This window comes from Lynx rufus, unplaced genomic scaffold (genome assembly GCF_022079265.1).
Source record: "Lynx rufus isolate CCGP_SWC_20201006 ecotype Redwood Valley unplaced genomic scaffold, mLynRuf1.p SCAF_3, whole genome shotgun sequence".
NCBI classification, from domain to species: domain Eukaryota; kingdom Metazoa; phylum Chordata; class Mammalia; order Carnivora; family Felidae; genus Lynx; species Lynx rufus.
The window spans coordinates 30,445,822-30,565,399 of record NW_025814845.1 but is presented as its reverse complement, the minus strand read 5'-3'; the positions used below and the strand labels follow the sequence as shown (position 1 = coordinate 30,565,399).

At 36.4% G+C, this 119,578-nt stretch overlaps 1 protein-coding gene and 1 non-coding gene across 2 annotated transcripts; one reads left to right on the top strand and one right to left on the bottom strand.

The window, feature by feature from the left end:
- Positions 1 to 30,894: 30,894 nt before the first annotated feature.
- Positions 30,895 to 119,122, bottom strand: N4BP2 (NEDD4 binding protein 2). The gene is made up of 20 exons (XM_047090729.1): positions 119,035 to 119,122; positions 110,512 to 110,608; positions 95,121 to 95,203; positions 93,071 to 93,413; positions 88,079 to 89,219; positions 87,371 to 87,495; positions 73,984 to 74,072; positions 68,565 to 68,641; positions 63,832 to 63,987; positions 59,882 to 62,274; positions 59,196 to 59,281; positions 58,628 to 58,673; positions 56,942 to 57,138; positions 54,054 to 54,172; positions 49,926 to 50,064; positions 44,283 to 44,471; positions 42,924 to 43,092; positions 35,480 to 35,603; positions 34,162 to 34,237; positions 30,895 to 34,054 (listed from the first exon to the last, which is right to left on the bottom strand). The coding sequence occupies exons 4-19, from the start codon at positions 93,297 to 93,299 to the stop codon at positions 34,192 to 34,194; spliced, it is 5,325 nt and encodes a 1,774-aa protein (XP_046946685.1). The 5' UTR covers positions 93,300 to 93,413; positions 95,121 to 95,203; positions 110,512 to 110,608; positions 119,035 to 119,122; the 3' UTR covers positions 30,895 to 34,054; positions 34,162 to 34,191.
- Positions 52,273 to 52,379, top strand: LOC124521409 (U6 spliceosomal RNA). Its single transcript, XR_006964504.1, has one exon. It is a non-coding gene; the product is annotated as a U6 spliceosomal RNA (small nuclear RNA).
- Positions 119,123 to 119,578: the final 456 nt, after the last annotated feature.

Here is a 119,578-nt window from a genome sequence, read left to right as displayed (position 1 = left end):
TTAACGTTTATTTATTTTTGAGACAGAGAGAGACAGAGCATGAACGGGGGAGGGTGAGAGAGAGGGAGACACAGAATCGGAAGCAGGCTCCAGGCTCTGAGCCATCAGCCCAGAGCCCGTCACGGGGCTTGAACTCACAGAGTGCGAGATCATGACCTGAGCTGAAGTGGGACGCTTAACTGACTGAGCCACACAGGCGCCTCAACATGGTGGCTATTATTAGCCACTCTTGTTTTGGACTTTTGCCTTCTGGAATTTTTTCCTCCATCTCTATCCCCTCTTTGAATGACAAGTGTTAATTTTCATAATTTGAGAAGCTTTGCCAGTGCCCAAATTATGGTTGAATAAAGTCATACAAGCTTACACATCATGGATAGGATTCCAATATCATGTGTTTATTGTCTCAACAGCTTAAAAGGATCTAGAATTTTTTTAAAGTAATCTCTGCTCCCAACGTGGGGCTCCCAAGATCGAGTCACATGCTCTACCAGCTGAGCCAATCAGGTGCCCCAAGGATGTAGAAATTTTAAAATCAAGTTGTTAATGGTACTTTATTTTTTATGTGTAATCAAAACAATCACAGAATCTTCAGACATGCCTTCTGAGGTCATCTGTTCATCCACTACACTGTTCACTCACCTAAGATAAGTGAAATTTTTCCTTTCTTGTATCATTCAACAAATATTTATTGAACACTAGCTATAATATTCATTAAGCACTGTGCTAGGCCCTCAGAAGACAGCAGGGAACAATAACAACCACAAAAATAGCCTGGTCTCATGAGTTTGCATCTACTGGAGAGACATGCAATGAACATAATTTAGTAATATAGTATGTTACAGTGTGCTAATTACTAAGAAGAAAAAGCAGAAAAGAGGGATAGAAAGCTTGGGCGAGATGCATATTCAAATAGGAAGGTTAAGAAAGACCTCAGCCAGAAGAAGAGGGAGGTAAAGTCTGTTTTTTAAAACATCCAATAGTGATTTTAATGTTTAATGGTCCTTAACATCAGCATACGTCCTCAGGTTTAATGAGACTTTGCCTTCTGCTCACTGTTGGAAGACTTGCTTCCTCGTGTGCCCACTTTGGCAAGGGGGATCTGACTGCCCAGCTCTGGGAGACAGCCCTCCCAGACTGGAAGGGGGGACTTGTGGGTACTCTCCTCTCAGCTCCAACCCTCCACTTTGCTTACTTCTCCTCCTTTCTGCCCTGAGTCTCTCCTCTGAATCCTTGTAAGTCAATTTGTGATGGACTGATGACATCTAGAGAGAAATATGACCAAAGCCAAACACTAGTAGAAAAATCCGAGGTGGTAGGAGCTTTTTAAGACAGTGTCACAAAGCTGCCTTGTCCTTCAGCTTGCTATTCTCTGCTCCCATGATCTTTTTAACCAACTCATAATAATAATAATGATGGTCACACTGACCTCCCATTTATTGAGCATTTAACATGTGCCAGTTAAGCACTTTATACACATTTTTTTTTTTACTTAATCATCCCAACAAGTATGAGGTAGGTACCATCGTTATCCCCATTTGCAGAGGAGGAAACCAAGGCACAGAAAGCTTACGTATCTGGTTCAAGATTGCTCAGGCAATAAATGGCATGGCCTGATTCTATAAACCATTTTTGCAATGGTAGCCAGTTGAATTTTGCCAATATCTTTAGTACCCTTATCTACAGTATACAGCTATATCATTTAAATGTTGGTTATTAGGAAGGTCTCCCATTCCAGGCGGATATCCCAATCTCCCAGCCTATTTGCCTAAATTTCACATGGCTTACTGAAGAAGACGGATTTTCTTTTTTTTTTTAAATTTTTTTTTAATGTTTATTTATTTTTGACAGAGAGAGAGAGAGACAGAGCGTGAGTGGGGGAGGGGCAGAGAGACAGGGAGACACAGCATCCGAAGCAGCCTCCAGGGTCTGAGCCTGACGCGGGGCTAGAACTTACAGACCACGAGATCATGACCTGAGCTGAAGTCGGACACTCAACCGACTGAGCCACCCAGGCGCCCCAAGAAGACTGATTTTCAAAAGTCATCATTATTCTCATCCCCCCCACAAAAATATCTGAAATATTTTCCTTCACCCTCTCCCTGTGCCTTGTGCTCTTAAAGAATGGTTGTTTCCTTTGTCTTTTTTTTCTAAGATGCCTCTCATTTCCTCTTAGTGTATAGGCATGAATGTTAGACATAGTCATTTTTAGATGCTATTTTTATTAGCTATTACCACTATACAAGTAGGCCAGAGGAATTTCAGCCACTATTGAATAATGGTACTGACAATGTGAAGGACAAGTGTAAAAATGGCTCCATATGCGCTACTGAATACAGTTCTGGAAGCTGTTAACAGATATATACTCATTTATAGAAGAAGCACATTACTATCTTCTGAAAATCACACAAAACTAGAATTGATAGGGCTTATCAGTTCATAATTTGATCAGGTGGCTCTCTTAAATGAATAAAATGCATCGTACAGGAACAAATAACAAACACAAGGAATTCAGGGCATGTTATGGGTTGAAAATAAAATGACCAGTGGTATTTTAATTACATAGAGCAGTTTAAAATTTTGTTTGCACAAATGCCCAGTTTGTGTGTAGATTTGGCTTTAGATGGATGTAATTTCATGTTTTCTGTTTTCCTTTTTGTTTTAAGATTCTATGCACACATTAGGGCGCGTAGGTGGTTCAGTCGGTGAGCCTCCAACTCTTGACTTCGGCTTGGGTCATGATCCCAAGACCATGGGATCAAGCCCCACTTCCAGCTCTGCACTGAGCATGGAGCCTGCTTAGGATTCTCTCTCTCCCCCTCTCCCCTGCTTATGCTCTCTCTCTAAAATAAAAATTAAAAAAAAAAAAAAGATTCCATTCACACAACCATTAAAAATGGTTGAAAAAAATCAGCTGGGGACCTCCTTAACCTCACCAGAAAGTAGCATATTCCTTAAACTGGTGTATATTTCAACAAAAAAATGTTACATTTGATCTGTTAGCAAATCTGGAATAATTTGGCCAGAGCTTTGGGAAGCCAGATTCAGACTAACATATTCCATCTTCCTTACCAATTAACTTCTTGTCTTAGAAATATCCACTGCTCAAATGATAAATGTTGAGTCAACTAAGCAAAATTGTGAATTCCATTCACTTTACTACTGATGCAACATTCATGGACAGAACAAGCTCGAAACATCTGTGTGAATGTTTGTACTTATTTATAAAGTGCAATTTGGTCCGTAGATTAAAAAAAAAAACAAAAAACATCATGTCATCCAGCTGAGACTTGACACCAGTTGGCCTTGCTTATCAGGAAAAATAGTTATGGGCACAACGAAAGAGACAGGTGTGGGCACTAGAAGCGTCAAGTTTCTTCTGGGAGGTCCTGAGGTCATTTCTTGGCTACTAGCGGCTCCATCTGAAGAAGCAGGCCATTTCAGGTCACTGTAAATCAAAAAATATTTAATGATACGGGAAAGTGCTCACAATATACTATTAAGTGAAGAAAGTACAATACAAAACTTGAATTTGAATTCAACTATTATAGACGCACCTACAAGTGTTAATAGAGGTAACCTCCGGGTGACAGGACACAAGTGATTTTTACGTTTTCCTCTTTCCTTTTCTGTATATCCCAAATTTTCTATATTTATGAATAGTATTTATATAAACCAGATAGAAAACTACTGCTGTTGTTTTTATCTGCATTGAGCAAGTCTACCTAAGTTTTCTTCATAAAACCTTGTCACTGCTTCAGCTGCAATGTGTTTTGCATAATAACCAGTGATTTTATAGCAGTTGATTCTCAGAGGACAATTACGGAACCACAGTTGAACCTTGCAAAGTCATCTTCCTCATCACTCTGACTCTATAGTCTTAGATGATTCCAACCAGATGCAAATTCCACTTCCTTGTAGTCTTCCAAAAACAAGGGATTCCAGAGGTTTTTGCACTTACGCTCTTAGATGTTCTGTCTTAAATTTCCTTTAAAATGGAAACCGTGGCTGGGAAAGATATCCTAAGCTATCAAGTAGCTTTATCTTCTCACGGGAAAGATAAAGGCATACTCAGAAATAAAAGAGCGAGGTTTCCGGGAAACTTATGCAGTGTCTGAGCTCAAAAAGAAAGAGGTAGTGGGAAATGCTTGATGCTTTATTAGAGGAAAACATGTTTGTGACAAGTGCAGTCAACGATTGCAAAAGTTGGTTTCAAGTTAAACCTGCTGCTTTCTTCCTATTATTAGTATTATTACCTAAATTATTATTGCTGTGCAGTGTTTTAATCATTTAGGAGAAAAGGGAGTAATTTTGTAAATTCTCCTTAATGAGCACTTTCTGTTTAAATGATACTGAAAATTATACATAAAATTTCAAGATTAATCATAAACACCTATTCTTTTTACTTTTTTAACCACAAAAACCTTTTAAAAAGCAAAATTTCTATTAAAACATTTTCATAGTAAAAATTTTGAGTTTTCATGTGTTTATCAAAAACAAAATGGTTTACACTAAAATGTTAACATAATTTCTTTCCTCTGGATGATTGGATTATAAAGGATTTTCTTTTCTCCTTTTTTACTTTCCTGTCTACATATTTTTTAAATTTTATCATAGGAGTACTTATTGATTTTATTGTAAGAAGAATCAAATATTATTATAAAAGTAAAAAATGGTTTTTATAATTTTGAGCAAACCTATCTCGATGGTATTTATTTTTTTCCCCATGGTGTTTATTATTCAAAATATAAAATAAGATTGTTTTTGTTCTCTGTAATTCCTTTCTTTTAAATTAATCTTCTAAATATAAAATAATGAGGCTGTTTTTAATGCTTTGGAAGGAAAACATTAAGTTACAAACTTTTCTTTTAACTTTGAATTTTTATCTTTCAGATTAATTTACAATTTACAAAATACTTGTGTGTATATTATCATTTTTGATCCTCAAAAGATCACTGTAAAATAGCAAAAACCAGTATTATTATTATTCTCACAACCTCATTTTATATGTAACTGAAGCTCAGAAAGGTTAAGCAACTTACATAAAGCCACACAGCCAGTGAGTGAGAGAACTCTCTAGATCAATTAACTTCTACAGCATTTTCCCCTTCAGATAACAAATTACATTTCAAACTGATTCATTAACACAGTAAAAGGTATACATAGAAGAGAGACATGTAAAAAATCAAGAAAATCTGTTATTTTAAAGGGATCATAGATTTATTAATATAAAAAGATACAAAACTAAAGTATCTGTACAATTAAATCCTAATTTTATATGAAAAAATATATTCATGTCTAAAAGGATCGAAAATAATTACATCAAATAATAGTGATTGTCTCTGGTCAAATTGAAGATAATTTTTTCACTTATTTAATAATTCTTTCATTTTGGGTACTCTGCAAATTTTTAACAATCAGAGTTAATTCTATAATCAGAAAGATAAACATTACAAGCTGTTGTTAATAAAGTAATATAAACATACACTTTATTCTCATTAGTGATTGTCTAATGGAATTGGTTTCACTTCCATTTTTGCTTTGCAGCAAATTTTTTATTAAAAAGAAAAGGCAGATGTGGTTTCAATGTAAAAAAAAAAAGTGATGGGAAATCACAGCACTGTATTCTGAGGGCTTGGCTCTCTATTCTAACCCATTTAGCAATACAGGGCAAGTTTCGAGAATGTTACCTGAAAAACTATTTCTGTGGTTTTCCTTGTCTCTACAACAAGTCCCAGTGTTAACTGTTAGCTTGGATGCCTACCTGCCCAACAGCTATTTCCTCTTCCTTGCTAAAAGAACCTCTATTTGGGGATGGGCAAAGTGTCCCAAATCAAGGGATGAACCATGACGTCCAGTCAAAGACAGTGAAAGAAAATCTTTTAGTTCCTGGCTTCCCAGCTTCCCTTGCAGCTCTGGGTAGCCATGTGACCCAGTTCTACCCAATAAAATATTTGGGAAAGTCTTCTTGAGTGCTCCTGGGAAAGATGTTCCTTTCCAGTTAGATCATAGAGACGTGGTCAGAAAGCACATGCCTTCCTTTCATGTTTGGGTGTTGTCATAGGAGAATACTCTCTTCCGAGAGCTACAGCAGCCATCTTAGGACAAGTAGGAAAGCCAAGAAAACTACAGAGACACAGAACCAGAACATTGTTGACCCACTCACCACCTCTTAACTTTTATTATGTGAGAAAATTATCTGCCTGCATTACTTGCAACTGAATGTCCTGTAATGATGTAGTAACACGTAACAAAAATTTGAAGTTGAAGCTATCAACATCTTACAAAATGTAAAAGAAATTAGCAAATGCCCAGCCTAAATGGCCAACAGTGTAAAGTGTCATACAGAAATGGCTAGGTAGAAACAATATTATATGTCAAATAGGTGTCAATAAAGCTGGAAAATAAAAAGAAATGATTAGATTATTTTACTAGGATATTATACAGTTACTTTAAAATAATATTTAGGGGGCGCCTGGGTGGCGCAGTCGGTTAAGCGTCCGACTTCAGCCAGGTCACGATCTCGCGGTCCGTGAGTTCGAGCCCCGCGTCGGGCTCTGGGCTGATGGCTCAGAGCCTGGAGCCTGTTTCCGATTCTGTGTCTCCCTCTCTCTCTGCCCCTCCCCCGTTCATGCTCTGTCTCTCTCTGTCCCAAAAATAAATAAACGTTAAAATAATATTTAGGAAGACAGTGTGGCCACATAAGATTCTCATAGTCTAGGATTATGCGAAAATAAAAGAAAAAAGAAAAACAATTTGGGATTACAAACGCACAATGATTACAACAACGTTTTCAAAGACTGTGAGGAAATAAACCCAAACCATTAACAGGAATTGTCTTGGGGAGATAGGATGCCAATAAGTCATTTTTATCCATTCCTCTATTTTCTAAATATTGGACCTCATAGGTTACAATTTTTACATTAAAAAATATTAAATAACTCATATAGGCATGCAATATAAATCCTTGGAAGAATTAATATCAAATATAAGAATATGCTTGGCTCCCTACTGCCAGACTCAAACTTCCCAGCTTGACTTTCAAAGCTTTTCCAAACATGGCTCCTGCTTCCCCTGCTAGCCCTGTCTGCCACCACATGTCCAGTTCCAGCCACACTGAACACTCTCGTGTGCCTCTGTGCATGTTCTTGCCTCAGCCTGAAAAGCCTTTCCTTGTGTGCAAGATAAACATTGGTAGTTGTGCCAAGACTGCTGGTTATTCCCCCAAATCCCTTTCCTGAGTAATAGAAAATAATTTTCAACTGAACACACTGCAGTCCAGGATAAAGACTATATGTCCCAGCCTTCCTTTCAACTGAATATAGTCCTATGGCTTTGTTCTGGCTACTGAGGTGTGGGCAGCCTTTAGGCAACCTCCAGGAATGTCCTTAGTAGGAAAAGGTACTCTCTTCTTCATTCTTTCCTTCTTAGATACTGAAGTTTGAACAGCCAACTTGGACCATGAGATGAAAGCCATGAGTTGAACTTGGAGGAACAAGATAGAAGGAAGCTGGGTCTCTGATGGTCAGTCACTGCCACACCAGCCGTGGGGCACCTACCTCCGGATCTCATCCGCATAAGAAGAGAGATGGACTCCTATCTTGCACACCCACTATTGTTTTAGGGTTTTCTGTCCTACATAATTTAAAACTAATGCTAATTGACATATTAATTTATGAGATAAGCTACTGGCAAAAATGTTTTTAGAAGAGGGATGACAATAATATCACTTAATTGCTATCCAGAAGAAATGAGCAGAAAGTTGGGAGTTTGGGGTTGGCATGCAAAGGAAAACAGAAAGGTTGAAGAGAGAAGGTGCTAGCAATATGGTGAGAAGCCACGGCCACCAATGACTATTTGGGGAGGAGATGGGGGCTAAGATTTGACCAAACAAGTTTTAAGAATAAAGATAATTAATATTAAATATTAATTCACCTATTGTACTCTGCTGCAATGTAATTCCCTGATGTTACTAAATTCCCAGTAAAAATCTAATATACACAATAGCCTGGCATGAGCAGGTTTTTTAAAAAAATCAAGGGGAAAGGGTCAAGGCAGAGTAAAAAAACAGCCTAAATGAAACTCCAAAAGGCTGTACATTCAGTGGAAGCTGAAAACAGAGCTTATAATAAGCAAAAGCTTCCTCAAATCCCCAGAAAAGTAGGTAGAAATGCTGTATTTCTCAATATGGAACAAGTTTTAGAAGCAATATTGTACATATATTAGCATGTTTTATGCTATATATATATATATATATATTGCATATCATTTTTCTTTATACCAGAAATAGAGTCATGCTAGACATATTGTTTTGCAACTTACTTGTGTTTTAACCAATCAATATGTCTGGGACATCTTTACAAGTAAATTAACTTTGTCCTTTAAGAAACAGCATAGTATTCCATCATGGGGCGCCTGGGTGGCGCAGTCGGTTAAGCGTCCGACTTCAGCCAGGTCACGATCTCGCGGTCCGTGAGTTCGAGCCCCGCGTCGGGCTCTGGGCTGATGGCTCGGAGCCTGGAGCCTGTTTCCGGTTCTGTGTCTCCCTCTCTCTCTGCCCCTCCCCCGTTCATGCTCTGTATCTCTCTGTCCCAAAAATAAATAAACGTTGAAAAAAAAAAAAAAAAAAGAAACAGCATAGTATTCCATCATATGGAAGTACCATAATCATTTTAGTCCATATTGATGCAAATTCACTTTTTTGATATTGCAAATACCAATGTGGTACTGCAAATTGGTATTTATACTTGTGTAAACCAATGTAACACTTGAATGCAATTGTGCATTAGCAATTAAATATTCCTGGAATGACAGGAAGAGAGACTTTGCAAAGTTTCAGAGTAGATATATTTTTTATTGTGGTAGCTCTTACCACATTGCATTCCGGAGAAGTCTCCAAGTGATGTATGAGTGCCTATTTGCCTGTACACACTAGATGTTATAAGTCTTTTTCCTTTTTGCCAGCTGAAAAGTGCTATCATGTTATTTAGTGAGATTTAACATCTTTTCACATATTTACTGGTCATCTGTATTGTTTCCCTGAAATGCAGATTTATATCTTGTGCCTGTTTTTTCTATTAAATTATTTATTTATTTATTTATTTATTTCATACTTATTTAGAAAAATGTTTATATGTTAAAGTTATCAATAACTGGTCTTATATATTTAACAAAAGTATCTCTTGGTCTGTCATTTGTCTTTTAATTTCATCTATGTTGTCTTTTGCCACGCACAAGATTTTAATTTTGGAAATTACTTAGATTTTGCCACTCCAACGTGTAAACAATATTTTCCAAGCTATCATTCTATCAAAATTATATGGCAATGATGTAATAATTAAGAGTACAATCTCTAGCACCAAACTGCCTGCGTTTAAATCTTAATTATGCTGTATAGCTTCGGGAAAGCTATTTAACTTCTAAGTGCCTTGGTTTCCTCAAATATTAAATGGGGATAAGAATAATATCTATTCCCCAGAAGGCAGTTGGGAGGATTAAATGAGTTAGTACATACTAGGTGTTCAGAATACTCCTTGCAACACAGAAAGTTTCAATAACCATTAGCTACAGTTATTTTGCTGTGTCTTAATGACAGTAGGTTTCCAAAGTGTTTTAATATCTGAAATAGCCCACAAATAAACACTCAAGAAATGCATCCAATCCCAATAATGGCCTTAACCTTTCTGCCACCTGCCAGAAAAATGAAACTCAGCACCTGAAGACAGAAAACTGAAGGCTGCAAATAAGAAGGGCAGGGTGCCGCAGAGCAAATTAAATAGAAGTACCAGCTGCAAAACTCAACAAGCTATAAGGAAATGGGAGAACATAAGGTAGTAATTATGTTTCATCTGTGAGTCTTCCCCTGACAGGGCTCTCAAACAGCAGCTGCACAAACATGTCTCATCCTTTCTGACACAAATGTGCCGTACACATTCAAAGGAAACTCATTTCCTATACATTGAACCTACTATACATTTAGTAAGTCTCAGGGACTGCCTTGTGTTCAGACCTTTCAAAAGCTTTGTTTAGTCTTGGGCAACTTTATGCTGTTGTTTAGAGAGCCTGATCATTGTCCTGTCAGCATTGTGGCTGGAAGACGAAGATTGTTCGTTGTTTTCACGACGATAAAGTGTGCCCACATTTTGTTAATAATCACTGGAATCTCCAGAAAGGCACATGTTGCCCAAGTACCGCTAGTTATTATTATACTTCTTGAATCTCTTCCATATCTGTGAGTACCTTTTTTGTGCCTAAAGCTGAATGGTGTTTTCTTAATGAGTCTACAAGAGTCTTCTCCATGATACTTACATATAGCTGAAGGAACAGCTTTTGGTTTTACTGACCAACTCTTGTTATATTTGTATTTATTTCTGATTTTTGTCTATTTCATTTGTAATGATACAGGCAACAGAAAGGTAAAGACTACTTTTGAATTTCAGTGCTCATTTCTGAGCAAGCAATTCATCCCCCTGCTACTTTCTTGGATTTACTCTGTTGTTTGTTTTCTGGTTGCTCAAGTGAAATGCTCAGTCTTTTTCTTTTCAGTTGCTCTCATTTTGTAATAAAAGCACTTGGTGATAGCAGGTTTATTTGAATTTCAAAGGACAGAGTGATCCAGGAGACATCTAGGCTACAAATGACTTATAAAAATAGAGTTGCTCTCTCAAAAAAGGCCTGTGTGCCAGATGAGTGCCGAGAAAATGGTAGAACATTAGAACCAGGAGCAGCCTCAACAAGAGCCTAAGTCCTAAGCCCTACAAACGGGGACTCTGATCACAGGCAATGAGATAATTTGTCTGATATTAAAAAGTCACATATCCTCACACTGACCTGTGCTCTTGTTGAGCAAGAAGTCTTAAAAAGCCAAGCCAAGTCACCTCTTTCCTTCCCTTCCTTCCCTCTGCATGATACCAGATCACCTTCTATCACACGAAGAGCCCAGTTGACTCTTTCATCATCAACCCACATTCAAAATACTGTGCAAATTCTGTTTTCAAAGTTGAGCTTCAGCCAGATACTGCCCCGGGCTTCTCTCTCCCCTCCAGATTAGAAACTGGAGGAAACTTGTGGAAGGCAGAAGAATAAAGTTGGCTGCTTCGACTGTGAATTCTACATGCAAACACTGGGAGCTTAGATGATTAAAAGTTAACTCAGTGAAAAAAAGATATGTCACAATTATTTGGGCCTCTGTCATGGTTCTACCCTTCTCACATTTTCTCCCACTCGCCATAGAGTGACCTCATTGCCTTAATCCTGCAGATCTTCTCCCTCTTCTTCTTCTTCTTCTTCTTCTTCTTCTTCATCTTCTTTTTTAATGTTTATTTATTTTTGAGAGGTGGAGGGGAGGCAGAGAGAGAGGGAGATACAGAATCTGAAGCAGGCTTCAGGCTCTGAGCTGTCAGCACTGAGCCTGATGCAGGGCTCTAACCCACAAACGGTGAGATCATGACCTGAGCTGAGGTCGAATGCTTAACCGACTGAGACACCCAGTCACCCCAATCCTGCAGTTCTTAACCAAAGTTGGGGGAGACAGGGGTATGCCTGACAGAATCACCTCGGGAGTTATTTTGTTGAAATTATATACTCTCTGCTCCTTGAATCATAAACAAGGATCTAATCAAAGAAGAGGGGAGATAACAAAAGATGAAAAGGAATCTAGGAATCTAGTTTGGAAATAATTAGAAATGAGGACAGATGTTCATCACAGTATCAGTGATGAAAACTGATCAACGTGAATGTAAGACGACAGGAAAATAAATTACATTATAGTAATCCACATTATGGAGTATGTTTATAACTATTGCAACTAATATTTTCAATAACATGAGAAAAGACACATGGTTTAACTTTCATCGCAAAGTGCAGGATACAAAAATATATATAAAATATGATTCCAACTATTTATATGTTTAATGTATATATGTAGCAAAAAGTTTGGACAGGAAGACACCAAAATGCTAGGAGATTTTTGTTTTGAATGGGATTAATGGAGAATTTTAAAATTCTTTTCTCTTTATAAACATTTTTGTGTTTTCACTATTTTTCTCACAAACATTATTGCATTTATAATCAGAAACAAATCAAGAAAGGTTTATAGGTAAGAACTTCAAATATGTACCTTCTATATCTTATAATCAGTTCTGCAGAAAGAAAAGAAATAAGGAAGATGGGGAGGGGAGGAGAAAGTTCTAACTCAGAGAAAAGGAAGTATTGGTTTACCAGTACTGGTGATATTCAAAATATTTATTGAGAGTCTGGCCGAGGCTCCACGCAATGAGAACACAGGATGCCTGTAGCTAACTGGTTCACTCACACCGTGTATTCTCACTGAACGTCAGCTTTTCAGGCTCACTTTACAAGGGAAGGTGTTAGGAATATCCTGACCACTACTCTGAGGATTTGAATCTGTGCATGGTCTCCTTGCACAGAACAGGTCTCCCTCCATCTCCCTCTGTCAAAACTCTGTTTAGGAGTTTCCTCTTTCCTGGCTGTCCCAGCGAAAATAAGCTTCCTCTGCTTCCTGGTAGCCTTTTCCCCCATATCTCTAATGTAGTACTCATCATAAATGCTGCCTCATACTATAGCAATCATGTGTCCTATCGTCTTTCCTGCTATTCTGCAAGTCCTTGAGGGCAGGGGGTATATCCCCATAGTACCTAACATGGGAGAAGTCACATCTGAGTCCTCATACAACTATATAAAAAGCGCGGCTCCTTGACATCATGGTGTACCTTCCAGAAAGTCCATGGGATTAAGGTAGCCAGTTGCCTTTTGCAACTTTGGGTGAAGGTTTGTTCACATCCAGGATCTGAGCAATTTACTGAGATGGAAACACAGACACGTTTCCTAAACCAGCCCCTCTGAGATGAGGGAAGTTGGCCTGACTGGAAGAGAAGCCTCTACAGATGGTGAAAGTAGAACTAGATATAGGTGGGGTCCCTCCTTTATTCTGGGGTAGGGGGAGACTAGGGGAGCAAATAGGCAACATCAAGGAGGCATCACCTGGACATACTCTCAGATACCTCTACAGGGAATACTGGGTGGTGCTTTTGCAAAATGACTAAAAAGTTCTCAGCTTTGGAACATCATAGATTTGATATAATCATTCACTCAGTCAACAAACATTAATACTACATGGTTAGACCTTGTGCTGGATATTGGGTGGTTATAATATATGATAATACATGCTGTTGGGAAGGGTACATGAAATGACACTCACAGATTTAAACACACATAGCTGAGTGAACTGATTTATACCCACTGTATTGATTTACTAGGACTGCTCTAACAAAGTACCACAGACTGGGTGGTTTAGAAAAAATATTTTTTAACATTTATTTATTTTGACAGAGAGAGAGAGATAATGAGCGGGGTAGGGGCAGAGAGGGAGACACAGAATCCAAAGCAGGCTCCAGATTCTGAGCTGTCAGCACAGAGCCTGACGCGGGACTCGAACCCACGAACCGTGGGTTGGACACTTAGCCGACTGAGCCACCCAGGCGCCCCCAGACTGAGTGGTTTAAACAACAGAAATTTATTGTCTCTGTTCTGGAGGCTAGAAGTCCTGAGATCAAAGAAGGTATCTAGGGTTGTTTCCTTCCGCAGGCTGTGAGAGAGGGATCTGTTCCAGGCCCCTCTCTTCTTAGCTTGTGGATGGTATCTTCATCTTGAGTCTCTTCACATTGTCTTCCCTCTATGCACAGCTCTGTGTCCAAATTTCCCTTTTTGATAAAGACACCAGTGTATTAGGTTAGAGTCCATTCTCTCTGTAAAGATGGTATCTCCAAGTAAGATCACATTCTGAGGTACTAGGAATTAGGTCTTAAACATATGAATTTTGAAAGGATACAGTTCAACCCATAATACCCACCCACATCTAACAGATAATCCAAAGCTAAACCTAAATGTCATCAGACAGCCTTGAACAGCTTCTCTGGCCATGTTGCATGAGGACTATCACTCAGCATCATCCCTGGGAGCAAAGGTGTCAGAGACACCAATCACAGCAACAATAGGTAACGTACAAGATGGCACTCTCCTCCTTCCAAGGAGATTGGCAGCCTTCTCCTTGAGCTTGGCTCCTGTTTTCCTGTCTCGTTCCTGGCAGCAGGGTTAGTCCAACAACAAACAATATGATAGCATGTCCTGGCACTTCACTTTGGAGGGCTTTTGCCAAGGGCAAAAGACAGCCTGAGAAAAGGAGAAGCCCAGTCCTTTAAATACGCAACCCAGCAAGACAGGCTAAACATACCTAAATGCCTCTCTCAACCCCCCACATATCTGGTAAAATCATTAAGTTCGACACCACCAAATAAAATGACAATCTGCTTTTCTGAAATATTAAACCTGAATTCTCAAATACCAAAAAATATTTAAACCTCTCAACTGTAAACATGTGAAAAATATATTTTATATCACTTGTTCCCTAGTTTCAATCACTTTCCAATACACCAAAGAGGAACTAAAGTAGAAAAGACATCACTGAACAAAATGAGGATACTTTAGGGGCGCCTGGGTGGTGCAGTCGGTTAAGCGTCCGACTTCAGCCAGGTCACGATCTCGCGGTCCGTGAGTTCGAGCCCCGCGTCGGGCTCTGGGCTGATGGCTCAGAGCCTGGAGCCTGTTTCCGATTCTGTGTCTCCCTCTCTCTCTGCCCCTCCCCCGTTCATGCTCTGTCTCTCTCTGTCCCAAAAATAAATAAACGTTGAAAAAAAAATTTAATAAAAAAAAATGAGGATACTTTAAATCAGATGTACTGTCTTAAATGGCTCATGACACATTAACTCAATCACTTAAGTTAATGCATAACTTGGTATAGCTATTGAACAGGAAATTATCTCATTTGGTAGCATCTGGTCAAAAAGATACAGCTGAAAAAATATATATAGTCAACAATTTCCAGGGGCACCTGGATGGCTCAGTCAGGTAAGCATCCAACTTTGGCTCAGGTCATGATCTCGCGATTCGTGAGTTTGAGCCCCACATTGGGCTCTGTGCTGACAGCTCAGAGCCTGGAGCCTGCTTCTGATTCTGGGTCTCCCTCTCTCTCTGTCCCTCCCCCACTCACGCTCTGTCTGTCTCTCTCTCTCAAAAATAAACAAACGTTTAAAAAAAAAATTTCCTATAGAGCACAAAAACAGATGAGGTCTGCTTAGCTCATGTTCGTATCCTTACTAGAAGTCCACCTGGTTCATTTTCTGTTTTATTTGTGATCTTTAAATATATTACCACAGTGAACACTTATGTTGGCGTGGTATGTGTGTTCAGTGAGTAAGTAGGCAAAAATAAATAAATAAGTTAATTAATTAATTAATAATTTAAGGTTATGATTGAGGGTGGATTAAAGACTCCAAGAAATCCAGTTATTAAAATTTGGTATGAAAAAGATACAGGAGTTCCCTTTAAACCTCAAATGTATCTGGTTAGTATTCTGAATCTCCTCAGAAGTATGAACCAAATGAAAAATGCTTAAAGCATTAACTACCAGTGTGCTCTTGATAAGTTGTAAAGGATTCATGGGCTAATTTCTGACCTCTAGTGGTAAATAGGATTCTCAAATATACCCCATCCTGAATTACTGCTACCATTATGGAGAGAATCCATCTATAAAGTATTAAAAGGAAGACAGTCACCCACAATTTCAGAGGGCAGTCATTAATTAATTAATGTATACATAACATTTATTATTTCATTAATTATATCTATTTAGTGTGTGTGTGTGTGTGTGTATACACATATATATACACTGAGTTTATTGTTTGTTTAACAACAGTACATCATGGAATGCTCTTGAAGTTAACTGGTATAGATCTGTGGCAAATTGTACTTTCCAAAAATAGCCACAACAATATACCCAGTCCCACATGCTGTTCCAGAACGTGGCCACTCTCCCACAAAAATGTGGAGTCAAAAAAATAAAAAATAAAATAAAATAAAATAAAATAAAATAAAATAAAATAAAATAAAATAAAATAAAAATATGGAGTCTATTTCCCTCCTCTTGAATTTTGGTGAGCCTGTGACTATCTTGACAAATAGAATGTGGCAGAAGTGATGCTATCTGACTTCTAAGACTTGGTTAGTAAAGATGATATAGCTTTAACCTATTTCTATCTCTTTCTTCTTCTCCTCCCTCTCCCCCTCTCCCTTCTTCTTCCCCTTTCTCTTTTCCTCCTCTTCCTTCTTGCTCACTCCTCCTCGTCCTCCCTCCCTCTCTCAGCTACCATGTTATGAGGACGCCCAGGTTACACTGGGAGCCCATGTTCTAGTAGACGGCTCTAGTTAAGGTCTCAGCCAACAAGCCAGACTGCCATACATGTAAGTGAATGAGCCTCCAGATAATTCCAGATCTCTTCCATGAAGCACACTTCTGCTTTCCACATGAGGCCTCAGACACCACGGAGATTGGACAAACCATCCCCATGGTTTCTCTCTACTCTGCCTCATCCAAATCCCTGACCCACAGAATCCATGAGCATAATAAAATTCTTGTTTTACGTCAGTAAGTTTGGGGGAAACTTTGTTACAATAGATTACTGGAACAGAATTGACTTGTCCTTTCTAGTAGCTGTATAGTGTTTTACAGCATGGCTATAATGCTGCTTGTTTTATCATTACATTTGCAAAGGTATTCACTTTGTTTCCAATTTTTCCTACTACAAGCATTACTACAATAACTATCTTTGAATATATATCTTGAGAATTGTAGAGTAGAATTGCCACGTATTTTGATTTTTACTAGTTTTTTACCCTCTGGTTCATAAGGGGTTTATTTGGGGGGGGGGGCTCTTGATTCATTTATTTTTGCTACTATTTTCTACATTTCATTAATATAAGACTTTGTTTTTTATTAATTTTCTCTTCTACTGTCTTTTATGGTTATTTTTCTAATTTATTAAGATGAACACGGGTTCTTATATTTTTCATCTTTGCTTACAGCTTTCATGGGTCTTGTATGTTTGGTTATGCTGGGTTTTCCATTTTTGCTTTAAAGAGCTTACAATTTCAATTTTAGTTTCTAATTTGATCAAGAAATTATTTCAGAGGGTAGTTTTCAGTTTCAAATAATTGGTTAAATTATCTTTTAAAAATTTGTTTCTAATTTCATTAATTTTCTAATTTCATCAGATAATGTCACCTGTAGAAGTCTCTACTTTTAAATTTTTAGTGTGTGTGTGTAAAAGTTTATGATTGGTTTTGTAAGAAGTCAATGGCCATTTGGAAATACATATTAATCTTTGTTTAAAGAATGTAAGATTCTCTATATATTTACTAAAGTTACATGTGTTGATTATATGCCTTTGTATATTTCTTAATTTTTTGTCTACTAGATCTACTTCTGAAAACAGTATAGTACAAATCCACTCTAATTTCATTTTTATGAAATTATCTTTACTAATATTTTGGTTTACATATATTTAGCAATTATGTTGTTTGATGCATATCTTCATATGTTATGTCCTTCATAGGAAATGTTCTTCCTGTTCATTAATAGTTCCACCCGTCTGGTGTTAATATTGCCTCTCCTAGTTTTATTTACTTGCATTTGTGTGGTATTCCTTTTCCAATTTCTATATTTTAGAACATTTCTTTATTATGTTAAGTGTTCCCTATGGACAACATATAGCTAGGTTTGCTTTTAATCTAATATGACAGTCTCTGTCTTTTGATACGAAAACTGAGCTCATTTGCATTTAATATAATCTCTGACATTCTTGATTTTATTCCTTCTCTCTTGCTTTTGCTTACTATTGAACTATAATAACTATACTATTGAACTATAAATTTCCCTATTGCCTTAGTTTATATTTACTAGTATGATCAAGTTATAATTCATTGGGGCACCTGGATGCTTCAGTCAGTTAAGCATCCGACTTCATCTCAGGTCATGATCCCACGGTTTGTGGGATCTCACGGTCCGTGTCGGGCTCTGTGTTGACAGCTCAGAGCCTGGAGCCTGCTTCAGATTGTGTGTTTCCCTCTCCCTCTGCCTCTCCCCCATTTGCACTCTCTCTCTCTCAAAAATAAACAATAAAAAAACTTAAAAATTTTTAAAAAGCTATAATTTATTCTTTTTCCCCTTATTAATTTCAAAATGATATCATACTTTCCTATTCCATTAGTAGTTATCTTCTTTTTTATTCTCTGAAAAGATACAATTTCCCCATCATGTCAGTCTATCTCTGGATACTTTCCCTCCACTTTAGTAAGATAATACTTCTATAATGTTTTTGCTTTCCACTCTCCTTCTCCCAACCTTACCTTTTGTGTTTTGGTGAAAATTTTTACAACTTTTGCTTCCAGGCTTTTATTAGTGGAGTCCCATTTATCTTAAGAGTCTTTATTTAACACATATAATACATAGTCCCAGTCATTCCATTATTATCCATGTATATTGCAAGGCTCAGTGTTCACTCACCACTTTTTCCTCTCTACTTCACCTTCTCTTTCTTTGGGATCTCTATTCTCATTAATTTGTTGTTTAGTTACAGCTCTTTTTTCACAGTTTCCTTGGATGGGGGTTGAGTGATATATTCTTGGAATCATTACATTTCTGCATTCCTTTCCCCTTGGCAGGTGAATGGTGCTAGGCTGGAAAGATACCTACCTCTTGGGTTACATTCCTTTTCTCTTAATAGGGATAGACATTATTCCACGGTCTGATGCTAGTCTGACTCTTTTCCCTTTGTAAATAATTTCTTCTTTCTGTCTAGAAACTTACAAGATTTTTCTCTTCAACTGTGGGAATCAGGAATTCTGTCAGAATATGTTTAAGTGTGGGGCACCTGGGTGGCTCAGTGGGTTAAGCATCCGACTTCGGCTCAGGTCATGATCTCACAGTTTGTGTTGACAGCTCAAGCCTGGAGCCTCCTTTGGATTCTGGGTGTCCCTCTCCCTCTCTGCCCCTTGCCTGCTCATGCTCTCTTTAAAAATATTTTTTAAAAAATTTAAAAAAAAATTTTTTTTCAAAGAATATGTTTAAGTGTGTGCCCTTGGCACTTTCAATGGCAAAAACAAGTCTTCATTCGGCTCAGGAAAATTTGCATCTATTAAATTTTGTTTTTCCCTTGTCATTTACTCTGGAACTCCTATTAGATCTCTAGATTTGTCCTCTTTCTTCCAGCAGCTAAAGAAACCATTTAAGAATTTGAAAGGTATATGAATGCCTTTCCTAATAATACTGGATCATCATCGACATCGGCTAAACTATCTGATTAAAACATCTGGTACTAGAATGCAACCTAAAGTGAAATATAATAATATGCATATCATTTGCACACTAGATAATCCACTCTATCAAGCTTGGCTTTTTGTACTATATTTTAAAATGTGCATCTATTAATTGAATTATGCCTATTTTAAAAAATATTTTATGTCTATTTATTTTTGAGAGAGAGGGAGAAACAGAGCGTGAGCAGGGGAGGGGCAGAGAGAGAGGGAGACACAGAATCCGAAGCAGGCTCCAGGCTCTGAGCTGTCAGCACAGAGCCCGACACTGGGCTCGAACCCACGAACTGCAAGATCATGACCTGAGCCAAAGTCGGACGCTCAGCCGACTGAGCCACCCAGGCGCCCCTGAAAAATATTTAAAAAGCAATATATACACAGGTTTGTTTTTTTTTTTAATCTGTTCAGGTAATGAAAGTAAAATCTCCCTCTCCTATCTCTGACTCCCCAGGCCCACCCCTAAGGTAACCTGCTCTTCACACTTTCTCACAAAACCTTTCAGAAATTCTTCATGTATAACAGGGACAAAAATTATTGCTGTGGAAGTATCCATAACTTCTTTCCATCCTCCTACCTACCAGAAAAAAATTTTTGACATTTGCACCCTGATGCCTTCCCACTTCCCATTGCCTCATTACACAGATGGGATAAATAGGATTGGGGGACTTATAAATGAAGAAGCAAAGAAGTTGGAGATTTACATCCAAAAAGCGCAGGCTTACTCACTACAGGGGGAAAAAAAAGAAAAAAGGAAAGAAAGGTAGAGAGGTGGTAGATGAGGCCTAGCACTGGCAAAGATGAGAGAGGATTTTGGTAAAAGGGGGAAATAGAGGCTTTGGGGTATCTATAGGATATGAGAGAGTGGGAGACAGAAAGACTGTGGAAATGCAGACTTAAAGAGATGTTTGTGAAAGTTATGTTTTATATAATTTATGTTGTATAAAATACAAGTGTTTCATAGAAGTTTTTTTGAAGAATACAAATATTAAAATTACTTTCACTGTCTTATGAGCATGGTACCCTCTGAGGCTGTCATTTGAGGCCCAAAATCTATTCTGTTCATTTTATGTGTGGGTTTGCCTTCAAGTATGTATGTGTGTGTGTGTGTGTGTGTGTGTGTGTGTGTGTGTATGTGTGTTTAGAAAGAGATGTATAGTATATAGGTAGATGTATCTACATGTATCTTTAAAAAAATTTTTTTTTTACTGTTTTTTTAAGTAAGCTCTACATCCAATGTGAGGCTTAAACTCAGGACCCTGAGATCAAGAGTCACATGCTCCACTGACTGAGCCAGCCAGGCACCACTATATATATCCTTTTTGAAAAACACAAAAATGTAAATACACTTTTGTACCTTACTTCTTTTCCCCTTAAATATATAGACTGATTTATTTATATGCTGCCTACTTCCTAAAAAGATGTGATTAGCTTACAATAAAAATTTTTAACATGACTCCAAGGACAAGAACCAAAAAGTAAAAAGGGCACAAGAGAAACTATATTCAGAAATTCTAGCTAATAGTTTCATTTCATGAATGTCAGAAAAAATTAATGTTACTTTAAAAATAGGAATCCTAAGTAGCCAAATTTTTGAAAGAAATTAATTTTACCTAAGAAAAGACTGAACAATGAAAAGAAACACTTAGCCCAGATCCTAAAAAGACAGTGAGAGCTTCCTACTACACAACCCCATCCATTTCAGAATCTTAGCAAAGAGATTCAGGCAAGGGCCATCAATTCTCAATTGTTTATACAAACAGAGATATACAAGCCAAGATCATCAAAAATAGTGGATAACTTTTAAAGTATATTTCATTGGTTTTTATATATCCAGATGGGTAAATGATCAGGAAAGAAGTAGCTTCTAACAAAACAATGAAATCCTACTGCAAATTGTTTCAGAAAGACCTGGGAAAGTATTCATTTCCCATAATCCTCTCAGCTCCTCCTGATGACCCCATCCATCTCATCCCTCCAATATGTGCAAAACAGTAGATTAAAGCAAAATAATCCTTATAAATCTTTCCTCGAAGTGGAGCTGTGTTGAGTCAGATCCTATCAGTGTGAAGGATGGGGACCATGCAAATAAAGAAAACATGTTTTAATCCATCCATACTTTAGGCAGATGGCTTTCAATCTTCCCTTCCACTTCATTGCCTGTCACCTTCCTGTCTTAGTATGTACATAAATAGTATGTACATAAAATAGATGATCCAGAAATTTGATATCACTTCTGTGACCTTCTCCACTCTGATAATCATCATCTCCATGCTCAGCCACAAATCAAACTATGTTGGGAACAAATATCCACACCCTAATATCTTGAACTCTGGTATTCCTTCCCTTCCTACAACCTCCTTCCACCTTCCCTCTCCCCAGCACTTTCTGAATCTTTTACCTCCATGATACCTTCACTATTCACCTCCATTTTCTCAATCTATCAGCCCCTCTAGATTCCACTGTGACTCCTTACCCAGTCTGTACCTCACAATCAACCATTTCAACTTTATACATACAGCACCCTAAATTCCTTCTCCCTTCCTTTCCACACTGACTCCCTGCCATACCTGTTTGACAATCACTAACCTTGCATAACCCAACTGGTGTCTCTGTTTCTCCTCCCTTCTGAAAATTGTTGGAGAAAAATCACTTGATACAATAAACAAGTACCAGGTGTTTAGGATGTGCAGTTCTCGATCTAAAACCTGGCTCTGCTATTTATTAGCTGGGAAAGTTTGGGCAGGCAACGTAATCTCTCTGAACATCTGTTTCCTTATCCATAGAAAGGGGTATATCCATTAGGACACTTGCAGCTGTAACAGAAAATCCAATTAAAAGTAGCTTACTGTCTCCTTTAATAAGATGGTTAAAAATCAGTTCCAGGGTTAATCCAGTGACTCAACGATGTCATCAAGAACAAAGATTCTTTCCTCTTTCTGCTCCACTATCCTTAGCACATTGACTTGGGCCTTACATGTATTTCTTCATGTTACAACATCAGTGACTGCAATTCCAGGCATCACATACAGACACCAAGTCTTGCTGAAGAAGAGTGCACTTCCTCCCATGTGCCTTGCTGTATTAGTGAAGAAAATCTTTCTAGAATCTTTCTAGAATTCTCCTTAGGTTCCTTTGTCTTGGTCATATATCCACCCTTTAGCCAATCATTGGCAAAGGGAAATGGGATTACCATGATTGCCTTTTTGACCAATCATAATTCACTTTCTGGGGCTAGAGAGGAGGCAAGCTTTCCTAAGCACATTGCCACTGGATACCTAAACAAAAAAAAAAAGCATGATAATAAGAATATGTGTTGCATAGGCCAACAACCTCTGTCATTTGGGCAATAATACCTACTCCACAGGGTGTTTATAAAGATTATATTGGATACATTTGCTAAGTACCTAGTGGTGCCTGGCACATAGAGACATGATGATTTTTAAAGACATCCACAAATTCTTTAATATTCTTTCCCTCAAAAAGTAGAACTAATCCCCCTACACTTGAATGTAGACTGCACTTAGCGACTGGGTTCTAACAAATAGAATTTGGCAAAAATAGTGGTGTGAGATTTCCAACACTAGGTCATAAAAGGTATTGCAGTTTGTTTTGCTCTCCTGGGTAGCCCACTCTGGAGAAAGCTGCCATGTTGTAAGGACACTCAAGCAGCCTATGGAGAAACCCACACAGGGAGAAACTGAAGATAACCAACAACCAGAACCAATTTACAAGCCATGTGAATGAGCCATCACCATGGAAGTGAGTTTCTCAGGCCCAGTCAAGCCTTCAACAGACAGATGCCCCGAGGCACATCTCGGCTGCAACCTCATGAGAGACTTCAGCCCAGAATGACACCAGCTAGGCCACTCCAAGAATCCTGGGAAACTGAGAATAATCATTTTTGTTGTTTTAAGCCACAAAATTTTGAAATGATTTTTTTACGTATCAATAGGTGCTTAATACAGATTTTGGTACCAAAGAGGGGTTCTGCTATAACAAAAAAGTTTTAATGCAAGAGTAGCTTTGTAACTTGGCAGTGGACAGAAGCTGGAAGAACTTTGAGGAGATAATTAGTGAAGGCTTAAAGGGCCTTGAATAGACTGCAAGTGAGGGCAGTACGGTTCATTAGTTTACTGTGACAGACCAGGTAAAAGGTATCTTGGTTTTCTCCTTGATAAATTTTAAGTCTGACCATTGCTGAGAGCTAATAAGCATCACTAAATGCACAGGCTTTGGAGCCTGATTGCCTTGATTTGAATCCTGGTTCCATCATGTCATTATAATGCCTCAATGTCCCTTGATGGATTTTGATGAGGATCACCTAAGTTGCTGCATGTAAACTAAAAAATGTGCAGGTTTCTTTCTGTGTCCCTGGCAGAGTTGATTACAGTTGAGGACCTGCAAAACAGGATTGGGATAGAAACCAAGGAACATTAGAGTAGCCAAAAAAGAATAAAATTTTTGTGATGGGTTATCCTGCCAGAGTAGCATTTCTTTTTTTTTTTTTAATTTTATTTTTAACATTTATTTATTTTTGAGACAGAGAGAGACAGAGCATGAACAGGGGAGGGTCAGAGAAAGAGGGAGACACAGAATCTGAAACAGGCTCCAGGCTCTGAGCTGTCAGCACAGAGCCCGATGCGGGGCTTGAACCCACGGACCGCGAGATCATGACCTGAGCCGAAGTCGGACGCTCAACCTACTGAGCCACCCAGGCGCCCCCAGAGTAGCATTTCTTAAGGTGTGGCCCACCTGCATCAGAACCATTGGAGTATTTATTGAAAATATGGGGCCCTACCTTCTGAGATTGATTTAGGAAGTTTAAAGCAAGGCAGAAATCTGTATTTTCACTGAGCCCTTTGTGGATGATTCTTATGTACACTAAAGTTTGAAAGCCATTACCCTGAGGAAAGGAAGTCCAAGTAAAAAGCATAAAGGTTCATCTCCTTGACCCTACTGTTTTATCTTAAAAATGAAGGCAAAATTTCCCATTCTTATCCACAATTTATCCATTTTGTTTTAATAATATACAAATAAGGTACATTAAATAATAATGTGCATAATTTGTCATTGAATACAATCAATGCTCCTGAAAATAGGCTATGTTTATCCTGAACCTGTGGTAACCCCTGGCATACACTTACCCCAGTTGACATACAAGGGTTTCGTGATAACTGTATCAACCCATTTTATTTCTAGTGCCTGATTTGACAAGTACCATCAGCGTTGTAAATATGGACGTTTGATAATTGATCCTCTGGCTCCAGTTTCTTCTAATGAGGCTTTTTGTGCTGTAGAGACTGGGAAGTCTAGAACTACATTTCCTAGACCCCTTTGGCAGGTAAAATCTGGATACAAAATAATTTGCAGCAATTAGATATACTCATGAAATGTGGGAGGCAGAAGTAAGTAAGAAGTAAGGCATCTATCCACTGCTACGTCTCATTCTGATAAAAAGTCAAGTTACGGTGAGGTCAGGGTTTTCAGCAAGTTTTCTGGTGTGTAGCCACCAGCTCTGAGTATGCTGAGAGTGGTGGTACTGGTGCCATGGTGGCCTTTCAATTACAGCAGACGTGGCAGGCAGTTAATTGCACAGTGTTCTGGAAGTCATTCCCTAAGCCAAGTCTAGAATTCATTTCTCTAGCTCTTCTACCAACTTTTTAAAAACTTTCTAGGGGTGCCTGGGTGGTGCAGTCGGTTAAGCGTCCAACTTCAGCCAGGTCACGATCTCGCGGTCCGTGAGTTCGAGCCCCGCGTCGGGCTCTGGGCTGATGGCTCAGAGCCTGGAGCCTGTTTCCGATTCTGTGTCTCCCTCTCTCTCTGCCCCTCCCCCGTTCATGCTCTGTCTCTCTCTGTCCCAAAAATAAATAAACGTTGAAAAAAATTTTAAAATTTTAAAAACTTTCTATTGGGGCACCTGGGTGGCTCAGTTGGTTAAGCGTCGAACTTTAGCTCAGGTCATGAACTCACAGTTCGTGAGTTCAAGCCCTGCATCAGGCTCTCCTGCTTCAGATCCTCTGTCCCCCTCTCTCTCTGCCCCTCCCCCACTCACAGACCCACACAGTCTCTCAAAAATAAACATTAAAAGATAACTAAAATAAATAAAATACTTTTTATTATTGAGTTTTGAATATATGTTAAAAGTAGAACCGCAGACTAATAAACTCCCAACTTCAACATTAACCAACTTAGGCCAATCTCCTAAGTACCTTCCACCCACTTCATCTTATTTTCAAGTAAGTCCTAGATATCATATCATTTTATGTATTTCAACATAAAAAATATAATCACTGAGATAATAGAAAACATATTGGTCTCTGCCCCCAGTTCCTGGCACAGAGCTCCTGAAACCCTTTTAATAATTTAAGTGATAAAAACACTAGGAGCATCTCTTATTCTAATACTTGTCTCTGACTCCATTCCTGACATAGGGCTCCTAAAACCCCTATTTCTGAGTGATAAGAGCACTAGGAACATTTATTCTACTGAGGTGACTCTGGGGTAGGATCCTGGATGGGGGTCGGTCACCAGAAAGACCAAACCATGATCAGAAGTTTGGAATTTTCAGTCCCAGCCCTCATCCTTAGAGACAGGAGAGGGGGTGGAAATGGGAGTTAATAACTGATCATGCTTACATGAGAAAGTCTCCACAAAATTCCAATATTGGAGAGCTTTCAGGTAGATGAATACATTCAAACAAGGAGGGTGATGCACCCCAACTCCATGGGGACAGAAGCTCCTACACTCAGGACCCTTCCAGAACTCGCCTTATGTATTTCTTCATCTGGCTGTTCATCTGTCTCCTTTATCATATCCTTTAATAAACTAGTAAACATAAGGAACTGTTACCCTGAATTCTGTAAGCCACTTTAGCAAATTTATAAAACTGTGAGGAGGTTATGGGGACCCCCGATTAATAGCCAAGTCGGACAGAAGTTGAGGGTAACCTAGGGACCTACTACCTGTGACTAGCACCTGAAGCGGGGGAGACAGTCTTGTGGGACTGAACCCTTAATTTGTAGAATCTGATGTTATCTCTGGGTAGATAGTGTAAGAATTAATTGAACTGTAGACACCCAACTTGTGTCACAGAGAATTGCTTGGTATGGGAAAAAAACTCCAATGTTTGGTGACCAGAAAGGTGTTTTGTGTGAATTATAAAGAGACACGGAAAAGAAACACACAGGAGGAAGCATTGGATTTTTCTCTATACAAGAGAGAAAAAGGTAGGAGGGGGAGAAACTGGGTTTTCCTAACATGACCACAATATCATCATCCAATAAATAAGTAAATAAATAAATCTTTTAATATAATTAGGTTTCCAGTGTTCACATTGCCGATCGTCGTGTTACTGTCATAAAAAAAAAACTTAGTTTTTGGCTGAACAAATAAAGTCCACAAATTGGTTGATATGCCTCTTCCGTCTTAATAGTATAGGTTCCCTTTCCATCTGTGTTTTTGTTTTCCTTGGCAATTTACTTGAAGAAACTGTGTTGTAAGAGCATCCCACAGTCTGTATTTGGTGGTTACATCCCATGGTGTTGGCATATTCCTCTGTTCTCTGTAATTCATATAAGTTGGTTGTTAGGTCTACAGGCTTGATCAGATGTAGGTTCAACTGGTTTTGATTCCACTGATTTTTGAGTACCCAATTCTATATACTAGATCCTTTTCTGGGATATAGAAGCTACCAAAAAAAACCCCAAAGCATTATATCGTGCATTCAGGCAGATAGACAACTACAAGGCATACCTCATTTCATTGCATTTTGTTTTATTGCACTTCACAGATTGTATTTTTTACAAAATGAAGGTTTGTGCCAACTCTGCATCAGGCAAGTCTATTGGTGCCAGTTTTCCAACAGCATTTGTTCATTTCGTATGTCGCATTTTGGCAATTCTTCTAATATTTCAAGTTTTTGCATTATTATTATTATATTTGTTATGGTGGTCTGTGATCAGTGGTCTTTGATGTTACTATTGTAATTGTTTGGTTGGGGGGGGCACAGACTGTGCTTGGTAAATGTTATATGTGTTCTGACTGTCCCCACTGGCTGCTCCCCTCTCTCTTTCCCTCTCCTTGGGCCTCTCTATTCTGAGACATAATAATATCAAAATTAGGCCAATTAATAACCCTACAATGGCCTCTAAGTGTTTAAGTGAAAGGAAGAGTCACATATGTCACCTTAAATCAAAAACTAAAAATGATTAGATTTAGTGAGGAAGACCTGTCGAAAGCCAAGAAAGGCCGAAAGCTAGACCTCTTGTGACAGTTAGCCACATTGTGAATGCAAAGGAAAAGTTGTTGAAGGAAATTAAAAGTGCTACTTCAGTGAACATATGAATAAGATAGTGAAACAGCCTTATTGCTGACACAGAGAAAGTTTCAGTGGTCCAGAGAGATCAAACCAACCACATAATTCCCTTAAGCCAAAGCCCAATCCAGAACAAGATCCCAAATCTCTTCACCACTGTTAAAGCTGAGAGAGGTGAGAAAGCTGCAGAATAAAAGTATGGAGGTGGCAGAGACTGGTTCGTGAGGTTTAGGGAAAGAAGCCACCACCGTAACATCAAAGTGCAAGGTGAAGCAGCACGGGCTGATGTTGGAGAAGTTGTAGCAAATTATCCAGAAGATCCAGTTGAGATCAATAACAAAGGTGGCTACACTAAACAGATTTTTGATATAGATGAAACAGCCTTCTAACTGCTAATGTAGCTGGTGTCTTTAAGAGGAGGCTCATTTACCATTCCAAAAACCCTAGAGCCCTTAACAATTATGCTAAATCTATTCTCCCTATGCTCTATACAAGGAACAAAGCCAGAATGACAGCACAGCTCTTATAACATGGTTTACTGACCTACTGCTCCGAAAATAAAAGATTCCTTTCAAAATATGACTACTCATCAACAATACCTTGTCACCCAAGAGTTCTGATGGAGATATACAAGATTATTGTTGTTTTCATGTCTGCTCACACAACATCCATTCTGCAACCCATGGATCAAGGAGTCATTTTGACTTTCAAGTCTTATTATTTAAAAAATACATTTCAGGGGCGCCTGGGTGGCGCAGTCGGTTAAGCGTCCGACTTCAGCCAGGTCACGATCTCGCGGTCCGTGAGTTCGAGCCCCGCGTCAGGCTCTGGGCTGATGGCTCGGAGCCTGGAGCCTGTTTCCGATTCTGTGTCTCCCTCTCTCTCTGCCCCTCCCCGTTCATGCTCTGTCTCTCTCTGTCCCAAAATAAATAAAAAGTGTTGAAAAAAAAATTAAAAAAAAAATACATTTCATAAGGCTATAGCTGCCATAGATAGTAATTGCTCTGACGGATATGAAAGCCTTCTGGAAAGGAGTCACCATTCTCAATGCCATTAAGAACATTCCTGATTCATGAGCAGAGGTCAAAATATCAATGTTAACAGGAGTTGGGAGGTAATTCCAACCCTCATGGATGACGTGGAGGAACTCAAGACTTCAGTGGAAGAAGTAACCGCAGATGTGGATGAAATACAAGAGAACTAGAATTAGAAGTGGAACCTGAAGATGTGACTGAATTGCTGCAATCTCACAAAACTTTCACAGATGAGAAATTGCTTCTTACAGATGAGCAAAGAAAGTGGTTTCTTTAGATGGAAACTACTCCTGGTGAAGAAGCTGTGAAGACTGGTGAAATGACAACAAAGGATTTACACTATCAAAAAAAAAAATTCATTGATAAAGCAGTGGCAGAGTTTGAGAGGATGGACTCCAATTCTGAAAAATCAGCTGTGGGTAAAATGCTATCCAACAGGATCACATGCTACAAAGAAATCATCACAAAATAAGAGTCAGTCGATGTAGCAAACTTTGTTTTTGTCTCATTTTAAATTTTGCTACAACCACCCCAACCTTCAGCAACCATCACCCTGATCAGCCATGTTGGTTAGTGGTATCATTTGAATACTTAAGTTAAAATGCATACAACTGTGATTTCCTTTTTATTATTCCTAGCACAGAGTAATCATCAACAAAGATATGTTGACAGAATGCATCAAGAACTAATTTTCACATTATTTACATTCAGTGATGAAAAATGTGGCAGAAACTGCTATTAATTCCCCTAATATACATGCTCTTTCCTCCAAGAGAATGTCCATGTTGTAGTTGAACATATAGTACACTGAAATAAAGATAATTTTCCAGCATCTCTTGCAGCTAGATGTGACCACATGACTAAGTTCCAGCCAATAAGATATAAGTGGAAGTGTTGAATGGCAACTTCCAAATATCTATTATAAAAAAAAAAAAAAATTGCTGGCACTTGCCCATTGCTCCTTTCTTCTTTGTCCTGCCTCCCAACAGAATGCAGGTTTGATTATTAAAGCTCTAGCTACCCATCCTGGTTTAGGAAATGAAGGCCACAGCTTGGGTATGATAAGGGTGGTAAGCTAAAAATTAAAGGATCCCAGATCTCCAAAAAATTCATGGAAATGAGCACACCCATCAGACCTTGAGTCTGTATTACATTAAGAGAGAAATAAACTTTTATTTTTGTCACTGGAAAAGCCATGATACCAGCTTCCTTTAGATACAGGAGGAAGGCAGATTTGTAAGTGGCAGTTTTTCATAGACTTATACAGTAGAGCCACATATCTCTCTCTTACTTGGCGGTAATGGAATATTATTTTTTTTTTAATTTTTTTTTCAACTTTTTTTTTTAATTTATTTTTGGGACAGAGAGAGACAGAGCATGAACGGGGGAGGGGCAGAGAGAGAGGGAGACACAGAATCGGAAACAGGCTCCAGGCTCCGAGCCATCAGCCCAGAGCCTGACGCGGGGCTCGAACTCACGGACCATGAGATTGTGACCTGGCTGAAGTCGGACGCTTAACCGACTGCGCCACCCAGGCGCCCCTGGAATATTATTTTTAAGTAATTATTCTTACTTGTATGAAAAAAGTAGTTGTTCTATAGTAGGAGTTAGAGAACCTAGGTTGCAGTCTTACCTCTGCCACTAACTAGCAAATGAGTTGGCTTCTCTAAGCCTCTGTAAGACAACTATGTAGTAAGATTCTCTTGAGTCTTAAAATATAACATACATGGAAGTGCTTCATAGCATAAATAACTATGCACAGAGAGTTGATGAGAATTATAAGACACCTGTAGAGAGAAGCTCTCAGATTGTATCCCCAGTGACAAGTGCTTAACTAATATTTGTTAAATAAAAAATTTTAAGTCGATGCTAACTGAGTGAATTATTCTGCTGTGGGCTGAATAAAGTTCAAAGGTCTTTAATATTAATTAAAGTATTACTTGAGTTCTTTAGAGCCACTATTCTTAATTTTACCATCAAAAAGATAATTTATCTGGTTCAAAAGTGGACCCCTATTTGCTATAGCAAAGAATAAAAGCTGTGGTACAGAAATAAAAATTTTATGACCCTTTTCTTTCCCTTGAAATTACAAAGTTACACATAAAGATATATTTTAATATTTAAACCACTAACCCTACCACATCAAATGAAGGATTTCCTCACAGTAGACTGTGGCTAAAGTATTTTATTAAATTAAGTATGTAATCTGCAAATGGTTTCATAAGAAATTTTAAAAGCAAAGTTATAAAACATTTTCAATAAAAAAGTACAGAGTTAACAGCAAAATTACATTTTCTTTATAGTACAAATAAAAACATCTCATTTCTGATATACTGTCTGAAAATTTTATAATATATTCTCCAACTGATAGCTGCAATATTATATTTTAATGAGAAGTTTCATGGTTAAATCAATCATTTGTTAATAACAGGTTCACCATTTGGACCATAAAAATCAACTGCTCAACTTTAAGGAAAATAATAAAATTTGTCATTCTATAATGTTAAGTTATAAAAGGCTCTTCGGGATGTACATGTCTTCCGGCCTTGTTTCTCTACTAAATTCTATAAAGAGGCTTTAATAATACTGTAAACTTGAATTACATTCTAAAAATAAGCACCATTAACATACATTCTACATAAATTCACTTAACCTTTTAAATGACACTTCTTTTTGGCCACACAAACATTTAAATTTGTTTTCTTTACCATGTAAATAAAAATAAGCAATATTTAACCACTACACAGAAAATTATCAAACTTCACCTCATTGCACAATGGAAAAGCACTTAGGAAAGCACTTGGAAAAAACAGCACACATTATTTTTGTGTCTTTTTTATACATTTTGTCATTTTCTTAAATTGAGAGCAGTTAAAACATTGTCAGAGCAATTTCCTGAGTCTCAAAGTTTCCGATTTCCAGCTCAGAAATAACCAATCTCGCTATTACATATGTCCGCTTTCTAAGCACACAAAACACTTGAATTTAAAAAGAAAAAGACTGAAATAAGGACTGGAAACAACCCAACAGAATTATTTAACCTTTCTTCTCAAAATGTATTGAATAAACAAAACACTTTAAAGTATAAGTCAGAATTTCTACTGCATAATATGCCACATAAAGGCCATAGAATTGCAAATAGTATGGAAACACTAATAAATTGAAAAAAACCTCAACTTGAAAATAATATGAGTTATATGAACAGCCAATAAACCTAAGACAACATGCTTCCATAACTCATGTTGAAGTAAGGAAGTGGATGAATTGAAAATACTGTTGAAGAGTTTCCTAAGTCTAACCCCTCGTTCCCTGTAGTTTCCACATTAGTTCTCTTTTTTCTCCTGGTAGACACAGATGAGAGACTAGTGAAAAGACAGAACAGTTACTAAAACCTTCCAAACTACAGAAGTGTTGTACTTTTAAAATATTAATACATTTGCAAAGAGCCATTCTAATTAGACCTGTATTAGCACTAATATACCAATACCTGAAGATGTCGATAATCCACACACTCTCCTTACTTTTGACACACAGGGCTTGGAAAAGAGCAAGAGAAAAATTTGATAATCCCCAAACTATGTTTACCTTTGGCATATAGGATTTAGAAATGGGCAAAACAAGAAAGGAGAAACTATAAAATTTTTCTTTCATAATTATGTGTTGTTTAAACTATGCTAGACAGTGAGGTGGGAGGCAGTTTAGGATTAAAACAACTTCATAAAAGCACATATCATGCTCAAAATTTGCCTATATACTTATGAATGATATGACGAAGAAAAAATACCTTAGATTTACCAAAATAAAGCCTAACATTAAGGTTGATACAGCAGAAAACATAGCTTCTTTCATTTGGTTTCTGCCCACAACACACTTCATCCCTTGTTCTTTTTGACTGCTCCCACACTAATCGTAATTACAATAATACTGAAATAAATCTAGCTGAAGTGCTCAAAAGCAATGCTTTTTTAAACTGGGTGAGGAAATATAAAATCATGGAAAATGAGTATGCAGCTGCACACCCTCAAGTAACCCCAGGTTTTAGTACTATTATTCACATTTCTTAAATCATATTAATTTATACATAAAAACATTTTACTTCATTAACAGTTGCAGTTTCATAGTAAGTTCTTGAAACGAATTGCTTTATTTTTAATGTATACAACTCCTCTAGACATTACAAAAAACATATGCTAAACTGGTGGCATTTTTTCTTTTTTAAACAAATTATTACAACCATGAGAAAATATTTCAATACCACTCACTAATCATTTCTAAATAATAAACATTTTATTTTCGTGGAAATAAATGTAATGATACAGGTCTTCTTTTAAAAGCATGCTTTCATGATACGCAAAAATGTGTTTTTGAGTTTTATTTTCATTAAAATGTTCTTTTGAGAAACCATTCTGTAGTTCAGGATTCTTTCAGTAATAGCTCAACCCTATAATTCCTGATCCAAATGATGTTTAAGCTTATCAAAATCCAACACAACTGTTTGTTAAATTACATATGTTGGAAATATTCTCCATATCCAAAGACAAATTTATTTAAGCCATTGTTTTATACTGAAAAACTACACTTTACCACATTAAACGTGTATAAATGAAATTTACATTTTATAGTTGACATACTAACAGGACTTTTTAGCTCACACAAAACAAAGTCAATGAAAGTTTCCTTTCAGAAAGTTGGCTCTTTTTTAAAAAACAAAGGTAAAAAACTTTTAAATTGTAAGGATTCCTTTAAAGATTATATCAAAAATGTCTTCTACATTTAAGTTAATAGGCTCTTGACCCACTACTGTTTAGAAATTATATGACTCAAATATAAAATATAGCTCTTTAGTACTGTCTTAAATACCACTTACACAGACAGCTCTAGAAGCAGTTCTATTAAGACACTAATACTTGTAGATATCTAACCATTTCACCTTCTCTAAAAACTTTACTGCCTACAGAAGGTATAAAACTGCAATATAATCTCAGGCTCCAACTTTCCTCCTAGAAAATGCACACATACAGAACAAAAGAACAAAAGGTAAGAGATCAAGATCATATACAAAACAGAAGAAAGTACAAACAGCATGTCTTTCTTCCTGCAGGATATGGCAAAATGAAATGATTTTTTGTATTTAGCTTTGATATCAAAAAGCATTCAAGTGCTTTTGTTACATTTCCTTTCTTTCATTACTACTACCACTACTTCTCCTTCTTTTAATACAAGCCTTTGATGGGCATGAACCAGGTCTCAAAGCACTTTAAATGCCTCTCAAAGATGCCTTTTGGATTTTACTAAATGTTAACAACAATTAACACAAAGGTAACATTTTCTCTCTGAAAAAGAATCAGAGCACTTCAAACTTTAAAACCACAGCTGATAATTTTCTTGGACACTTTATAATCAATAAAAATTCTCTTCAGTATTTTTAACAGACAACGTATTTGGCATTTGATTCAGTAAAAAATTAAACTTCTCTTGAATTCTGAAAAACATCATTATAATGTTTTTGTTATAATTGGACATTTCTAATAAAATACATGTGTACAGTAAAATTGACTAAATTACTGTAAATAAAACTAACCTACAAACCTTCACACTTCTAAGTCAAGGACGTTTATTTTACTTTAGCATGACTTTCAAGCACCCTGGTTTAATTTCAGAGAACCTATAGAAATGAGAAAACAGTTATTTTAGGTAAAAATTTCAAACTGGTTAAGGAATATATCATGTAATCAATTCCAAATATCTACGCTAAATGAAATAGTTACTATCAAAGTACTCCCCTTTATTATTAAGTCAGTATCCAGGACTGATATCTATGCTTATGTACTTTTAATCCGTTGTAAAAATAAACAATCCTAAAGCTAGAGGGATAACTCCTAACTTAGTAGTTATTTAAGATTTTTCAAAAATCTCAAGCCTGAACTCAACTTTCATGAAGAACAGCATGGTATGTGAAGGATAAGATGATGTCTGTGTTACATTATTTCTATGCATTAAGTCAGTACTAAAAAGAAATCTCTAACATAAGTCTGATTCATCAGGCCATGAAATGCTTCCAAGTCCCTCAGTGTGAAATTTAAAAAACACTAGTCTCTACAATAGATCATTAATCCCAACATGATAATGCTCCAGTCCAACTACTCCTTTTGTAACAGTAACTCTAAAACGTCGTCTGTTTTTGTGATCAGAATTAATGCTACTATTTTCTATAATGTAGCCAAACAACATTTTATTACATGGCATAAACAAAATATGCCACACTAACTAAAACTAGAACTAGGGGGAGGTAGGTACCTAATGGTATACATCCTCAGTGAATCTATCCATCAACAGATCTTTCTTCTTAGACTTCTCTTGTCATTTTCTGTTACTGAATAATAATCACTTAATAAAAAGTTCATTTCATGTTTGTCACAGCTAAGATTATTAATGGCATTTAATTTATGAAGATGTATAAATTCATACTGACTGGAATATTTCTGCTAAAGTTTAAACAAATCCATTATAACCACATTTCAGCAGAAATTCCTTCCAAAATCCACAAATATGTATATCCTTTCAAATAAATAATTAGCAACCTTAGACGATGATACACATAATCTAATTATCTTGAATAATACATTATCAAAGAAACACAATCATATTACTTTCTGTTAGATTTTAAATTTATGAAACAGTTTTGTCAGATGATTACTTCAAAAACAAAATGTATTTTTCCTTCATTTCTGGTTTTCTGAATATCATTAAGATCAGCAGGAAAAGTTATAATTTAAGCATGAATTTGTGGCTAATATCAGATGGTTAAATTTAGTTAACTATTCTAATAACTCATTTGAGCATACTATTAGTGTTTATTATCTGTATATGGACATTGACATTATCAATAACAGAAATCTCTACTCACCTGAAGCTATGGCTTGTGAGGTATTTAATGACGGCTGGTTTGATGCGAGCAACTCCTCCTTGGCTGTGGTTTCCTCTCCCCGTAATCACAGAGAGATAGGACTTACCACCATTCTGCTTAAATTCTGTTACAACAGGAATTGGACCAGTTAAAATTCATTTGTCTTACATTCTCAATAGAAAACAAGCTTTAACTACTCAAATACATATAAAATTACTTTCATGGGGATTTACAGACTTATAACTTCAAAAAGCACCAAAATTGATGTTTTTAAATGGATATTTCATCTACATTGTTTAAGTATGGAAGTCTCAAAGCAATTCTTCTGCCTAAACATAAGTGAAATTTCTTCCCCCGTGGGGAGGGAGATTTCTATGTGCTACCAGAATTTCTCTCTAAAATAATGATAATGACAATAGTAATATTAATGACATCTAACAATTATTACATAGTTGGAGTCAGGAATTGCTTTAAGCTACTTATATTTATTAACTAAGAATCTTCACAATGACCCTTTTAATTAAATACTCTGAAGCCAGCCAGCCAGCTTTGGTCTGATTAGGAGCTCTGCCACCAAATGACTGGGGCAGTATGACAATGGACAAGTTACTTGCCTATCTGTGTCTGTTTCCTTATCAGTAAAATGGGATCTAAAGCAACTACTTTATAGGATATCACCCTTCAGGAATCGCTATTAGCAAATCCACTAATTACAGCATGGACTATAGTCTTATTGTTAAAGATAGACAATTGTTAAGAAACTCTTCCAAAGGCACCTGCCTGGCTCAGTCGGAAGAGCATGCAACTCTCAATCTCAGGGTCATGAGTTTGAGCCCCACATTGGGTGTAGAGATTACTAAAAAATAAATAAATAAAACTTTAAAAAAAAAAAAAAAGAAGAAGAAGAAAAGAAGAAACTCTTCCAAAGAGATGATTTTTAAATATCAAATGAATCTAGGCCTCTTACAAGAATGTAGCTCTTGCTTTGGATATGATCTTGTGAAAATTAAATACATAAACCCTGAAAGTCAATAACTGCTGCAATAAAGTAACAAAAACTCTGTTAATAATAAGAGTTGATTTAATGAACTAAATATCTTCTTCCTTTGTGATAAATAGCACAAGTTTTGATCATTAGCATAAAATAGATACATATATATATAATATAAATATTCTATATTCTGCTCACTAAGTTGCCCTAAGACTCCAGCAGATCCACAAACAGTTTTTCAAGTCTCACATCTCCAAGGCAATATTTAGCCTGGAATTTTAAGAGGGTATGTTGCTTATATTTCTAATTCCTTCTTTGCTTAAGATCTCCATTTCTACACTAGTCCATTACCCATTATTTCAAACAATATTTTGTTCAAAATTCAACTCTTCCTGGGTGCTGGCTACACAGGGTATTCACTTTGTAAAAAAGTTTTTATGCTATATAATTATTACCTGTACATTGTTCTTTATAGATGTGACATTACAAAGTTTACTTAAAAGAAACCTTAGATATCTTAACTATCCATAAGTCACTCTCATCATTCCTTCACTGCTGCTCCCCTTATCAGGGCAGTCATGTATAACACCTCATTTTTATTTATATATTTTTAATGTTTATTTATTTTGAGAGTAAGTGTGAGTGAGAGAGGGGCAGAGAGACAGGGAGAGAGAGAATCCCAAGCAGGCCCCATACAGTCAACACAGAGCCAGATGCAGGGCTCACTCCCTTGAACCATGAGATCATTTACCTGAGCCAAAATCAAGAGTCAGACGCTCAACCAACTGAGCCACCCAAGCATCCCATAACACTTCATTTTTAAATTCTCTGCTCTGAAAATGTTCAACAGTTGAATCACATGCTTCAAATAAAGTAGGTGTTCAAAGGATGTTTGTTGCATGAATTCAGGTATATGTTTAGGTCCCCAAATTTCAGGCTATTCCTGTCACTTATCACCTTTAAAAAAAACTACTTAACTCATTTTTAAGCCTATCTCAAATTTCTTACCATTTCTACTGTAAATATTTCATTATATATTTCAAAAAAGACTCTTACAAAATAAAAAGAACCACGATACTACCATCACATCTTAAAAACAGTTCCTTAATATCATGTTTCTAAAAATGGCTGAAAGTCTCCCTCAAAAAAATGGTTTTACAGTGACTTACTTAAATCAGGGTTGAAACAAGACCACACATTGCATTTGGTTGATATATCTCTGAAGTAACTTTTAATCTAAATGTTCCCCCTCCCCCTGGGCTTTTCTCTACAACTGGTTGAAAAACTTGGATCATTTATCCTAGATTTTTACAGTCTAAATATTGTTGATTGTATCCCCATGGTGCCATTTAACCTGTTCCTCTGTTCCCTGTAAATCCCTATAAAGTGGTAAAAACATCATTGGTGGTAGTGATGTATATTCTAATCAGAAGGCACTTAAGGGTCAGATAACTTTTTTGTTGTTGTTCATCCCCAAGTTTGACAATCATCTTTTATAACTAAAAGCAGTGGAGGGCAGAATCACAGATTTTCCCCTGGATACATTTCTGTTCAACAATACTACCATCTAGTGGTGACTAATAGTACCTACAGACTACCACAGGTGTCAACATGCACAACAGTGGGCCTGGCTTCAGAAAGGATTTGTATATTGGGTCTGACCAAGCATCACCTTATACAAGTTATTAAGTTCTTTTTTTCCTTGTAATTTTTTTAATTGAGATATAATTCATAAAACATAAAATTCATGATTTTAAAATGTATAATTCAGTGGATTTTAGTATATCAAAACACTGTTCAACTATCAATACTAATTCCAGAACACTCCATTGTCTCAGAAAGAAATTCTGTACTTGTTAGCAGTTACTCCCCAGTCCCTACTTTCTAGCCACAGTAACCACTAATATACTTTGTTTCTATTGGTTTGTCTATTGTGAACATTTCATATAAATGGGAACCATATAATAAAGTGGCCCTTTTGTACCTGGCTTCTTTCACAAAGCATGTTTACAAGGTTCATCCATGTTGTAGCATGTATCACTACCTGACTCCTTTTTGTGGCTGAATAATATTCCATTGTATCGATATACCAAATTTTGTTTGTCCTTTCATCAGTTGATGGACATCTGGTTGTTTCCATTTTTCGGCTATTATGAACATTCATGTACAAGTCTGCGTGTGGATGAATTGTGTTTTCAATTTTCTTGTATACGTAACTAGAACTGCTAGGTCATATGGTAACTCTGTGTTTAATCTTTTGAGGAATGCCAACCTTTTCCACTGTGGCTGTACCATTTAATACTCCCACTAGCAATATAAAGGGTTCCAATTCTCCACATCCTTACCAACACTTATTATTTTCCATTTTACTAAACTTTTCAAATTATTAATTTCCTCATATATGAAATGAAAGGAATGCTTACCCTTTATTCAATCATTTATTTAAAAGTTGCTGTTGGGTGTTGAATGAAAGGTTCTATAAACAATGATGATTCAATAATCATTGCTGACTCAATTCCTGGCCATAAAGACAGATTTTAATATTCAACTATATAAGAAGCTCTTTATAAATACTGTGGTACACAGGAGTACTGCCAGAGGCTATTAATGGGCAGCCTAGATGGCAAGAAATGACAGTGTAGATAAAACAGAAAGAGGAGCAAAACATAAGATGAGAATAGGGAGGCAGGCAAGGAACAGATTACATAGGGATTTAGGAGTTTATGCTAAATGAAACATGGCAACCTATACTCTCTTATCACGGTGCTTATTATTATGTAACTATTTGCTCACTGTCATCTACCCTACTAGACACCAAACCCCATAAAGATAGGGACTGTGTATCTTTTTCACTGCTTTATTCTTGATGCCTAGAATATACAATAATCAAATTTTTATTGAGTAAATGATGTATTCACCCTCTATAGACAGAATATTCTCTTATAATACTTCTACGTAAGTTTTTTCCTCCAGACTAAACAATATATTTAAAATGCTCTTAAATTTTCTCTTTTCAAATCTTTATTATTGTTTTCTAGATTTTCTCAAAGATTTCCAAAATTCTATTTAAAAAACAACTAGAGGAGGAGAATTCTTTACTTTACCAAAGAATGTCTAATAGACATAGTACAAACACAAATTCTAAAACACCATTATCCAACCACCAATATAATAATTGATTCAGTCAAGCATCATCAATGGAGGCTAAAATTACTAGGTGAAATATTGCAAGAGAATAGTTATTCACATAGTTGCAAAGTATCAATTGCCAAAAAATTACTAGTTAATTATAAAGAAAGAAAAGATACATTTACATAGAGAAACCTAACAGAGTCCCACCTCAGCTAAGAAATCAAACTTAACATCATCAATAATGGGCCAATCTGACCATATTATGTCTCCTGATATGTTCACCAAGGATGACCTAACATCACCTACACAGCATTTTTTACCAAAAAAAAAAAAAAATCTTTAACTAAATCTAATCACGGAGGAAACAATCAGAGAAATTAAAATTGTAGGTCAATCTACCAAAGTCTTGGAGTCTTCAAAAATGTCAATAACACAGAAGAAAAAAATAGGCTGAGGAACATTTTTATATATATATATTAAGTAATCTCTACATCCAATGTGGGGCTCGAATTCACAACCCTGAGATCAAGGGTCACACTCTACAACTGAGCCAGCCAGGCATCCCGGAACTATTTCTACATTCTGAAGGCTACAGCCATGGGACAGTCAACTGGAGAATGTGATGTCTGACTGGATCCTGAGTTGAGAGGGAAAAAATGGCACAGCTAAACAAGACATTTCCATACACTGGAGAAATGTGAATGTGGCCTGTATGCCAGACAATATTATAACAATGTTAAATATCTTAAAAGTGACAATGGTACTGCAATTATGTAGAATGGATTTGTTTCTGAGAGATAAACATGCTGAGGTATATAGAGGTAAGGTACCACAATGTTTAACATTTTATTTCCAAATGGCTCAGCAAGGGGCTCCTGGGTGGCTCGGTTGGTTAAGCGTCCGACTTCAGCTCAGGTCATGATCTCACAGTCTGTGAGTTCGAGCCCCGCGTCGGGCTCTGTGCTGACAGCTCAGAGCCTGGAGCCTGCTTCAGATTCTGTGTCTCCCTCTCTCTCTGCCCCTCCCCTGTTCATGCTCTGTCTCTCTCTGTCTCAAAAATAAATAAAAACATTAAAAATTTTTTTTTCAAATGGTTCAGCAAAAAGCAATTTTAAAGACATTAGGCAATATGGCCAAATGTTAACAACTGATCAATCTAGGTAAAAGATATATGAATTTTTATTATACAATTACTTCAACTCCTCTATGGGTTCTTAATTTTTCAGTATAAAAAGCCAGGAAAGAAGATAGCAGTGAGAGTACACATGTTGATATGTTGATATTGTGACATTATAACTACATGCCTGTGAGTAGAGAAATGGATACATTATGACATGACACTTGAATACTGTACAGCAGTTACAAGAAAAAAATCAGACCATCAACATAAGTGTATCTTGAAAACTGTACTGGGTGAAAACAAATGGCTTGGTTGAAAAGTATAGTGTGAAATCATGTACATTCATTTTTTTAAATGCACAAAAGAAATACTACAGACTGATTATTGATGAAAATACATATAGTAAAGTACTTATTTTTAAAAACTAGTTAGGAACCAACCTGAAAGATGTTGATTTCCACTAGAAAGAGAAGGAAGAAAGAGAAAATGATTGGGAAGAATAGGGGTGCCTGGCTGACTCAGTCGGTAGAGCATTCAACTCTTGATCTCAGGGTTGTGGGTCCAAACCCCACGTTGGGTATACAGATTACTTAAAAAAATAAAATCTTAAAAAAAAAGTCTGGGAAGAATACAAAGGGGAGAATAAAAATAAAATATGAAGTATATATGGTAAAATATTATCACTCACTTAGATTCATGGGTACGCAAGTGTTTTATTACGTTACTGCAAGTATTTCAACATGGTGTTCATGGTAAACAGATCAGTTTTCAACCTCTGCATCAGTCATATTTAATCAAGTATTTAATTAATTATAAATAATACATGTTGAATTGATAAACCTATATAAAGTATAGTTTAAAGCCTTCATATATATATATTAACCAGAACAATACAACTATTAATAACAGACAGGATTATGGAGCTACAGGGTCACAGCTGAAGCATGGGACTCCATGTCTCCACAACACAATGGAAGATAAAGACAAAGGCAAGTTGAGAATTCAGAACTACTCTAGTAGTGGTAAAGGAGATGACTTCTAGTATTAGAGCATGGGGGAACTAAAACAGACTGAACTTAGTTCTAAGTGCTACCATCTGATAATGAAAAAGAAACAAGATACGTTAATGTATATGAAGTACATGATACTGGATGGAAAAAGATCCTTATCCAAAGCCCTGGGAAGAGGTAGAATTTAGAGAAGAAGCAGGTAGTGTCCTTTCCATGACCTGCAAAGACATATACAAGCAGAAAGGGAGAGAGAGGGAGCACTTCCGTAATGCAAACACTCAGAAAGTCTGCCTTTTGTGATAATTCTGTAAAAATCCTCAGACCTTATTTATTTCTGCATTTTATTAAATATCTACTGAACAAGTGACATCTAACATCTACTAGCTTTAATAAATGTCTACTGAATAAAGATGTATGATATTCCTGAAAAGTCTCATTTGTAAGTCACAGAGGATTCCCAGATTATACCATGCTCTCCCTTTATTTTTTTTTCAAATTTTTATTTAAATTCTAGTTAGTAAACATATCGTGTAATATTGGTTTCAGGAGTAGAATTCAGTGATTCATCACTTACATATAACCCCCAGTGTTCATCACAAGTACCCTCCTTAATGCCCATCACCCATTTAGCCCATCCTCTGCCCACCTTCCCTCCATCAACCCTTGGTTTGTTCTCTACACCATGCCCTCTCTTTAATAAATACAACAAGAGAATACCAATATAACTAAAATAGGAAAATAAAGGGGCACCTGGGTGGCTCAGTCGGTTAAGTGTCCGACTTTGGCTCAGGTCATGATCTCACGGTCTGTGAGTTCGAGCCCCGTGTCGGGCTCTGTGCTGACCGCTCAGAGCCTGGAGCCTATTTCAAATTCTGTGTCTCCCTATCTCTCTGACCCTCCCCCGTTCATGCTCTGTCTCTCTCTGTCTCAAAAATAAATAAACGTTAAAAAAAAAATTTTTTTAAATAAAAAATAAATAAAATAGGAAAATAAAAACAAAATGTTAATGACCAGGCTAATGAGGATTCTTTTCCAAGAACGTCCCTGTGAAGAATGAACCTAATACAAATATCTATAAATGTGACACAGATATCCTGAGCCTGAAAATTCAGATTCTCCTGAATTGGTAAATTTACCAATATAAGCAAAAACATATTTTCTACTGATAATTTGTCATTACCACAGTCCTACCTTCAGTTTTCTGCTGTAAAACTGTCATCAAATGTTCTATAGCTTCATCCACATGCAGCCCATGGAGGTCTAAAACGTTCTGTGGCAGCAAGGAGGCATTGACTTTCTCAAAGATCTCCACGGCAGCAAGGTGATTGGCTTCTTTCATCTTCTGCTCATGGAGACTACCCTTTAATTATAAAAAGATCACCAGTAAACACTTTTGATATTTGCTACTTAGAAGGCAATGAGGAAACAAAAATTGTCCCAAATAAAATGTAGAACAAAAAAGGGAACAGCAAATCTAAAATTTTAAATAATGCAATGGGCTAATATGCAAGAATGCACCACAGTTTAGGTGAATTTCAGTGAATTAATAACATATTTCTTACAATATTAAATCATCAATTCTAACATATTTCCTGATCCAAAAATCATAGATGAGGAAAACTTAAATAAACCCTTCTCAAGAAGAAATCCATTAGATTATCCTTTGATAATCCTGGCCTCATCCCTTTCAACACCCTGTGGTTACCCCTGAAGCCATCTCTCAAGGTTTGTTATTGGGACTCATGCGGTTATACCAGTTTGATGTCTTTCTTTACACAATCACAAAAAGTAAGCCATATGGAACCACAAAGCTAAAAAGGAAATCAGGTTTCTTGTAATACCATGTCCAATAAGCCTGAGTAGAAATTTTACTTCCCTGAAAGATATTAATGTAACTTTCTTTTTCAGACCATAAAAGTGATACATTACTGGGATGCCTGGATGGCTCAGTCGGTTCCAACTTCAGCTCAGTTCATGAGCTCATGGTCCACAGGTTCAAGCCCCGCATCAGGCTCTGTGCTGACAGGTCAGAGCCTGGAGCCTGCTTCAGATTCTGTGTCTCCCTCTCTCTGTCCCTCCCCTGCTCGCTTTCTCTGTCTCTCAAAAATAAATAAAAATTAAAAAAAAATTTTTTTTAAGTGATAACATTACTAAAAATTCAAACATGATAGAAAGCAAAAGGTCTCTGTAATTCCACCCTGAGGTGGTCAATATTAACATTCTGCTGTCTTTCCTTCAGAAAACCTGTATCTGTTTAGAAGTAGTACTGAATGACAGAATTTAACCTAAAAGAAAATATGGACTGTCAGAATAAAAAGTAATTCATGTAAGTCATAAATGCAAAAGGAACCACAGAAATTGAGCATTTCAAAGGAGACATAATTCTCAGAACCATACATTTCTTATATATCAGGATACCTTATGTCACCTATATAATCTACAGTCCCCAGAATAACTTGATCTAGTCACAATACGAGTATCACCTGCTTTAAGATTATTCAGACATCGTAAGGGACAAAGAAAGAAACAGTAATCAGTTTTCCTTTTTACCTGCTGGGCATAAAACGTGGCAACGTGTTTTTTCCCCATCCGATAAGCTTCTTTTGCTTTGCTGTAGCATTCCATTCTCTTCTGTTGATGAAGGAAAGCCTCTGCCCTGTAGTCATTATACTCTGGATACTCAAAATCCTGGAAAGATGGTTCACTCGGTATATCTTCAGTCTCTTTCGATTTCTTGGTCTGTAAGATGTTACACAATGAGTAAAATACAAAGAAAGTAGAAAAATACAGGCTTTACCTTCAGAAAATGTATGTGAAAATTGGGCTCTACTATTTTTTTTAAGATTTTAATTTTAAGTAATCTCTATACCCAAAGTGGGGCTCTAACCCACAATTCTGAGATCAAGAGTTGCATGCTCCACTAACTGAGCCAGCCAGGCGCCCCTCTATCATTTGTCTTTCTTCTCAGAAAACAGACTCTCCCCAGAGTCTACCTAGTAAGTCATGAATTTCGTGACTATCATTTTTTCATGCTATAGGGTACCTCTCCTTTAACCACTCTTATCTTAGAAGATGTTGAAAAGTTCTCTAAAATTATCAAAATGTAATTAGGTCACAAAATCAAGCCAAAAGAGAAAACACACACTATTCAAAGAATAACACTCATTTATCAAATGCAAAATTTACCAAATTCTAGTTTGTAAACCCATTCAAAAAGTCTAATCATTGAAGGTAGTAATGACATATTTCAATTTATGTGTTTTAAAAAACAATCAATAAAATAATTAAATAGTATTCTTTTTAAAACAGAAGGGCATATAGAGTGACCATAGCTAACAGTAAAAATTATAAGTAGGTTTATGGGGCAGGTCACTACCAACTAGCCACTATGGTAGTGTTGACTCCTGTGCCTTTTGAAAAATCATCTATCAAGTAATTGTCATCCAAAATACACCCTTAAATTATACAAGCAAAAGTAACTCTAAAACACAAAGTACTGAAAATAATTATGCCTCAAATACTCCCCACCAAATAGAAAATTGCATGTTTCTGAAGATGTGTCTAAAATATCAAAAGTCAGTGTTTAAAAAACAGCAAAATATAGTGACTTCTATGTCCAGTTTGGTTTTTCATTTATCACATACTTTAAAGTGCTATTTGCAGACAACTGCTCGCAAACAGTGATCTATGTTTCTTAGTGTGTCACTGTGGGGCAGGAGTGGGGATTAATTATTATAGTTTAAATGGATTTTTTTAAAAGCTTAAAAGAATTCCAAGTATCAGGTGCCATACGAAGTAATTTAATGAACATTTTATATAAACTCAATCCCAAAATCCCCCCAAAAAATATAATCTTCAATATCTTAAACAAATCATGCTTTTCTGATATAACTGAAAGTAAATTAAATGGTATATGTTGTTAAATTTCTAAAAACTGAAAATTGTCATTAAATTAGAAATATTATCAAAGATTATAATTATAAGGTACTCTACAATCTTTAAGAAAATGCCACTTTAATTTTTTAAGGTAATATCATTTAATATATATTAAATATTACATTTAAATTATATGTATATATTATATAATACACATATTACCAATTGACCATTTTTTCAAATTTCCTGCCTGTGAGTAGAGTCAGAAGTCACAAAAGGTTGGGGGGGGGGGGGAGGGAAACTGGTCTAAAATATAGTAATTGACTATATATTCTTTTTACTCATTACACTTTGCTTATTTAGCCCCTAGAATTCTAGAGGTTTAAAACAAGTTAAAGAATAAAGATATCATCATCCTCCAACTCACTACCGAAGTCAAAAATCTGTAAATACACAGTTGATTTACTTTCACAACAAATACCCAACTTATTTTATGAAAGAACACAAGGCTCTCTCTCACATCAGAATATTCATAGGACCCACACACATCCTTTTGTCACTCTTGCCCGTACTTAATCACAAGCTTGTTTCATATTAATGTTCAAATATTCCATGAGTAGATGGCTTGAATCTCTGGTAAAAATCAAACATTTTAAAGGAGGGGTTAATAAAAATGCTTTCCATGACTTTTGAAAAGCCACAGTGCTTACAGTATGAACATAAATGTTTCATAGCATTAGAGTCTCTATTGGTGTTCATACTAAAAAATGCAAATCACATTTGGTTCTCTGGGAAGAGACCCTTTATTTCTTATTCTTTTAAAAAGAAAAAAAAACAGTATATAATGAGAGATACTTTCTCAAATAGCTACCCTTTTTCAAAATAAAACTATGATTTTTTTATATCCACTTCATACTGATATGGTTTATTATAACCTCATTAACAAGGGCCAAGTGAAATATATGCTTCCTAAGAATTCACCTCATTAGTGCCACTTATGTACTATAATACCAAAACCATTTCCCATGGTTAACAAACTTATAAGTTTTATTAAAGGGTAAAAGGAAAAATAGTAGTATTAATAAAACACAGTTTTAAATGCTAGTTCCTTGAAAATAGATAAGCCAAAATATTACTGATACCAGGATACTCCCCTTTAGTATCTGTGGTCCCTTCGGGTCCTAGGATATCAAAGACAGAGTATTCTGCTCACAAATGTTAAAATATTTTTATCAGCATTATGATACCTGCCTATATTTTGTGAAAAAAAGCTAAGAATAATCCTCAGAATAACTTAAAGTCTACCTTTTGGCCAATGTCTACATAACTCACAAAATCTACTTTTCTTATTTGAACATCTGCCATTTTGAGCAGGCACACCTTCTTCTCATCACCTCCTCTATCACCATAATGACCCAAAGTCCCTTGCTCTATTATCAGGAGAAAGAAGAAATAATCTTCATTCCCACTTGGCCTTGACAGTCTCATCATCAACTTGTATCCTCTCTGCATCTTATGAAATACTATACCTATCTATCCATGATGAACACAGGCATATTTAGCACTAACAGATCACATGAATACAAAAATTAACTGAATCCTATATATCAATAAAGTGATGGTGATATATTGAACACAAGTTATCCCTGGTGGTCTTAATTAATAAGAATAACAGATGATAAAAAAAAAAGCCTGAAGCTAACACAAAAGTTATATACAAAATCAATTATATTTCTATGCACTTATAATGTTCAATCCAAAAATAAAATTAAGAAAACAACTTAATTTATAACTGCATCAAAAAGAATAAAGTAACTAAGAAATAAATTTAACAAAACACATGCAAAATTTACACTCAAAACTACAATACAATGTTGAAGAAATTAAGACCTAAGTAAATTGAAAGATACTCCATGTTCATGGACCAAACACAATATTGTTAAGCTGGCAATATACCTCAAGTTAATCTACAGACTCAATACATTTCACATAAAAATTCCAGCTGGCTCAGTTGAAAGAGCATGCTCTTGATAAGAGGGTCATAAATTCAAGCCCCATATTGGGTGTAGAGATTACTAAAAATAAATAAATAAATAAACTAAAAAAAAAACAAAAACAAAAAAACAAAACAAAACAAAACCCTCTTTGCAGAAAATGGCAAGTTGAGAACTACAAAGGGACCAGAAGAGGCAAAACAATCTTGAGAAAAGAACACAGTTGGAAACTCACATTTCCCTATTTAAATCTTAACTACTAACCTACAGCAATCAAGGCAGTGTGAAACTGGTATGATGACAGACATACAGATCAATGGAACAGAAATGACAGTCTAGCAATAAACTTATAGTCAATTCATTTTCAACTAGGGTGCTAAGAAAATTAAATGGGGCAAGAACAATCTTTGCCACAAGTGGTGCTGTGACAACTGGATATTTGCATGCAAAAGAATGAACTTGGATACCTATCTACATACACCATATACAAAATTAACTCAGGAGAGCCTGGGTGGTTCAGTTGGTTAAGTATTCGACTTCGGCTCAGGTCATGATCTCACAGTTCGTGAGTTCAAGCTCCACATCAGGCTCTGTGCTGACAGCTCAGAGCCTGGAGCCTGCTTCAGAATCTGTGTGTGTGTGTGTGTGTGTGTGTGTGTGTGTGTGTGTGTCTGCCCCTCCCCCGCTCACGCTCAGTCTCTCTCTCTCTTTCTCTCCCTCCCTCCCCTCTCAAAAATAAACATTAAAAGAAATTTTTTTAAAGAATTAACTCAAAATGGATCAAAGATCTAAACATGACAAGCACTAAAACTATAAAACTATATTTTAGAAGAAAATATAAAAACAAACAACAAAAAAATTACTATATAACATGAAAAACAAAAACACTTCACGACCTTGGATTAGGCAATGGTTTCTTAAATATGACATCAAAAGTACAAGCAACAAAAGAAAAAAAGATAAACTGCACATCATCAAAATTAAAACTCTTGTGCTTCAAATAAAAGACACCATCAAGAGCAAAAAGACAACCCTCAACATGAGAGAAATTTTACAAATCACATGTCTGGTAAGGGACTCGTATCTAGAATATATAAAGAACTCATACAACTCAAAAATAAAAAACCTTTTTTTAATGGGCAAGGAATATAAATAGACATTTCTTCAAAGAAGATATACAAATGTCCAATAAGCACATGAAAAAGTGTTCAACATCACTAGTCTTCCCTGAAGACTAGTCCAGATCAAAATGACAAGGAGATTCTTTATTAACCATTTCTTTTATTTCCTGTTTTCTGATGCTTTGACATCCAGGGCCTTGCTATAACCCCTAGAGAGGCAGTACCCCCAACCCTGGGGTTAGCCAATTCTGAGAGATAGCAAACAACTCATCTGCTAGCATACCTTACATATGTAAACCCACCAACCTAGAGTTCATACCCTCAACTACTTCCTTTATCGGGTTCTCAACCTCAGGGTCACCATCCACATTGTCTAATCACCCATGCCAGATACCAGAACACCAGGGACAGTTCCTACTCCCCAGAGCCCGCTGAAACTGTTCAAACTAGCCAATCTTAAACCTGTTTACCCTGCCTCACCTATTCCTCCCCACAGAAACCACAAAAAAGGCTCTTGCCCACATTTCCACTCTGCTCCCTGTCTCCTGACTGACCCTGGTTCTTCTCCAGGTGGCCCTGTATGGCAGGCCATGCCTCCTGTTTCTAGAGATCTGTGAGTATAATAAATTTCTTCCTTCATAACATTTCCATGTCTAGGTATCTTACCATATCTGATTAAAACAAATCCCATGTACACTTAGGACAACTTCATAGCCACTAAGATGGCTATAATCAAAAAGACAGATATTAACAAGTGTCAGAGATGATGTGAGTAAATTGTAACCCTCATACATTGCTGGTGGGAACATAAAATGGTAGAGCCACTTTGGATAAAAATTTGGCAGATTCTCAAATAGTTAAAATTTTCTGCCTAGATATTTAACATATTTACATCCTAAAACCCACCATAGTACCACCCCACCGTTATTCAACTAAGCCCCATATGCTACTGTGTAGAGTCTATACAGAAAGTTATAGAAATTCAAGTGTTTACCATATACAATGACATTGAATAAAAAATCATAATCGGCTACAAATTCATTATTTTGAACAGATATCCCACCTAAATGAAATATGCTACTGGTGGTTAAATTTCCAATCTAGTTAAAATGTGAGAAATAATCATTAAATTACATCAACAAACCAATTACATTTTCATATGAAATTATTTACTTTATAATAAAAAATAAGTAACTCTATACCTTTTTCTCCTTAGACTTCTGTGTAGCATGAGAAGTGACATTCTCATTTTGATGAGCAAACTCTTGCGCTACAACTGTTTTCACAGGGTCTCCTTCAAGAACGCAGTTTAGAAACTGGACTGTGTGTTCTAATGAATAGCTGTAGAGAGTTATAAATATGATGTCAATAAAAAAAAGTTATATGAAAACATTAACATAAGCAACACTTCAAACATTTTAAAATATGAAAAATTGGCTCATTTCTAAGTTTTAAACACTAACTTTATGTATCTCAAAGACTCAAGAGTGATAAGAAGGAAACAATAAGCCCCCCAAAACTAATTTCTGTAAATTAATACCAAAAGGTAACATATTGATAATTAATTCACTGTCTGATCTTTTATTACAGATTGATTATCCACAACAAATCTTACTTTCATTTTATCACCTATACTTCTTAGGTCCCTTGCTGGATTCACACATGGTTTCAGCTTCCTTCAAACATCAAACACAGACAAAAGATCTTTAAACTGACATTTTTATTGTGTCAAATTTTACTTTTTACTTAAACCGTAAGGTTCTAGTCAGAGAAACTCTAAGCAGGGACACAGAAAGGAAAAAGTAAAACACTATCCTACCTCTCACCCCTAATTATTCATGCATATTTTCACAGTGATTCTATATTGCAGGCAGTATCAAATTCTACAAATTGACAAAGACTTGAAACACTCATGTTCCAATATCTAAAGAAACTCATTTCAAAGCAAATTATAAATGATTTTATACTGCTCATTATTTCAGGCTATATGCCTCTGATCTCTTCCAATGACCAGGTAATTAAGAGCTGACAAGAAAGGAATATTTGTGAAATGTGATAGTTCCCCTAAGTAGTGTGACATTTTGTTCTTCTTCAATTTAATGAAGACAACCTTTGATGGAGAACCATTTTGAACTACCAATTGCACTTTAGCCCTGATCTTGCTGCCTCAGATATGCTCAACAAAACAAACAGAGGTTCCTAGGGGTAGAAGCTACCAGCAACTATCCACATCCTAAATAGCCCTTAAAATTACGGGCTTGCTTACTCATGGGGCTGGAAGGCAGTATCTTCCATTAGTGATGCTAGAGGATATGGCCCTGGAACATTGTACTGTAGGCATATTCTCAGTAACTGAACCCACTTACCCTTCTTACCAGGATGATGGTGAAGCTACTGCTAACTGAAAAAATTATACAGCTGCTGGAAAACAAATGGAGGCAATTGACCATCTACCCTGATGGGCCAGACTAACCTATCACTGTGGGCATCCCCAGGAAGGACTCACTCCGTCCCCCTTACCTTGTCTGGGGACCCACAACTCTAGGTTTTTTACAACTGGCCTTCTTGCCCCAGGTCCCTATAAAGGAGAGTTGCCATATACCAGTGCCACTCCCCTAATCCCCATGCCCACCCCCCACCCCACCCCCTGGGGAGATTTTAACACATAACTCTAAGAAAACAGCAAGTTAGGTAGCAAAAACAAATAGGGAAATTGTGGATTGGAATAATAACATTAAAAACTTGATTTAAGTGACATGTTTAGAACTCTACATACTCAGCAGAGAATATTCTTTTTCAAAAGCACTTTCATGTAATATTTATAAAAACTGATCATGTATTAAACCACAAAGAAAATCTTAAATTTCAAAAAGAACTCTTCCAGGCCACATTCTTGTACCTCAAAAAAACAAAACAAAATAAGCAATAACCCTCACCCCACTCACCACCAAAGCCATTAAACCATTTAGAAAATTAAAAAGCCTTGGGTAAATGAGAAAATCAATCTGAATTAGAGATTATTTTAAAAATAATAAAAATGAAAATACTACATATCAAAATCAAAGTATTACATATATATAAAAACATGATAGAAAGAAAAAATTAATGCCCGTAAGTGTATTTGTTATTAAAGACTGAAAGGAGGGGCGCCTGGGTGGCGCAGTCGGTTAAGCGTCGGACTTCAGCCAGGTCACGATCTCGCGGTCCGTGAGTTCGAGCCCCGCGTCGGGCTCTGGGCTGATGGCTCAGAGCCTGGAGCCTGTTTCCGGTTCTGTGTCTCCCTCTCTCTCTGCCCCTCCCCCATTCATGCTCTGTCTCTCTCTGTCCCAAAAATAAATAAACGTTGAAAAAAAAAAATTAAAAAAAAAAAAGACTGAAAGGAAACAAACTAGCCAAAAAGTTGAAAATACATCAACAAATTTTAAGAGAAAGGAATTATCAAAAATAGAAAGGAATTGCCAAAAATTAAAAACAAAAATAAATGATTACAAATATAAAATAGACTTTGATCAATAAAAGAAGAGCTTGTTCTTTAAAAGGATCAATCTGGTGCTCGCTCCAGCAGCACATATACTAACATTGGAAAGATACAGAGAAGATTTGCATGTCGCCTGCACAAGGGTAACATGCAAATTCGTAAAAGGGCCAATCTGATAAAGAGCAAAAACAGAACACAGAAAAATAAAAACATTAGGAAAAGAAAAAGGAATACAATCAAATACACAACAGTGTTTTTAATTATCAAATAATATTACATATAACTTAACAATAATAAGATTGAAAACTAAGGTAAAACTGATTTTCTAACAAACTACCAGAACAGACTCATGAAAAAAGCAATCTGAATAAAGCAATAACCTTAAGATAGTGAAAGATTCTGAAGACCTTCTCTCTGAAAAGGTACAACTCCAGAACCTTCAAAGTACTAATTTACTTAAACTTTCTAGAGCATACAGAAAAACAGCAGTCTTTCCAGGTTACTTTATTAAGTCTAATACTAAATAAAACTCTGAAACCAAAAATATGCCAAAGAGAACACAAGAACAGAAAATCACAGACCAATCTCATTTAATTGCTGGTGCAAAAATCCTGAAATCAATTCTTAAACTGCATTTAAAGAAAAAAATCAAAAATAAAAATCTGAAGGTAAAATAGGTTTTATTCTAGAAATCTATTGTGATTGAAATACACTAATAAACTAAAGAAAAATCCATATTAGATTCTCAGTTATAAAAAGGCATCTATTCAAAACATCTCTTGCCAAAATACAAATTTAAGAAATATATTAAGATTGAAATATATATTATTCAAACCAGAAGTATTCCTAACATACCAAACATCAAACATTGTGTGTAACACTACGATAATTAAAACAATATGGTGGAAAGCCAGGACCAAACGAAGAGCTCAACAGAACTGAAAAATCTTTAAAGGAAAATGTGTATTTTGGAATTTAGCAAATAATAGTGGTTGTATTTTATATCAGTGGGTGAAGATAATCTCTTCATCCAGTTGCTTATTTGGAAAAACAATTAAGTTAAATCTCTACCTCATACCATACACAAAATTTAGAGGATTTTGAAAACTTAAAACTCCTGGATAAATGGGAAATACTAGATTATTTAAAACTTTTTAACTATTAAAAACACTGAAGAAAATATTTTTATAATATTGAGGAAGGACAGACTTCCTAAAATGACATTAAACTCGGAAACAATAAAGGAAATGATTTTCTGATAAAACATATGAATTAAAACATGTATATGCCCAAAGTGACTATATGCCAGGTTAAAAGCTAAGTATCAGAGTAAAATAATAATTATAATCTATAGAAACAAAGATAACTACATATAACATATAAAATGAGCTCTCACAAATGAAGAAATACAAAGAACCAAATGGAAAACAGGCAAAGGTAAGCAATAAATAGAAAAATAAATTAATTGAAAAGGTTCAACCTTCCTAGTAATCCACAAAATTAAAATTTAAACAACAATGAAATATTTTACCCATCATGATCCCAAAACTTTTAGAGATTATTAACATCCAGGGTGGATTACACTATCAGTACATATAACACAGAAAGCCTTTATCCAAAAAAAAAAAAAAAAAAAAAATTTGGCTTACACATACAAAGCACACACACATTAGTATATATATGAGAAAAAAACTGAGGCCTATAAACCAGTTTCCAAAACCTGCTCACTTTCTGCATTATGTACATTGCATTTAATTGTTTATAATATACTGATTACTTTTTATCAGAAAAATTAAAATAATACACTGTCAATGACATCACAATAGAAATTATAGATAATCCTATCACTCACTTGTGGTCCTTGAAAATGTCCACCAGAAAATTTTGGTTTATAGCTGGAAATATCTTAAAAAGCTGCTTCTCCTTTAGTTTAGTGGCACAATCTTTTTCAAACATAAGTGCCTCCCTTTTCTAAAACAAACAAAAAAGACAAAAATCATCCTTCAGATGGAATTTATAACACTAATCATGCTGATCCAAAAGCATGGTTATTTTGTTGCAAAAAGATTAATCATTTAAAAGCAATCACAGACTTTCTTCACTGATTAAAGACTGAAATTAGTAATATAAGTATTCTTGCACTATTTATTTATATCCCATTTTTTGCAAAATATTTGAAGCTGTTCTTTGATATACACACACAATCACACAAGTACATATATGTGTGCAAGTGTATATAAATATACACATACTCTCACATATACATACCCAGCATATTCAGACATATTATATAAAACAGATGAAGATGTATGTACACATATATAAACAGGATATAAATAAATGAAGAAGTCAGAGAGTAAAGTAAGAATACAGGATAAAGCTAGCAAATAAAATTAGTATATAAATGCATGCCATAAAATCCTGTACAATTGCTAAAGATGGGCCACAAATTCAGTTCTGAGCTTCTTAGTGGCCAAAGCAAAGGGCGAAACAAAGATTCTCAGTGTCCATAAAATAAAAACAAACCAGTTGCTCAGGAGAAGTACAGCTTTTTCTGGTACTGAGACCTGAGAGAAATTTCTCCCATGGGTCCTCATAAAAGGGACACTGTGTGATGCTGTGAACAACGTCCTCAAAAACATATTCTCCTCAATGGGCAGAAACTACAATGTACAAATAAGTTGCAAATTCAGGTTGACAGAAAATCTTAAAATTCACAATTTTAAAAATTTTCACAAACATATTTACTCCAAAATAATTGTATGAGACCTGTCACTAATTGTTGTTTTCTCACAAGTTACAATTGGATCCATTTAAATTGCCAAACTAAAGAACTTTCTTAAAAATGTGCTTTTTAAATTCTAACCTAGGAATGTGGTAAACATTCTTAAAGTGATTTCTAACTCTGAGACAATTTGTTGACGTTGTGATGTAGGTACAGAATATTTTTGTTTGCTAGCAAGATGCTAATATCCGAAAAATAACTTCCTATAAAATTTCAAAGGTGACTCTGAAAATATAAAAATTGCAATCATCTAGGACAACCTTAACATATTTAGGTCATTTATAACACCAAACAACAATAAAAGAGGATTCACAACAGGTGACAATCTGACCAGTAAAAGGGACTGGTAAAGCTGAACACATCACACATCACAAGAGTAACGGAAACAAGCCACCTCAAGAATTAAAAATATTTCATGTTTTATTTAAGATACACATTATAATCTGAATTTACTAAAAAATTCAGTGATCAGATTTACTAGCACCCTACCAGGTCACAGAGTTTCTAAACTACAAATCCTAAGGTCTCATCAATGAACTGAAAACTCATGACCTTATTCTACTCATATATTATACCTAATGTTTATTTTATATTCTTTGCTTAAAAAAATACAAAGTGTATTTCTGCTTTGGAGATGAAGAGTGAGAAGAAAGCATTAAGTAAGAAATTCTCTTACTGAGGCTCTACCTAAGGAGAAGTATCCTTGGGACCAAATAAGTTCAGCTTCTATTTACCCAACCCATAGAAAGATAAGCAAAATTCACTGATAGAAAAAAGAAAAATGCATTAAGTTGGGAAGTGAAGGTACTCATTTGTTCACTATTACACTGAGAAATTAATTAAAAGACAGATTAGAACCATAGTTTCAGCATTAAAAATGGAGTTTCAGGTAAAGGTGTCACACCATTTGGGCATAAGTTATGAGATTTCCTTATTTTTAAGAAAATACATTTCTCCAATTTATTACATATATAAATGAAGAGGATATTTGAAAGAACACTACATTATAAGACGTTACCAAAAAGGCTGCTCCTTGGACTATGTAAACATGCAACAATGGTAACATATTTCCAATTTAATTCACAAAATAACTGGGAAAAATAAATACGAAGGTAGAAGAATCCCATCATTCTTCCTATGCCCCAATTCTATGTATTTCAGCCAAATATAAAGGTGCTCCTTTTGAAGAGTCAAATGAGTAAGAAAGTAAGTAAAATGTTTTAGATACATCTAAGAATTATTTCTTTTCTTTGAGAACTGGACTAAATAACCTCTAAGTTCTTTTCCTTTTTGATTTTGAAATTTTCTAATACTAATTTTCAGAATTCCAAAAAAGGCTGAGAAGAAATGCAAAAGAAACCAAATTCACTTATGGCCTCATAAAATCTGATATGCTGAATAAGGAACAAAAATAAAATTCAAAATAAAGTTTCTGTTTGAACTTGTTTGACTGAAAGTTACAAAAAGAAGAGTATTCAATTTCTTAATTCAAATTCATAAGTTTCTAAAATGATTCTCTAAAAAATTTTGTTTTGAAGTTGGGATAGTTCTTTAATAGCAAGACAAACATTTCTTTTTACTGATTTATGAATAAAATTATCTTTAAATGAAAGATTTCTTTCATGTTTTTCTAAAATTAAAGAATTATAGAAGTAAATACTAAAAGCCAAAAAAATGCAGCTTAATCACCTGCAAAATTAAATCTAAAATAACAGTTTCATACAGACAGGCTTTTTTTTTTTTTTTTAATAGAATATCAACTAATCTCCCAGAGGCAAAAACCTCCAGCTTCAAACTTCAAAACAATTTTCAATTTTAACATTAACTTCAATCAGGTTAAATACAGATTCCAGACTAGAAAATTCAGAATTAAATGAAAATCACAAAGTAAACATACAATCAACCTAGAGTCAGAGACAAAGGCTTAATGGTTAAGGCTTAATACTAACTCATACCAAATCATGTTTTTCCTGTAAGGCAATTTCTTCTGACATTATTTCTCTGAGTGACACTTTTTTAGTTTGAGTGTTCCAATGATCCAATAAGGGTAGCATTTCAGGTGCTGCTAAAGTCTTCAGTAATTTTTTGCCTGTTCTCTGAGATGACTTTTGTTCAGGATTATCAAGACCAATACTCCCAACCAGGGAAGGATCTACAAAAGCAGTATAAATAGTGTCAGACCCTCAACAATAAATATACAAATTAAGCATTACTCATTCTGTTACAACTACCTCAGAAAGACCAAAGAAACATGATTTTTTATTTCTAGCTTCTATAACGTAACTCTGAGGTTTCAAAATAGATAGTCACATAATTGCAAATGAGACATATGTATAAATGTAGAAACGTTTCAAATGAGCAAGGATGTGGGTATCATTGTAAATCAACTCAATACTTTCCACTTTTTCTAATATTTATTTTGAGAGAGAGAGAGTGAGAGAGAGAGAGAGCGCGCGCAAGAGCGAGTGTGTGCAGGCTGGAGGAGAGGTGCAGAGAGAGAGGAGAAAGAATCCCAAGCAGGCTCTGTGCTGTCAGCATGGATTGACAAAGGGCTCAATCCCAAGAACCGGGAGATCATGATCTGAGCTGAAATCAAGATCAAACCAACTGAGCTACCCAACTGCCCCCCCCAACTCCTTTTTTTTTTTTTTTTAATCACATCAACACAGAAAAAATGACACACACATACATTGGTAAACAAAGGGAGTTGTAGCCCGGTGGTAGTGACCAGCTAGAGTAGCTCTGGTCAGCTCTGCTCAGCCACTCCAAGGACTGAAAGGACCAATATTCTGGTAAACCTGCAACCCACTAGAGGCACACAACAAATAAATACTGAACAAATGATATATTCAACACAAGGAAGAAACTGAACATTCTAAGAAGTTCACAATAACAAGATTTAATGTATAATATTTCAGCATCTCTAAGGGTAGCAGCATATTTTATACATTGCTTTCCCAAAGAATAAAGAAACAGCAAATACTGCCATCCACATAAACTCTGATACCCTTCCAGTACCTCTAGCTCTCAAATAGCTTTAGCTCTTGAAGCTACAACTAAAGCACACCCAAAGAATCTTCAACCTGGAGTCCTAGTGTGAGGCGTATAAAAGAGGCATCTGAAGGAAACGTGCACAAAAGGAGGCCCATTAACAGGTCCGCCACCCTGCACTAATCACTGACAACACTACCTAAGAAGTTGTCTGGAATCAAATATTGTCAATTTGGCAGATGTTACAAAAGCAGGCTGACTTTTGTGCTCTAATAATATTAACATCAGTAAAAATTTTGAATAACCAAGTAACAACTGAATGATGCTCTCAATCAAACACATGAACATGTTAGTGCTCTCGAACCAGAACAAAATCTTAAACAGGCAATACCCTGACTATACATATTAGAGGACACCGCAGGTGGTCCACTGCACTCATGAAAGTTAATTACAGGTGCTTTTTAGTTCTTCTAGCTTTATTTTATTTCAATATTAAATGTTAAATATTTTGAAAGAACTTTAATTTCAAATCCAAATTCTTGGGTAACACATTTTGTGGCAGTATATTTAATAATGCATTAAAATTCGTACACATACACCAAGTTTCAACATCATGACAAGAACATTAGAAGTAAAAATATGTGTTTTACCTCGTGTAAACTTGCCAGAGGATACTTCTTCTTGTCTTTGTCGCTCCTAAACACAAATGCAGGACAGGGGATTGGCAAAGGAGGGTGCATTATAAAATAAGATTATATTATTTTTCTCTAGAAATCACTTCTCCTTGTAAAACTATCAATTGTCCTTGCCAAATCTAAGTAAAACAATAAAACTAGATAAGATTATGAAGTAGGACTATATTAATATATTTTTGCCACTTACAGAGCTCTTAGGCTGGTTTTGTTTTGTTTTTGTTTTTTTAGCAGTTTTTGAAATTTAATCAATCAGTGCTACAAGTCTTTAGAGTAAAAACTATTTATGATTTTTTCTCTTAAAAAAAGTCAATAATCATATTGAGCTCCATCATTAGTTATATAATTTGGCCCATCTGGAAATAATCAAAAATACTAGAAAGAGGAAAAATATCAGTAACCTATTTACTGATAAAAATTCATTCTCTCTCAAAGTCAAAATTCAATAGAAATCTTTCATACAATAGATTCTATTAAGAGCAAAGTGAACACAAAAGGAGCTCTTTATAAAAAGAAGCCTACCAACCATTACAGATTCTTTCCATTTCTCATGAATCACTTTAGCCAGATTCAGATCTATATGAACCACACAATCCTCAACTGTTAGAGACCCTTGTGAGGAGGGAAAAAAGAAAAGAAAATATAATCATTACTCATTATACATTTTGAGAAAACATACTCAACCACCTTATGCATCATAAAACTAATTCATATTATTACTAACCTGTATTTCTAGTTCTAAAGCTCCTAGAATAATTTTTTTATGTGCTATGTCACTGTTTTCACACTTCTTGGTGGGTGCAATTATACAATGCTTCATATATTTAAGTTATTCCTGTCCATCAGTTTGACTGAATATATTTAAGATATTCATTTCCATTAGTCAAGACTTTTCAAGAAGTGTGTTCTAAGAAATTAGTCTTGCCTTAAGTATATCTGGAGTAGCACCACAGATTCAAAAGGTTCAACTGTGCAAATAAGTGTGAGGTAAATACCCAGAAAACTTTCAACATATGCATGGGATGAACACAAACTCCATATAAATACTCTCTATTTCTTTAAATTACATTTTTTTGAAATACTCTGTAAACAAATGTGTCAAAAATAAGGTATATTTCAGTTAACATAGAACATAATTTCAAAATGGAGATAGAACCCTGAATCTGTTTCTATTCACACAAAGATACATATTTAGGTAATCTTTTTCTTTACCTGAATCAATACCAACAGGGCCAAATAATTCATTGAGCTGAAAAGCCAGCTCAGGAGGTAATGCCAATTCCAAACAGTCTATGGTCAGAGATTTGGCCATCATTGGCATGGGATTCAACATCTCAGTTTTATCTTCTTCACTAACTCCAGCTGACAAAGTACTCTCAGCCATTAGAATTTTTTCCATTTCCTGTTCATCTTCATTCATAAATTCTTCAGTGTTTGGAAATTTCACATAAGTCTTAGGAAGATTTTCATTTTTCTTTATTTCAAAAGAGTCAGTAAAATCAACTTCTTCATTTAACTCCAGATTTGAAGTGCTCGATACAGAGTTTAAAACATCAGACAAATTCAAAGAAGAATGTATACTGTCTCCAATCTCTGTGACTTCTAGGTTCTTCTCCATGTCCCTCACATCTTTAGCAGTAGTAGCTTTTAGAGTCCCTGGAAAAGGCTGCTTAATGTTATATAAACCTGGAAGTTCTGCCTGACTACCAGGAAGTACTTCATTAGTATTCTTCTTTAGATCTGTAGTGGCATTAGGAAATAAATCTGTTATGAATCCTGGTTTTTCAGTAGTGATAGCTCTTATTTCTGCCTGCTCTGAGTGTCCCTTTTCTGAATCACAGGTAGACTGCACATTAGTGTTACTGACAACAGTGCCATGGCCAAATTCTGGCACAGAAGAAATAGAATCCTCCAAGGTTCCTCTTTGGCTAATAATTTCCTTCAAATTTAATCCCAGAGAAAACGGCCCAATTTGTGCTTCGTCGTATGATTTTTGGATATTCTCAAATTCAGTATCCTCACATAATTTAGTTTCAGAGTCCAACAAAAGGCTTGTAGCCCAAATAATATCTTTGTTACACCTCTCATATAAGTCTTTTAGGGCTTCTAATGAAAAGGACCCAAAGAGTTTACAAAGAATGTTAAGATTTTCAGATTCATCAGCACTGGTGAGCTCACTTTCTTCAACATATGTGCTTTTATCATACATTACCCTATATGGAATTGTTTCTTGAATGTCTAATTTTGTGTTAATATTGAAAGCTTTTGGTTTAAATCCATCTAATCGTCCGGTTAATACTCTCACAGAATCTGAAACACTAATTTTATTCTTTTCTATTTTCCATAAGAGAGCAAAATCCTGTGGTTCAGTCTGGGTACACATGCCTTCTTCTATTCCAGGGACTTTCTTAAGTTTTCCGTCTGGAAATTCTGCTAAAGTTTGTGGTCCTACTACTCCAGGAATAGTTGGCCCACTATTGGTAAAAGTAAGAGACAATGTGTTTTTTCTATGAATCTTTTTACTTGGACAAGTTTTATTCTCACAGGCCATTTCACTGGATAGCGATTCAGAACTTCCTAGAGTAGAACTGGAACTACCCAGTGTTTTTAGTTCTTCAGGGCTTGTGCCCCAACAGGCCTCATGTGCTGTGTAGAAGGCTATTTCATTCAAACTGTCATTAGTTCCAAATTCTAGGTTGGGTTCCTTTAAGCTGTCTTTTGGCATTCTTGATCTGTGCTCTCTCTGAGCTAAAGAATCAGATGAAGGCCAGTCACCCACAATGCTGAATGATTGTTTTTCAGTATTTTTATACAGATCAAACTGAGAGTGACTGAAAGATTCTGAAGCATCATCATACTGTGATTTCTTGTCCTCCTCTGTACTTTCAAGTGGAGATTCTCGCTGCTGGATGTGATCAATATTCACAGATAGACTATTATCTAATACTTTGCGTGTCTGAGGGCGATTATACTTCTTGTCACTTTGTACAGATGAAGTTTTTTCAGTTTTTCGGTTCCTTTTTGTCCTCTGACCAATAGTCTTATCAACTGGCCAATCACCAACAAAATTTGATAGCTCATGTCTTGGGAACTTTTCCAAAGCTGATTTGCTTTTTGGTTTTCCAAAGGCTTTTTTCTTTACCATGGCTCTTTCTTCCAATATTTCACCAGGTGAAGATTTTTCATTTTGAAATGGTATAGTATTTGAAAGATCATAGTCTTGATTATTTTCACCATAGCAAATACTTGGTGACACTCTCTCTACAAAACTATCAGCATCAGTTTTACTATATTCTTTTTCAGAAGCCATTTCTACTTGCTCTTCTTTCTCACTTTTTTCTGTTGCTTGTCCTTTGCTTTCAGAATCAGAAAAATACATGTCTGAAACTTCCTGAATGAAAGCACTCTGAATGTTAGGATTCATACCACTTATTTCTCTTCTTCCTTTGTTTAAATCTGCATTAGACAGATATGTAACATTCTCAGGTAATACAGTTTCTTTGGTCCCTTCAAGTTTCTTCACTTCAGTTAACTCTAGATGCTTCAAAGATGAGGATAAAACATTTTCTTCTTTTTCAGAGGTAATATCTTCATTGTCTCTTGGGCTGTAAGATTTTTTTTACAGTATTATAAGGAAGTCTCTTAATGTTGCTATTAACATTATGATTTAAATTAAAAAAGCATTTCACTGAAAGACAAGACACTTAACATTTCTTCTAAAACTTCTATAAATAAACTACATTAATTAAAATTATAAAAGCTAATCGTGATCTTTTCCTAGTACATTATGAACACATCCTTTCATTGTAACCCTAACACCTAACACAATGCTTGGCATATAGGAAGCACTCAAACTTTTTTCGAATAAAAAACATGAGATTTTCAGTTAAGGTGTTCATATGCATTAAATATTAAAGGTTCTAAATTTGTTCCCAGAAGAGGACACCTGGCTTCTCTCAGAACCATTTAAGCTTAATATGTGTGAAACTAGGTCTGCCTCTATTAACATCTGTCATTTGCTACAGAGGAAAATACTTAAGCTTCATTTACAAAGTCACGAAGAGTCAACATGATTTGCACAACTAAGAGAAATGAGAGAAAGGGAGGAGAGCTGTCATTTGAAATGTCACCTGCTAAATTTTTAAAACCATCCTCAATGTTAATTTCAGACTCAACAGCACTTTTGCCTAATCATTACACTTTCAACTTCAATACTTTTTCCTTAGTCAATTTATCAACTCATCTTCCTTTCTTTCTTTATTCCAGGAGCTCTCAAAGTCCCACCTCTCTCATGAAGCTTCCTAAGTGAAATCACATCTAACACTGAGTTTTCTACATGCCAGATGCTATTCTAAGTCCCTTTTAAGTACTAATTCATAATCCTTATGAAATTCTTATGAACAAAGTGTTATGATTGCCATTTTAGAAATGAAGAGCTGAAGTATAGAGAGATTCTATAATTTGTCAAAGATTACAAAGCCTTGGAATTTGAAGCCAGGAAACAGATCAGGAGCCATGCTCTAAACCACTTTGCAACACTGCTCCTCAATAAAAGAGCATTTATGAATTTTCTATTCCCATCTCCTTTTTTAATAGAGTTTCACCAGCCCTTATCATCAAAAAATATGGGCGATTTAGACTTCTATCTATATTTAAGGTTATTCTTTAACTCACCTACTTATTCAATTGTTTATATGTCCTAAATGTTTAACAGAATCAGTACCATGCTGGATTGCAAACTTTCAAAAGGCTATGACTTGTATTACTTATTCAAAGCATTTCATTAGTAATCAATTTTTATAATACTAACTTGAAAGAGTATTTTCACTAATACCTAAAGAAACACAAAATAATGACAGGCGATAACCAATAAATATTGGAATAGTGGGAAGTTACACAAAGAAAGCAGGAGTATTCACAGTATAAACATGGACCCACAAAACCCTGAGGACCCACAAAATCCCATGTCATTGCTTACATAAATTTACTTCTCTTGCTAACCATATACATCTTGTTTCAGGTAAGACAATGATCTAAACTCAACAAATAACAAACATCTATTTTTATTTTTAAAGTTATTTGGCAGTGATTTCACAAGCTACAAAATTATTTTTTAAATTATATTTCAAATTGAATTTTTGTACACAGGGACTTTAACCTACCTAGTACTTCTGTCCTCACAAGAATATGCACACAACTCAATACGTTCAATTTTCTCTGGAACTGAAGAACTCATGATTATTGGCACTGAAACAAAACGCTGATAGTGTTCCAACATTCTTGTTATTTTTTCTTTGCTTACCCCATGAATATTACGCCTAAAAATTCCAGGGCAGAAAAGGGTAGAAGAAATATTGGTAATTAAAGTTTTAAAAAAATGGAACACATAACACCAAGAAAAACAATGATATATTTTTCATTTTTTTTAACGTATACAAAATAATGCTCTATTTCTAATATGTAAAAATATCTAAGCTGGTTTGTCATGACACAATATATACAGACTCTAATTTTCATCTTATTCAAGATGTCTTAAATAACCATTTTTTAAATCATTCCATATAATCTTTTCCAAACATCTTTTGTGAACTTGGAAAAAAACAACAGATCCTAATAACTTTAAAAGAAGCTATTCTCAAGCTCTGCAAAAAAAACTTCGTAAGAGTATGACCATTACTTCAAGACTTTAATCATTAACTAGTAAGTAAAAAAAATTCTACTAGTCTTCCACTTAGGCCACTATGGCAGACTAGATGTCCAAAGGGCCCTCCTGTTACAATAAAACTGAATCCCAAGTCAATTTAAGCACATGTATATTTGAATACATTTTAAGTTCAAGCAAAGAAAAAAAATTCCTTGTATCTGAAGTCTCTGGATATCCAAATATGAAATTTGTTGTATTTGTGCTTTCACTCATGGTAGCTTATTTCTTTATTTTTATGAACTCATATTCCGTTGAACCTAATATTAAAGGATCCTTAGGCCTTAAACTGGGGGTGCTTTCCTTCATACAACGTCTGGATTTGCATCTGCCAGGAGGCCAGATGGTATGCTTTAGTCTCTCAAGGATCTTAATCTTCATGAAAACATCTCAGTTGCAACACTCCTATCTTGGGTTGGATCCAAGGCTCAGTGTCTGGATCCCAGGGCTAAAATTAGTATTTGCCATGCTGGCAAATCTGGCTTTCATATTTACCTACCTCAATCTTGTCTGGTTTCAGATCACAGAGAAGCAGAGATAGAAAATATGAAAGAGAAGTTAAGAGACATAGACATAGAGAACAGAACAAAAAGGCAGTATACATCTAATCCAAGTCCCAGAAAGAGAGTACATGGGACAGAAGCAATTTAAAGAAAAATGGCTGAGAATTTTCCAGAACTGATCAAAGACACAAATCCCCTGATCTCTGAAGCCCAACAAATCCCAAACAAGATAAATAAGGAATCCACTAGAAACACGGTGCTGAAGCTGTCATTCACCAAAGGTAAAGAGATGATGTTGAAAGTAACCAGAAATTAAAGAAAGAAAGAAAGAAAGAAAGAAAGAAAAAAAAAAAACCTAGTTACTGACAAAGAAACCAAGTATTAGAATCACAGCTGACTTAACAGTAATGGAAGGCAAAAGAGAATTAAACGTTATCTTCAATAACAGAAACTGTCAATCTAGAATCTATACACCCAGTGAAAGTATCTTACAAGAATGAAGGCAATAAAAGAATTTTCAGATTAAAAAAAAAATGAGTTTGACATGAAACAGAACTATACTGTAAAGAAATTCCTAAAAGATGAATGTCAGACAGAAGGAAATTCCCAGGTGAAAGATCTATGATGCAAGAAAAATTAAGGACAAAGCAATAACCGTATGAGTGAAAACACACATTGTCTGTACACTGTACAATCATAGCACGTAAGTTGGAAGGCAGGTAAGTATCAGAATTAAAATGTTTGAAAATATTTTTATTTTTGAGAAGGCTAAGAAAATGGTTTAACCTTAAATTTAAAGTTTGCATGATAAAAGTTTTAATGTAACCATTAAAAGGATAAAAATAGTGTATATAATTTCCAAATTAATAGAGAAAGAAAAAATAAATAAGAAATTTGCATTCAGTGAAAAAAAAAATCCAAAATAAGGCATAATAGGAGGGAAAGAAGTCAAATATATAATTTTCTGCGATAGGAGAAAAACAATCACAGGAATGGTGAGATAAAGAGAAAGTGCAGAGTGAGACAGTAAGAACCAAGACCAATTATATGAATAACCAAAATAACTATAAAAGAACTAAGGTTAGCAACAAAAAGCCAAAGATGGACAGAGGTTTTCTGAAAACCTAATCATACTAGTTATAAGAGATATGCCTAAATGTAAAGACACTGAAAAGTTCAAAAGTAAAAGTATGGAAAAAGAAATAACACTCAAATCCTAAAAGGAAGCTGGTGTAGTTCTATTAATATTAGACAAATTAGACTTTATAACTAAAATTAACATGAAGGATAAAAGAAAATCACTTGACAAGGATAAATGGTTCAATTAGACAGATATAAAAATTTTAAGCTTCTAAGCACTTTAAAAAATATCCTCAGAATAAAGTGAAAATAGGCAGAATTATATAAGAAGAAATGAACATACTCAACATAACAGAGAGAGAGTTCAGCACACCCTCTCATGCAGATTTCCTTATTCCTCCCTTAAACATTAATCCATCAAGCAAATTTTTTTAAAAAGATGTGAGCAACAGAATAGGCATGATTTAATAATATATTAACATACTATAACATACTATATATAACAAAGCATATATTTTTATCAAGCAAACAGGAAACATTTATAAAACACTGACAATATACTAGGTCACAAAATGTATCTTTTATACTATCAGAGAATTAATAATCACACAAATCGTACAATCTTACCTACTACAGTTAAACTGAAAATGAATTTTTTAAAAAACATGAATTTAAAAATAACCTTTTCAGAAATTTTAAAACATAATTCTAAATAACCCAAGAGTTAAAAAGTAAAATTAATCAAAATGCAAATAAGGGAGTAAATGATAAAAAGAAAGTATTCTATATTAAAATTCTAGGAGCATTAAACATAGTACCTAGGGAAATTCATAGCATCAAATGCTCATATAAAATAACCTAAATTTTCAAATGAAATCTTATAAAAATAACAGAATAAACAAAATAGATTTTTTTTTAATTTTTTTTTCAACGTTTTTTATTTATTTTTGGGACAGAGAGAGACAGAGCATGAACGGGGGAGGGGCAGAGAGAGAGGGAGACACAGCATCGGAAACAGGCTCCAGGCTCCGAGCCATCAGCCCAGAGCCTGACGCGGGGCTCGAACTCCCGGACCGCGAGATCGTGACCTGGCTGAAGTCGGACGCTTATCCAGGCGCCCCAAAATAGATTTTTTTAAAAAGCAAACGAAGTAGAATAAAAGAGAAGCAGAAGTGAATTGAACATAAAACAAACTTATAATAGAAAGATTAAGCAAGCAAAGTGATGTTTATTTGAAAAGGCTAATAAAAAATCTGATCTCTGGTGAGAATAATCAAGAAAAAAAGAAGACACACATAAATACATTCAGATTAAAAAGAGGAACGTAAGTATGGATGCAGCAGAAATGTAAAGGTAAGAGAATACTATAATTATTTTAATAAAGTCTAAATAAATTTGAAAACTTTGGTGTAATGACAAATTCTAACTGAACCTTCTTACAAAGAAATCACCAGATCCAGGCAGTTTCATAAGTAAATTCTATCAAACTTTCAAACTCACATAAACTCAGAAAAGAGAAACAGAAGAAACACCTTCTAATTAATTTTATCAACCCAAAACCATGATATCAAAACCAGGCAAAGAAAGGGCAAGGAAGAAAAAATTACTGGTCACTCATTTATACAGATGCAAAAATCCTTAACAAAATATTAAAAAACCAAATCTAGTAATGTATCAAAAGCATATAAAAAGGAATGGAAGTACTGATACATGTTACAATAGGGATAAAACCTTGAAACATTATGCTAAGTGAAAGATGTCAGACACAAAAGGCCACATATTGTATGATTCCATTTATGGGCAATGTCCAGAACAGGTAAATCCACAGAGACAGAAAAGCAAATTAACATTTGCCAAAGGAAAGGGAGAATTGGGAGTGACTAATAGCAGGTACAGGGTTTCTTTGTGAGGTGATGGAAATGTTCACTAATCACAGAGTGGTGATGGTTGCACAACATTATGAATACAGTAAAATTAGGTTACCCTTTAGTTAGCATTAAAATTAGTTAAAATTACCAAGAAGAAAATACCCTGACCAAACTCCAGTTATGCCTATCTCTAAGGGAATACAGAGCACAAAGCAAAACACATGATGTGTCCATGTCGTAGGGTAACATTTTTATTCAAGTCAAACAATCACATAAAAAAGCATAAGTTTTGGGAGACGGGCAAGGAGAGGGGAGGGTAGTGCAATACTTGGATAGTTGGACATCTGCTACCTTTTCCACCTATACCTCCCTCACTTCCTTTCAGTATTCTAAGTCACCAGGCAGCTACAATGATTTACTCCTCCCATAGCACAAGGTTCAGGTATGCCAATCCCCAGGGTCTATTCTAATTTCAAATATTGACATTATATTATTAATAAGCAATAAAGTACTGACTATATAAGACAATTGTAATTCTTCTGTTAATTAACTCAGTATTAGGAATAAGATACAAACTCTTCAAAAACTGAAAAAGAAAGTCTATAGGAAATACAAAATTTGTTACAAAAGCTGCAATCCAATCTATTTTGTTTCATTGATTATTTATCGAGAGAAAAAATCTAGATGGACTTTCTATCACTGCCATAAAATTAAAAATGTGTTAGATGGTCTCTACATTTTACCTTGCAAGTTCCTTTGGTTTGAACTTCCACCATGTGTCCGGTTCCCGGAAAAGAACTTTATATTTATGTTTTTGAGACTATGTACAAAAAAGACAAATGTATTTAAAAATAATTACTTCCATGAAATTAAAGGAATTGTTTCCAAATTCATAGCATGTTAACTGAAAGAACCTAAAGATTATCTAATTGTGATGGGTTTGTTAAATCGGCAAAATGCACAATCTCATTGACCCGGCAATTAACTTCCAGAAATTTATGCTACTAATAAATTATTATATGACTGCAAATACACACACACACACACACACACACACACACACACACACACACCCCTAAGATATCCAGTTCATTATTATTTGTAATAGCAAAAGGAGACAACACAGTGACTATTAATATGCAACTGGCTAAATAAATGAAGGTACAACCAAACAATGAAAATACATACAGAAATTTTGAAAGTTCTATATGTGTTAAAAAGAAAAGGCCCCAATATAAACTGTTAAGAAAGATACATAATTTTCACTTGGGTAAAAAAGAATTAATCACACATTTTTACACAATATAGAAAACTTCTGGAAAGATTCTAAAAAATACTATTAAAAGCATCTACCTCAAAGGAGTAGGACTTTTTGGCACTCTTTTTTATAATTTGAATATTTATCATACATACATTACTTTTATAATTTTGAAGCTATTTCAAATAATAGCTCATTCAATTTTTCAAAACTCTAATAGGACCATTATCTAAAAGCTATGCCCTACACTTCTGCACTAGATCCAATCTCCTCTCTCCACCTCAAGAATAACCAAGTTCAGCAATTCTCCCCTCTGAGTTATCATCAATTTTTCCCTCCATCTTGAATCAATCTTATCACATTCAATTATTTCTCCCATCTTACTCTTAATCCCCTTTCCTCTGCCAGCTCCCCATTTTCCTGCTTCCCTTTGCAGGAAAATGCCTTCAAAAGAATTACTACACTCTATCTCCAATTCCTCTCATCACTTCTCTTAAACCCACTCCAATTGGCTACTCCACTGAAACTGCCCATCAAGACCACAAATTACCTCCACATTGAAAAATGCTACAGTTAATTCTCAGTCCTCTCCTACTTGACTCTCAGCAGCATTTATCACAGCTCACCACTTCCTTCTCCCGACACTTTGTTCCTGCATACTTGCTTTTCCTCTAGCTCCACTAAAATGTGTCCTCAGTCTTTTTTGCTAGTCCTTCTTTTCCACCCACAACTCTTCCCACAGTGGAATGCTTAGTCCTTGACTTAGTCCTTGGTCCTCTATTCTTAATCTATACTCACTTCTTTAGTAATATCATCCCATTCCTTGGCTTTGAATATCACCCATATGTTAATGACTCTAATACCTATTTTTAGCTCAGAATTCACTCCTGACCTCTGGACTCGTAGATCCAACTACCTATTCACCAAACTTAACATATTCAAACCTAAACTTTTGAAATCCATTACTCCAAAACTATTCTATCTAAACCCTTTGCCATCATTCTCGGCTCATGGCAACCTCCAACTACACAGGCCAAAAACCAACCCTAATGTCACACTGAACTCCTCTCTTTCACATCCATATCAATCCAACAAGAAATTCAGTTGGTTTTACTTTCAAAAATATATCCAGAATCTAATCACTACTCATCATCACTTTCACTGCCACCATGTTGGTCTAAGCTATATGATCTCTCACATTAATTACAACTACAGCCCTCTAACTAGTCTCTCTGCTTCCATGCTTGCCACTCCAGCCCCAACCCCAAGTCTATTCTCAGCACTGGGCTACAGCAATCCTGTTAAGTGTCATGGATCACGTCACTACTCTGCTTAAAACCTGGTTATGGACTGAATGTTTGTGTCCCTACAAACCTCACTCACCCCATGTGACTCTATTTGGAGATAGGGCCTTTATGGAAGTAATCAAGATTAAATGAGGATATCAGGGTAAGGCTCTGATCTGATAGGATTAGTATGCATACAAGAAGATACACCAAAGAACTCACTATATACAATAAGAGAACATGCAAGAAGGCAGCCATGTGCAAGCCCAGAAAACAACTCTCACCCAGAGAACTATGCCATATCTTGATCTGGGATTTCTAGCCTCCAGAACTGTGAAAAAAAAAAACCAAACTACTTTTGTTGTTTCAGACACCCAATCGTGGTATCTTACTATGACAGCCTGAGCAGATTAATACATCTTCCATGTCACTCACGGTAAAATCTAAAATTCTTACAGTGATCTATGAGCCCTTATATAATCTGCCCTACCATCTCCACAACCACCATTACATCTCTGACCTCATCTCCCACTACTGATCCCCTCCCCCTTAGTTTTATGACAAGATGCCAAAAGTACTCACTGCTATTTTCTGCCATTCTGACAGAAAAGTCCCAAAATCAACCAAGACACCACAGTAGGAAGTGACATAATACCCTGTAATGACTCTATTCACTTCTATCTCCTCACCTCAATACCAAATTTCATACACTTTATTCAGGGCCTGGCAACAGCCCTGGTCTCTAATGACCTAAAGGAGTGTCATATAGCTCTCAGGATCAAATTAATTTTAAATGCATACACAGAGAGAGAAAAAAAGAGACTGAATTTAAAGACTTCTCCAACTCCCATATCAATAGGTAAATCTTAATAATGTTACATTAATTGGGATGATTCTGATTTACCTTAAGCTATATGATAACTCACAAGGGAAACTACATATGTATATGTATATACATATATACACATAACTACATATATACGTGTATATATACGTTATATATATATATTTAACTACACATATGTACATATAACCACATATATATATATATATACACACATATATACGTAGAACAAAGTAATCAGTTTTGCCAGATGCCACTAAGCATACCTGACTGCTCGCTACTTACTCAACTCACTACTTAACTACTTTTGTAAATGACAGTCAAGATAGTATTAGACTGTTATCTCCAATCTACTCCACTCCCCCACAGCTCTCATTATCTTGTTACCAAAAGAAGCAAAAAGGGATCCTCCTTCTCTACAGTAATTCCTATAACTACTTCTTTTTGAAGAAAAAATGAATTTGGCATTCTATGATAAGCAGCAGTCATTTATACTTTTTAAATTTTTTTTTAATGTTTATTTGTTTTTGAGAGAGAGAAAGAATGCAAGCAGGGGAACGGCAGAGAGAGAAGGAGACACAGAATCCAAAGCAGGCTCCAAGCTCTGAGCTGTCAGCACAGAGCCTGACTCAGGGCTCAAACTGACAAACTGCAAGATCATGACCTGAGCAGAAGTTGGAAGTTAAACCAACTGAGCTACCCCAGCGCCCCTTGTCATTCATACTTCTAAGTAGAGTTGGGAATAGCCAAGGAATCAATAATGGAAAAATAGCTTTATAGTTTCAATTATTATATAAGAAAAAAGAGAAAGAAAAATATTATGGAAGTCTGAAGGCTAAATGAAAACCAGTAACTCAGTAATGCAGGGCCTTCTTTATTTTCTACATAGGAAAATGAAGTGTTAAAGAACTTTCTAAGATGATAGCAGGAAGCTAAGGAAAACATAGAGAAGTAAGGGTAAGGGGGAAAGCATTTCCCATGATAAATACATTAGACTAGAAATTAGGAATTCCTGAGGCCAGAAAGCAAACTGAATTTCAACTTCCAATGGACTAAAATTGAGTCTTTGTTCCCTCTACTGCCCCTGCACAGAAGTAAAATCTCATTTGCTCTCAAATGACATTAATTTTCTTCAGAAAATGAAGAGTCACACCTTCAAAATAGTACAAGTGCACTAAACACAGCAAAGGAGGCAGAGGCTGGACGTGCTGAGAACACAAAAGAAGCAGCACAATATTCATTAACTGAAGAAACATAAGTGAGCTTTAAAGTGCCAGACATGTGCTAATATTGAGGGAGTAAAATAAAGAATACCCCATAATCACAAAAGCTTCATTCATTCATCATTTTAAGCCAACAAATACATATTTACTATATGCCAAACCCAGTGCTATATCCTAGAGAGTCAACGATGAATAAAACAGACCTACCTGCAAGAATATATAGATGGCTTAGAGCCAAATTCGGCCCATTAGCCAGTATTTGTACAGCCTAGGAGCTAAGGATAGTTTTGTTTTGTTTTTTTTACATTTATTTATTTATTTTTTTTTTAAATTTTTTTAATACTTTATTTTATTTTTTTTTAATTATTTTTGGGACAGAGAGAGACAGAGCATGAACGGGGGAGGGGCAGAGAGAGAGGGAGACACAGAATCGGAAACAGGCTCCAGGCTCTGAGCCATCAGCCCAGAGCCCGACGCGGGGCTCGAACCCACAGACCGCGAGATCGTGACCTGGCTGAAGTCGGACACTTAACCGACTGCGCCACCCAGGCGCCCCTACATTTATTTATTTTTGAGAGACAGAGTGTGAGCAGGGGAGGGGTAGAGAGAGAGAGGGAGATACAGAATCAGAAGCAGGCTCCAGGTTCCAAGCTGTCAGCACAGAGCCCGACGCGGGGCTCAAACCCATGAACCGTGAGATCATGACTGAGCCGAAGTCGGATGCTTAACCGACTGAGCCACCCAGGTGCCCCAATTTTTATATCTTTAAAGGATCATTTGAAAAGAAAAGAAAAAAAAAAAAGAATATACGACAGAGACTGTATGTGGCTCACAAAACCTGAAATATTTACCATCTGGCACTTCATAGAAAAAAGTTAGCCAACCCAATGACCTACTGATAAAAGCAGTGTGCTTAAGGCTATCACAAAACTAAGCCAGGATGCCAGGAAAGCAGAAAGAGTACTCTATTCAGCTTTTTAGTAAGTTAATGAATGCTAACTTCCTGAAAAAGGTGACATCAAAGCTTGGGGAAAAAAAAAAAAAAAGAATATGGCAAATTTGGAGAACTGAAAATAGTTGAATTTATAAAATTCTGAATTTATCTGAAGAGCAAACTTTCAAAAGAAATTTAAGGACTAACAAAGGACCACCAACTTTGATTCTGCCAAGTAATAGCAATAAGGAAAAAAGATTTCGTGTGTATACACACGTGCGCACGCACGCACACACACACACACACACACACCTAAATTATAATTATGCATATGCACACAAACATAAAATTATAATTTAATACCACTACCTTTTCATAAAAGACATCAAAAACAAAAACTATCTCAGAGTTTAAAAACTGAATCTCAGAATTTGAAAACTGAATAAATTCAGTTTTACGCAAAAATGATTCCTATTTTTCTCATTTTGCTTAAGTACACAGAAAGCTCAGTTATAGACAGTCCAAGGGCTGTTTGCTTGAGATTCACTTGTGTAATTAACATCCCCCAATAATTGCAAACTTACTACTACTGACTTATGATAATTTATGATACAAACCAAAGAAACATATGGCTTCATTTCCCATGCCTGTAGGTTTGTATTGTCTATTATTATAGGAGACACCTTCTTCTCAAATGCTTCTTTTGCTGAAAAACACAAACAGAAAATGAAAAATCACTTTTTATAACAGTGTTAAGTATTCTCTTGAAATTCTGAAATCTGACCTTGTTTTCATAATTTGAAAATCATGGATATGTGCTAATTTTACTCACAACTCAACTTCTAAATATCACTTTTGAGTATATAAAAATTAAAGTACAGATAAGTGTTGGATAATAAACAATAAATACTAAAGTTATAATCAGAATATTTTTAAAAAAACTGATCTAAGTTTTATGTGTGTTACATGTATAAACAGCATATATGGGGAAAAAGCTATCCTTAATATCATCCTAAAAGCAACATTGTATCTTGGATAAGATTCTAGAAGGGATAAGAACTTTAGTAGAAAAACTAATATCAAAATAAAGCCTAGAGTTTAGTTAACGATAATGTACCACTGTTGGGGCACCTGGGTGGCTCAGTTGGGTAAACAACGGACTCTTGATATCAGCTCAGGTTGATCTCAAGGTTTATGAGATCGAGCCCCATGTCAGGCTCTGCACTGCACTGATAGTGCAGAGCCTGCTTGGCATTCTCTCTCTCCCTCTCTCTCTGTCCCTCCCCTGCTTGTGTGCTTTCTCTCTCTCTCAAAATAAAGACATAAACATTTAAAAATAATAACAATAATAATAATAATGTACCATTGTTAATCTCTTAGTCTTGACAAAGGTACCATGGTTATATAAAATGTTAACAGAAGAGGGAAATGGGGGAGGAGTATACAGAAACTCTATACTGCCTTTGCAACCTTTCCATAAATCAAAAATTATTCCAAACATGAGTTTTAAAACAAACAAGCATAATATATAAACAAAAAAACACACACAAAGATGTAATGATTTGAAATAAAGAAAACATTATTAAACACTGTATAAGAGATTTTCTTATAAAACTACCTTTTTCCCCCAGGAATTAGACCTATTCAGGAAATTAATGATGAAGCACAATAAGTATGCCTTACAAGGAAATTAGCTGAAAGTTTTTTTTTTTTTAATGTTTATTTATTTTTGAGAGAGAGAGAGCGTGCACACGTGCGTGCGTGCGAGCATGAGCAGGGGAGGGGCAGTGAGAAAGGGAGACACAGAATCTGAAGCAGGCTCCAGGTCCGGAGGGCTTGTCAGCGCACAGCCCAATACAGGCTGAATGCAGGGTTCAAACTCAAAAACCAGGAGAGCATGACCTGAGCTGAAGTCAGAAGCTTAACTGACTGAACCACCCAGGTGCCCCTATTTGGAAGTTTTAAGTTTCATGTACTCTCTTACAACTCAGTAATAAAAAGGCAAATAATCCAATTTAAAAATAACAAAAGACTAAGGAGCTAGAAAAAGAAGACAAACAAAACCTAAACCCAGTAAAAGGAAAGAAATAATAAAGACTAGAACAGAAATAAATGATATAGAAACTAAAAAGACAATGGAAGAAATCAATGAAACCAGAAGCTGATTCTTAGAAAAGATCAACAGAACTGACAAACCTCTAGCCAGACTTATAAAAAAAGAGGACCCAAATAAACAAAATCACTAATGAAAGAGGAGATAAAACAACCAACACCACAGAAATACAAATAATGGTAACAGAATATTATGAAAACCTATATGCCAACAAACTGCACAACTTAGAGAAAATGAATAAATTCCTAGAAACGTATAACTACCAAAACTAAAGCAGGAAGAAATAGAAATTTTGAACACACCAACTACCACGAATGAAATTGAATCACTAATCAAAAAACTCCCAAAAAACAAAAGTCCAGGACCAGATGGCTTCACAAGCAAATTCTACCAAACGTTAAAGAAGAGTTAATACCTCTTCTTCTCAAACTATTCCAAAAAAATAGCTGAAGGAAAACTTCCAAATTCATTCTATGAGGCCAGCATTACCCTGATACAAAACAAGATAAACAGCACAAAAAGACAGAGAGAGACAGAGAGAGAACACTACAGGCCATGAATATAAACGTAAAAATACAGATGTAAGAATCCTCAACAAAATATTAGCAAGCCAAATCCAACAATACATTTAAAAAATCATGCACCACGATCAAACAGAATCTATTCCTGGGTTGCCAGGGTGGTTCAATATTTGCAAAACAATCATGACATATCACATCAATAAGAGAAAGGATAAAAATCATAGGATCATTTCAACAGATGCAGAAAAAGCATTTGACAAAGTACGACATCCATTCCTGATAAAAATTCTCTACAAAGTAGGTCTAGAGGGAACATACCTCATCATAATAAAGGCCGTATTTGAAAAACCCACAGCCAATATCATACTCAATGCTAAAAAATTGAGAGCTTTTGCCCTAAGATCAGTAACAAGACAAGGAGGTCAACTCTCATGACTTTTATTCAACATAGTGCTGGAAGTCCTAGACACAGTAATTAGTCAACATAAAGAAATAAAAGGCATCCACATTGATAAGGAAGAAGTAAAACTCTCACTATCTGCAGATGACATGAGATACTATATGTAGAAAATCCTGAAGACTTCACCAAAAAACTACTAGAACTGATCAATTAATTCAGTAAAATTGTAGGAAACAAAATCAGTGTACAGAAAGCGGATGCATTCCTATACACTAATAATGAAGCAGCAGAAAGTGAAATTAAGAAAACAGTCCTATTTACAATTGCACCAAAAACAATAAAATATCTAGGAATAAACTTAACCAAAGAGTTGTGAAAGACCTGTACTTTGAAAACTATAAAACTGATGAAAGAATTGAAGACAACACAAACAAATGGGAAGATATTCCATGCTCGTGGGTTGGAAGGAAAACATTGTTAAAAGGTCCATACTACCCAAAGCAATCTACACATTTAATGCAATCCCTACCAAAATACTAACAGTATTTTTCACAGAACTAGAACAAAAAAGAAAAAAAATACTAAAATTTGTATGGAACCACAAAAGACCTCGAACAGCCAAAGCAATCTTGAAAAATAAAACCGGAGGTATCACAATTCTAGATTTTAAGTTCTTTTACAAAGCAGTAGTAATTAAAATCACATGGTTCTAGCATAAAAAGAAACACATAGATCAAATGAACAGAATAGAAAACCCAGAAATAAACCTATAATTATATGGTCAATTAATATTCAACAAAGGAGGAATGAATATGTCATGGGAAAAAAACAGTCTCTTCAACAAATGGTGTTGGAAAAACTGGACAGCTTCATGCAAAAGAATGAAACTGGGCCACTTTCTTTCACCATCCCCAAAAACAAACTCAAAATGGATTAAAGACCTAATTGTGAGACCTGAAACCATAAAAATCCTGAAGCAGAACATAGGCAATAATTTCTCTTTCATCTACTATAGCAACATTTTTCTAGTTATGTCTCCTGAAGCAAAATAAAAGCAAAAATAAACTACTGGGATTGCATCAAAATAAAAGGTGTCTGAACAGCAAAGGAAACAATCAACAAAACTAAAAGGCAACCTATTGAATGGGAAAAGATATTTGCAAATGATTTATCTGATAAAGGGCTAGTATCCAAAATATATAAAGAATTTATACAATTCAACACCCAAAACACAAATAATACAATTAAAAAATGGGCAGGAGATATGAATAGACATTTCTCCAAAGAAGACATACAGATGGGCAATGGACACATGAAATGATGTTCAACATCACTCATCATCAGGGAAATGCAAATCAAAACTACACCTGATTTGAAGGTATCACCTCACACCTGTCAGAATGACTAAAATCAAAAACACAAGAAACAACAAGTGTTGGCAAGGATGTGGAGAAAAAGGAACCCTCCTGCGTGGTTGGTGGGAATGCAAACTAGTACAGCCACTATGGAAAACAGTATGGAGATTACTCAAAAAAAACTAAAAACATAACTACCTTACAATCCGGTAATCACACTACTTACCCAAAAAATACAAAAACATTAATTCAAAGGGATACATGCACTCCTATGTTTACTGCAGCATTATTTATGATAGCCAAACTATGGAATATGGAAGCAGCCCAAGGGTCCATTGATAGATGAATGGATAAAGGTGACACACATACACATACACATACATACACACACACACACACACGCACGCACACACATATGAAAAATGTTATATATTATATATACATATATCATATACACACACACATAGCAGAATATTATTCAGCCATAAAAAATAATGAAAGGTTTCCGGAAGATGGCGGCGTAGGAGGACGCAGGGCTCACCACGCGTCCTGCTGATCACTTAGATTCCACCCACACCTGCCTAAATAACCCAGAAAACCGCCAGAGGATTAGCAGAACGGAGTCTCCGGAGCCAAGCGCAGACGAGAGGCCCACGGAAGAGGGTAGGAAGGGCGGCGAGGCGGTGCGCGCTCCACGGACTGGCGGGAGGGAGCCGCGGTGGAGGGGCGGCTCGCCGGCCAAGCAGAGCCCCCGAGTCTGGCTGGCAAAAGCGGAGGGGCCTGACGGACTGTGTTCCGACAGCAAGCGCGACTTAGCGTCTGTGAGGTCATAAGTTAACAGCTCTGCTCGGAAGCGGGAAGGCTGGAGGACAAAGGGAGGGAGAGCTGCTGAGCCCCCGGACGACAGAGCTCAGTTTGGTGCGGAACAAAGGCGCTCGCCAGCGCCATCTCCCCTGCCCATCCCCCAGCCAAAATCCCAAAGAGAACCAGTTCCTGCCAGGGAACTTGCTCGCTCCGCGCAAACACCCAACTCTGCGCTTCTGCGGAGCCAAACCTCCTGCAGCGGATCTGACTCCCTCCGGCTGCCACAGGGCCCCTCCTGAAGTGGATCACCTAAGGAGAAGCAAGCTAAGCCTGCCCGTCCTGCCCCTGTGCACTTTGCCGACCCACCCCAGCTAATACGCCAGATCCCCAGCATCACAAGCCTGGCAGTGTGCAAGTAGCCCAGACGGGCCACGCCACCCCACAGGGAATCCCGCCCCTAGGAGAGGGGAAGAGAAGGCACACACCAGTCTGACTGTGGCCCCAGCGGTAGGCTGGGAGCAGACATCAGGTCTGACTGCGGCTCCGCCCACCAACTCCAGTTATACACCACAGCACAGGGGAAGTGCCCTGCAGGTCCTCACCACGCCAGGGACTATCCAAAATGACCAAGCGGAAGAATTCCCCTCAGAAGAATCTCCAGGAAATAACAACAGCTAATGAGCTGATCAAAAAGGATTTAAATAATATAACAGAAAGTGAATTTAGAATAATAGTCATAAAATTAATCGCTGGGCTTGAAAACAGTATACAGGACAGCAGAGAATCTCTTGCTACAGAGATCAAGGGACTAAGGAGCAGTCACGAGGAGCTGAAAAACGCTTTAAACGAAATGCATAACAAAATGGAAACCACCACAGCTCGGATTGAAGAGGCAGAGGAGAGAATAGGTGAACTAGAAGACAAAGTTATGGAAAAAGAGGAAGCTGAGAAAAAGAGAGATAAAAAAATCCAGGATTATGAGGGGAAAATTAGAGAACTAAGTGATACACTAAAAAGAAATAATATACGCATAATTGGTATCCCAGAGGAGGAAGAGAGAGGGAAAGGTCCTGAAGGGGTACTTGAAGAAATAATAGCTGAGAACTTCCCTGAACTGGGGAAGGAAAAAGGCATTGAAATCCAAGAGGCACAGAGAACTCCCTTCAGACGTAACTTGAATCGATCTTCTGCACAACATATCATAGTGAAACTGGCAAAATACAAGGATAAAGAGAAAATTCTGAAAGCAGCAAGGGGTAAACGTGCCCTCACATATAAAGGGAGACCTATAAGACTCGTGACTGATCTCTCTTTTGAAACTTGGCAGGCCAGAAAGAATTGGCACGAGATTTTCAGTGTGCTAGACAGAAAAAATATGCAGCCGAGAATCCTTTATCCAGCAAGTCTGTCATTTAGAATAGAAGGAGAGATAAAGGTCTTCCCAAACAAACAAAAACTGAAGGAATTTGTCACCACTAAACCAGCCCTACAAGAGATCCTAAGGGGGACCCTGTGAGACAAAGTACCAGAGACATCACTACAAGCATAAAACATACAGACATCACAATGACTCTAAACCCGTATCTTTCTATAATAACACTGAATGTAAATGGATTAAATGCACCAACCAAAAGACATAGGGTATCAGAATGGATAAAAAAACAAGACCCATCTATTTGCTGTCTACAAGAGACTCATTTTAGACCTGAGGACACCTTTAGATTGAGAGTGAGGGGATGGAGAACTATTTATCATGCTACTGGAAGCCAAAAGAAAGCTGGAGTAGCCATACTTATATCAGACAAACTAGACTTTAAATTAAAGGCTGTAACAAGAGATGAAGAAGGACATTATATAATAGTTACAGGGTCTATCCATCAGGAAGAGCTAACAATTATAAATGTCTATGCGCCGAATACCGGAGCCCCCAAATATATAAAACAATTACTCATAAACAGAAGCAACCTTATTGAGAAGAATGTGGTAATTGCAGGGGACTTTAACACCCCACTTACAGAAATGGATAGATCATCTAGACACACGGTCAATAAAGAAACAAGGGCCCTGAATGAGACATTGGATCAGATGGACTTGACAGATATATTTAGAACTCTGCATCCCAAAGCAACAGAATATACTTTCTTCTCGAGTGCACATGGAACATTCTCCAAGATAGATCATATACTGTGGGTCACAAAATAGCCCTTCATAAGTTTACAAGAATTGAAATTATACCATGCATACTTTCAGACCACAATGCTATGAAGCTTGAAATCAACCACAGAAAAAAGTCTGGAAAACCTCCAAAAGCATGGAGGTTAAAGAACACCCTACTAACGAATGAGTGGGTCAACCAGGCAATTAGAGAAGAAATTAAAAAATACATGGAAACAAATGAAAATGAAAATACAACAATCCAAACGCTTTGGGACGCAGCGAAGGCAGTCCTGAGAGGAAAATACATTGCAATCCAGGCCTATCTCCAGAAACAAGAAAAATCCCAAATACAAAATCTAACAGCACACCTAAAGGAAATAGAAGCAGAACAGCAAAGGCAGCCTAAACCCAGCAGAAGAAGAGAAATAATAAAGATCAGAGCAGAAATAAACAATATAGAATCTAAAAAAACTGTAGAGCAGATCAACGAAACCAAGAGTTGGTTTTTTGAAAAAATAAACAAAATTGACAAACCTCTAGCCAGGCTTCTCAAAAAGAAAAGGGAGATGACCCAAATAGATAACATCATGAATGAAAATGGAATTATTACAACCAATCCCTCAGAGATACAAACAATTATCAGGGAATACTATGAAAAATTATATGCCAACAAATTGGACAACCTGGAAGAAATGGACAAATTCCTGAACACCCACACTCTTCCAAAACTCAATCAGGAGGAAAGAGAAAGCTTGAACAGACCCATAACCAGCGAAGAAATTGAATCGGTTATCAAAAATCTCCCAACAAATAAGAGTCCAGGACCAGATGGCTTCCCAGGGGAGTTCTACCAGACGTTTAAAGCAGAGATAATACCTATCCTTCTCAAGCTATTCCAAGAAATAGAAAGGGAAGGAAAACTTTCAGACTCATTCTATGAAGCCAGTATTACTTTGATTCCTAAACCAGACAGAGACCCAGTAAAAAAAGAGAACTACAGGCCAATATCCCTGATGAATATGGATGCAAAAATTCTCAATAAGATACTAGCAAATCGAATTCAACGGCATATAAAAAGAATTATTCACCATGATCAAGTGGGATTCATTCCTGGGATGCAGGGCTGGTTCAACATTCGCAAATCAATCAACGTGATACATCACATTAACAAAAAAAAGAGAAGAACCATATGATCCTGTCAATCGATGCAGAAAAGGCCTTTGACAAAATCCAGCACCCTTTCTTAATAAAAACCCTTGAGAAAGTCGGGATAGAAGGAACATACTTAAAGATCATAAAAGCCATTTATGAAAAGCCCACAGCTAACATCATCCTCAACGGGGAAAAACTGAGAGCTTTCTCCCTGAGATCAGGAACACGACAGGGATGCCCACTCTCACCGCTGTTGTTTAACATAGTGCTGGAAGTTCTAGTATCAGCAATCAGACAACAAAAAGAAATCAAAGGCATCAAAATTGGCAAAGATGAAGTCAAGCTTTCACTTTTTGCAGATGACATGATATTATACATGGAAAATCCGATAGACTCCACCAAAAGTCTGCTAGAACTGATACATGAATTCAGCAAAGTTGCAGGATACAAAATCAATGTACAGAAATCAGTTGCATTCTTATACACTAACAATGAAGCCACAGAAAGACAAATAAAGAAACTGATCCCATTCACAATTGCACCAAGAAGCATAAAATACCTAGGAATAAATCTAACCAAAGATGTAAAGGATCTGTATGCTGAAAACTATAGAAAGCTTATGAAGGTAATTGAAGAAGATTTAAAGAAATGGAAAGACATTCCCTGCTCATGGATTGGAAGAATAAATATTGTCAAAATGTCAATACTATCCAAAGCTATCTACACATTCAATGCAATCCCAATCAAAATTGCACCAGCATTCTTCTCGAAACTAGAACAAGCAATCCTAAAATTCATTTGGAACCACAAAAGGCCCCGAATAGCCAAAGTAATTTTGAAGAAGAAGACCAAAGCAGGAGGCATCACAATCCCAGACTTTAGCCTCTACTACAAAGCTGTCATCATCAAGACAGCATGGTATTGGCACAAAAACAGACACATAGACCAATGGAATAGAATAGAAACCCCAGAACTAGACCCACAAACGTATGGCCAACTCATCTTTGACAAAGCAGGAAAGAACATCCAATGGAAAAAAGACAGTCTCTTTAACAAATGGTGCTGGGAGAACTGGACAGCAACATGCAGAAGGTTGAAACTAGACCACTTTCTCACACCATTCACAAAAATAAACTCAAAATGGATAAAGGACCTAAATGTGAGACAGGAAACCATCAAAACCTTAGAGGAGAAAGCAGGAAAAGACCTCTCTGACCTCAGCCGTAGCAATCTCTTACTCGACACATCCCCAAAGGCAAGGGAATTAAAAGCAAAAGTGAACTACTGGGACCTTATGAAGATAAAAAGCTTCTGCACAGCAAAGGAAACAACCAACAAAACTAAAAGGCAACCAACGGAATGGGAAAAGATATTTGCAAATGACATATCGGACAAAGGGCTAGTATCTAAAATCTATAAAGAGCTCACCAAACTCCACACCCGAAAAACAAATAACCCAGTGAAGAAATGGGCAGAAAACATGAATAGACACTTCTCTAAAGAAGACATCCGGATGGCCAACAGGCACATGAAAAGATGTTCAGCGTCGCTCCTTATCAGGGAAATACAAATCAAAACCACACTCAGGTATCACCTCATGCCAGTCAGAGTGGCCAAAATGAACAAATCAGGAGACTATAGATGCTGGAGAGGATGTGGAGAAACGGGAACCCTCTTGCACTGTTGGTGGGAATGCAAATTGGTGCAGCCGCTCTGGAAAGCAGTGTGGAGGTTCCTCAGAAAATTAAAAATAGACCTACCCTATGACCCAGCAATAGCACTGCTAGGAATTTATCCAAGGGATACAGGAGTACTGATGCACAGGGGCACTTGTACCCCAATGTTCATAGCAGCACTCTCAACAATAGCCAAATTATGGAAAGAGCCTACATGTCCATCAACTGATGAATGGATAAAGAAATTGTGGTTTATATACACAATGGAATACTACGTGGCAATGAGAAAAAATGAAATAGGGCCTTTTGTAGCAACGTGGATGGAACTGGAGAGTGTGATGCTAAGTGAAATAAGTCATACAGAGAAAGACAGATACCATATGGTTTCACTCTTATGTGGATCCTGAGAAACTTAACAGGAACCCATGGGGGAGGGGAAGGAACAAAAAAAAAAATAGAGGTTAGAGTGGGAGAGAGCCAAAGCATAAGAGACTGTTAAAAACTGAGAACAAACTGAGGGTTGATGGGGGGTGGGAGGGAGGGGAGGGTGGGTGATGGGTATTGAAGAGGGCACCTTTTGGGATGAGCACTGGGTGTTGTATGGAAACCAATTTGACAATAAATTTCATATATAAAATTTAAAAAAAAAATGAAATCTTGCCATTTTGCAACAACATGGATAGAGCTAGGGAGTATAATGCTAAGTGAAATAATTCAGAGAAAGATAAACACGATGTGATCTCACTTATATATGGAATTTATAAAACAAAACAAACAAGGGAAAAAAATAAAAGGGAGAGAGATAAACCAAGGAACAGACTCTTCACTATACAGAACAAAGTTACCAGAGGGGAGGTGGGTGGGAAGATGGGTGAAATAGATGATGGGGATTAAAAAGTACACTTATGATGAAAAAAATAATTTTTTTAATTTTTAATGTTTATTTATTTTTGAGAGAGACAGAGTGCAAGTTGGGGAGGGGCAGAGAGAGACACACACAGAATCAGAAGCAGGCTCCAGGCTCTGAACTGTCAGCACAGAGCCTGACAGGGGACTTGAACTCCTAAACCACAAGATCAAGACCTGAGCCCAAGTCAGACACTTAACCGACTGAGCCACCCAGGTGCCCCTATAAGAAAATAATTTTTTAAAAAAGAACACAAGATACTTAGGAAAAAATGCATTTTTTTCAAGGAAATTTTTTCCCATTTAATTTTTAAGGGAAAAATTGTACCTGAATATAATTAATGTATTGAAAATCTTTTAATTACACCTTCAGGGGAAAAAAAAATTAAACAGACAACTTTCCAAAGAAGATAAACTAATGGGCAAAAGGACACACCGAAGAATGCTCAACAGCCTCAACCACCAGGAAAATGCAATCAAAACCACAATGAGCTGGGGCGCCTGGGTGGCTTAGTCGGTTGGGTGTCCGACTTTGGCTCAGGTCATGATCTCGCAGTCCGTGAGTTCGAGCCCTGCGTCGGGCTCTGTGCTGACAACTCAGATTCTGGAGCCTGTTTCAGATTCTGCGTCTCCCTCTCTCTGACCCTCCCCCATTCATGCTCTGTCTCTCTCTGTCTCAAAAATAAATAAATGTAAAAAAAATAAAAAATAAATAAATAAAAAACCACAATGAGCTACCACTTCACATCCACTAGGATAGTTATAATCAAAAAGACAGACAATAACAACTATTGGTGGCACTATGGAGAAGTTGGGACCCTCATAAACTCCTAGCAGGATTGTAAAATGGTGCAGTTGCCTTGGAAAACCAGTTGGCAATTCCTAAATAGGTTAGACATAGACATACATGTTCATAGCAATATTATGCATAATAGGCAAAAGTGGAAACAATTCAAATGTTCACCAACTGATGAATGAATAAATAAAATGTGGCATATCAATAAACTGGAGTATTATTAAGCCATATAAAGGAATGAATTACTGACGCATGCTACAACATGAACCTTGAAAATGTTATGCTGCGTGAAAAGAAGGCTTTCTTTCACAAAAGACCACATATTATAGGATTCTGTTTATTTATTTATTAGAATTTGATATCTTTAATCTCTTATTTTTTTGTATTTTTTTAATATAATTTATTGTCAAATTGGCTTATATGATTCCATTAAATGAAATGCCCAGAATAGGCAAACCTAGAGACAGAAAGTAAATTAGTGGTTGCCTAGGGCTGGGAGAGACTGGGGAGAAATGAGGAGTGACTATTAATGGGTGTAGGATATTTTGGGGGTGATAAAAATGTTCTAAAAGTGTAGTGATGGTTGTAGAACTCTGAATATGCTTAAAACCATGTGATTACTATCCCAATAAAGCTGTTTAACATAGAGTTCTGCCTACTGAGGCTCGGTGGGTCAGTCAGTCAAGTGTCCAACTTCAACTCAGATCATGATCTCGCAGTTCATGACTTCTGTGCTGACAGCTCAGAGCTGGGAGACTGCTTCAGATTCTGTGTCTCCCTCTCTCTGCCCCTTGCCTGCTCTCTCTCTCAAAAGTAAATAAACATTAAGAAAATTTTTTAATAAATAAGAGAGTTCTGCCTATTAATTTAATATTATTTTTGCTAGGACTATTACAGTAGTAAGGGCATGTTCAACTGCTGCTCAGCCCTTCTTTCTCATTTAACCTTAACAACAATCATGAAGGTTAAGTATTATTAAGCCCTTTTACAGCTGAGGACAATAGGCCTTGGAGAGTGTAGATAACTTGTAAAACATCACATAGCTAGCAACTGCCATATCCAAGACTATTCACCACATCATATTGTTTTCTTTATTTTTTGTTGTGTTAGTATTTTCACATTCCTGAGTTCTCACTTTAATATTCAGTTCAAGAAAAAAACACAGAAAAATTTAATGTCTTCAGATGGCAAATTCAAGAATCACTTATACAGTGCATTTATCATAAAATAAAGGTGAAAATATTGTCGATGTGTATTACAAATTCTTCATATGAAATTCAAACTGTTCATAACATAAAATATAACATTTCATGATAAAACTGTCTTCAGTGAACAGACAGTTGCACTAATAAAAATAGTAAGGTTTTATCTCTGACCTCTCTACAAATTCAGTTTGAGGAGAGCCACTTTTACTCTCACACTGCCTCCCTTAACAAGTAAATCAATCTAGGAAAAAGTAGCAGTTAACAACACCAATCCCATTTCAGGAAACAGGAACCAGAGCATAGGAGACAACTGGAAACATCTTGAGCTCTTCTGAGACCCATATAGAAAATCTGGTACACTTGTGACAAGATTCCCATTCATTAAATAAAACTTAAACATGTCATGCAACGTTCTAAGCATTTTACAAAAATTAACTCCTTTAATCCTCATAACAACTCTGTGAGATACAATGACCTCCTTCACTTCTTACTATGTAACATAACAATTATTATAATTTTACATATTATATATAGTTGAATAATTCACTTTATTTTTTAAGTTTAATTAAAAACTTTAATTAAAGGGAATCATAACTTCCTAAAAATTATATATCTGTCAAAATACAAATACTTTATATTGCTCTTAATATTACCCAGAATCTAAAATTTTTTTTTTTTTTTCTCCAACGTTTATTTATTTTTGGGACAGAGAGAGACAGAGCATGAACGGGGGAGGGGCAGAGAGAGAGGGAGACACAGAATCGGAAACAGGCTCCAGGCTCCGAGCCATCAGCCCAGAGCCCGACGCGGGGCTCGAACTCACGGACCGCGAGATCGTGACCTGGCTGAAGTCGGACGCTTAACCGACTGCGCCACCCAGGCGCCCCAATATTACCCAGAATCTAATGTCTATTCTTACCACGATTCTGGTTCCATTCATGTGCTTCTCCTAAGTACTTTACATCAAACTGGTACTGGCCATTTATGTAAAAATAATCATCAGTACTAAGAATGATTCCACTAGGATTATCCTCTTGCAAAGTCCTGTGAATGATAAATGGAATTGTTTTCATTAATTTTTCTTCTAAATTCTCTCTCCTAGTTTTCACAAGGTCATAATCCAAATAAAGAACTCAAGTATGGTTATTTAAAAGTGAGAATATAATAATATTCAAACAAATCACATTGGAAATGCTCTAAGCAGAAGATTGACTCCCAAGAAAACTGACCTAAAACAAACCTATTTTGTTCCTTGAATTCAAAACCAATTATGGCTTTTTAACTCTATAATCAAAGTTGAACTTATTTTTCTCCTACTCAAATTAGTTCTCTTCCACATAAAGCTATTTCTACTGATTTCAAAAGCTCACAATCTTGAAATCATCTTTAAATTTTTCTTCTATTCTGTCTCCCAAAATGACATGCTAAGATAAAATAAAAAACTCCTGGGGAAAAGAGTGCTGCTATCAGCCACAAAGTAAGAAAAAATTAGTGAAAAGAAAAGATTTCAGTGGTTACTAAACATATCTATTAAGCAAAAGCATTTCACATATTCATATTCTCTATCTGTTATAAATGCTCAGGTTCATGCATCATACTTTTTTAAAAACTCAATTAAACCTCATACCTTGCCAAAAAAGATTTTCCTGATCCTGGAAGCCCTCTGAGAAGAACAAGAACTAGTCCAACATAAGATGATGTCTTCTTTCTTACAACCTGAGAAACTGGGGTTTCTTGTACTTGATAAGCACTTGCTCCCTCTTTATTTCTCCATACCTTTGTCGGGGAAGTGTGAGAAATAACCGGAGGGGGAAAAGTGTAGTTGACAGGTCTCCAGTGTGTAGCGGTGGTTACGACAGGAGCTACAAAGCCATGATTTCCTTGAAAGAGGTCAAAAGCAGGAATCATTGGATTCCACATTGGTGGAGGTGGAGGAGGAGGCAGCAGTAGGGGGAGAGGGGTAAGTACTGGGCAGTAATTCACATCTTTCCCCTTTGACGGCAGTTCAGTATGTTTGTGCGGTTTGAAATTGAACTCTTCGGAAGGTACGAACATATCAGGGACAGAAGCAGATTTCTGATCCCCACCTGTACCTAGTAAATCAAGCCCCAGATTTTGCACAGTAAGGCTTAAAGCCTGAGGTTCACTGTCATCCAAATCTACAGGGGCTTGAGAGAACGGAGTCTCAACATACTCAGTTTCTAAAAGCTCTTTAGGTCTTTGACCACGATTGCTACCACCCACCATACTGTCACTTGCTACATTTAAAGAACCACTGAGAAGAGAATCTTCCAATGCCAATGTGTCATCCTTTATACAACTTTTGGACTCATCTGAAACAGAATGTGAAGTTACGGTGTTTGAACTTAATGCAGAGGCAGAATTCTCTACATTTTCACTGTTCAAATCCACATTTTCTGTAGAAAGAACGGGAGTCATGCTACTTGCATCTGAATTTACAAATGCACTCGGGTCACTAAAACTGTTAACACTTTGCAAAGGCAAAAATGAGTATACTTGGTCATCAGAAGAGTTCAATTTCTCAAAAGCATTCTGTATTAAGGAATCCAAGTCTTCGGTTAGCTGCATGTCCAAAAATGAATCCATTTTTGAATCTTCACTCTCTTCTTCAGGAGGATACTTTTCCATTATTTCACGTCCCACAGCACTTACTTGGCTCTCAGAAGCAATGAAGCTTTTTGAAGATGATTCTTCTACCTTGGCATCAGAGGCAGATAATTCTAATAGACAATCCATTGCATTTTCAACTGTACAACAAGGACAACAATATAAATGTGTATTGAAAATAGTAAAATACAATTTGATTAAAATCCATGTAAAATTATACTTTTTGCACTGAATGGAATATAGAAATTTATAAATATTCAAGTAATTTTTTTATTTAATATTTTACTAGTATACCAGTCTGTATTAGTGAAAAGTTTGAATGATGGAGTCATACAATGTTGTTACTTTTAGACAAGCTGTAATAAACTAGGCTAATAAATTACCATCAAGTAGAAGGTCTCTGATAAATGTGAATTAACAAAATATTTATAAACTGTATCTAAAGATATCTATAATCATATACATTACAGTTATTTATAAAGACCCTAAAACCAGTTAATTTATTCAATACTGAGCAACTGCATGTCCTTTTAGGTACAAAGTATTTTCAGTACTCTCCTGTAAATCTAATTTGTTTATATGGTTAATGCTATAAATTTCACTTAATACAAAAAATAAGTATCAGCATATACTATATATCGGATATACATTGTACAAAGATAAATAAGACATAGTTTTTACTACACTTAAGAGATGTTTGCAATCTAATGGAGGCAATTAAAGATAATCAAATTAGAAGACAATTATATTATAATATAGATTAAATAATGCACATTTTTACTAATACACAAATGCCATAACAGCCTTTTAAGAGCATAAGGAAAGATTTCACATAGGTAATATGTGAAGTGGGACTTGAAGATTAAAAAGAAACTTGTCAGACACAGGAAGGAAAGGCAAAGCTGGTCTTGAAAACACAAAGTATGTTTAAGGTATTAAGAGAAGTTAGTTGGAGTATGGGTACACAGTACTATGGTGGATAAAAGGAGACAAAACTGGAAAAGATCAAGTGAAATTGGGAAGAGTCTTGTATGTCAAGGTAAGAAATATCAATTTTATTTTCTAAAGAAACTATCTGTCACCACATTTGAACTAGGAGCTTTATATATATCACCGATATGAACCCTCAAATAATACTATGAGGGTTAGTATATCTAGCAAATAGACGAAGAAAATAAAGTTCAAAAAGTATATTAACTTGGCCCAAATCACACAGATACTAAGTGACAGAGCCAGGCCTGGTATGTCTGACTCCAATGCTGAGCTCTTTCCCTTATAACACAAATACAGAGCCATTAGAATTGTTAAGCATTTGAAATTTGTGGAGTTTTGCTTATTTTTGTGCTTTGTCTTAAGGAAATATGAAAATGAAGCACTGCACAGTAGGTAACAGCTCTGGTCTGGAGTCAGAAAACCAACATTTAAATTCCTACTTGTTGGCTATGACCCTCGAACAAGTTACTTAACTTGCGTAAGCCTTGATTTTCTCATTTGCAATATGGGGATAATAAAAGTACCTACCTCATAGGGTTGTTGTGAGGATTAAATGAGATAATCCGTGAAAAAGTGCTGTGCATAAGGACTGGCACCTAGTAAGCACCCAATTAACGTTCCCTTAAGAAGAAAAACAAAGAGGGATTGGAGGGGCAAGCCCGGCAGAGAGACCAGTTAGGAGATTATAGCAATAGTACAAAGGTTAGAAGCCCTAAACATGAAGAAAAAAAAAAAAAAAGAAAAGGAAAAAAAAAAAAGGAAGAAAGCAAACACAAAAGGTATTTCTATGAAGAAAATGTACATGATAGAAAACCACAAGATCAACCCAAAAAATTAATGTGTATATAATAAAAACACAGTATTATGTAAAAGTAAGTAAAAGATCAGGATATTTATATCACGCAAGAGATACACAGGGTGTTGGAAAAATTAAAACAATGGTATAAATTAATAAAAACACATAAAAATTCACACAAGAATATAATAATTAATAAGCCATATGCAAAAATGTTCAATAATCCTGTTTATTTAAAGAAAAAACAAATTAAGACAAAGCAAAATTTTATTCCTATTAAAATCGTGAAGTCATACTACACAGTGCTGAAACAGCTGTGGTGAAACCACGGTACTTATACAGTCCTGGAGGGATGGCAACTGGGCACACCTCTTGTAGGCAAATTCAGCAGCACGTTTCCAAGAGCTGAAAACTGTTCTTACCTTGTGACATGAGGAAATAAAACGTTGGGACTAAGAAAAAAAGCCAAAAGAAGGGAAAGGCGATTTGTACCAAGATGTCCTGTGCTGTATTAATTATTCATGAAAAACTTAGTTACAATTAAATAAACTAGAGCACAACATTTCAGTGGAATATTTGAAGCTATTAAAAATAAGTATAAAGATCATAGCAACACTGAAAAAATGCTTGTTACGCTTAAAAAGCAAAATACACAATTTCATCAATGTTATCATTTCAAAATGCTCAAAATATCAGTTTTTATGAACAAGATGTAGAGAAGATCCTTGAAAAGAGAAACATTTTTTGTTAGGATGTAAGGGCAATACATTTTTCTTGTAATTCCTCATTGCTTATGTTAGTGTATGTGAAACAAATAAATTTTAAACACATCAACATTAAGAAATAAATGTTGAAGTCACACATAAAACTCTATACACTGTCATTTCTGAGCATTATGCAGACTGCTGAAAACTGTTTTTCTGCATACATAACAGAATACTTAAGCTCACATCACAGACTGCATAAAGAATAAAAGTGAAGTTTATCATGCATTACCAAAACTTCCCCAATCCAGAATAATTTTATCTTATACTAATCATAGCCAATAGCAATACTGAGCATCAACATTTGAAGTACTAAAGTATTAAAGCAATATTTAATTTACTCATTCAGTCAACTTTGATAGTTTCTTGTCTGTCAACATACTTCTAAACAATTTATTACAAGTTATTAATAATACTATACTGAAGACTTGACCAAACAAACAAACAAACCTCGGTTCTCACCGGAAGTCCTATGAGGTACATACTTTTATTTTTCTCATTAACAAATAAGAAAACAGAGCCAGAGAGGTAGTGGCAGAGCTGGAAACCTAACCCAGATTTCCTGATTCCAAAGCCAATATTGTGAAGTACTACTCTATTAGCATCAACTCTTAATAAGCTCTCATTCCCACAATTACAATCTTTTCCCTCAGAACACCTGGATGGCTCAGTTGGTTGTGTCTGACTCTTGATTTCAGCTCAGGTCATGATCCCAGGGTTGTGGGATCGAGCCCCACATCGGGCTCCCCTGCTTAAGATTCTCTCTCTCTTTCTCTCCCTCCCTCTCCCCCTCATCTCCTCCCTCCTCTCCCTAAAAAAATAAAAATATCTTTTCACTCAATAAATATTTACTGAGGTCCTAATATGAGTCATTAGCTATTTTAGGGGCTGGGGATACAGCAATAAAAATATTTTATGAGATCTGTCTTTATGGAGCTTACATCCTAAGACAGTGGTTGTCAGCTGGGGATGATTCTGCTCCCCAAGGGAAATATGACAATAGGTGGAGCCATTTTTAATTTGTCAAAAGGGCTGCTGAAGGTTGCTACTGGCATCTACAAAGTACAGGCCAGGGATGCTGCTAAACATCTTACTATGCACAGGAAAGCCACTCACAACAAAGAATTATCCAGTCCAAAATGTTGGTAGTTCCAACCTGTTCTAGAGGGAAGATAAAAAGAAATAAAACATAGAATATGGTATCTATACATACATCTTGTATTTAGAACTATACATATCTTGAAAGCAGAAAAAACTATGCTTTCTTCTTCCTCATATCCTTCACAATACCAAACTTAATAACTTGCCCATAGCAGATGCTCAATAAATTAACCAAAGAGAAAGAAGGCAATCATTTTTCTATATTACTGCTGGTCATGGCATAGTACATAAAGTCTTCTTACATGATGCAAAGGATTCAAACTAAACTTTTTCTCACCTTTGAAATCACATTCAGAAAGCATCAAATACACTACATCGGGATCCAGATCAGAAAACATCTCTGAGATACTGGTGAAGAGTTCTTCCTGATCAACTTTTGTCTCACACATGGAAGGAAGAGTAGTGGTTGGCTCCTCATGACTAGCAACACTGGATACGACAACTTCCTTAGAGCTTGCGGTCTTCCGAAAAGGATTTCCCCCAAGATTTTTCCTTCTCCTTGGCATTCTGACTTCCAAAACTAAAATGTTTCCCTTTTCTTATTTAAGATGTTTGATATTTAAGTCATACCTCAAAGAAAACACGGTTAAATATCTTGCACAATCCAGCAGTAATAGGACCTAAAATAGAAAGTAAGTAAAGACACTCAGACTATACAGTTATATTTCCATTTCTAAAATCGGAATGGTATCTTTATTTGACTCTAAGAAAGTACCATCAACTCTGGCAGCAAAGCCAAAAAGCAGGCAAACAACTTTTCTCTCCAAAATATTCAAGTTTTCCCAGGATTGAACATGTTAAAAATTTAAGATATTAACAAATATAATGTATCTTCACAACAGCAAGTATACTGTTTTAATTAGCATTTCATTTCAAAAAACAAAAAACAATATTCATAATGACAATGTCTACTGAACATCTACATTTGGATGTCTAATAGGCATCATCAACTTAACATGTCCAAAACTGAGCTCCTGATCACCTACTTCACACCTGCTCTTCTCAGTCTTTCCCATCTTAATTAATGCAACTCTATCCTTCCAATTGCTTGGGTCAAAAATCTTGTATTCCTAACTCTTCTCATCCCACATCCAAACTGTAAGCCAATTTTGTCAATACTACCCTCAAAATGCATCCAGAATATGACCTTTCCTCACTATCTCACTACTACCACAGCCTGTTGCCTAGATTACTTACAAAAGTCTCCAAACCAATCTCCTTGCTTCCATCCTTGCCCCTTCACAGTCTATTTATATTTAGCACAGCAATCAGAGTGACTCAGTTAAACCATAAGTCAGATCATACATCTCTTCTGCTTAACTATTTACTGGCTTCCCATCTCATTCAGGGTAAAAGCTAGAACTCTTAAAATAGCCTATAACCCAGACACTGGTTACTTCAGTGCTGTCATCCCTAGACCTTGCTCAGTGCCACTCCAGCCACACTTCACCTCCTTGTTCTTCTTTAACCACACCAGCCATGCTCTTCCCGGGAACCTTTAGATTTGGTTCCCTCTACCTAAACTACTACTCTCTCAAGTATCTATCACATTTATTTCCTCACCACCTTCCTATCATTACTCAAATGTTACCTACTCAGGAAGTCAGTCCCAACAACACTTATCCTTTCTTAACTTGAATTTCCTCATAAGACTTAATCATCTTCTAACACAATACATATTTCATTTCGGGTTTTTTTGTTTTCTTTTTTTATATTTACTACCCATACTCAAGTAAAGTGTAAGCTCCACAAGGGCAGGGACTCATTGATCTGAAGAACCCCAGACAGTCTACTTGCTCTCTTCACCTGGATGTATCTAATAACCATTTCAAATTTAACATATGCAAAACTAAATGATATTTTCCCCCAAATCTGCTCTAACCATTTGGTCTAGCTACTTTCATCATTTACTCGTATTCTGGTGTCCTAAATGTTCTTTCTGCTTCCAACTCGTGTCTCCTACAGTCTATTTTCAACACACCAGCCAGAATGATGTTCATACAGCAACATAAAACATACATACATACATACATACAACACATAACAAGTCAGAATCAGGGCCTGCTCTAAATCTTCAAGTGGTTCACCATGCCACTCAGTAAAACCTAAGTTCTTACAGTGGCTCACCTCCCTGCTGGCCTTTGATATATTCTTCCCCAAAATATTTGCATTGGTAATCTCACTCCTCCAAACCTTTATTCAAGTGTCAGTTAATGATTTCTTCTTTGATTACCCAATTTAAAATCATCTCCCCCAATCCCTCTGCCCCAATCAATCTCCCTTCCCTGACTTCCCATTGCCCATAATACCCATACTATAAAATTTACCTTTTAATTAAACTTATTGTGTCATAGTTCTCTCCATCTTCCAGAACGGCACTGTCAATATGGCAGCCACCAGCCACATGTGCCTATTTAAATTTAAATTAATTAAAATTAAATAAAATTACACCTTTATATATTAATAGCACATAAAGTAGAATTCGGAGGGGGAAAAAATTACCAGGGACAGAGAAAGGCCTTATATAATCATAAAGGATCAGACCACCAAGGCAACCCTAAATGTATATGCACCAAACAACAGAGTCACTAAATAAGTGAAACAGAAACTGACAATTGAAATGAGACATGGACAAATCCACAATTACAGAAACTTCAAAAGCCCTCTCTCAACAATTGGTAGAATAACTAGACAGAAGATCATCTAGGATACAGAACACCAAGGATACAGAACACAATTAACACTATCAATTAAGGATAATCAACATTTATAGAACACTCCATCCAACAGCAGAATACATTATTTTCAAGTGCCGACTGAGTATGTACCAAGATAGATCATAGCCTAGATTTTAAAACAAACCCCAACAAATATAAAAGAATTGAAATCACACAACGGAATCAAGCTAGAAATCAATTAACAGAAAGATAACCAATACATCTCCAAACACTTGGAACCTAAGCAATATACTAAATAATCCATGGGCCACAGAGAAAGTCTCAAGAAAACTTTTTAAATACACTGAAATGAATGAAAATGAAAATATACCACATCAAAATTTGTAGGACACAGCTAAAGCAGCAATGGTGGACATTTATAGCAAATTTACAACCACATGCATACAACATTACAAAAGAGGAAAAGTCTCAAATCGATCAATAACCTAAGCCCCCATCACAATTACCTAGAAAAAGAGCAAAACAAACCCAAACCCAAACCCAGCAGAAGGAAAGGAATAATAAAAATAAGAGCAAAAATTAATGAAACTGAAAACAGAAAAGCAAAAGAGAAAAATAAGTGAAACAAACTGATAGTTTTTTTAAATTTATTTACTTACTTTAAGAGTGCACACACACACACACACACACACACACACACAGTCACACGGGGGGAGGGGCAGAGAGAGAGAGAGAAAGAGGAAGAGAGGAAGAGAGAGAGAGAGAGAGAGAGAGAGAATCTTAAGCTGGTTCTGCACTGTCAGCGCAGAACCTGAAATGGGGGCTCAAACTCACAAACCATGAGATCATGACCTGAGTCAAAACCAAGAATCAGACATTTAACAACTGAGCCACCCAGGTACCCCACAAATTGATAGTTCTTTAAAAAGATCTTTAAAAAATGACAAATCTCTAGCATGAGTAACAAAGAAGAAAAGAGAGAAGACACAAATTACCAATGTCAGGAATGTAAAAAGGGTATCACTACAGAACCCTGTATGCTGAAAGCTTTATATGAAACACTGATGAAAAAAATCAAAGATCTAAATAAATGGAAAGACATAGCATGTTCATGGACTAGAAGACTGAACATAGTAATGATGTCAATTCTCCCCAAATTGAGATACAGAATTCCTACCAAAACCCCAGCAAGATTTTTTGTGGATAAGGACAAGATTATTCTACAATTAAATGGGAAAGACAAAGGAACTAGAATAGCTAAAACAATTCTGAAAGAGAAGAATCAATCAACTGAACTTCAAGATTTGTTTTATCACTACACTAATCAAGCCTGTATGGTATCAGTGGAGGGACAGACATGTAGATATGAAAACAGAATATAGAGCTGGAAACAGAAGAGAGAACCCAGAAATACACCAACATAAATATGCCCAACTAATTTTTGACGAAAGTACAAATGACAATTTAATGGATAAAAGACAGTCTGTTCCAACAAATGAAACTGCAGCCAGTGGACATCCACAGATTAAAAAAAATAAACTTTGACCTAAGTCTCACACTTCACAGAAAAATTAACTCAAAATGGATCAAGAACTGAAATCCAGGGGCGCCTGGGTGGCGCAGTCGGTTAAGCATCCGACTTCAGCCAGGTCACGATCTCGCGGTCCGTGAGTTCGAGCCCCGCGTCGGGCTCTGGGCTGATGGCTCAGAGCCTGGAGCCTGTTTCCGATTCTGTGTCTCCCTCTCTCTCTGCCCCTCGCCCGTTCATGCTCTGTCTCTCTCTGTCCCAAAAATAAATAAACATTGAAAAAAAAAATTTTTTAAAAAAAAGAACTGAAATCCATAAAACTATAAACATTTTAGAAAAAAAAAAAAAAACAGGAGAAAATCTCCATGACCTAGAGCTAAACAGAAACACCAAAAGCATGACCCATAGGAAAAACTGGTAAACTGTACTTCATCAAAATTAAAAAGTTTTGCTCCATGAAAGACCGTGTTAAGAAGATGAAAAGACAAGCTACAGATTGGAGAAAATATTTGCATACATGTATCCAACAAAAGATTAACATCTGAAATATATAAAGAACTTATCAAACTCCACAGTAAAAAACAATTCAACTAGAAAATGGGCAAAAAGCGTAACACCAAAAGGATGTACAAATGGCAAATAGGCACATAAAAGATGTTCAACACCTTGAGGCATTAGGTAAATACAAATTAAAACTACATACAATGAGATATTACTTACACATCTATCAAACTGGCTAACATAAAAACTAATGACAACACCACATGCTGGCAAGGATACAGAGAAACTGGATGGCCCATACGCTCTGATGGGAATGTAAAATAGTACAGCCACAGTGGAAAACGTTTTGGTAGTTTCTTTAAAAACTAAACATGTGGGGCACCTGGGTGGCTCAGTTAGTCATGCCACCAACTCTTGATTTCGGTTTAGGTCATGATCTCTCAGTTTGTGAGATGGAGCCCCATGTTGGGCTCCGCACTGACAGCACGGAGACTGCTTGGGATTCTCTCTCTCCTCCTCCCTGTTCTTCCCCTGCTTGTGCATGTATGTGTGCACAACACCATACAACAATTCAGCAATTGCATTCCTGGGCATTTATCTAAGAGAAATGAAAAATTATGTTCACCCAAAATCCTGTACACAATGTTTATAGCAGCTCTATTCATTAAACCAAAAACTAGAAAACAATTCAGATGTCCTTCATCTGAAGGTACTTCCATTCCATGAAATACTAGTCAGCAATAAAAAGGAACATACTAATGATATACAAAACAACCTAGATGAAATTCCAGACAGTTGTGCTGAGTGGAAAAAAGCCAATCCCCAAAGGCTATATATTGAATAATCTCATTAATGTAACATTTTTGAAATGACAAAATTACAGAAATAGATTAACGATTGCCAAAGGTTAAGGAAGGGATGGGAGGAAGGGGCAAGTGGGTGTGGCTTAAATGGGTAAATTGAGAGATTCTTATAGTGATGGAAATATTCTGTACTAATGACAATATCCCGGTTGTGATACCATAGTAAAGTCGTGCAAAGATGTTCCATCGCGGGAACTGGGTAAAAGCACAGGAGACTTCTCTATATTATTTATTAGAACTTCATGTGAATCTACAATCTCAAAATAAAAAGTTTAATTTTGAAAAAAATCATGTTAAATTAAAAATTAATTTCCTCATATGAGTCACATTTCAAATGTCCAATTACTACATGTGGTTAATGACTATCATACTGGACAGCAGAAATAGTAAACTTTCCTATCAGTGTAGAAAGTTCTATTGGACAACCCTGTTCAGGAATATAAGTTTCATGGAGCAAGTGAATATCCCATCTTAGGAAGATAACAAACTTTATAAGCAAAAAAGTACAAAGAGGAAATCTTAAAAGAAAAAAGTACTAACACATCTAGCCACATTAAATGTAAAATACCTATGTATCAAAAACAAAATTAAGGAAAAACATGTATAACATACAAAAATGGTTTCCCATTTCTCTTCTTCCATTCTTTCATAAACAGGGTTTTGCCGCCACCATTTCTACAACTACACTAAAATTGCTCTTACCTACCAACAATGCACAAGGGTTCCTTTTTCTCCACATCCTCGCCAACACTTGTTTCTTCTTGCATTTTTAATTTTAGCCATTCTAACAGGTGTAACGTGATATCTTGGGCCCCCTCGGTGGCTCAGTCAGTTAAGCATCCAACTTCGGCTCAGGTCATGATCTCATTGTTCGTGAGTTCAAGCCCCGCATCAGGCTTTCTGCTGTCAGCCAGAGCCTGCTTCCAATCCTGTCTCCCTCTCTGTCACTCTCCCACTCCCATGTGTACTTTCTCTCTCAAAAATAAACATGTTAAGAAAAAAACATGTGGTATCTCATTATTGTTTTAATTTGCATTTCCCCAATGATTAGTGATGTTGAGCATCTTTTCATTTGTCTGTTGCCCATCTGTATGTCTTCTTTAGGAAAATGTCTATTCAGGTCCTCTGCCCATTTTTTTTTCAAATGTTTATTTTTGAGAGAAAGAAAGAGACAGAGCACAAGCAGGGAAGGGACAGAGAGAGGGAAACAGAATCCAAAACAGGCTCCAGGCTTTGAGCTTTCAGCACAAAGCCTGACGCAGGGCTTAAACCCACACAACATGAAATCATGACCTGAGCCGAAGTCAACCGCTTAACTGACTGAGCCACCCAGGCAGCCCTCTGCCCATATTTAATCAGATTATTTGGGGTTTTTGGTATTGAGCTGTATGGAAGGTCCTCAAAAAATTAAAGATATAATTTCCATATGATCCAGTAATTCCACTATTGGGTACTATCCCAAAGAAAATGAGAATACTAATTCAAAAAGATTAGCATTATTTTCAACAGCCAAGATATGGAAGCAACTCAAGTGTCCACTGACAGATGATTAGATAAAGAGGATGTGGTATGTGTACATACACATACACAGTGGAATATTATTCAGCCATAAAAATGAATGAAATTTTGCTACTTGCAACAACATGGATGAGCCTAGAAGGTATAATGCTAAGTAAAACAAGCCAATCAGAGAAAGACAAATATCATATTATTTCACACATATGTGGAACAAACAAAACGAATGAAGAAAGAAAAAAAAGACCAAAAAACAGCCAGACTCTTAAATACACAGAACAAACTGGTGGTTGCCAGACGGAAGGTGAGTAGGGAGATGGGTGAAATAAAGAGGATTAAGGGTATACTTATCTTAATGAGCACTGAGAAATACACAGAATTGTTAAATCATTATATTATATACCTGAAACTAATATAATATCACATGTTAATTATACTTGGAAAAAAATACAAAAATTTTAAAAAGGGAAAAAAAGAGTTTTAGAAATCTAAGCAACCAAAAGGTTCTGGTACATTCTCCCATATTCATTTCAACTACAAGCCATTCTAACTTACTAAAGTAAGTGAAAAGGAAGCCCAGTAAGGTTCTGATTTTCCACCTGATTTTGATTTATGTTGTGCTTTTTATGTCAAATATTAACTTGTTTTCCAAAAAAATAAAATAAAATTGCTCTTATCTAAATCACCAATGACATACATGTCAATAATAAAAGTCAATGATAAAAAGTCCAATTCAGCAGGAAGATGTAGTGATTCTAAGTTTGCATTCAGCTTGTAAAACCGCTCCCTCTGTAGCTATTAGAAAAAGGAGCACCCCCAACAAAAAGAAAAAAAAAGGAACAATAAGGACATAGAAGATTTGAGCCATGCACTATATAACTTAATATCTATACAACAATGGACCCAATAACCACAAAATATACTTTATTTTCAAATACATAAGCAATTATACTAGAAATGAGTAACTAAAATATAACTAGAAAACACAATTGTTTCAAAATTAAGAACTACACTTCTACAGTTGAGTCAAAGAATTTCACTATGCTAATTAGTGAAATGTTAACATTAATTTAAAATAACTAATAACTAAAATTAATATTATTTAGAAAATATTTTAACCAAATAAAAATATATATCCAAGCTTCGTGAGATACAATTAAAATCATGCACAGTAAAAGATGCATATAAGTGTATATGTTAGAAAAAAAAAAGAAGGGCTGAAAAACCAACCATCTAAGCATTTAATAAGCAGTTGGGGGAAAAAATAGTGAATCAAACCCAAAGAAACTAGAAAGGAAGTAACAAATAGCAAATACAAAATAGAAAACAAATACGCAGTAAAGGGGATCAAAAATGTCAAAAGACGGTTCTTTCAAATTTAAACAATTTTTTTAAAAAAACACTGTTAAGAATGACACATCCCTGGAATGCCTGGGTGGCTCTGTCGGTTAAGCATCTGAGTTCCGCTCAGGTCATGATCTCATGGTTCCTGAGTTTGAGCCCCACGTGGAGCTCTGGACTCTGCGCTGACAGTGCAGAGCCTGCTCGGGATTCTCTCTTTCTTTCTCTCCCCCTCCCCACCTGGAACTCTCTATCTCAAAATAAATTAAAAAAAATAATACATAAATAACGACAAATCCCTGGCATGATCAAAAAAGAGAAGGCACAAATAACCAGTATCAAAAATGAAAAAAGGGACATCATTATCTAGTCCACAGACATATTTTAAAAAGAGAGATAACAAGATACCATAAATAATTTTATGCCAATACATTTTAAACTTCAAGTGAAATGCACATATTTTTTTAAATACACATCATACTATATCTGATATAACAAGATCTGACAGTCCTGTATCTATTAAAGAAATGGAATGACTTAAAACCTTCCCACAAAGAAAACCCTAGGTCTAGGTGGCTTCATAAGTAAATTCCACTAAATCATCTCTAATACCAATCTTAAACTCTTCTAGAGACTAGGAAAAAAACTTCCCAACGCATTTTATGCGGTCAACATAATCCAGATACCAAAACTTTACAAGGATATTACATGAAAAAAATTACAGGCCTATTTCACTCATGCAAATAGATGCAGGGGCACCTGGGTGGCTCAGTCAGTTAAGCGTCTGATTTCAGCTCAGGTCATGATCTCACGGTTCATGAGTTTGAGCCCTATGTCAGTCTCTATGTTCGAGCCCTATCAGCCCTATGACAGCTCAGAGAGCCTGGAGCCTGCTTCAGTCTCCCTCTCTCTCTGCCCCTCCTCTGTTTGTGCTCTCTCCCTCTCTCAAAAAATAAAACAAACATTAAAAAAAAAGTGTTTTTAATAAAGAAAAAGAAATTACATGCAAAATTCCTAAGCAAAGTATTTAAGTAAGTAATACATAAATTATGAGTGATACCATACAAAATATAAAAATTATATTATAAAAGTAATGTATCACAACTAACCTGAATTTATTTTTAGATTACAAAACTTGTTTTAATACTTTAAAATTAATCAATGCAATTCCTGACATTATCAAAATAAAGAAAAGTCATCTAATCAACTCAACGTATGCGGAAAAAATATTTGAAAAAAGTCAACATCCACTCATGATAAAAACTCTACACAAATTAGAAATTGCACGCATTTACAAAAAAACCCCACAACTCATAATTATGAAATGCTGAAAGTTTACCTTCTGCAATCAAAAATAAGACAAGATGGTTGCTATCATCATTTTTACTCTATAGTGCCACACTGTGCCAGAGGTCATAGCCAGTGCATTAAGACTTAAAAAGGAAATAAAAGTTGTAAGGATTAGAAAAAAAGAAATAGAACTATCATTATTCACAAACAATACAACTGAGTGTACAAACTATCTTTTGGGATACCCAGATAATTTAACAAGATTGCTGGACTGTATTTATCTACACAAGGAATTAGAAAATAAAAATTAAATCTGGGGTGGCTGGGTGGCTCAGATGGTTAAGCCTCTGATTCTTGGTTACGGCTCAGGTCATTATCTCAACAGTTTCTCCAGTTCGAGCCCCATGCTGGGCTCTGCACTGGCAGCATGGAGCCTGCTCAGGATTCTCTCTCTCTGTCTCTGCCCCTCCCCTACTCGTGCTGTCTCTTTCTCAAGTAAATAAATAAACTTTAAAAAAAAATTAAGGGGCGCCTGGGTGGCTCAGTCGGTTGGGCGGCCGACTTCGGCTCAGGTCATGATCTCGCGGTCCGTGAGTTCGAGCCCCGCGTCGGGCTCTGTGCTGACAGCTCAGAGCCTGGAGCCTGTTTCGGATTCTGTGTCTCCCTCTCTCTGACCCTCCCCCGTTCATGCTCTGTCTCTCTCTGTCTCAAAAATAAATAAACGTTAAAAAAAAAATTAAAAAAAAATTAAAATTAAAAAAAGAAAATAAAAATTAAAGCAAATGGTCTAGACCTATCAGCAGCATTTACAGAGCTGATATATCCCTCCTCCACAGAACACGCTAAGGACATTATCTTCTTTTAAGAACAGGGCCACTATTAGAATTTTCCCACCACTCAACTTGGAAAAAATGAAGTGTTCCAGGACTTACCCCCAGGTTCTCTTCTTTTCTCTTCTTTTCCCTGAATTACCTACTTCTTTGGTGACCTCACCTAGTCTCACCTAGTCTCATGGCTTGGATCTTCCACTGCAGACCTGTCCTAACTACAATCTTCTCAATCTCAGCCAATGGCAATTTCCAGTTGCTGAGGCCAAAAAACTCATTTTTGCCTCCTCTTTCCTTCATACTTCATGTGATCACTCAGCAAATCTTGCCAGTTCTAAATTCAAAATATATTCATGTCATATGACAACTCTTTGTTTAACATTTGAGTAACTGTAAGACTATTATCCAAAGTGACTGCACCATTTTCAATTTCCACCAGCAATGTATAAGGTCCCCATTTCTCTGTATCTTCATCAATACCTATTATTCTCCATCTTTTTGATTATGGCCATCCTAACAGTATCTCATTACAGTTTTGACTGCATTTCCCTAATGACTAATGTTGTTGACCATCATTAGGTGTGGTTTTTTGTCACTTAAACTTTTGGTGTCCTAAGAAACCACTGCTAAAGCCAAGGTCACAAAGATTTATGCCAATGTTTTCCTCAAAAAGATTTACAGTTTTAGCTTTTACATTTAGGTCTTTAATCCATTTTGATTTAATTGTTGTATATGGTGTGAGACAGGGGTCCAAGTTAATTCTTTTCCATGTAGATATCCAATTGTCCCAGTACCATTTGTTGAAAAAGACTGTTCTTTCTAGGGTGCCTGGGTGGCTCAGTCGGTTAAGTATCCGACTTCAGGTCAGGTTTGTGAGTCCAAGCCCCGCATCAGGCTCTGAGCTACAGCTCAGAGCCTGGAGCCTACTTCAGATTCTGTGTCTTCCTCTCTCCCTCTGCCCCTCCCCTGTTTATCCTCTATCTCTCTCTCTCTCTCTCAAAAATAAATAAACATTAAAGAAAAATTTTTTTAATTAAAAAAAAAGACTATTCTTTCTCCACTGAATGGTCTTGGCACCCTTGTCAAAAATCAATTGGCTATAAGTGTAAGGGTTTATTGCTGGACTCTCAATTCTATTTCACTGATCTTTATGTCTACTCTTATGCCAGTATCATATCATGTTGATTTGTAGTAAGTTTTAATATCAGGAAAAGTAAGTCTCCAAATTTTGCTCTTCTTTTCCAAGACTTTTGACTATTCTGGGCCCCTTGCCTTTCCATGTGAAATTCAGAATTAGTTTATCGATTTCTGCAAAGAAACCAGATGGTATATTGACAGGGACTATGTTGAATCAGTAGATCCTAAGTCAAAGGTTTACTTTAAAACCTCCAAAATCTCTGCATTTCATATGGAGTAAAAGCTCAAGTTCTTAAAATAGCTTATTTAAGATACTAAACAGTCTGGTTCCCTAATAACTCTTTCCAATCATTTCTTGCTACTCTCCCTCTTGCTCTTTCTTAAATTCACCCAGTATTCTCCTGCTTCACTGCCCTTATACTTAATTTGTAGCCTGAAATGCACTTTCCCTAGATATGACTCATTTCTTTAAAAATTTTTTTTTGTTAACGTTTATTTATTTTTGAGACAGAAACAGAGTTTGAGCAGGGAAGGGGCAGAGAGAGAGATGAAGACACAGAATCCAAAGTAGGTCCAGGCCCTGAGCTGTCAGCACAAAGCCCGACGCAGGGCTAGAACCCACGTACAGAGAGATCATGACCTGAGCCAAAGTCGGCAGCTCAACTGACTGAGCCACCCAGGCGCCCCTCCTGACTCATTTCTTACAAGACTTTACTTAAGGCACTTTTGCAGTGACCTAACCACCCTACATAAAACTGTGCACACACACGTTCTCTCCATCTCCCTTTCATTATCACTCTATAATTTAGATGTTCATTTTGTTTAACGTCTGTATACCCTAACGCTAGAAAGTGAACTCTTTGAAGGTAAATGTTTTTGCCAATTCTGTTTACTTTTGCATTGCTATCACTAAACTAAATAAGTACCCAAACTACATATCAATACCAAAACAATGTCTAGCACATAGTAAGCATTCAATAAACTTCTGCTAGATAAGTGAAGGATTAAGGTAAGGAAAAAGAAACAAGAAGAACAGGAAAGCAATAAGTACAAGATTCTAAAAAGAAATAGTAATACAATACTCAATAAAATTTATAAGTTTAACTGCACTGAGGCACCTGGGTGGTTCAGTCAGTTAAGCGTCCGACTCTTGATCTCAGCTCAGGTTTTGATCTGAGGGTCATGAGTTCAAGCCCTACATTGGGCTGAGCGTGAAGCCTACTTAAACAACAACAAAAAAAAGTTTAACCCTATTAATAAAATGGAATTAAAAGAGAATATTATTGGGGCGCCTGGTAGTTCAGTCGGTTAAGCGTCCAACTTCAGCTTAGGTCATGATCTCATGGTTTGCGGGTTCAAGTCCCACATCAGGTTCTGCGCAGACAGTTCAGAGCCTGGAGCCTGCTTCAGATTCTATGCCTCCCTCTCTCTCTCTGCCCCTCCCCCACTCATACTCATGCTCTCTCTCTCAAAAATAAATTAATGTTAAAAAAAGAGAGCATTATTATGTTGCCTAATAGATAAAAAATATTTTTTAAATAATAATAGCCATTGTTAGCAAAGTTATAGTGAAATAGGAATTTTCATATATTGTGATAAGAATAAACTAGTATAACCTTTATAGAAAGCAAACTGGCACTATGTGTCAAGAAATCTTAAATTACAGCTGATCCCAACAATGTTGGGAGTGGTTAGGAGTGCCGACCACCCACACAGTCAAAAATCCCCATATAGCTTTTGACTTAACTACTAATAGCCTACTGTTGACTGGAAGCCTTACTGAGAACATATAGTCAATTAACACAAATTTTGTATTATATACTGTTTTGTTACAATAAAGTAAGCTATAGAAAAGAAAATGTTATTAAGAAAAACATAAAGAGGAGAAAATACATTTACAGAACAGTAAAAAATCTGCACATGAATGGATCCAGGCAGTTTAAACCTGTGATGTTCAAGGGTCAACTGTATTTATATTCTTTGATATAGTAATTCCACTTTTAGGAATTCATCATTAAAAAAATCAGATTTACAGAGATATTTATATAGAAATGTTCAAAATACAGTAATTTTTTACAAAGAAAAACTAAAAAACAACTAAATAATGAGAAAAGAAAGATAAAATAATTTCTGGTAATAGTAAGTATAATTTATTAAATAGTTAACACATGCCAGCTAGAATGTTAAATCATGAATTTACTTAACTCTTAAACTAGTAACTATTATTATGCCTATTTTGCAAATAAGAAAACTAAGGACTACAAAAGTATCAAGCACAATATCCCTTTCGATTCCTAAAATGGAATCTATACAGTCATTAAAAACTATATTTTGGATAATATTTCATTGAGAGTTGTTTTTTTTTTTTTTTAACTTTTATTCATTTCTGAGAGACAGAGACAGAGCGCAAGCAGGGGTGGGGCAGAGAGAGACAGAGACACAGAATCTGAAGCAGGCTCCAGGCTCTGAGCTGTCAGCACAGAGCCTGACACAGGGCTGGAACCCAGGAACCATGAGATCATGACCTGAGCCAAAATCTGACGCTTAACCCACCGAGCCACTCAGGCACCCGAGGGTTTTTTGTAAGACAATGTTAGAAAAGAAGGCAAGACACAAAACTTAATATAATTTAATGGGACTAGATCAGACTGTAATATTAGACTAGAAATCTCTGGATAATTTGAGATTACAAGTAATTTTATTTTTAACATGTTACTCTTTTTACATACTACATTTGCATTTTCCAAATGATCTGTAATATATACGTATTTTAACAATCAGGGAAAAAACAACAATTACTATTAGCAAAGCTAAATCTTAGACTTCCCTCTATACTTGTTCCTCTACCTATTAAACCATGTATCCCTTCCACCTCTTTTTTCATTGTGTCTACTTATATGGAAAAAGATCTAAACATGTAGGCAGTTTAAGTGTCTAACATTTAATACAGTGAAGAACATCGTATACATAAAAACATACACTACCACCCAAATACTAGTTTTACTTTATATATCCATATTATTTCAATCCCATTTATTCACTTGAGTAATGTTCAACATTTTTATCAACTGATCTTATGCATCTTCCTTTTTCCATAAAGAGAGACTTATTAACAAACTAGTTTAAACAAGGTTATGTAGCTTCTTCACATACAAACCTGACCTAAACAGAGAGTGTATTCTAAAAGGATATGCTATATAAGAATGGGTAACATTTGATATATAATGGAGAAATGTGAAAGAAGTGGCTCAAATGAAGAACATAAAAACAAATAATATAATAAGCCATACAGAGAAAGACAGATACCATATGGTTTCACTCTTATGTGGATCCTGAGAAACTTAACAGGAACCCATGGGGGAGGGGAAGGAAAAAAAAAAAAAAAAGAGGTTAGAGTGGGAGAGAGCCAAAGCATAAGAGACTGTTAAAAACTGAGAACAAACTGAGGGTTGATGGGGGGGGTGGAGGGAGGGGAGGGTGGGTGATGGGTATTGAAGAGGGCACCTTTTGGGATGAGCACTGGGTGTTGTATGGAAACCAATTTGACAATAAATTTCATATATTAAAAAAAATAAAATAAAATAAAATAAAATAAAATAAAATAAAATAAAATAAAATAAAATAAAATAAAAACAAATAATATAAATTTTTGTTAACAATGAGACCATGAATATATAGATTTCATATACACATTTTCCAAGCTCTTCTCCCTCTATTATTTAATTTTAACCCGACAGAGAATCTAACCAACCAATACATACTTGCTCACTGATTATCATCAAAAATATTCCAGCATGGTAAGCAGAAGTCTTATCAACTCGAGTTTGTTGTTTGTTTGTTTTTTTAACAGATAAGGATGTATATGTTCTTTTAAACATTAAAAAAAAAAAATTCTAGGTTAACATTTAGAGTGAACATGAACTTTAACAATGGTATGGCAACGGTCAGTACTGTCATTAAAGTGAATATACCAGTAAATACCACTTCAAAAAAAACCCCCTTCCTATTGAAAACTACATCATCAACACAATACTGACACTAAAAAAACTCCCATGTCATTTTATAAATAAATAATAAATTTATATAAGGACAACTAATTTTAGACAATTTACCTTTACAGAAAAATAAACAGAAAATAGTAAGTTTCTATGACAATCAAGAAATATATTCTATTTAATATGCAATATCATCTACAAAGAACAGGCCTAAGAAAACTGATACTAAGAATCAAATGTATTAATAACACCTTAGCTCCTTAAAACCATCAAAAAAGGAAGAAAAAACAAAAGCATCTCTCTAGGGGTGCCTGGGTGGCTCAGTAGGTTAAGCGTCCTTGGTTCGGGCTCAGGTCATGATCTCAGGGTTCATGAGTTCAGTTTGTGAGTTGGAGCCCCATGTTGAACTCTGCACTATCAGAGCAGAGCCTGCTTGGGATTCTTTCTCTCCCTCTCTCTCTGTCCCTCCCCTGCTTGCGTGCACTCACACGCGCACCTCTCTCTGTATATTTCAAAATAAATAAATAAAAATTTTTTTAAATTTTTTTTTCAATGTTTTTATTTATTTTTGGGACAGAGAGAGACAGAGCATGAACGGGGGAGGTGCAGAGAGAGAGGGAGACACAGAATCGGAAACAGGCTCCAGGCTCCGAGCCATCAGCCCAGAGCCTGACGCGGGGCTCGAACTCACGGACCGCGAGATCGTGACCTGGCTGATGTCGGACGCTTAACCGACTGCGCCACCCAGGCGCCCCAATAAAATTTTTAAAAAATGGTAATGTTTAAAAAAAAAGCATCTCTCTATAAGGAATATATATGGCAGTCATAGGACTCAAAGCACCTCTCTATAAGGAATATATATGGCAGCATAGCAAAAAAGATCAAGAAACATCTCTCTCAGGGTGCCTGGGTGGCTCAGTGGGTTCAGCATCCAACTCAACTCTTGATTTTGGCCCAGGCCATGATCCCAGGCTTGTCGCATCCAGTCCTGTATCAATCGGGCTTGCACTAGGAGTGGGATCTGCTTAAGATTCTCTCTCTCCCTCTGCCCCTTCTTCCCACCCACCCCCCTCACTCATGCTCTTGCTTTCTCTAAAATGAGAAAATAAAGAAACATCTCTGTCATAAACAAATGCTACCAAAACCAATCAATCCATCTTAACTGGAGATTAAGTTTCCTACAAAATGATTTTAAGTGTGCTACTGCAATAAGGGTAAGATAAGTACTAATCTCATCAAAGTACCAAAGAGTGTGTCACTGAAAAAGACAGCATTTACAGAAAATGTAACTAATAATCTTAAAATGTATCTATCTATGCCCTAAGAACTATTATACTTGATCACTGAAGACATTCTAAATATCAATGGATAAGAGTATGGCTAAATAAATTATGATAAAAATCACCTTTTAGAATACTAGGCAATTGTTATAAAATTTAAGGTAGAACGAAGAAACCATATGTGTGCAGAAACCAGAAAGATCTCTTAGACATATTCTTAAAGAAAAAAGCCAGTTGCTGAACAATATACACTTTTAGCTAAAGAATCCAGGAAGGTGTGTTTCTACAGACTTCTTCAATACTTTCTATAATCCTTCATTACATACTGCCAGTCCTAGTCTTGCTTGGTTATTTTAGAGTCTCACATTGTTGGTTTTACCAACATATTTTCATCTGTATGTGTTTATTTTCCCATCAGCCATGTTCCTTGATTACAGATTATGATATATACTTCAATCTGGCAGTCAGCCATAGTCCCATATAGAAAATGGGTGCACAGATAATATATGCAGATGGCTAACAATATATGAAATATGAAGAAGCAGTTAAGAAGCAGAGAAATGAAATGAAAACACACATTAAAGGGGAAAACCAGGACTACAATACAGTTGTTTTATGCAACCACAAACTCTTCGAGAAATTCTAGTAACAAAATTTGTAACTACATTTTCCTTCTGAGAGATTTTTTTTTAATCACGCAAATAAAAAGGCTTGAGAACCTATGTGTAAAATATTCACACTCTATGACTTAGGTTATACTTACCATCTGCCTGGCTTTGATGCTACCAACATGCTTTTTAAGGCCACAGTTGATATCTGCAAACTCTACAGCTCTTCCTGTTACCTAACATGTCTTCTTACTATAAGTAAAAAAATAGTAAGTTACATATTTTACATATATAATAAAGACAAATTTATATCAAACTACAATCCTAAATGATATCAAAGTTCAAAACATATATAATATTTATAATACAAATATATGAGATTCCACACAGAAAGCCATAAAAGTAAAAAAAAAAAAAAAGAAAAAAGACCAAACTCATTTGCCACCACTGGAGGTAACTACTACACTTGGAAATGGTTATATTAAAGGAACAAACTAAGCACTTATTTTTCAAAAAGAACATTTTTTTCAAGGTAACAAATAGCCCTAACTGATAAGGGAAAAGTCTTCATAGAAGAGGACAATGCAACACCAATGTACAAGGAACAATATAATTTTAATATTTATAATGAATAACTGAACGGGAATCAATAATCATCAATGAAGGCTAAAATCATTAGGTGAAAGGTTGATAGTGATTTACCTGGTGTCAAAGTAGCAGGTACAGATGATTTACTAGATGCAAAAAAGAAAAGATAACTTTACAATAAAATGATCTGGTTGTCACCACCTTAGCCTGGTGATCAAACAGAATCAAAATGATAGGACAACTAAATGTTATGTGCCTCTTAATATGAAACAATAGGAGTACAAAGCATTACTAAATATTCTTCCAAAAATCTTTAACCTGAATCTGAAACACGTTTAGATTTAACACCCAGTTTATACAAAATACAGGGTATAAAGAGGTTATACTACACCATGAGTAAATAAATGATCAGCAATACAAAAAACATAGACATTCTCAACAGACCTACCAAGTCTGTATCACGGGGTAAGAGAGGGAGGGTGGTGTAGACAGGTAAGAAAGGCAGTGCTACAATAAAAAAGACTCAAAGAGATAACTAAATGCAATGGGTAGCTCTTAATGTGAATTTGGTATTAAGAAAAAAAAACAAAAAATGTTTGGGGAACTGAAGAAATATATGGTATGAGTATGTTAGGGAATTATTGTTATCTTGCTAGAAATAATGGTTTTATAGTTATAGTGGAGAATATCCTTTTTCTGGAAGATATATGCTAAAGATAATGTCTTCTCATAATTTAAAAGAGCAAATTACAAGCTAAATCCTTAAATGAAATTTAGGAAAGTCCAAAATATACACATATATAACATAAATGTATAATACTCAAAAAATATTATTATATCTGTTTATCTATCCATATGTACTCTGAGAAGAAAAATCCAATCATGCTATAAGGAAAGGAAGAAAATGAAAGAAGAAATTCTAATGGATAAAACTTAAGAAAAGGAGGGGCTCCTGGCTGGCTCAGTCAGTGGATGATGACTCTTGATCTCAGGGTCATCAATTCAAGCCCCGTATTGAGAGTGGAGCCTACTCTAACAAAAAATAATCATCATCATCATATATATAAATGTATGTATATGTATACACACACACATGTATATATACACACACATACATACATATACAGTAAAACCTTGGATTGCAAGTAACTTGCTCTGCAAGTGTTCTGCAAGATGAGCAAACACTTCTAACAAATTTTAACTTGATAAACGAGTGATGTCTTGCAATACGATGTCTTGCAGTGCAAGTAACACATGATGCTGATGGTTACTCTTCTCTCTCTTCTTCTCTCTCTTTCTCTCTCTCTCTCTCTGCAGGATTGTGGGCGAGCCTGAGCTCAGATGCTCGGTCTCAGGCCATGGTGTTTGGCAGAAATCAATGATTTTTCAGAACATTGCAAGGCGCCCACAATAGGCACTAGTGTATCTTTTGTCACTTCAAAGCACCTATGGACAGTCCTTTGCTTTTCCATGCTGAGAGTAAGCTTAGAAATGCTTTGCTTCATTCTAGGTCAGGGTACCTGCAGATACAGACCCTTTTCTCTGCTGCCTTATTGCCAGTTATATTAAATACAATATATGACAAGAGTTTATTAATACTGTAGTCAACAATTCTGTGAGCATATACAATGGCCCCCATGCAGAAAAAGGTTGAAAAGAAAGGCAGTAAGAAAGAGATGATTATGGTGGAAGCTAAGAAGGAAATCATCAAGAAGAACGAACAAGGTGTCCAAGCAGCCAAAACGGCAAGATTTGTAAGAAGTCTGCATCAGCATCTCATCTATAGAAGAGAAAAAGATGAAATCTCACTTCAAATGAGATTAGGGAGATGAGTAAATGTGAGAAATGGTACAAAATTTTGTAGGAAAGCACCATCAGAAAAGGATGTAGAAGTGCAAGCAACGAATGTGTTTAATGACAATGCAATGTCACATTTCCACAAAATCCTCAAAAGGAGGCAAAAACCAAGTGTCACTGGATAGGTTCCTTGTTAAAGTTGCACAAAAAGAGAAAGATTCCAATGGGCCAATAGATTGCAGTGATTCCATTAGTGATAGTGAAAGTTGTCCTACACAATAACCTTCCTCACTCTTGTCTCCCTCATACCAGCCACAAAGGTTTTTAAAGGTAAGTGCTTTTACCTTAGGTGTTTCTTTTTCTTTATATATTTTCTTTATTATTTTGTACTATGTTACAGTATTGTAATCATTTTTATACGAACATTTTGGGATTGTGGAATGAATTATCTGACTTCTCATTATTTCTTATGGGGAAATCCACTTTGATATACAAGTGCTTTGGATTACAAGCATGTTTCTGGAACGAATTATGCTCATGAACCAAAGTTTTACTGTATATATGTATTTTTTTCAGTGAAGAAAAGGACTCCGAATAGCCAAACAACCTTGAGAAATTAAAACAAATCTAGAGGCTTCACACTTCCTGATTTCAAAACATATTAACAAAGCTACAGTAATCAAAACAGTATGGTACCAGCATAAAAAGACCTAAGAACAGGGGCACCTGGGTGGCTCAGTATGTTGAGCATTGGACTTCAGCTCAAGTCATGATCTCATGGCTTGTGGGTTTGAGCCCTGTGTCGGGCTCTGTGCTGACAGCTCAGAGCCTGAAGCCTGTTTCAGATTCTGTGTGTCCCTCTACTGCTCGCACTCTCTCTCTCTCTCTCAACATAAATAAATATTTTAAAAAAGAGAGAGAGAGAAACCTAAGAACAGTTGCAACAGAATATAGAGCCCAGAAATAAATCCTCACATATATGGTCAAGTTATCTTTGACAAGGATGCCAAGGCTACACAATGGAGAGGGGATAGTCTTTTCAACAAATGGTACTTGGAAAACTGGATATCCACAAGCAAAAGAATGAACTTGGACCCTTACCTGACACCATATACAAAAATTAATTCAAAAGGAGTTGAAGACCTAAACATGAAACCATAAAACTCTTAGGAAAAAACACAGGAGAAAACTTCATGACCTTAGACTGGCAATGACTTCTTGGATATGGCACCAAAAGCACAGGAGACAAAAGCAAAAATACACAAATGGGACTACATCAAACTTGAAAACTTCTGCACAGCAAAGGAAACAATCCACAGAGTGAAAAGGCAAATCTACAAAACAGGAGAAAGTATTTGCAAACCATGTATTTGATAAGGTATTAATATCCAAAATGTACAAGTAATTCCTGCAAGTCAATAACAAACAAAAAAAATCTCAAATTTTGAAATGGGGAAAGGACTTGAATAGATATTTCTCCACTGATGACTGATATACAAATGGCCTACAAGCATATGCAAAGATGTTCAACATCACTAATCATCAAGGAAATGTTAATCAAAACCATGAGATATCACCTCACACCTGACAGGATGACCACCACTAAAAAAAAGGCGGGGGGGGGGGGGGAGAGGGGGAAGGGGAGACAAGATAGGCTTTCCAAAACAAGATTAAAGTTTTTAATAGTGATAAAAAGATTTAATAGTAATTCCTGAAACAATCAAGGTGGTATCACCTTAGAATTATGAATTTATGCTTAGAATTTATCCTAAATTCTAATTACAAAGTTAATTTTAGAAATATTAGATGGGCACCTGGCTGGCTCAGTCAGATCTCTCACTCTTCATCTCGAGGTCATGATTTTGAGCCCCACATTGGGCACAGAGATTATTTAATAAAATAAAACTTAAAAAAATAAATATTAGAAAAAACTGATTATCACATCCGTAGAACAATGAAATTTCTTAATTTGGATATATGAAGCAATGACAAAGGAAAAGAACAATGGATTCATGGATGAACATTTTAAACCTCAGACAAATAAAAGTAACCAAAAACAGCAAGAAAAAGATTTTTAAGAAAAAACACTATAAAGAAGATGTGGTATGTATATACAATGGAGTATTACTCAGCAATCAAAAAGAATGAAATCTTGCCATTTGTAACTGTGTGGATGGAACTAGAGGGTATTATGCTAAGCAAAATTAGTCAGTTGGAGAAAGACAAATATCATATGACTTCACTCATATGAGACCTTTAAGAGACAGAACAGATGAACATAAGGGAAGGGAAGCAAAAATAATATAAAAACAGGAGGGGGACAAAACAGAAGAGACTCATAAATATGGACAGAAAACAGAGGGTTACTGGAAGGATTGTGGGAGGGGGGATGAGCTAAATGGGTAAGGGGCATTAAGGAATCTACTGAAATCATTGTTGCACTATATGCTAATTTGGATGTAAATTTAAAAAAAGAAAAAAACACTAAAAACCATATATTTGGACCATTCTCAAAATTTTAAGAGAAATAGACCTATTAGGTAATCAAAGGACATGAACAATCCATGTTTAGAAAAAGTGTCCATCATCAGTCTAATGAGGTTTAGTGAAACTGGTACACCCAGAACCAGGGCTCAGCCAAGTGCAACATATGGGTTCTTCCAGCCAGTAATTCCACTGATGGTCATAAAAACCTAGCTGGCCTAGCCACTTTCTTCCCCCACGGAAATTAATGAAATGTTGGTGGTGTTTGTTTGTTTGTTTTTTTAATTCTTGAAATTATGTGAATTTGGATAGCAGAAATTCATTAACCTGAATCCAGATGTACTAATGAAATAATTTCTGGAGGACAAGGCTTAGATCTTCCAACAGCCTGCCCAATCTAGACATATTTTAAAACTATAGTACAGTGGGTAGGAGGGTAGTTAAAACCAAAATTCAGAGTAATGTTATCATCTGTCTATATTTTAAAAGCAAAGTGAACTACTCACTACAATGTAAAGGGAAAAATGTTTATGTGACAAACCAATATATCTTGTTTCAACAATTTTAAGACATACTTTTACATTTCTGCGTAAGGATACATCCTAAAATCAATGATACATCACTGCTGCCTGGAGCTGTTTTTTGTTTTAATTTCACAGAGGTACATAAAACATCCCATCTTATAACTGATGGGATGAATGGTAGATATTTGGAAATGTCATGATTTACTTGATATCAAAGGTTTTGTTTCAGAGGGCCACAAAAAGAATATGTTAAGAGTAAAGTTTCAGGGGCGCCTGGGTGGCGCAGTCGGTTAAGCGTCCGACTTCAGCCAGGTCACGATCTCACGGTCCGTGAGTTCGAGCCCCGCGTCGGGCTCTGGGCTGATGGCTCAGAGCCTGGAGCCTGTTTCCGATTCTGTGTCTCCCTCTCTCTCTGCCCCTCCCCCGTTCATGCTCTGTCTCTCTCTGTCCCAAAAATAAATAAACGTTGAAAAAAAAAAATAAAAAAAAAAAAAAAAAAAAAAAGAGTAAAGTTTCAGGTCACAAAGATTCAGGTTTGCCTGAATCCTGGCTCTACCAAATACCAATTGGGTAATGTTGGACAACATTCTTCACATTTCTCATGTTTTCTGTTTACTCATTTGTGAAACAGTATGAATAACAGTGCAAATCTCATACAACTGTGAGAATTAAACAGTAGCATACGTAAAGTGCTTAAAACAGTGCCGGGCATATACATATACACTCTTAGATATGTGGTAGCCATTTTTATTACTATGAGGATGAAGGCGATGAGGCTGATAATGACTTTCGGCTAATTCAATGGTAGGCATGGTAAATATTTTTTTAAATGCTCACTCTCTTGGGGCACCTGGGTGGCTCAGTCAGTTGAGCGTCCGACTGCAGCTCAGGTCATGATCTCATGGTTTGGTTCATGAGTTCGACCCCCGAGTCGGTCTCTGTGCTGGCAGCTCAGAGCCTGGAGCCTGTTTCGGATTCTATGTCTCCCTCTCTGTCTCTGCCCCTTCCCCACTCGTGCTCTGTCTCTCAAAAATAAACAAACATTAAAATGTTCAATCTCTTCTTTAATTCTTAATAAAACTGCTTCTAAAGGCATTTAATAGAGATCTGTTAAGATTCAATATTTGGCCTGCCTTATTCTTCACAAGACTTACACCATGAGTCTGCATATGAAAAGCTGAAGGGAAGGAAGGCAAAGATGACAGCCGTTTTCTGAAATTCACATTGACTAATACATGGTTACTGCTTTGCATATTAAAAGACATGCAAAACCATGGATAATCATGAAGACAGAAAAGGAGATTTTTTTTATCAGTAATTATTTTTTTTCAATATATGAAATTTATTGTCAAATTGGTTTCCATACAACACCCAGTGCTCATCCCAAAAGGTGCCCTCCTCAATACCCCTAACCCACCCCCCCCCACCCCCCATCAACCCTGTTTGTTCTCAGTTTTTAAGAGTCTCTTATGGAAAAGGAGATTTTTAAAGAAGGAAAATCCTCAGATACTGTTAAAAAATATGCACCTACGCTGATATTTATTTACTCTCTACTGTGTACACGATACTATGCCTCCTTCAATAAAGAAAAAAATACTCTTGTAATAACTTAAGCGTACTTTTTGTATGCAGTCCAATACGTGGTCCTCTTTACTCTTCCCTTCAAAGTTATTAAAGTCAACAGGTACACAAACTGACATTCCTCAGTACTGTATGCTGGGTTTCTGCACTGGGATTTTGAACTGGGTTTTTTTTTTTTTTAATTGTTCATTAGTCTTTTTCATGAACTAAACTGTAGCCTCCTTGTACAAAAGCAGCCATTTCTTTCCTATTCTTCCCACCATTTCCAGCACCGCAGCCCCCCCCCCATCCAGGCACAGTCGCTTAAATTAATAAAGGCTCTATCTAGCTTAGGAACTAAAAAATTGTTGATTTAATTTCTGACCTTTAAAAATGAGCAATGTTAGAAAACTGAACCACGCGATTATCAAAACACAAAACGCATGACGTTTACATTTCTTAAAGCGTGCAAGGGTTCTTTCATTGAAAACTGAATGATGGTTAAAACAAGTTACAAAACAGCTGGGTGTTTGAGAGAAAAACCATAGAAATAATAAAAACGGAACAAAAGACTGATATTAGAATGAAAAGACATTTTTTTAAAAGTGAGAAAAAAGAGGCGGCTGCAAATCATTGTTTTCGGTGAGAGACCAGGTTGATCTCCAGGATTTTCTTCCCTGCGCTCAACCAATCCCCACCTTTTCTGAGTTAACCAGTCTCCAGGCAAGCAGCGCTTCTTGATTGGCTTAAAGATATCGAGTAGAAAAACCAGCCAATCCTGCCTTCAAGTCGGAACTGTGCTATGGAGACATTACAACCACTGCATGGCGAGAATGTGTACAAACCTGTCCCTGCCACAAATATCAGATCCTAGTTCTAAAGACTGTTGCCGAAAGGAAGATTCTTTAAAGCCAACACCAAGCGTGATCTGGCATCTGGCATCTACACTTTATTACTCTAGCTCTCGGGGACGGGGGAGCCGGGGGGAGGGGGGTAAGTACTGTTTTAACCAAAAGAGCCTACGATATAAACTGTCCCGGTCAGATGACTCCCTTTATCAAAGACAGATTTCCAAATGGGTATCTCGGAGAGGGTCCGGTTGACTGCAGGGTTTAAGAAGGGTCCCAGTGAGGATCAAAGTTACGGTGGGGGAGGGGGGTGCGGACGAGGGTCAAAGGGGCACAAATACCAGGGACTGGGGATGTCTCTGCACAGTATCCAAAATCGGAACGCGTGGAGCGAGAGGCTGTCTTTGGATATGAAGAAGTGAGTAAATAAACGGCTTTGCTAAGACTACGTGCTCCAGAGGGTGGCCCAAAGTTCCAAGAACGCTCCGCCTGGGAAACGCCGAAGGCGCTCGAAGGGGCAAGAGGTCAAGTCCCGGCGGGAACCGACGAAGCCTGGGGGCTCGAGAGGGGTGTGTCTGGGGCCTGGAGGCCCGCCCGAGAGTGAGAGGCCGAGGAAGGGGCCGCGGCCCCCGCCTTCGCCCGGCCTCGGGCGGCGTGCCATGGCCCGCCTCTCGCCGACGCCTCACTTCCCCTCCGTCCAGGCGGCCAGGCCCGCGGGCCGGGCTGGAAGTGGCCCACGCTGGCCCACCACGTCCGGGGATTTAGGTTTCGGTGGCAACGCCGCCCGCCGCTGCCTCAGGCCCTCCGCTTCGGCTCGGGGTCCCAGGGTCCCTTCCCTCCCGGACTCGCCACCCCGCCTACCACCCGCCGCCTTTACCTGCTCCGGGAGCGGGTGGAGGGCGTCGAGGCCGGGGCCGCGTCGTCGAGTGCGCGACGCGGCGCCGCGGGTCCGCAGCCCTTTCCCGCCGCCGCCACTGCGCTCTCCGGCGCGGCGCAGGGCTGGCGAGCAGCGGCGACCGCGGGGGGGAGACGCGCCGCGAGCGCCGGGCGGGGAGACACTGCCGCTCTCTGTCCGGCCGGGGAAGAGCAGCCTCGCAGCAGCCAGCCGCGAGAGGGCGGGTGGGCGGCCGAATGGGGAGGAGGGGTCTCGGGGAGTAGGGAATGGCTGCCACGTCGCTCAGGTGGCTCGCCGCCCTCCGCCTCCCCCACCCTCTCCAGCTCCCCGGCGCGACCTCTGGTTCGTCCCCGAGCTCCGCCATGGCGCGTCGGCCCGCCCCGCGGGGCCGGCTCCGGGGACCCGGCCCGCGGGCGCTCCCGCCTCTCACACTCCTAGAGAGTGAGTCCCGGCCTGGCCGCTTCTGCCGCATCGGACCCGTCTCTCCACCGCCATCCCCACTACCAAAAAGCTCGCCCGAAATCCT

Coding starts and splice junctions, on each gene's coding strand:
- N4BP2 (XM_047090729.1), bottom strand. CDS start 93,299: ATGCCAAGGAGAAGGAAAAATCTTGGGGGAAATCCTTTTCGGAAGACC. Junction 87,496..88,078: donor GGAAAATCTTTTTTGGCAAG/GTATGAGGTTTA, acceptor TATCATTCACAG/GACTTTGCAAGAGGATAATC. Junction 44,472..49,925: donor AGAAGTCTAAGGAGAAAAAG/GTATAGAGTTAC, acceptor AACATCTTACAG/ACCAAGAAATCGAAAGAGAC.